At 36.9% G+C, this 128,016-nt stretch overlaps 7 protein-coding genes across 7 annotated transcripts; 3 read left to right on the top strand and 4 right to left on the bottom strand.

Moving 5' to 3' along the window:
* Window positions 1-5,682: 5,682 nt before the first annotated feature.
* Window positions 5,683-21,386, bottom strand: LOC126824492 (DNA damage-regulated autophagy modulator protein 2). Its single transcript, XM_050553725.2, has 7 exons — window positions 21,319-21,386; window positions 12,523-12,576; window positions 11,119-11,186; window positions 9,639-9,784; window positions 7,853-8,033; window positions 7,388-7,458; window positions 5,683-5,895 (listed from the first exon to the last, which is right to left on the bottom strand). Exons 1-7 carry the CDS (start codon window positions 21,342-21,344, stop codon window positions 5,683-5,685), a joined length of 759 nt encoding a protein of 252 aa, XP_050409682.2. The 5' UTR covers window positions 21,345-21,386.
* A 20,087-nt stretch (window positions 21,387-41,473) lies between these two features.
* On the bottom strand, window positions 41,474-61,216 carry LOC126824015 (glycogen [starch] synthase). The gene is made up of 14 exons (XM_050553110.2): window positions 61,040-61,216; window positions 57,735-57,916; window positions 56,583-56,774; window positions 55,764-55,949; window positions 53,220-53,364; window positions 51,170-51,287; window positions 50,134-50,254; window positions 49,401-49,567; window positions 48,509-48,587; window positions 47,807-47,920; window positions 47,144-47,270; window positions 45,330-45,487; window positions 44,470-44,571; window positions 41,474-43,488 (listed from the first exon to the last, which is right to left on the bottom strand). Exons 1-14 carry the CDS (start codon window positions 61,182-61,184, stop codon window positions 43,237-43,239), a joined length of 2,088 nt encoding a protein of 695 aa, XP_050409067.1. The 5' UTR covers window positions 61,185-61,216; the 3' UTR covers window positions 41,474-43,236.
* A 1,293-nt stretch (window positions 61,217-62,509) lies between these two features.
* Window positions 62,510-74,600, bottom strand: LOC126824057 (actin-like protein 6A). Its single transcript, XM_050553218.2, has 14 exons — window positions 74,492-74,600; window positions 73,865-73,941; window positions 72,957-73,125; window positions 71,996-72,096; window positions 70,967-71,064; window positions 70,031-70,125; window positions 68,394-68,500; window positions 68,123-68,209; window positions 67,554-67,615; window positions 67,043-67,157; window positions 66,517-66,597; window positions 65,232-65,327; window positions 64,328-64,414; window positions 62,510-63,680 (listed from the first exon to the last, which is right to left on the bottom strand). Exons 1-14 carry the CDS (start codon window positions 74,514-74,516, stop codon window positions 63,600-63,602), a joined length of 1,281 nt encoding a protein of 426 aa, XP_050409175.1. The 5' UTR covers window positions 74,517-74,600; the 3' UTR covers window positions 62,510-63,599.
* A 190-nt stretch (window positions 74,601-74,790) lies between these two features.
* Window positions 74,791-79,175, top strand: LOC126824103 (protein TSSC4). Its single transcript, XM_050553300.2, has 2 exons — window positions 74,791-74,845; window positions 76,495-79,175. Exon 2 carries the CDS (start codon window positions 76,550-76,552, stop codon window positions 77,315-77,317), a length of 768 nt encoding a protein of 255 aa, XP_050409257.1. The 5' UTR covers window positions 74,791-74,845; window positions 76,495-76,549; the 3' UTR covers window positions 77,318-79,175.
* Window positions 79,176-80,814: 1,639 nt separating this feature from the next.
* Window positions 80,815-83,246, top strand: LOC126824024 (sec1 family domain-containing protein 1). Its single transcript, XM_050553126.2, has one exon. The coding sequence runs from the start codon at window positions 80,849-80,851 to the stop codon at window positions 82,748-82,750; it is 1,902 nt and encodes a 633-aa protein (XP_050409083.1). The 5' UTR covers window positions 80,815-80,848; the 3' UTR covers window positions 82,751-83,246.
* Window positions 83,247-92,861: 9,615 nt separating this feature from the next.
* LOC126824085 (protein limb expression 1 homolog) lies at window positions 92,862-111,084 on the bottom strand. Its single transcript, XM_050553270.2, has 5 exons — window positions 110,946-111,084; window positions 109,868-110,273; window positions 103,626-103,789; window positions 94,149-94,289; window positions 92,862-93,650 (listed from the first exon to the last, which is right to left on the bottom strand). The coding sequence occupies exons 2-5, from the start codon at window positions 110,154-110,156 to the stop codon at window positions 93,237-93,239; spliced, it is 1,008 nt and encodes a 335-aa protein (XP_050409227.1). The 5' UTR covers window positions 110,157-110,273; window positions 110,946-111,084; the 3' UTR covers window positions 92,862-93,236.
* A 34-nt stretch (window positions 111,085-111,118) lies between these two features.
* LOC126824113 (low molecular weight phosphotyrosine protein phosphatase) lies at window positions 111,119-120,890 on the top strand. Its single transcript, XM_050553311.2, has 6 exons — window positions 111,119-111,173; window positions 113,043-113,116; window positions 114,758-114,874; window positions 115,479-115,540; window positions 117,014-117,113; window positions 117,894-120,890. Exons 1-6 carry the CDS (start codon window positions 111,128-111,130, stop codon window positions 117,972-117,974), a joined length of 480 nt encoding a protein of 159 aa, XP_050409268.1. The 5' UTR covers window positions 111,119-111,127; the 3' UTR covers window positions 117,975-120,890.
* Window positions 120,891-128,016: the final 7,126 nt, after the last annotated feature.

Here is a 128,016-nt window from a genome sequence, read left to right on the forward strand (position 1 = left end):
ACGCGAACGGTCCAAATTTAACGACCTGCTTGGTCCATTCTTCGCGTTTTCACAATGACGCTCGAAACTACGTATTATATCCGTAGAATACACAACTCGGTGAAGAGATATTAAAATGTTAATTGGGTCTTAAATATTGGATATTAGGATTCCACATTTTCACGGTAAGATAACAACATTGATATTGATTAACATGGACCAAAATTGAATTCTTATTTGTGTTTTAAATTTCCAATATTATGGATGATATTGAATAAGAGGTTTAACCCTTTAAAGTCTCCTGACTCAATACGATTGAAATGTTTTGAACGTTTTAATGTTCATCTTTATCAAATAACACCCATAATAGCCCCTGGACATTCTGTTGCAACTGTCTGTTCGTTTCGGATTTCTGGAGCTCTTGAATGACTTCCACTAGTTCTTCGTTCGCTTTGATGAGTTTCCTAGCCTCATTATTGAACGCCATTGACCATAGGCACTGACTGGCGTTGATTCGTTGTTGAATTTCGGTCGACATAAGCATTTTCCTAAGAATTTCCAGCCCCCCTCCTTCGACGATTTTTGTAACATTTTGGCCGACTGCTAATTTGTTCAAAACATCTGCAAGCTCAGCCGCTGTAAAGCCTTCTTTTATTCGATGGTACGTGTCTTTTTCAAGGGAACAATCCAACCACCGAATAATAACGGGGATCGCATTAAATTCATCATCAAGCAGCTGGTTGTCACGGGGGTCTGTTATAAAAGCCAAGGCTGTTAGAGCCAACACCTTAATCGACTCATCGGATGCACATTTAAATCTTATTAATAAGTGGACGAAGTCGAATTTCTGAAACTCGGGTTTATTCACTGGATGACGACTTATATTGGTTATTATTGAGAGAGTTGCCCTGATTATCAAGTGATGATAACCACTTCTCGCTGATGCGCCATTTGGATACAGCTCCAAGTTTTTATACAGTATCTCCAAGATATTATCCTTGGCTAAGTCACAAGCAAATTCGTCACTGGCGTCCGAATAATTCCAAGCTATATCAAGAACGAGTCGACTAGTCGCCCACAGCCATGGGTTCATCAACATGCTACAGTAAGACCCTGGGTGGTATCCGTCCTGCAGCAGACGTTCCAGCATGCTTACAGCACAGTCTGAAAAACAACATTCCGATAAAACATCGCCGATTTCGCTACGATAGCATCGTGTCTTTTCATCGTAATACATTTTCCACAACCGATTTAACTGATAATATCCCGAAACGGGGTCATTTTGACACTTTCTCAGATCGCCTATACAAATTCGCACCTCTTGTAAGAGTTGTCTGCAATCCGCGGACCTCTTAGGAAGCAACGGAAGAAACACATCTTTGTTAGTAGGGCTACTTTCAGTTTGTCCCATTTCGTCGACAGCCAAACCACGGTGATACGCCAGTAGAAATCGTTCACTTGATTTGATATTATGCACTGTCTATGTAGGTCTAGTTTGTCTGTTCCACATTCTCGTCTTATCGGTTCTGTTTTGCATGTCGTGTGGTTCTCCTGTGCTTACTATCCACTCTAAACGCAGACTTGAATGTTGTCTGAAAGTCTCCTCTTCTTAGTTCAACTAAAAGTGTGGAAGCCATCCACTGTAACCTGCAACGCGTACCACACAACAGAAACTCATATTAACTCCGCAATAAGAGGTATGTTGTTCGAGACTACATCTGCTCTTAAACCGAAACCAAAAGTAGACTCGACCCTGTTTTATATTTCCAAGAATTGTTTACCATGCTTGAATAAATATTTATTGTTCTTCGCGTTTCGAAGAAAGCACATAGGTCTATTAAAATGGGTCTGCCTGTCTGTCCGTCCGCCCGCCTGTCCATCGCACATTTTGGGAAACAATAACTCGCCTTCTAATTGAGCTAGAATGTTAAAACTTGGTGTGTTTATTTGGTGAATGCCTATATGGAGCTCAGAGATAAACATTTTATGCTTAGGGTAAGCCGGGGTAAGCAATTTGATTGGTTGATGCTATGGGACAAGGTACCTTTAGTTCTAATTAAGTGAGAGTGATGAAACTTGGTGTGTAATTCCATCACGTCAATACCTTGACTAAGTTCGATAATAAGCATTTTCGGCTCAGGGTAAGGAAATCCCTAAAGCGGTGGACACACTAGCCGAATGATTCGGCCGAATCGTTTGGCCGAATCAATCGGCGTCGAAATTCGCCTAGTGTGTCCACTGTCATTCGGCCGAATGATTTGCCCGTATCAAACAGGTTTGATATATTCGGCCGAATTATATTCGCCTGGTGTGTCCGCTTTGCCGAAGCATTCGGGCGAATGTAGAATTCATTAGCCAATCACCACTCATATAGAGAAGTCACGTGATAGTTTGAAGACATAGTGGCCGCCATGGTTAATCATGTGACGTGAAAGGTGATGCAATCGACTGGTGAATCGGGCGAAGCATTCGGCTAGTGTGTCCACCCATTCGGCCGAAAAAAATTCGGCGCCGATTGATTCGGCCGAATAATTCGACTAATGTGTCCACTGCTTAAGCAATTTGATTTTGATTGGTTGAGAATTTGGAGCTCCACAACTTTGATTCTAAATAGATGATAGTGGTGAAATTTCGTGTACAGTTTCTCAACTAATACCTTAACAAAGATCGGTGCTGAGCATTTTCTGCTTAGGCAAAGTAGCGACTTCAATCTGATTGATCGAAACTTTGGAACATAAAAGAGAGAGAAATGGGGTTTAACGTCCACTCGACACAAACTAGGTCATTTCGAGACTAACATATGGCTTAATTTTATTTCTATAATTCGCTTGCGAATAGGGGTCTTTAGCAGCGGGACCCTACTCCTTGTCACGTACAACCGGGGATTCGAAACCACGCCAATTGACTCAATGGCAGGCCGCATGTTGGAACAAAAACAGCCTCCTTCTAATTGAGGTAATATCTGAATATAGATTCATTTATTTACATTCAAGATTTTGAATCCCCACTCGACCGGACAGTTTTTCCGATTGCCAGGACCACGACGTATATCTACATAGGTCTACCCTTCATCTAATTTCTCTATCCAGCACCACTGACAACGAGCAATCCAGGCTGGAAAATCCCGAGAAAGCTTTCTCTGCCAACACTGGAATTGACTCCGTACCCCTATTTCTAGAACAAGCGCATACTCACTCTGCCAGTAACACTGTGGCCAGTACTAACGATATTTTGAAAATACAACAATAATTAACAGGCGATACATAGTTTTATTCAAAGCAATAGTTTTTCTGATCATAGCTTCGTTTGTAATATCTTTAATCTTGGGGTCTCGGACTGTGGATTCTTAATAATACCCAATTGCAAGACTCAACATGTATATTATAACTTAATCACAGATATTGTATCCGCTTGTAAAGATTTCTATAGCAATTTGTGTACTGCAACAAAAGCAGACGAATTTGTCAGCAGACGACAATAAGTGACCTAGTTACTCATCGAATCACCGACTTAGTGCGACGGTGATATTACCCCCCACGAAACTCTTGTTGCACTCAACTGGGCTAAATCTATTTATTAAGGCCAGCTCAATTTTTGTCAAGTGCGAGGTTGGTTTAAACAGTCTTTATTTCCAGAATATTATACAATATAAAAAACATAAAGAGAGAGAGAGAGAAATGGGGTTTAACATCCACTCGACACAAACTAGGTCATTTCGGGACTAACATGGTTTTATTTTATTTCAATTATTCGCTTGCGCGTAGGGTCTTTAGCAGTGGGAGGAAACTGGAGAAAACCCACGAGGTTGGACAGGCGACCCTACTCCTTGTCACGTACAACCGGGGATTCGAAACCACGCCAGTTGACTCAATGACAGACTTCATGATACAGCGCGCGCACGCTTACCATTCAGCCATCCAACCCCCCAAAAGCATAAAGAATAGGATACAAAACAAGCCAAGAAGGCTTATATTAATTTGTTTCTGGTTTGTGTGTATAATATATGTACAATTTCAAATAATATATGATTAGAATATTTTAGTTATGGCACAAATAAGTAGATAAGTAATTTTGAATAAATAAATAAAAAATTTAAAAAAAAACTACCGGTAGATGAAAAACAAATAAATAAACAAATAAATCCCTCGCCCCAAGGTTGTATTTTACGGAGTAAAACGTTGTGTATGTTTAATATATTTATAAACAGTTTTGGAAATATCGGTGTTGACGTTAGGAGATAGTTCGGCATTACCATAGAATAGGCAAGTAATATTTCTAAAATACATTGGTAGTAAATGAATGGTATTATTGCGCTGGGGTGTGTAGTTTGGACAGTAGAGTAAAAAGTATTCAGTGGTTTCAAGGTCGAAATCACAGTCACATCGAGGATCGTCATATATTTTCATAAGGAACTTGTGGTATCTTAAATCGTTTCCCCTTGTCAGTGATGCAGGACGGAGGGCCTGACAAGGACAGCTGTCTAGTCGTTCGGATGGGACGAAAATCCGAGGTCCCGTGTACATATTGGCGTGCACGTAAAAAATCCCCTGGCAGTTGGAATTCGATATAAGAGTAGGCCGTAGCGCCGCTGCCCGGGCAAAATGTCCCTCATAGCACACTGTATGGCGTATGCCCGTCTTCATTAGCCCAGTTTAGGAGCAGAACAGTAGGACGTTAAACCCCATTTCATTTCATTTCATTTCGTATCTTAAATCAGTTTTGTTATTACGCAGTTTACAATGGATAAATTGGAATTGTCGTTCACCAAAGAAAAACAGTTTAACTTTTGGAAATAAGGTTGGACACAGTTTAGTTTTATAATCAGAGACAGGGGAGGCCTTTTTTATTTCATTATCTAGACTATTCCACGTTTTTATTGTAGAAGGCGAGATTGTAGGTTAGGGTTAGGGTAAGCGTTGTAGGTTTGTATAGTGTCTTTATATAGGTTGGTGTTTAATGATGCTGGGCCTGATCATTGACGCAAAAGTTATTTTCGATAATCCGATATGGTGGAAATCCAAAATGGCGGCCTGTATTGCACCCATTTTGTTTGAACGCTATGTATATATCGCATACATGGCGTGTAATATGTCTTTTTAAGGTGTTCGATGCTGCATAGTATCAATATGCTTCAATTTCATAGAATTCACACAATAACTTCTATAATATATATTTAACTATAAAACAATACTGGTTACATTTCGTTTGACTGTAATACTTTGGTTAGACACAAAGTTGATTTTTTTTTAAAAAAAAAAAACATTTTCACTCTTAATATTTTTTTTTTTTTTTTGGAACATCCCATATACGACATTTTGAAACAATATATATAAAACCTCTTTTTATTGGCTTAGAAAAGATGCGCAAGAAAATCCTCATTCTGAAAAAGCAAAAAAGTGAATTTCGCAAAATATGCCAGATACGACCTTTTGACTCCCCACCGACGACATGTGATAATGGTATCCTGCTCAACGTCGTTGGTTTTCAAGGGTTTTCCAATTTATTAGCGCTAAAGGCCTCTACACACAGGCGAATTATTGAAATAAAATATCTTTCTCTCTCTCTCTCTCTCTCTCTCTCTCTCTCATTGATACAAATTCTGTTCACGAGTGACAAAAACAATCTGAACGCCTAAATGACAGACATCAAATTAAAGAAGTCTGATCAGTACAACGTGAATTTTATCATTAATATTTGGCGCACTCAGTAATTTTCTATTCCATTTATAGTCACTGGGGGTATCTCTTCCGTGGATTTACCCCCTAATTCAAAATTACTCCCAGATTCCAAGAAATTCAATTTCGCTTCTTGAAGTTCAAATTTGTGAAATTCTTTGGCAAATGTTAAGAAATATCCGGTTGCTATAAAGGCTACGACCCATTCCAATAAAGTTGACACCACATGCTCTGTGAAGCCCTGAAAATAAAAATTATAGATTGTGAAATAGTGAAATAATACTGTGCGGGGTCTGTATGTCCTCAAAGTTACAATTTCATATTTTTAAGTTCTATTTTTAAAATGTATTAAAATAAAGCCCTAAAATAGATTGTATCTATAATCAGTCCTACCTTGTTAAAGAATAATCCAATTAATCCTATAATTCACTATTGCCAGTTGAGAAATTGGCAAAAATATCATTTTCAACTTCAAATTCAAACGTTTGAAGATAGCTATTCCATGGCGGGGAATAGGAAAACAAGGGAGGTAATTGGGAGGTAATTGTGTTATTATTTCCGGTGTGAAGATTTTTTAAATGTGAGAAAGATAACCTATGAACGTATAATAGTGAGTTGACAACCTATTTAGCAAAAGACATAGAAATAATTATGTTTTGACTTTCTTAGAAAATATGAAATTGTAACTTTAAGGCGTTCGCCACATATAAATGGAACTTTCACACACAGGTACTTGAAGAGATTCAAATTTCTTACATTATCTTGTCTAGCATATTACAATATATACAAAGTATATCACGCGCCATATTGATTTGATTCGGTGACGACATTTCTTCCTCGATTATCTCACAATACTCACTACATGTAACACTCTTATTCCTTTTTATTGCAGACTAGACTTTATTTAATTCGTATACAACCCCCAGCGTCTGTGCACAATCTTGTTGTCGTCGCACTGCACCAACATGGAGCCATATTCGATTGTCGCCCCGTCACATTTGTTCATGCTAAAATGGAGCTCAATGCCGTTGCCTTGTCCCCCGTCTTCATGACGGATGTTTATCACCACAGCGTGTAAGAAAGGTTTATACCACTTGGCCGGACCCCCCCCCCCCCCACACACACACACACACACACACCCTCACATACACTAAACTTAGGCTGCCTGTCTACAGTTAGCTCCCTTTGAGAATAGGCACTATTAGTTGACCGACATTGTAAGACCTAAATCGACTATTTTAGTCGAAAACACTATGTATACTTCGAGAATTTGGAGCAGTATTCATTCCGAATCCATTCAATACATTGAAAAGGCATATTTGTTCTTTGTGTGTATGACAGATGTGAAACCGAGAACAGCATTACAAAATAGTATACTACTTTTTGGATATGGCGGCCATGTTGTGCAGAGATCTTTTCTCGAAGAATGAAGTAGATGAATCTCTGTGTGCCGAATGGGCTTCAGACTGTAAATCCGACACTGAGTAACTGGGAAATCGCTAAATCTATTTGTTAAAGCCAGCTCAATTTTCGTCAAGGTCGCTGAGATGTAAATAAGGGCAGGGCATGTGACTATTGACGAGATAGTAGGTTAGGGTTAGGGTAAGCATTAGGGCTAGGTCCAGGTGGTTGGAATTAGCGCTATATTTCGTGACCTTTGACCAAACTTAAAGTTGGCCTTATCAAATAGATCTAACCCTGAAAAAATAAAAAAAAACAATGATATTACTTACATTTGATCCGGGTCCCCAATGTTGATCATCCTTTGGTTTCTTACCACTGGCTATCGTAGCAAAAACTAAAACTAAATTGTTGTCAAAGAAAAACAATAATTCATAATGTTTGTCATTTTAAAACCGACTTTGTGAATTAGGGCGTGTATGGTTTCCGAATATCTGAATATGAAATCATTTATTCACATTTAAGATATCGCGTTCCCGTCATTGATAGTTTTTCCGTTTGGCAGGACCACAACTTATCTATCTACCCTTCATCGAAATCCAACGTCTGCACTGGACCTCGATATTTCGTGCCACACGGACGACAAGATCATTTTGTCTTGTCCGGCTCTCTGGGCAACACGAAAAACTTTCTCGGCCATCATCGGTATCCCCCGCCAACGTTATATCACTTTGTCACCGCGACTCTCGACAGTAGTTATGATAATTTGAAAATACAACAATAACAGGCAAGGATACAGACTATGATTCCAAGAGTATTTAATACGGTTAAAAACAACCGCAGTCTGGTATAATTGTGACTATGTCCTGGTAGTAGACTCGTTCTATAAGAAATAATTGTTTGCACCCACATGTACACACAGCCTACCATGAAGGCTAGAAACGCCCCGACTAAATGAACTGCAAGCACATTTGTTTCCTGAAACAGAAGAAAAACAAAACTTGAAAAAACAAAGCAAAAGAAGACTTGTTTTCTTCAAGACTTTCATTTTAAAATTATTATTTATTTTTTTAACATATTTTATTTTATTTCGGACTATCAAGATATTTACTCAACAGAATATTACCATATATACAGATATATTTAATGATGCTGACGTTTCTTCCTATAATAGTTCAAAAATAGATAAGGAAAATGAGTATATTAAAAAATTCCTTCAAATTATTTTATTTTGAGCGACTTTATCATTGTTTGAAGTTTTACAAGATGTGATATAGATTGTTTATTATCGTAACAACGGTACTTGTTATTCGAGACTTAACCCCAATTCGCCATTTTTAAATTAAATCATTTAATGCAGATCATGTTTTAATCCGTTTAAATCTGTGCCATCCAATAATCTAGAGAATTGAATATAGGCCGTGTCAGGTAGACTAAATAAGAAATAATAATTCATATAACGTTTATAACGTTTGAAGACACAATAAAGACCTGCAATAGGCAGAATTAGCTCTTATATAATTAAATTAAATTAAATCAATGAATGCAGACCATGTTTTAATCCGTTTAAATCTGTGCCATCCAATAATCTAGAGAGTTGATTATAGGCCGTGTCATGTGAATAAATGTCTAAATAATTATTTATATAAGGTTTGAAGCAACAATAAAGACCTGCAACATGCAGATTTGGCTCTGTTATTATGTATACACTCGTACAAACTACAAATATAACTGTATTTATTGTGTTTTAACGTTAAATTATTTGAAATTCTCATTCTATGACATGTATGTTCCTAAGGCGGTCAATTACACTGCCAATCAGTCAAGACTCACACATATGACTAAAACGAGAACCCAAGTTTGATCACTTGAATCAGTTACTCAGTATTTTATTACAATTCTCAATACCTGGCAGTTGATCAGAGGAGGTATCCAAGCAACCCTCCCTCAACTCAGTGTCCAAATGATGAAAAAAATTAAATTTTAGTGGATATCACAATATACCTCAGAATGCCTCGTGGTAAAAACAAAATGCCACATTTGTCTGGAGTTCCAAAACGTATTTCTTTTTTAAATTGCCATGTTTTTGGAACGAGGTATTTTGACCAGAACGAGGCTGTTCACAAGGTTGCATACATGATTTTTCAAAAGGGTTGGAGGTGGGGTTCAGCCAAACCAAAGTTTCGTCGAGCGTATCGAGGACAGCATAACATTATTTGGTGACACTTTCAAGCGATTATGCAGAGAGAAAAAACACAAGGCAAAGACAACTAGAAATGACATTCGTTGCAATTCCTTACCGCAGTTCAGAGTTTCTGAAAAGCACAAAATTCTGATTTTGATCGAGGGTGTCTGGTTCTCAAACTCAACCTGCGTATACGCTATTTATTATATGGGTGTGATGATGAATAATACACTATGGGATCAGTCAATGTAAACATTTTAGTTGTTAGCGAATTGCATTGATTGTTGATCGGGCGCTATCTGGTAAAGTTATTTAGGGTCATTATTCTGGCACAGCTACCGTATTTTTCGGGCAAAAATGATACTCACCCCTCCTCTTATGGGGAGAATGTGTATTACCTGAAAGTTTGCGACAAGGTAAATGCCTAGAGCAGCTGACCAACCAATAAATAAACCAACTTTATTCGTTATAAGTAAAGCATTCCTATTACTGTCGGTATAATATATAGATACTTGTCGATATCTAAGATGGACGACTTTAGCACCTGAAAAAAAAAACAATCTCTCGTCAAACAACACTTCAATCCTCCTCCAATGTCTATAATCTGGTAAACGATAGATTTAGTTTTATAGTCACGTACGTAAATCGATGTGTGATTTTGTCGGGACAGCGCCATTTCCATACCTTTCTCCTAATTCAAACAGTTATCTTTCACTCGCACATCTGTCCCATCCGAACAACTGGGCCGACTATAGGCGTATTTAGCGATGGAAAGAGTGGGTCTGGTGGGGCCCAGAGCTGAATTCTCTCCCTCAAATCAGTAATAAAATATGTTTGGGGTTTTTTCTGGCAAAATTAACCAAAATTTGTGGCACATACCATTCAATAATTCGAGCAAATGTTCGCGACCTTTTGGGAGCCTGTACGCCTACAGGACTCCGGTGCCAGTTGGGAAATTAATACAATGTAAAGCCCAATACCATTACAAAGCCCACTGCCTAAACTTGGGCATTTGTATATTCAATAGATTCGTCTGTACTAAAATGTATCACTTATATGCTTAGATAACAAATCTCATCTCTCAACCCTCCGTGTTTCGAGATAAGAGATGGTGCTATATTATAGTTCCACGTAGCAAAGCCCAACGCAAATCACATTGACAATATTTTTCATCAAAACAACGATTGATTATTGTTATTTATAATACTTCTGCCACATGCAACTACAGTTCAACATATAATCCTACCTGAATAGGGTATTAATCATCGTATTTAAAATCGAGGCGTTAAGCTGTTACAAGGAACACCATTTTTAAACGGGAGATGTATGGCGGTGTATGTCAGATAAAAGCAACGCTTCATTAATTTAAACGCGAATATTTGGAGTTAGGCGACAGTTGTGCCACTACATTGGCCTCTGTAAGTTTAATTATTCATAATAGTATAAACTTATCTTATTTTTAAGATGTACATGCGTTAATAACGAAATTGAGTTTGCCACTTGGAACTAAGGGCACCGAATCGTAGCTAAAAAGAAGCACATCAGTATAATATCTCAACGTTTTTAGCTACGTTCTCGTAGCCGCAGTCTTAGGCGCGATTTCCATAGCCTCCATCGCATCAAAATTTATTTTCAAAAGAATGAAATCTCACAGGTGTGGGAGCCACAGTTGCGTGCACGTAAAAGAATCCTTGGTAGGTGGAATTTGATGACGAGCAAATAGAGTCGCCGCTGTCTGAGCAAAATGTCACCCATCTCCGTCTTCATCAGTCTAGCTGGTGGTTATTGCTCCGTTAAGTCCCAAAATAATATTAACTGTCCTTCTAACTGGTCTATAGTAAATACTTACAAATTAACTGGTCTATAGTAAATACTTACAAATTAATGCATAAATACCCAGTAGAAAACCAAAAACACAACTTTCAGGCGGCCTCGTACCTGTATCACTGATATACAAAAATAACATACTTTACACGTATAATTACAAAACACCAAACAAACACAAATTTGGAGAATCGGACAGGACTAAATATAAAATCATAAAGCTATGGTGTCCAGTGATTATGGTGCTGCTCAGTACAAAACAAGAGGTCCGGGGTTCCATCCCAGTTTTGCAGTTGATGGTTCCTCGTGATTTGCCAGTCCGATCTTCCCACTGATTGTAAGTGGTACAGAGGACGGACTGCTTGACAAGGAAAAGCTGATAGCTGTTCGAAGGGTACGAGAAACAGGGGTCCACACGTGTACTTGGACGTAAAATAACTTTTTATAATTTTAATTCGGCGAAGGGTGGACAGACACCCCTTCGCCCGGGAGTAGGGGAGCCACGGTGACTCAGTGGATAAGAGGTTGGCTCGCTAACCTGCAAAAACCGTGTTCGATCCCGGTGTTGGTCAAGAAAGTTCATCGAAATTTTCCGTCTTGGTTCCTCCTTGTCAGTGAGGCAGGACCCAGGGCTTGGCAAGAAACAAAGTATAGTCGTCCCTTGTACACATTGGCGTGCACGTTAAAGATCCCTTGGCAAAGTTTCCATCAAAGTACACTGTATGGCGTATGTCAGTCTTCATTTCTCCAGTCGGAGCAGAACAGGAGTAGGACGTTAAACCCTATTTCATTTTATTTGTCCCGGAGTATTGCATGACGTATGTCCGTCTTCAATAGCTCGATTGGTACACAACAATAAGAAGTTAAACAACATTTCATGCCCTTACCAACCAACATCGTACAGGGTAAACATATCTCAGTTAATCACAACGTTAGAGCCTGTATATTTTACGATGATTTCTAGCAAGGGTGTTTTTACTGACAAACAAATTACTTAGACAAGTTAAAAAACACATTTATGATCTTCATTGGGAAGCTGTTAATAATGATAAAACAGTTATGTCTTCTACAATCAGATCTTATTTCGTTTCGTTTTTTTTTTATAGTTCGTTTTACTTGTCTTCACTACACTAAGATCTGGAAGAGTTGTTATAACAGGCGTTCTAGTTGATGTGAGGAATTAGTCAATGAAACGGTCTGTTACGACAAGGTAAACCCCTAGAAACGTCAGCTCTGATTGATTAATCAATGGCTTACGTCATAGGGTCAAAAGCCGGTCGTATGACCCCTGACTTGACCTTCCAGTACAACTGGTCACATCTTCATGTAGTGTAGGCCATCGAAAGTATAAAAAAACGAAACGAAATATATATCTGTATTTTAATCAGTTGTGTCTTCTATAGTTACATGACGCTGGAGATTTTCTTTTCTAAAAATAGACAAATTATGTTTCTTTACCTGATATATGGAAACCATGCGTTGACATGACCCAACAGAACCGCCATTGTATAACTGAAATAAAATAAAATGGGTCGCATTATTTACGTATAAGAAATTGCCGCTTTGGGCACGGGTCAGGGGAAACCCACGAGGTTAGGGTTGATATACTACCGCCACTAAGCATCTGGAACAAGTTTAAACCAGCGGCTGCCAGGCAGGATACGCCCACATTTTCGAGAGATGGATAGAAAACAAGCTAAAACGAAAGTGATTTTTCCTACAATCAAGGGCCATAATTCAGGAAATTACAATTCGATATGCGCAAATATCGAAAGGAACCAAGATCTTTGAGTTATAAACTTACATTTCAAGTTTTCAACAAAATCGGATAAAAATTGTGACCTCTATAGGGTCCGCAGCCTTGATATATCATATTTTTACGCAATTTGAGAACGAGGGGCGGCCATTTTGTCTGTCAGTTTTGGGCCGATTTTCACGAAATTTGAACTCAGTCGTCCTTAGGGTATAACGGTGATACAATAATACGTTTCTTTAAATCGGATAAAAATTATGACCTCTATAGGGTCGACAAGCTAAAAAAATTATGACCTCTATAGGGTCGACAAGCTAAAAACGCGATTTTTCGTACAATCAGGGGTCATAATTCAATAGTTACGGTCCGATATGCGCGAATATCGAAAGGAACCAAGATCTTTGGGTTATAAACTTACATTTCAAGTTTCAACAAAATCGGATAAAAATTGTAACCTCTGATATACCATATTTTTACGCTATTTGAGAACAAAGGGCGGCCATTTTATCTGTCAGTTTTTGGCCGATTTTCACGAAATTCGAACTCAGTCGTCCTTAGGGTGTAACGGTGATATAATAATATGATTTTTTAAATCGGATAATAATTATGACCTCTATAGGGTCCACAAGCTAAAAACGTGATTTTTCGTACAATCAGGGGTCATAATTCATATGCGCGAATATCGAAAGGAACCGAGATCTTTGGGTTATAAAATTACATTTCAAGTTTCAACAAAATCGGATAAAAATTGTGACCTCTATAGGGTCCACAACCTTGATATACCATATTTTTACGCTATTTGAGAACGAACGGCGGCCATTTTGTCTGTCAGTTTTGGGCCGATTTTCACGAAATTCGAACTCAGCCGTCCTTATGGTGTAACGGTGATATATTAACACGGTTTTTTAAATCGGATAAAAATTATGACCTCTATAATAATAATAATAATAATAATAATAAAAACTTTATTTAATGAGGCAACGTATTTAGTTTGCAAAAAGAAAAAACTAATCTTCCATAGGTCCCTCCTAAACTACAAAGACATATCGATGGCTTAGAGCACAACTGTACTATGTCCATTTTTGGTGAAAATAAGATTTTTAGATATTAAAAATCCTTATTCCAGGGCGCTTGTTGTGTAAAAAGATACAAGTCCCCTGACAATTTAAAGCTATCGAAAAGGCACAATAACCATAAGTGTTATGTACTACCCACATATTTCTTTAGAGCACACATAGTCCATGTCCGGACATAAGTCTTTTGTGCATTTATTCTGGCAAAAAAGTGCGGACATAAGTCATTTGTACATCAATTTGAACAAAAAAGTACAGACATAAGTCATTTGTTGTGCACTACCCACATATTTCTTTAGAACACACATAGTCCATGTCCGGACATAAGTCTTTCGTGCAATTATTCTGACAAAAAAGTACGGACATAAGTCATTGTGGATCACATTTATCCAAAAATCAGCTGTATGCTGTGCTTAAGTTGAAGTGCGTCTCTATCAGCCTATTTGAATTGATTCAAGCAATAATCTTTCCTGAAACCCATATACATCCACTGATAACTTACTTTTTTATAGCTTATTGAAATCTTAAAATACGTTTTTTTCTCAAACCTTAAAAATGGACATAGTACAGGTGTGTTCCAAGCCATCGATATATACATGTAATATCAGGATAAATTTAAAATCATTAGAAATGCAATAGCATTTTAAAGTGGGAAGTTTGATAAGTCACTCCCAAACTACAAAACATATACATTATACAAGTAGAATATAGGAAGAACACTATAATTACACACAAAATAAAATAGAATGCAGTTGCAAGTTAAAAATAATAAGTATGTCATCAGTTGAATATTATGGTTCCTTCAGTGTGCAAAATAAATGAGTTTTCAGTTTAATCTTAAAATTTTCAACATTTTTACACATCTTTATATCAAAAGGCAGATTGTTCCATAAAAGACATGCAGAATAATGAAAAGTACGTTTCATGGATTCCGTTTTGCATTTTTGAAGAAAAAGAGATTTACTGGTCTGTGAACGGAGCAAGATATCCGTTTTGGAAACAAGAGATTTTTCAATAAAATGGAAATTTAGATAAAGTGGAGTATTAAATGTAATAATTTTGAATGATAAGACAATTTTATTGTAAAGAATCCTCTGTGTAAGGGTAATCCAACCGAGTTTAGTAAATAAAGAGGTGGACGGAGTTTCAATCGGTGCATCAAGAATAGCTCTTGCTGCCCTCTTTTGTAATTTTAAAAGAATGTCTAATCTACTTTTGGTAGCATTTCCCCAAATAATAGAGCAATAATCAAATATTGGTAGTATGTAACTGTTATAAAACAGTAAATGATCTTTTATCTTATTTAGGAGAAATATTTTTGATGCAAGTTTTTTAGACGTATCTGCTATCTGTGCTTCCCAATTAAGGTCTTGGTCAATTTGAATTCCAAGTAATTTTGCGGTAGTAACCGTCTCAATTTTCTCACCATGGAGTGATAAAGTTAGGTTTTTCTGATTTCTTTTGTGTTTTGTTGAAATCAGCATTGATTTTGTTTTCGAAGGATTGATTACCATCCCATTGTTTTCACACCATTTAGCAACCAAATAGAGATCATTTTGGAGATTTTTGGCGATGGATAAAATATCTTTGTGTGAACAATGCAGGGTACTGTCATCAGCAAACAAATCTATCTGACTTGATTCAATATTGAGTGGGAGATCATTTATAAAAATTAGGAATAGGAGAGGACCCAGGATCGAACCTTGTGGAACCCCGCATTTGACTGTAGTAATTGAGGAGGTAATTGATCCTAAACATACTTTTTGCTTCCGTGAGTCAAGATATGATTCAATCAAAATTTGTGAATTATTATCAAATCGATAAAGATGTAGTTTTTCAATAATAAGCTTATGATCAATGAGATCAAATGCTTTGCTAAAATCAAGATACACTATACCACTCATCGCACCATTATCGATAGCATCAAGCCAATTATCTGTCATTCGGATCAGTGCAGTAGCACATGAATGATTTGATCTAAATCCAGATTGGTAAGCATAAAGAACATTGAAGGTTTCCAAATAAGTTTGAATTTGAGTGCTCAAGTGCCTTTCGAATATTTTTGAAATTGTGGGGAGAATTGAGATTGGCCTATAATTGTTCGGATCATCTTTAGCTCCCTTCTTATGTATAGGAATAATTTTAGCCAGTTTAAGGGCACTGGGGAACATGTTTTGAGAAATACAAAGATTAATGATATATGTCAAACTACTACAAATTGTATACGCAGACAATTTTAAAATTTTGGGTCCAATACCATCACACCCAATGGCTTTGTTACTATTTAAACTCAATAAATGTTTTAATACCTCTGTGGTAGTAATACAATTAATAGAAAAGTTGTTATTTGGGGGAATCTTATCATTTACGTAATCTGATATCTTTCGTTTGCACTCTTGAGAAAGTGGTGTATAGGGGGGCTTAATGTCATCAGTTAAATTAGTGAAGTAATCATTCATCACATTAGCAATAGCATTTAGATCATTAACTGTTGTTTTTCCATATTTAATACTATTGGGATAAGGGCAATTATTGGGTTTATTCTGTATGTCACGAAAATATCTCCATATGTTTTTAGATTGCTCTTCATTTTCGATAGAGTCCTTGATCAAGTTTTTTTTGGCTTTATTAATGAGATTTTTGGTTTTATTTCTCCATATTCTATAGTCGTCACACCTCTTGGAGGCTTTAAAGAAGTCCCTGAACTTTCGGGCTTTATTTATTTCCTCATTAAACCACTTCGGTTGATAGTATCTTTTTACTCTTTTTCGCTTTTGCGGAGCATGGCAGTCTAAAACACCTATAAAAAGGTCATACCAAGTATCAAGGGCAGAATTTGGGTCATCAATTGACTCGACTAGTTCAAATGGAATTTTAGCAAGATCATTAATAAAATTAGAATCATCAAAGTTTTTGTAATTTCTGTATAGAATTTCCAAGTGGTTGTGTTTTGTGATTTTTCTCTTGCAGTTTCCAATGATAAAAATAATCGGAAAATGGTCACTAATACCATATTGAGGAACTTTAATTTCAACAATATTATCCGGTGTGTTTGTATATAGATGGTCAATGACAGTAGAAGAATTTTTAAAACAGCGTGTAGGGGCAGTAATTAATTGATGTAATCCCTGCATATTGATTATGTTTTCCCATCGTTTTGGAACAGTAGTTGAATAATCTATATTAAAATCTCCTATTACATAAATAGATTGACCAGTATTTATGGAATTTAAACTAGTTTCAAAATCATCAAACCAACCTGTACACGAAGAAGGTGGTCTATATACAAGACATAATAAAAATGATTTTTCATATTCTGGATGGAGTTCAATCCAAATGGATTCGATATTTTGATGTTCATAATCAAGTTTTCTTGAATATTTTAGATCTGAATTTACATATAAGATAAGGCCTCCGCCACTTTTGCTCAGTCGATCTTTTCTGATCAGATCATAACCAAAGATATTAATAAATTTATCGTCAATTTCAGAATGTAAAAACGTTTCAGAAAAGCCCATGACATTAAAATTTTCATTATCTTGCAAAATTAAATCCCTTACTTCATCAATTTTACCGAAAAGTCTATTTATATTTAAATGACCTATTTTAAAACCTTTACGTTTGGTTGAAAATAAAGTGGAAACAGAGGGATAATTGATGGATTGTAATGAATCGAGGGTTACATCAGAGTCAATAAACTGACTGCTGAGGTCGCCTTTATGCATCGTTGGATCATTACTTTTATGATCTTCAAAAATCAGACTATTATTATCAGTACCAACAGGATTATCGAAGGAAGTTTCAGTATCATTAGTTGTGCTATTACTTGAAAGAGTTACATTAGTGAAACAGTGGAAGTTATCAATCAATGGTTCAATAGAATAATCAAAAATATTAGTGGTGTTGGTCATATATTGCATAAAATTATTATAATCAATTAAATCAGAATCATACGTAGATTTTCCGGCTTCAAAAACATTGCCTTTATCCTAGTACCTATCTGTACAATATTGCCTATGAAATGCTTTACAATAATTCGCTTTATGACCCTCAATATTACACCGGTAACATGTAACCTTGGTACCAATTTTACACGTGTCTTTTGTATGACCCGAAATACCACAGAAGAAACAGGGTTTAATGAAACTATTGTTAATGTCTAGTCTTTCCTTGATAATGTCTACATATTCTTCATAAATATGTAGTAGTGCAGATGTACCTCTGTCAGACAAGTGAATATTGTCTTTCCAAATATGTCTGTAGTCAGATTTTATTGAATCAAACACTCGAATTAGATTTACTGCCTTTTGAACACAAAACTCACGAAGGACATTGTTATAAAATTGAATGTTATGATCGATATTTTGTCCTGCCTGGTCATGTCTTGGTGTAGCCTCACAGATGAAAATATGTGCATTTGGCCTTTTCTTTCTAATAGTGTCCACTGTTCTTTTCAGGTCATATGTAATATCAGATAAGGACCGTAGCTCTGATACGTCATTCCCTCCAGCCTGAATGATAATTTTGTCATACATGCTGAGATCCATGCGCTGTAGATTTTTGACAATGTTGAAAATCTTGGCACCATTAATTGACAGCACTTTAACATTTGATTTTAGCCCATTTAATTTAACTCTTTGTAAAATGGAACTGCCGATAAGAAGAATGTTTTTCTGGGATTGGGTTTCATTTGACAATTTATCTCCAATTACAATCGGTGGTTCTTTGGGTTTACTGGTGTCAATGACCTTTAGTCCATCCTGTCTCTCTTCAGTTAAGGTTCTAGTTGTTAGTGGCGTATCTGTACTGGCACGTGTCTTTGATGTTGATGGGGTCGTGTGGGTGGTAGTTTCTGTTGTAACATTCTTATCATCGTGGGAATGGAGATTTATAATGGATACATTGTTGTCTGAAGTATTATCTCTTGTACTAATCGGTTTGTCGTCACTAGTATTTTGTTGTTGATTTACTGCTGGTGTCTCATTTGATATGATTTTGATAGTGTCTGTGTTGATTTCCTGACTGGTTAGCATTACCGGGTCTGTTTGAGTTGCACTACAAGACAAAAAACGCGTTTTTGCGTAAAACCAGGGGCCATAATTCATGAAGTTACAATCCGATATGCGCGAATATCGAAAGGAACCAAGATCTTTGTGTTATAAACTTACATATCAAGTTTCAACAAAATCGGATAAAAATTGTGACCTCTATAGGGTCCACAACCTTGATATACCATATTTTTACGCTATTTGAGAACGAACGGCGGCCATTTTGTTTGTCAGTTTTGGGCCGATTTTCACGAAATTCGATCTCAGCCGTCCTTAGGGTGTAACGGTGATATATTAACACGGTTTTTTAAATCGGATAAAAATTATAATCTCTATAGGGTCCACAAGCCAAAAAACGCGTTTTTGCGTACAATCAGGGGCCATAATTCATGAAGTTACGGTCCGATATGCGCGAATATCGAAGGAATCAAGATCTTTGTGTTATAAACTTACATTTCAAGTTTCAACAAAATCGGATAAAAATTGTGACCTCTATAGGGTCCACAACCTTGATATACCATATTTTTACGCTATTTGAGAACGAACGGCGGCCATTTTGTCTGTCAGTTTTGGGCCGATTTTCACGAAATTCCAACTCAACCGTCCTTATGGTGTAACGGTGATATATTAACACGGTTTTTTTAAATCGGATAAAAATTATAATAATACGGTTTTTTTAAATCGGATAAAAATTATGACCTCTATAGGGCCCACAAACCAAAAAACGCGTTTTTACGTACAATCAGGGGCCATAATTCAGGAAGTTACGGTCCGATATGCGCGAACCGAGATCTTTGGGTTATAAACTTACATTTCAAGTTTCAACAAAATCGGATAAAAATTATGACCTCTACAGTGTTCACAAGCCAAAAACGTGATTTTTCGTACAATCAGGGGCCATAATCCATGAAGTTACGGTGCGATAGATGCCAATATCGAAAGGAACCGAGATCTTAGGGTGATTAACCTATATTTGAAGTTTCATTGAAATCGGATAAAAATTGTGACCTGTGGACGGACGGACGGACAGGGGCGACGACAATATACGTCCACATGAAAATGTGGGCGTATAAAAACATCTTGGAATAAAGTTAACGTCATGTTTTAATACAAAAATTAAAGATTTAAGCTACGCTTTTAATAAGCGGCACTATGTTGTCTCGCAGAAGCTCCACAGGGGCGCACAGCAGGGGTTGAAACAACGACCGTAAGCTAGAGGTGACCGGTCAGCTATAAACCCATAGGCCATCCAAATCTCCCGAGAAAAGTGGGACCCCATTTTATATTAGTACGCAAGAATCGGTCAGGAGTTAATGAGTACCAGCGTGTCAGCTTGTTTATACAATTCAACGTATATAGGTGTGGAGCACTATACACAGGGCCCTTGAGAGGAAAACATTGTGCTGGGGCGAGACCTACCCCACCCCACCCCCTGCCTTCCTTTCCAACACAGTCATATATAGATGACTATAACAATACAACTTTTGTTCATACTTATTTAAGTTTCAAAGAAACAATAAAAAAAACTCACGCATAATTACCCATTTCAATTCATGGGCCCATAGACGCTTATGGACCCTAAATTATTAACATATAAAGACCAGAATCAACTCTCGATGCCATCTTATGTATTCGATTTTCACTGAATTTGCATCCGATCTGCTGTTCAAGCTCACTGATGATTAAACTCAAAAGTGGATAATCGAGACTGACTTTAGTAATGATGATCGAGGCTAGGCCTAAAATTCAATCGCTAAAATCTCGGTTCAGAGTGGAGCAATTTGACTGAAATTTTCAGCATATTCCCTTTACATTATTTAGTTTTTAACTATTACAGTGAGAACAGCCAGCTCTTTATCTAATCTTCCATAATGTCCCTTTAATAAAAACTACAGAATCCTAATCAAAACGGGGGAGTTGGGTGGCTGAATGGTTAGCACGTGCGCGCTGTGCCATAAAGTCTGTCATTGAGTCAACTGACGTGGTTTCGATTCTCCGGTTGTACGTGACAAGGAGTAGGGTCGCCTGTCCAACCTCGTGGGTTTTCTCCGGGTCCTCCGGTTTCCTCCCACTGCTAACGACCCCTACACGCAAACGAATTATGGAAATAATAAAATTGAACAATATGTTAGTCCCGAAATGACCTAGTTTGTGTCGAGTGGACGTTAAACTCTCTCTCTCTCTCTCTCTCTCTCTCTCTCTCTCTCTCCCCCTAATCAAAACGCCGTTACGAGTAAACAGTTATTATACTCCATAGAACCGAGACCTGAGTATTTCGAAGGTAAACGTCATTGAATAAATTTAACCTTGGTAAATTGTTATCTTTACTTATGTTACCAGTAATAACATTAAATACATAAAATATTTTAAAAATACTTACGATATAATACAAGTCAATGGAAACATGATAGTCAAGGCGATAACGATAAAATGACCTCGATATGTCACCATTTTGTATGATTTGGTGTTGTATTGGATTTAATACAAAGTTAACAAATAAATAATAAATGCAGAGATAAAAATACACGTTTGGTTTTAAATCACATTATTTGTTCACGACTGCTACTCTTCCTTTATGATTCCTTTCTTTCAAATACTCCTGGTCTATATTATTTGTGTCCAAAATCAGTATTTAAACACTACAATATGTATTTGGTTCGCGTGTCATAAACTTCTTCAGTACTGTTAAAATATAACCACACAGAGAATTATTCACAAAATGAAGGTGGGACATTTATCAAAAATAAAATGTCTATTGAACATATAGCAAGTCACGAGCTATGGCCTAATCAATAAATGAGTTACAGTGTAAGAGTGGGAAGGGGTGCGGGGAGCACAAGCCCCCCTAATCTGATGGGGGTTGTGTGGGTGTGTGTATGTGTGTGTGTGGATTTTTTTAAACGCGATATTGAACAAATGACTAACAGGTTTACGGCCACAAATTCAAGGTGAATGTGTTTCACCGTTCATTAAGGGCAAGAATTTTCAAAGGCCTATGACTCGTGAGACTGTGTTTTAAATGTGATGATAGTTCACATTGATATGTTTTATTGGATCTTCGCAATGGCAGTCAACAAAATCGCTCTATTTTAATTATTTCTGTTGGTTGTGTAATAGTTTTACAAAAAGACGTGCAGAAACTATTGAAAAGGGTTAGTCGAGGGTTCGTGCCCCCGCCCCTTTACCCACCCACCACACACACGTAAGAAAACCCCGGCGCCGCCAATGTCATATATAGTCTTTAATATTAACCCCGGGAGATAGCTATCACACTTAGCAACAATCAGTACCTTGGACGTATTAGCGTGATAAAACACAAAGATAACGACGAGTTATCAACCCTTTGTAAATTCCATTTCATGGCATGACGAATCATTAAACGTTAGAATATGTTGCAATGTGTGTTACATTAGATTATTTATTTTTATCAGTAAATAAACCTTTAGATAAACGTTTATATAAATACCGGTACTGACTTATCTCCCCTTACGAAAGCGGTCTAATAAAATTGGTAGGAAATCGAACAGAACATACTAGGTCATTTCGGGACTAACATAGCCTATGGTTCAATTATTTCAATAATTCGCTTGCGCTTCTGGGTCTTTGGCAGTGGGATTAAACCGGAGGACCGGGGCAAAACACACGAAGTTGGACAGGCGATCCCACTCCTTGTCACGTACAACCGGGGAATCGAAACCACGCCAGCTGACTCAATGACAGACCTTATGATACAGCACACACGTGCTAATTCGACCACCTACCCCCCCCCCTCCACCACCACCAGCCCCGCATGCATACGCCATTCTATGTGCTATGAGAGAACGTTATGTGTCGCGCCCGGGACAACTGTCGTCTCATCGCCAACTATCTTCCGCCATGTAGAGTGCTATGATAGACAAACAGCGGTGCCACGGTCTACTGTTATTTCGCATTCCAACTGTCAAGGAGTCTCTCAAGTGCGCGCCAACGTGTAGGCCTACACGGGACCACGTTTTATTGTCCCATCCAACCATTAGACACTGTTCATTGCTAGGCCCTCCGTCCTACACAAGGGACGCTTCTTTTTATTGTATTGTGTATATAATTCGTTATAATTTATGACCGGCTTATCAGAATTATACAGGAACAGGGTTTATCTGGTTCATTTTGAGACTAACATAAACATACGTTGTATTTTCTACGTTCACTTGTGCAATTGTTGGGAGTTTCTATCTATTCTTCATTAGATAATCCCACCTGACACAAATGGTGAATTTATAGTGTGTGATAAAGGGAAAGTAGAGATTACGTCATTGAAGAAATGATTCAATTGATAAAGGTGAAGGTCGAAATTCCAGGTGTCGCTTGCAGACGAGACGACATTGACAGGCTAAGCTAAGGAATCTGACGGGTCGATTTCTGTTAATTTAGACAATTTATACACAGAATTGACATAATAATTTATATTATGTTTGCCAGTAAAGCTGTTGTTGATCAAATAACGACAGATAAGCCACTGATGGCCTGGGACTAGGCCCCCGAAAACACCGGAAACGTTTACACACTGCACAACTTCGACGGTAGGCTAGTTGACGTCACGACTATACAGCTGTGACCACGACCGAGGTTACAATCGACTGTAAATTAATAAATATAGCATTTATATTCGCCGTGTAGTCCCTTATATTTCCAATTCCCGTCGTGACATTTCAATTTGCCGTGTGCCTTATAGTAAAATGACGTTAGGGTATTGTTCTTGTTTTCATTTTATGTAAATTTATTTGTAGGCCTAATGATCGCGTTGTCTTCATTTTAAATTTATGTAAAAAAAATGGAAGGCCCAATGTTCTTGTTTTCATTTTAGCCAAAGTATGGAAAACAAATTGAAGGCCCAATGTTATTGTTTTCATTTTAGCCGAAGTATGGAAAAAAGACTGGAGGCAATTAAAGAAAATATCCAGGCAGGAAAAGTCACAGGAAAAGTCAACGTTCGGTCTAGAAAAAAGAGACGATTGGCTTTAGCAGAGAGAAATTGTCCGTGTCAGAGTGAAAATACCAAGGCCAAGTCTGTATTGTCAGAGGCCCAAAGAGAAAATATCGGATGTTGTGATTCCGTAAATATGTCACTGAACAACGAACTAACAGGTTTTATAATAATAATACTGACAGCCAATTAGTATAGGCGTTTTCCCTTGCCATGTTCCCTGCCAACAACCGGTTTAGAGTTACAATTTCATATTTTTAAGTTAAGATGTATTAAAATAAAGCCCTAAAATATATGTTATCTATAAACAGTCCTACCTTGTTCAAGAATAATCCAATTAATCCTATAATTTACTATTGCCAGTTGAGAAATTGGCACAAATATCATTTTCAACTTCAATTTCAAACGTTTGAAGATAGCTATTCCATGGTGAGAAATAGGAAAACAAGAGGGGTAATTGTGTTATTATTTCCGGTGTGAAGATTTTTAAATGTGAGAAAGATAACCTATGATCGTATAATAGTGAGTTGACAACCTATTGAGCAAAAGACATAGAAATAATTATATTTTGACTTGCTTAGAAAATAAGAAATTGTAACTTTAAACGGGGGACCCATTGTCGTACTCACTGAGACAACATGGCATCCATTCTGCACACAGACATCCATCTACTTAATGCGTCGAAAACGGAGTTAATTGTGGACAGGCAGCCTAAGTTTAGTATGCGTGGCATCCTTTACATACTAGTGAAATACACAAACATAAATGGTTTGATAAACTTACGTCAACTTCCACTATAAAAGGGGAAGTGGTAACAGGTGTTCTAGGAATAGTTACCAATCAGCGTACAAATATAAAAACCATTTTCATTTAACTGGGGTCATTTACCGCATGCCTCTTTAATTGTATTGTTTTTCTTCTTGTGTTTATTTCAGATTGTTCCAGTCCTCCGCCCAATGTTAACTATAAGTTGTATTGTGGTCAGAAGGAAAGAAAAAACTCCATTGGAAATAAAATGCAAAATAACAGCTCCCCTACTTTTACAAGGGTAAATTAAACTTCTAGAAAATATATCTTTTTCAAACAGTGCAATATCGTATTATGTTATGTTGTTGTATTACCGGAGGCGCCCTATAGCGAATTGAATCAACCAAAATAATGCTCTTTTATGTGTATTAGTTTAATAAACCCGTTTGCGGGGACTACTCATTCCCAAAAAATCAATTTTTTCAATTTAAGTCTTTAAAATTTATTTCACCATCAGCCACACTCCATTCCACCAGATTCTTGCATAAAGTACCCAGTACTGTTTTCAAGTCATGAAATACCCCTATTTTAATTTAGGTCGTTTCAAATCTTGCACCATCACCACTTCCCCGCTGCACCCTCACCCCCACCCCCAAGAGAATCCTGCATGTGCTTCCATTTTGAAATTTGAAATCACGAAATTCGAAATACAGCTGATTTCGTTTTCACGCATTGTGCACGCAAAGGAGAATATTTAATTGCCTTTTTATTGGATATTTTGATTGATGACGTCAGCGTAGAATAAAAAGCCATCAATGATCAATTGCGTCAGGATTACAATCAGAGAGAGAGAGAGAGAGAGAGAGAGAGATGGGTTTAACTTCCGCTCGACACAAACTAGGACATTGATTGCAAATCATCTCTCTTATCTTTCAAAAAAATCTCACTGACCATTCTTTGATAATTTTGTTTTTTAAGCAAGAGGAAGAAGATATTGATCTAAGGGCAGATAACTATGTTAGATCTGTTTTACCTGATTCACGTTATTACATTCTCCCCCAGCACGCTCCACTTTATGTACTGGAAGATAAAACATCAGTAGTTGTACACAGAGATAAAACAAGGAAGAAATCGCGACGATCATATAATAATATAGACTGTTACGTCACACATCAAGACCGTAATGATTATTATGATAATACACAGATGTTACCTATAGGTGAGTAAAATAGACCCTTCTCTTCTACCTGTAAAATAGACCCTTCTTTTCTACCTGTTACCTTGTGGGTGAGTACAATAGACCCTTTTCGTCTACCTGTTACCTTGTAGGTGAGTAAAATAGACCCTTCTTTTCTACCTGTAAAATAGACCCTTCTTTTCTACCTGTTACCTTGTGGGTGAGTAAAATAGACCCTTTTCTTCTACCTGTTACCTTGTAGGTGAGTAAAATAGACCCTTTTCTTCTACCTGTTACCGTATAGATGAGTAAAAGAGGCCCCTCTATTCTATCTATAAAATAGACCCTTCTCTTCTACCTGTTACCTTGTGGGTGAGTAAAATAGGCCCTTCTCTTCTACCTCTTACCTTGTTGGTGAGTAAAATAGATCCTTCTCTTCTACCTGTTAGGCCTACCTTATACGTGAGTAAAATAGACCCTTCTCTTCTACCTGTAAATTAGACCCTTCTCTTCTACCTCTTACCTTGTAGGTGAGTAAAATAGACCCTTCTCTTCTACCCCTTACATATAGGTGAGTAAAATAGACCCTTCTCTTCTATCTGTTACCGTATAGATGAGTAAAAAGGGCCCCTCTATTCTATCTATAAAATAGACCCTTCTTTTCTACCTACCTATAGGTGAGTATAATAGACCGGTCTCTTCTACCTGTTACCGTATAGATGAGTAAAAAGGGCCCCTCTATTCTATCTATAAAATAGACCCTTCTTTTCTACCTACCTATAGGTGAGTATAATAGACCCTTCTTTTCTACCTACCTATAGGTGAGTATAATAGACCGGTCTCTTCTACCTGTTACCGTATAGATGAGTAAAAAGGGCCCCTCTATTCTATCTATAAAATAGACCCTTCTTTTCTACCTACCTATAGGTGAGTATAATAGACCCTTCTTTTCTACCTACCTATAGGTGAGTATAATAGACCGGTCTCTTCTACCTGTTACCGTATAGATGAGTAAAAAGGGCCCCTCTATTCTATCTATAAAATAGACCCTTCTTTTCTACCTGCCTATAGGTGAGTATAATAGACCCTTCTTTTCTACCTACCTATAGGTGAGTATAATAGACCGGTCTCTTTTGGCTCTCTTCGGGGCCGCGATGGATCAGTGAGTAAGACTAACAAGGCGTTCGTGTCTTCGATCAAATTGTTGACCGAGATCGTTCCTCGCGAGTACCTAGCGTTGTTTCAGCTTGTCAGTGATACAGTGCGAAGCGCTTGGCAAGGAACAGTGTCTAGTCGTTCTGATTGGAAGAAAACACTAGGTCGCGTGTACACGTTGGCTCACACGAAATGTCCCTTTACAGTTGCCCGGGAAAAGCGACTTAGGACCTGTTCTGTCGCCTGAATTTACGGTAGACCAAACCTTCTGTGGGTTCAATCTACAGTTAAAGTCCCATCGTGTGAATCTAGACCAGCTATTAGATATGTTTCTGTTACAGGTTGTAGATTAATAAAACCAGTGTTTAGACTGGTAGAGTTGGTAGCCAGGGCAATAACTGGTAGTCCTGATGGCTTATTACAAGTTCAACAAATATATTCTGTTCTTCAGTAAGTATACTTAAACTCCAATATTACACAATAATATATTCTGTTCTTCAGTAAGTATACTATAGACTTCAATATAATGCAAAATGAAATGAAATGGGATTTAACGTCCTACTGTTCTGCGGTGCGCGTTGGCTCGTTAACATCGGGATTTTCAGGCGTGGTTCCTCCTTTTCAGTGGTGTAGAATGGAGGGCTTGGCAAGAGACACCGTATAGTCGTTCGGATTGGGCGAAAAACCGAGGTCCTGTGTACACATTGGCGTGCACGTAAAAGAATCATTGACGGTTGGAATTCGTTATAAAAGTTGACCGTAGCGTCGCTTGTCGGGCAATATTTCTTTCATCACAGACTGCATGGCGTATGCCCGTCTTCATTAGCCCAGTCGGAGCAGAAAAGTAGGACGTTAAATCCCATTTCATGTCATTTATTATGATAACCGCGTTGCTCCACATTTTGTCTCCATTACAAGATGTGTTTATATATTTTCAGAAATCGTTATCCTTATTATCGTTACATGGATAAACCTGCTATAAATAGTTGGAGAGTAAGTCTTGTTTACTTATATAGATCACGTGAACAGGGGGTAGGGTGGGGCAACGTTCCTAAAACACTAGCAATCTCAATGATATCAACAGAACACAAATGGTATGGGAAACAATCATTGGTTTTGTTCGAGAGGAGAGAGAGAGGGCGGGGGGGGGGGGTATTTCAATAATTCGCTTGCGTGTAGAGGTCTTTAGCGCTAATAAATTGGACAGCCCTTGAAAAACGACGAGGTTGAGCAGGATACCCTATTCCTTATCACATAATTCGCATGTGTGGGTGTGTGTGGCGGGGGGGGGGGGCGTGGGGGTGGTAGCAGTGGAGGAAACCGAAGGACCCTGAAAGAACCCACGAGGTTGGACATGCGACCCCACCATTCTAAAACCATTCACCGCCCCAGCCCTTTTGTTCTAAAAGCACGAAGTGTATCGTTATCAATCTAAGTGGTATTAAAAACCCATCTGGCGTTCTTCTTCAGCTTGTCTGTGATATCACACTCGGTGGAACGAACGAACGAACGTTTTTCTTCAGAGAATACATATAACAGAATCGTCCGAATGGCAGCTATGTAGTGCTGTGAGGTGCGGCGTTCCCTTACTTTGTATGGAATGGGGGTGGGCGCCATCGGGGCGTTTTCGTTTTGTTACTTCGTTTGGAAGAGGGTGGGCGGACATAGCGGGGACAGCGTTTTCTGGCTTTGTTTACCGTGGGGAAACATATTTTTCTTACTTTGATTGTGGCGGTGGGGGTCCTTACTTTGTTTCTGGGGGACGGGGGCTGTTTCCTTGCTTTGTTTTGGAGGATGGGGCGTTTCCTTACCTTGTTTGGGAGGGGAAACAGTGGTTCCTTACTTCATTGTGAAACTAATGCGATATATAAATATATTGTTTTTATTTGATCCTGTACAGAGTTCTATCCGCCATGCTTTATATCAGAAGTGGTTCAAGAAAACACGGTTTATAAAAGAAACGATTAATACCCGTGGTTGCTATTGGAGAATTGTTGTTGATGTTAGTCCCACAAAATTAACATTATCAACATCACCAGGTATACACAATCTTATTCTTTAAAAACACAACACAATCTCTGGTTTATACAAATATAGCACGACGTTTCCACACGTATTCTCTTATCGTTTTCAAGTACAAAATGTGTGTTGTGTTTTCTAATGTGCTGAATTACTAAATGCCACTCAAGAATCATACTCTTATTCTTGTCTGCGATTATCACCCCGGTGGAAGCGGACTGTAAAATATATTTTACACATACTTTTGTATCGCAATATGTTGCTTCTGTCAAAGTTCTAAGTGACCCTCATTATGGTACAGAATTAACTAGTCAATAATTTAATTTCTCAGAAGACACATGAACATTGAGACCGAGAGAACTAGATATGATTCTCTGGGTGAATGCGGACAGTACTTGTTTTAACCGGGAGTCTCGCGAGAGGGTGAATGCGGACAGTACTTGTTTTAACCGGGAATCTAGCGAGAGGGTGAGGGCGAGTACTACTTGTTTTAGCCGGGAATCAAGCGAGAGAGTAAAGGCGAGGACTACATGTTTTAACCGGGTATCTGTCGCGATTTACTATTTGGCTTGGTATGTTGAAGCCTAGGGCCTCAGGATGTAGGGGGGGGGGGGGGGCTCCGGCCAGGGTGTATAATATTTTGGAGACTGTCATAAGCCTTTCGCTCAGGCACTGTAGTCTTAAACATACGTCACTACCCTCGGCTTTGCTCAATTGCGTTTAAAACGCACTTTCACCTTCCTCAAAATGTTAGTGTGGGGAGGGGGGATTAGGAGAGGCCTCATACGTGAAATACCCTAGGGCCTCTCTTTATATAAATCCAGTACCGGCGGGAGTAGTAGTCACGATATTGTTTGTATAGTTGGCGTGCACGTAAAAGATCCCTTGACAGTTGGAATTCGATTTAAGAGTAAGCCGTAGTGCCGCTGTCCGGGCAAAATTTCCCTCATAGCACACTGTATGGCTTATGCTAGTTTTCATTAGCCCAGTTCGGAGCAGAACAGTAGGACGTAAAATCCCATTTCATTTCATTTCATTGTTTGAATAGTTTTAGCACCTACGACAAGGACTGGGTCTGAAAACCACCAAAGATGCAGAGGGGATTTTGGATTCAAATGCATTCTTGTCCGAAGACTATGGTGATGAAAATATGACGACCATGGGTAACGATCTGAGTGCCGTATACAACAAAAATACATATAGAAATGAAATGAAATTGAGTTTAACGTCCTATTGTTCTGCTTCAATGTGTACACGAAACCTCAGTTTTTCGTCCCATCCGAACGACTAACACAAAAATACATATAGTCTGATTTCTATTTATAGTAACGTGTGATAATGCCTTTTTCTAATTAGAAATGTTTTCAGATTTAATAATTTTGTGTTTCTATGGAAACAAATTTTAAAAAAAGTGAAAGAAGATCCCCTATAATATGATTTCTATTTATAGTAACACGTGATGAAGTAACCTCCAAATTACAATCGACAAATGAGTATAGAAGACAAAGAGAAATAAATTCAACTGTTATTAAAATTAATGGAACATCAACAAAAACTTCTAAAGATGCTCAGCAGGTAATAGGATTGGGTTTTGTCAATTTGTCGGGGGTTTGGGTGGCCGAATGGTTAGTACGTGCGCGCTGTATCATAAGGTCTGGCTTTGAGTCAACTGGCGTGGTTTCGATTCCCTGGTTGTACATGACTAGGAGTAGGGTCGCCTGTCCAACCTCCCATTGCTACGTGCAGCGAATTATTGAAATAAAATGGAACCATATGTTAGTCCCGAAATGACCTAGTTTGTGTCGAGTGGACGTTTAACCCCATTTCTCTCTCTCTCTCTCCCTTCATCATGTTCCTGAAGCAACGACTGCGATCGAGAAAATGGACGGAGTTAAAACGAGATCAAACCTTCTATTGAAGACGCCCCTTCGTCAACATGCCGTTTATAGTCGATGATGTACCGGAACCCCAGTCCACCACCATAAAAAAAATGAGTTCGTGAAATTTGTACCCAGGGTCCGAGAAAAAGGTCCCTGACAATGGTTATTATTTAAAAAGGCGTCTAAATCTAGATTACGGAGATGTAATTTTCTAAGGTATGTCCCCCCCCCCCCTATTACACCAAATTTTAGCCCCAGGACAGCCCTATTGTAGCCGCCAACCCTGAACAGACAGACGACAGTCACAAATATTAGTATACCATAAAACGCAGCTTTTAATCACTCTAGCTACCACTGTCTGATTTTAGGTAAGCGCTAAATGATCAGGCCAACTCAATTTTTCGTCATAGGTCACGAGATGGAGATGTAAACAGGGCTAGCGCTAATCCCAGCTCTAACCCTCACCCTGAACCTAGCCCTAATGCTTACCCTAACCCTAAAATACAATCTCGCCAACAATCACGTGCCCTAACCTTATTTACATCTCAGCAACCTTGACAAAAATTGAGCTGCCCTTAACAAATAGATTTAGCCCTGATTTTATTAGAAGTTATTGAATGTTATTGTTTATAGGAAGTGGTAGATATAGCTACAGAATATGGTATACAGGTTCCTGATACACTTATATACCAGCCACGTGTTGATATGTGCACCTTAAAGATCCCCTCACCTGTACGTGATCCAGATCCTATACTAGCCACGTGTTCTACAGTAGATTGGTTAGTGACAGATTGGCTAGATATTAATACATTTTCACAGACCAGCTCAAATTCTCTTCAAGTCGTCCACGAAGGTAAAGACAATAGATTGTTTCAATGGCATTTAGTAATTGAACTGGAATAAACAGACCACGACCCTATGGAGAGAGAGAGAGAGAGAGAGAGAGAGAGAGAGAGAGAATGGGGTTTAACGTCCACTCGACACAAACTAGGTCATTTCGGGACTAACATATGGTTTAATTTTATTTCAATAATTCGCTTGCGCCTAGAGGTCTTTAGCAGTGGGAGGAAACAGGAGGACCTGGAGAAAACCCACAAGGCTGGACAGGCGACCCTACTCCTTGTCACGTACAACCGGGGATTCGAAACCACGCCAGTCGACTCAATGACAGACTTTATGATACAGCGCGCGCACGCTAACCATTCAGCCATCCAGTAATACAATTACTGGTTATTACTGAACAGCGTTTCGACTAGGCTTGATAACGTCGTTCAGTAATAAGCAGTAATTGTATTCCATAGAATTGTGATCTCTTTTAATGCCTGTAAATCTGGGACAGTTTTGATGTTGCCCGTGATCCGTTGGTCGAACAATCTGATTAAAATACAGAACTATATTTTGTTTCCTTTTTTTATACTTTCGATGGCCTCTACTACACGAAGATCTGACAGGTTGTAGTGAAAGGTCAGAGGTCATACGAGAGGTTTTTGACCCTATGACGCCAGACATTTGATTAACCAATCAGCGCTGATGTTTCTTGTGGGTTACCCACAGTTCCGTGCACCTTTCGCCAAAACTCGCTGTAACAAACCGTTTTATTGGCTAATCCCTCACATCCTCCAGAACGCGGGTTATATTACAAATCTTCCAGGTCCTGTGTAGTAAAGACAAGTAAAACGAAACGAAATATGATCTGTGTTTTAATAAGATTGTTGGCCGAATTGTTGATATATAACGCTTGCGGTGAATCCTTTGTTAAAAAGTTGCATCATAAGTTCTCACAAAGGCGCGTACCAAATCAGAAACTTGTTCGCCACTAAACAATTTGTTAATAAAGCCTTTTGTTTTTCAATAGCATGGAATTTGATATAATATAACAATTGGCTGGGGCCCCTGTGGATTGTGAAGTCTGAAGTTATAGTTTTCCTTAGCTTATGCCTAAATCATGCACTACATTTATATAACACGTACAGTGTGCGCAGAATTTTTAATTTTCGAGAATTAAATTAATAAAAAGTTCTTCAGAATTAATACTTCTACAGTTTGGTTATATTTTGTTGCAGAGACAAAATTTGAAGAGCGGACAGAATCTACAGCTTTACTCAGTCCATTGGTACAACAACAGCTAGAGGCCCCCACGGTATTTGATACACAAGATCAGGATTTACTGGAACTGTGGTCGTCGCCCGACTTTACTGCAGAATTAGTTATACCCGCTATGAACCAGTTCTCTCCCCTTACACCAATTACTAAAGACGAGACCAATTGTATGGACGATCCCATCTTTATTTCTAGTCAGTCGACATTTTAATAGCTTCATTAATTAGCCCAAGTCGAATGGTAATGTCGTACCAAGTAGAATTGTAATGGCGTATAAATTAACTCAAGTAGAACTGTAATGTCGTATTAATTAGCTCAAGTAGTATTGTAATGACGTGTTAATTAGCCTATGTCGGACTGTAATGTGTTAATTGGCTCATATCGAACTGTAATATCGTGTTAGTTAGGTCATGTTGAACTGTAATGTCGTTTCAAGAGCTCAAGTCGAATCGTAATGGCGTGTTAATTAGCTCAAGTCGAATTGTAATGGCGTGTTAATAAGCTCATACCGAACTGTAATGGCGTGTTAATTAGCTCATGTCGAACTGTAATGTATTAATTAGGTCAAGTAGAATTGTAATGGCGTATTAATTAGCTCAAGTCGAATTATAATGGCATATTCATAGACCCAATGGTAATGTCGAATTATAATTAAGAATGGCAAATGCAGTTTTGACTGACTGAAGTCGAATTTGTAATTGCCTTATTAATTAACTCTAGTCGAATTTGTAAAAGTAAAATGCAATTGCCTTGTTAATTAGCTCAAGTAGAATTGGTAATTACTTTGTAATTGCGAATTTGTAAATGAGAAATGTAATTGTATGATTAATCAGCTTATGTCGAATTTTTAATTGCTTTATTAATAATATGGCATATCATGTCAGTGAGCATTATAATGATTCTTACACTTTATTTCAACCCAGTTGATGTTTTAATTTATATCCACGATCGTTCACACTGAATTTTAAGGCCGATTTTAAAGTTCATCGATGATACGATAGATTTCTTTGTGGTTTTATTTAACATTTTATTAAAGTAAGTAGACGTTATCTCTTATGAAGAAGATTTAAACTCACAGGTCTCTATGGAAAAAATATTTAAAACAAAAAAAACAATGTATTTTATGTGAAGCAAAAATACAGAAAATATGTTTTTATTTCATCTGCTGGGTTCTTTGATTTTAATTGTGAATGCGAAAGAGCATAAAATATTATATTCTTTTTCTTTTTCAACAGAATGTGTTGTATTAAAAGTTTAAATATGTAAGGGCTAAATCTGCCTATGTTAGGTTTTTTATTTAGACATTAATTAGCATGACAAAACCATAATCATCTCTCTGGATAGACTATCGGATGCTCGCGATTTTCAATGGACTGAAATAAGACCGTCGTTTAATAATTTAATTTAAAAATGGATAATCGAGACTTTGTTTTAGTATCGTAACAACGGTGGCAATGCAATAGAGAATCCGCTATTCTACAAACAGCCATAACTTCGCTCAAAATAAAGTAATTTGACTGGAATTTTCAATATATTCATTTTTTATTATAGCGAGAACTGCCAGTTCTTCTTCCATATCCTACATAATGTATCTTTAAAGGATTATAGCGAGAACTGTCAGGTTATACATGTCTATCCAAAACCCACTATGGTTCATTGTTGCCTATTGTGGGTACAGAAAATGACAGATTGAATAAATTTGAACTGTTGAGAAGTTGTTATTTGTTATATACTGTCAGCACTAGCCACAGCAGTTAGTTATAGAAGCTCTCTAATTCAGACTGAGTATTGTCAGGCTCTGAAGCATTGTACGCACTACTTTTCTAGTCTATCCAAATTCAACCAGTAGCTTAATTGAAACGTCGCTCAGAGAGAGAGAGAGAGAGGAGGATAACGCCAACTCGACACAAACTAGGTCATTTCGGGACTGACGTATGGTTCAATTTTATTTCAATAATTCGCTTGCGCGTGGGGGTCTTTAACAGTCGGGGGGGGGGGGCAGAGAAAACCCACAAGGTTGGACAGGCAACCTACTCCATGTCACGTACAAGAAGAGAATCGAAACCACGCCACATGACTCAATGGCAGAGTGTGTTATGAGGGAAAGTTTGCTCGGACATCGGCACTACGGCCTACTCTTATTTCGAAAGCCAACCCTAAAGGGCTATTTAACGTACACGTCAATGGTTACACAGGGCCTCAGTTTTTCGTCCACTAGTCACTGTTGCTTGCCAGGTCACCCGTACTGCACTAATGACGAGGGGAAGCCACGCCTGAAAATCCCAAGGTACTTTCTCGATCAACACCCGGATAGCGAGCCAGTGCATTACTCACGGAGCCACCGCGCCTACCAAAATTACAAACGAAATGACCTATTGTTCTGCTCCGACTGGGCTAATTCATACCCCCCGCAGTGTTTCGTTTGATTAGAGCTAATCCTACTAAACACTGCTTTAATGAAAGCAAATTTCTGTTCCAAATTATGACTGGTCAATAGTGCGATTAACAACCAATAGCTAACTGCGTAACAATTTGAATACGCTTTAAACATAGCTCCACATTGGACCAAATATGTTTACATGACTCACGCTTTTATTATGCCCAATTAACCAGTGCATAGCAGAATATTGCAGAAAAACTAATTGCGTGACAAACGAGGCTATCAACATTGATACAATACTGTATAGAGACGAACAAGACTTTCACCGTTTTAATACCATAAATCACTGTTCAAAGTTTTAGGGAAAACCCCAGATTAAACGAAGGGCTGTCACGTTGCTGTTCTTGGGATAGATTTGATTGAACGGGAAGAATAGACACACTCTCTGAAAAGCTCAAGTATCAGAATCCAATCCGGCAATGGGCAGAGGTGATTTCTCGGGCCATTGCTTCAGGAATATGGGGCTAATTAGGACAGGCATACGCCATACAGTGTGCTATGAGGGAAATTTGGCCTGGACAGCGACGCTCCGGTCTGCTCTTATATCCAATTCCAACTGCAGAGGGATAGTTTACGTGCACGCCAATGTATATACGGGACCTCGGGTTTTCGTCCTATCAGAACGACTAGTCAACTGTTCTTGTCACGCCCTCCGACCTGAACCAGTGACAAGGGGGGAAACCACCCCGGATACAAACGACAAACAAAGATAGCTTATATATAGTTGATTTGTTGATACTAAGATAATATTTTATACATGTTCAATATGATACACACCGCAAGTTTTTAAAGCCAGTTACAAAAATAAACATACAATAACATATACAAACAAGATTATTCAACAGTTGGATTATAAGAATATGCTAAGCATATATCGATTAGTTAAGGATATAAGGATAACTAAAGGATTTTGTAAGGATACATGGATTAATTAATATAGAATAGCATATACAAACAGGATTATTCAATAGTGGATTATAAGGATTTGTTAAGCATGTATAGATTAGTAAGGGATTTTGTAAGGATACATGAATTAATACTAGTATGTACAAAAATGATTATTTAATTACTTTAAAGATTTGTTAAGCATATAAGGATTTTATAAGTAATATTATATGGATTAATTAATACTATGCCTTATCTATAAGTACGATATATTATCACCAAAATTAAACAAAAGAGTGGTGTCCGACTGAGTGAAATTGCTATCGGACAATTGCAGCAGGAACTGGACATGTCCGATTGATTTAGGTTTATTAAAAGGACATTAAATAATTCAAATAATTAAAGAGAACCGTGCATTCCTAATGACTTTTAAAATAACGAAATATAAAGTAATACGTGAATTAGTGTCGAGCAATGGGTGCGTTTTGTTGAATATCTCTCCTCCAGGGCAAAGGAATGATTTGGTACACAGCACAGTAAGTTTTCAAGGATATATGACTAGGTTATAACTTTGGTATATATGGATACAGTATATACGTTCTAATAATATTAACATTTTAACAACCAAAACTTAACAATTTCTTGAAACAATAGAAAGAGAAAAACAATTGGTGGTAGACAAAATTTACTTAGGTTTTTACCTTTATAGTTTATATTATATCTATGTCGTCCATCTTACTAGCTACCTACCCACTAAATGTATATATTGCCTTTATCCTGTTGATGTAATATTCTAGTCTGGGATATAACCCAGGTAGAAACAGACCATAACACAGTTGGGGAATATGGCTATTCTATCAATATGAACATGGCTACAGTAAGTAATATTCTATCAAAGTCTAATTGGGGAGGATGATTCTTTCCTTCCAATATAAACACATCTACAATAGCCACAATAAATAATATTCTAGCTAAGCCGTGACCTCCAGGCTAGCGAGCCAGCGTCTTACTAATTTAGCAACCGTGGCTCCCCAGACTTAAAGGAATCAAGGTAAGATTTGACTAAAGGAATCCGGACTAGGAACCCGGCCGGACTGGAGAATCCAGGAAAATATTCTGGGTCAATTCTGGGTCAACACTGGGATCCAACACTGGTCTTGGGTATTAATATTTTCTCTGAGTGAGGGTTTTATTAGCAAGATATTATTGATGATTTTTGACCATTTACCCATCTTGATCTTTGGTACTTATATATTTTGCAATTTTGAATATTATTCACCATATATGGATGTCCAATTAGGCATATTTCAGGTCGGACGTTTAGTAAATGGCGTAGGACATGTCCAGGAATATACGGGCGAAATATCAATTGTGCTTTGTATCAATATTCGCCCAGCCGTGCAGAAAAGTAGGTTGTTAAACCCCATTTCATTTCTGTATTAATATGCACTATGGGTGTTGCTTTCATTGAAGCCGTATCAACACACAAGTAAATCTGAGACTGGATTTGAATGTAGGAGGTCAAAATTGCACAACTTATAATACTTAACACTAACACCAATATTGTTATCACATATTTACCGGTATCATATTCAATTCATCGAAATTTAATAATCAAATAAGTAATTATATATGGAGATATATTATAAAATGTGTGAACAATCCACACAGTATTTATATATTGATCATATTTAACGGTATCATATTCAACTAAATTTAATAATGAAATAAGTAATTATATATAGAGATATATCATAAAGTGTTTGAACAAACCCTACTGGTTTTCAACTAAATTTAATAATGAAATAAGTAATTATACATATAGATATATTATTAAGTGTTTGAACAAACCCTACTGGTATTCAACTGATTTAATAATAAGTAATTATATGTATCCATATATTATAAAGTGTTTGACAAACCACACGGTACTAATATAATAATAAAAATGCACATTTATGATTGCGCTCACTCCATCCAGCTCACTCCAACCATACTGCATGCTCTACGCTAATCCTGATAATAATGTATATAAATAAATGGATAAATAAAGCTAATGTTTGTGAATTCTATATCTTAATTGGTAAGTTATTCCACAGACACTGACCACCTTGTCATGATAGGGTTTTAGTTTAGCATGCAGCACATCATTGTATATAAGAACTCTGAATAAATACTTTTTAAATCAAATACAGGCAATGTTTGTGAACTCTGTATCTCAATTTGTGAGTTATTCTACAGACAAGGTTTGCAGACACTGAAGGTCTTGTCACTGTAGGGTTTTAGCTTAGCTTGCAGCACAACCAATGAGGGTTTATTTTGTGAGTGAATTGAAAAATTTGGTTATACATTGATCATCATAAGGAAAATGGAAGAAACCAAATCTCCAACTCTTAAACTACATTATATGGACAATAACTACCAAATATACCATAGTGTATAAACTATGAAGTGGTCTGATCCCACAAGCCTGGAAATACAGCACCTGTCACAGACTTGTGCCACTGCCATGCTTTTTGTACAGCAATGAATTGTCATTTTTTGTGGTTTTATTTTTAAAATTATTACTACATGTCTGGTTGAAAATGTCAGGAATAACGATAATTTCCAGATCTACAAATCAACCATGTTCAACTATGGATATATTCATATCATTAGCATGTAGATAAAGGACAAGCTAGATAAATGGATAAATTACAAGAATCATTACAATTACGGTAATTACATGTGTCATGACGTGTCGTGACATTTACTTGTGTCGTGACATTTACATGTATTGTGACAACTATGTGTCATGACATTTACATGTATTGTAACATGTGTCATGATATCATGACAATTACATATATCATTACAATCACACACATCATGATAATTACATGTGTAATGACAATTAAATACTTCATTACAATTACACGAATCACTACAATCACATATAATCATTGAAATTACAATCACAACCCCCAAATCACACAATATAGAAAATTACTTATTCATCATTTTAGGTAAATAATACTATAGATGGCTGCTTTAACCAACATATTTCCAAATTTAACAATCCTTTAAAAAATCAACACTAACAATAATTAACAATACTGACCATGATTTACTTGTACTTAAATTAATTATAATAAATTATATATCAGAACCAGAAAGCCATGCTTAACCCGTCAAAATTTAAATAATCAATAATCAGTAATATTGTGATCCAAACAGTGTAATAATTAATGAGAGCCTTAAATTTTCACCTGAAACAGAGAGCTGTGGCATTTGTTCTTCGTGATTTCTCTTGTAAATTTGTATAAACTTTAACTGTAAATCCTCGAAGATCCTTCACACATATCAGAACCAGAAAGCCATGCTCAACCAGTCAAAATCAATAATTTTGTGATCCAAATGGTTTAATAATTAATGACAGCCTTAAATTTTCACCTCAAAAAGAGCTGTGACATTCGTTCTTCGTGATTCCTCTTGTAAATTTGTATGGTTTAAATTAGCAATTAATTTTAAAAATTGACTAACTTTAACTTTAACACTCTATTTATAGATAACAATTACTATGGATTATTCCACTGTGCACTAATGCCATTCAAAGAATTGAAACTTGAAGTAATTCCTTGTAGATCCTTCACACATAACAAAGCAAAGGGGTTACAAAAGTCTAGAGAAAATGAGAAGCTTTTTAGGAGGTAGATTTCCTTTGTATTTTCAAATATCAAGGAACTATTGTTCTATTTTTAGCTCTCTTACATTTTATTTGATTCAAGCACTAAAATTGACCTCACCATGCCTATATGTTTTCTTTCTTTTTTTTACAGTATTTTTTATTTTGATGCAATGGAAAAATAGTTTTAAGAAAGTAGCTGGAGTTATTTCAGAAGTATGTTTTCTTATAATATTGATCTCCAGATCTGTCGAGGTTGAACCACAATATTTTTTAATTTTTTTTTATAGAAGTAAGAGAAATAAGACAGGAAGCAGGGGCGGATCCATGAATTTTTGCAGGAGGGGGTTTGTCAGGTTCCTGTTGAGAGGAAATTTAACAGTTGACAATTGCCATATCACATATATCTATATCATTATTTCGTGCTTTAAATGTCCACCCCATCCCACGATCTGATGATAAAGGATAAAGCACACGACCATGACACTTTTCTCATAAAAAGTGTTGTTTTACAAAAATTTTTATGTAGCTGAGCTGGGGGGATAGACCCCGCAAAACACCTTCTGGATCCGCCCCTTGGTAGACAGATGTTAGTTTTAAGGTGGAAAGCTTCCATGTTGAAATATCAAAGAATAGTAGACAAGGAAGGTTGAAAGATCAGAGTCACTAGAATAACGGGCAACAAGGAATAGCTAAATTGTCTTTGATGACTTTTCTACAATATAAAATATTATAAAACATATTTCACATGCTATTACTATCTGGGGCCAACTTCCAAGAAATATTCTAAAGTTCTTTGTAGTGTTCAGTTCAGTAACACCCAATCTGATTAAAATACAGATCTATATTTCGTTTCGTTTTTTTATACTTTCGATGGCCTACACTACATGAAGATCTGACCAGTTGTACTGGAAGGTCGCGTCAGGGGTCGTAGGCGCAGCTTTGGACCCTATGACGTCAGACATTGATTAATCAATTAGCGTTGACGTTTCTAGTGGTTTACCCACATTTCCGTGCATCGCACGCCAAGAACTCGCCGTAACAGACCACTTCATTGGCTAATCCCTAACTTCAACCAGAACCCCGGTAACACCGAGATGAAGTGTGAAAATTGTTGCACAGAACTCCAAAAGAATATTGAACAAGACACAACTACAAAATTATGTTGTGTATTTTTCTATTTCAGGTTCAATCGCTAAATGCCATTTAAGGATATTATCGAATATGCTTGATGACGTTAGACGTAATAAATATATTTCTTTGAAGATGGCCCAGGACTTGAATTTACCTATGTATATACCCTAGAACAAGAAATTAATACCCCATCAATTGCTTAAAGATACATTATGTAAGATTATTTAGATAAAGAGCTGACAGTTCTTGTTATAACAGTTCAAAAATAGATAATGAAAAATGAATATATTGAAAATTTCAGTTGAATTACTTTACACTGAACGAAGTTATGAGTGTTTGAAGTTTTTAGTGTAGATTGTTTATTATGGGGGGGGGGGGGGGGTAGGTGGCCAAATGATTAGCACGTTCGCACTGTATCATAAGGCCTGTCATTGAGTCAACTGGCGTGGTTTCGAATCCCCGGTTGTATGTGACAAGGAGTAGGGTCGCCTGTCCAACCTCGTGGGTTTTCTCCGGGTCCTCCGGTTTCCTCCCGCTGCTAAAGACCCCTATGCGCAAGCGAATTATTGAAATAAAATTAAACCATTTGTTAGTCCCAAAATGACCTAGTTTGTGTCGAGTGACGAGTGGACGTTAAACCCCATTTCTCTCTCTCTCTTTCTTTTTATTATGGTAGCTATGGTATTTGATAATCAAGACTATCTGATTTTCGAGAGAGTTGAAGCGAAAAGAAAGACCTCCAATAGGCAGATTTAGCTCTTACATAATCATTAATATTGGTATATTGCTTGTTTTAAAGAATCTAGCACAATGTTTACCTTAAAGATACATTATGGGAGATTAGATAAAGAGCTGGTAGTTCTCACTATAATAGTTAAAAACTAGATAATGTAAATGGAATTTGCTGAAAATTTCAGTCAAATTGATCCATGCTGAACCAAGTATTGATTGAATTTTGGGCGTGGCCTCGATCATCATTACTAAAGTCGGTACGATAAAAAACATTGTCTCGATTATCCATTTTTTGATTTAATGTATGTTTAAGTAAAGATTGGAGATATTATACAATGTATTAATGTTATTACCATATTCTTCTTAACAACTACTGCATTGTAAGATTTACGTTAACCCTTTAAGCGCCATATCATTTTATCCGTGCATCTAGTAGTCAGAATGACTCAAAATACTTCTTCATACATGCATCTAGTAGCAAGATTAACTAAAAATACAATATCCATGCATCTAGTAGGAATAACTCAAAATACTTCATACATGCATTTAGTAGCCAGATTAACTCAAAATACTTTTCAAGCATCTAGAAGTAGGATTAACTTAAAATACTTTATCAAGCGTTTTGTAGCCAGATTAACTTAAAATACTTTATCAAGCATCTAGTAGTATGAATAACTCAAAATATTTTATCAAGCATCTAGTAGTAGGATTAACTCAAAATACTTTATCCATGCATATAGTAGGAATAACTCAAAATATTTTATCAAGCATCTAGTAGTAGGATTAACTCAAAATACTTTATTCATGCATATAGTAGGAATAACTCAAAATATTTTATCCAGCATCTAGTAGTAGGATTAACTCAAAATACTTTATTCATGCATATAGTAGGAATAACTCAAAATATTTTATCAAGCATCTAGTAGTAGGATTAACTCAAAATACTTTATCCATGCATATAGTAGGAATAACTCAAAATATTTTATCCAGCATATGAATAACTCAAAATACTTTATCCATGAACGTATTAGTAGGAAGCCCAGTATTAACTTAGGAAACAAATTCTAAGCATATTTATATATATTTCCATGGAAAGGTGATAATCTTATAAATCTTAAATTAAAAAAAAAGGCAACTAGATAAGATAATTCTAAGCATATTTCTATTTCCACAGAAATGTGATAAAGCTATAAGGCAATAAAAGACTTCTAGAAAATTGATGTTAATTAATGTTACTTTGAGCTTGAGCCCCTTAAATCTAATTTTTTTATAGCACTAATTCAAAAGATTTAATTTTACAATAACTGTTCCAAAGTTTCGTGAATGATTTGAGTTTTTTTTGTTTTTTTTTTATATATCTCTATTGGCACTTCGAGGGTTAAGTAAATTTTCCGGGTTTTATTTACTTATTTTCGTCCTCGTCGTAATACAGATGATGGTTATCAATATCTTCTTCATCTTCATTTTCTTGCTCGTCAGCTTCATCATCACCTTCATTATCTGATGGGAGAGGCGTCGACGACCGTGATACCGATGGTGACGGGGGAGCAGAAGGTGGTCTGGGATACAGGAATTTTTTACTGGAACCTGTGTCTTCGGCTACGCGATCTGGATGTGTCATTGTCACCGCCATCAGTCGAGCTTGACGATAAAACTATAAAATAAAAATAACAAATAAAAAAAACAAAAGCGTCTGCCCAAACTTGTGGGGTTTCATCGGGTCTTCCGGATTCCTCCCACAGGTAAAGACCAAGTATAAACAAAAGCATGTGAGCGATTTCTCGGGGTTTCATCAGGTCCTCAGATTCCTCCCATTGCTAAAGACCTCTTACGCACAAATGACAAGGAGTAGGGTCGCTAGTCCAACCTCGTGGGGTTTCATCATGTTGTCCGGGTTCCTCCCATTGCTAAAGATCCCTCACGCACAAATGAATTATTGAAATACCAGCGGTACGTGACATAGAGTGCGGTCGTCTGTCCAACCTTGTGGGGTTTCATCAGGTCCTGCGGATTCCTCCCACTGCTAAAGACCCCTCACGTGCAAACAAATTATTGAAATACCAGCGGTACGTGACAAGGAGTAGGGTCATCTGCCCAACCTTGAGAAGTTTCATCAGGTCCTTCGGATTCCTCCCACTGCTAAAGACCTAGAGATACACCCTGGGAGCCATGGTGGCTAAGTGGGTAAGACGTTGGCTCGCTAGTCTGGAGGTTGCGTGTTCGGTCCCTGCATTGGCCGAGAAAGTTCAACAGGATTTTCTGACCTGGTTTCCCCTTGTCAATGGTGCAGGACAAAGAGCCTGACATGGACAGTTGTCTAGTGGTTCGGATGGGATGGATAAGCAAGGTCCTGTGCATACATTGGCATGCACATAAAAGATCCCTCGGCAGCTGGATTTCGATGTAAGAGTAGACCATAATGCTACTGCCAGGACAAAATTTCCATCATAGCACACTGTATGGCGTATGCCCGTCTTCATTAGACCAGTCGGAGCTGAACAGAAGGATGTTAAACCCCATTTCATTTCAAATGATGAAACTTTGACCTAACCAGAGATTTGTCGCAATTAACTTCTTGTATTACTCTATCAAGTTTTGATCGAATTGAACAAACTGTTGTTTGAAAATGACTTACTGTAGCTAAGTTTTTCCAGTCTAAAAGTTCACTCAGTCTCTCTGTTCTGTTTCTCTGTATTATTCTTTGACGTCGAGATAAACATGAAAAATCAAACATGTACTGAAATAAAAACAGATAAAAATCAAACATGTACTGAAATAAAAATATATATTAAGATGCTTGTCTTATGCTTAAAACAAAACGTCAGATATTTTTTTTTTGGGGGGGGGGGGAGAGCAGGTGGGAAATGTGAACCAAGGGAAGGGGATGTTTCGGTGCACACCAACATGTATGCAAGACCTTGTTTTTTTCCAATTGAAATGACTGACAAATGGAAACCACTCTCGAAATTCTAGAGGACGTTTTTCGGCCATCCCTGCGATCAAATCTGAATCTAATAGTTAGTGAGCTAACGCCTTATTCATTGAGCCTCCATATTCTTCAACAAATGAATTATATAGTCCTGTAATCAATTTGATTAAACACAAATCCTATTTCGTTTCGTTTTTATAGTTCAAAATTTCATTTTACTTGTCTTTACTACACTAGGATCTGGAAGAGTTGTTATCATTGACGTGTTCTGAATGATGTGAGGAATTAGCCAATGAAACGGTCTGTTACGGCGAGCTTTAGGCGTGTTTTACACGAAACTGTGGGTAATCCACTAGTAACATCAATGCTGATTGGTTAATCAAATGTCTGATGTAATAGGGTAAAAAGCCGCTCGTATGACCTCTGACGCGACCTATCGCTACAACCGGTCAGATCTTCATGTAGTGTAGGCCATCGAAAGTATAAAAAACGAAACGAAATATAGATCTGTATTTTAATGCGATTGTCCTGAAATCAGTGTATCCCTGTTTAAACTAACTATTTACCTGTGCTAATTGATGAACTGATTCATCAGGTGATTTCTTTCTACGATCTATGATGTATATTCCATATGATTTAGGGTCTGCGATATGTTCTTGCATAAAACAACCAAAACCTGAGAGATTACTAGTAATACTTGGTATACCCATTACAGTACATTCAGCTAAAAACAAAATAAAAACACAATTATCTTCACCAGATCTGGAAAGTTTGATTAGAACGAAACTATAGTCACTGCTAGTATGGCATTTAGTAACTGAACATATGATATAAAACACAAATTTATATGGAAAACAATCACTGGGTTTATTTCACACTACGTTTCAACAAGTTCCTCTTGTCGTTCTCAAGTAAGTAATGACAGTATAATAGCAAGAAATCAAATTATATACAACAAGGTAACAAAAACAATAACTAATATGAAACCATCAAAGGGCTAATAAAAAGTACAATAATAACATTACAAAATAAACATCAAGGATATTGATTAAAAATTAATTAAAAATTACTATAGTGTGAAATAAACCCAGTGATTGTTTTCCATATAAATTTGTGTTTTATATTATTACATATGTTGTTTTTTTTTTAAATCCTATTATCTTGTCTTCCCAAATAGTTTAATTTTATTTTTTTCTTTAATGATTTTTTATCGATATTGTTTTATATTGTGTACTCATAATCATTTATTTTTTTTGTATAAGCACAGCAGAGCAGCTTTACAAGCTCGATTTTAGTGCTATACAAGTTCAATAAATTATATTATAAATTATCATAGTGCACCCTTTCACATCATGTTTTTAGGGACACATTACAATATAAGTATAAAAACAAAATTATGGACATGTTAAAAATTGTATATACTGAGTCAATTAAAAGCTTGTTGTGTTTTAAGTTGTTTTTTAAAAGAATATAGAGATGAACTACATCTTAAACTAAATGGTAAATTATTCCATAAAATAGGTGCTTGATAACTAAAAGAGCGCTGACCATAAGAGAGAGAGGGAGAGAGAGAGAGGGTTTAACATCCACTCGACACAAACTAGGTAATTCTGGGATTAACGTTCAATTTTATTTCAAAAATTCACTTGTGCATAGGGGTCTTTAGCAGTCGGAGGACCCAGAGAAAACCCATGACGGTTGAACTGGTGACCCTACTCCTTGTCACGTACAACCGGAGAATCGAAAACCACACCAGTTGACTCACTGACAAACTTTATGATACAGCTCGCATGTGCTAACCATTCAGCCATCCACCACCCCGGGGATATAAGAAAATACAACGCACTCACGCTAACCATCCGGACCCCCCCCCCCCCCACCATGATTGATAAAATAGCGTACTGGCCACTATGGTATCATCATAGATCAATCTACTATCGGCTAAATAAAAACAAGTTAATTATTACTTGTTCTACGATCAAATGAACAAATTGAATATTGATAGGCCAAAAGAACAAATTGAATTTCGATAGGGATTTTCCCCGAGCCCAAATGAACAGTTCGAATTTCGATAGGCATTTTCTCTAAGACCAAATGTACAATTTGAATTTCGATAAGGATTTTCCTTGGGCCCAAATGAAAAATTTGAATTTCAACAAAGATTTTTTTTGGATCAAATTAACAATTTGAATTTTGATAGGGAATTTCCATACTACCAAATGAACAATTTCAATACGCATTTCCTTATTTGAACTTTGACTCGACTATCAAAAAAAATTATGATACAAGAATCGTATTATGTAGAGAGTTCACATGAAAAGTTGATGGACAACAGATGTAGATTACCACAACATACACCCACATTGAAGATTATTTTTACCTGGTGTGTAACCCCAAGGTTCGTAATATGAGGGAAAAACACCTAAATGACAGCCTCGCACAAAATCTTCATACTCTAAACCAAATAAGGGATTGGTGGAATTCAGAAACTCGGGATGAAATATAACCTAAAATATTTACAATAGATAGTATTTAAATAAATGAAGAGAATAAATGAAATTAAATAGAATTTAAGGTCATACTGCAGCAACCAGGCTAACGTAGATTATATCAGTCGGTGAGTTAAATATTAACATCAACTTGCTTCAACTCGATCTGTTGGTGTGTTAAATAACTCAACTTACTTTAACTCTATCTGTTGCTGAGTTAATCAACTTACTTTGACTATATCTGTTAATGAGTTAAATAAAACAACTTACTTTAACTCTATCCGTTGTCGCATTAAATAAATCAACTTACTTTAACTCTATCGTTTGGTGAGTTAAATAATTTACATCAACTTACTTTAACTTTTGGGGAGTTAAATAATTTACTACAACTTACTTTAACTCTATCTTTTGGGGAGTTAAATAATTTACATCAATTTACATTAACACTATCTTTTGAAGAGTTAAAAAAAATCAATTTACTTTAACTTTTGGCGAGTTAAATGAATCAACTTACTTTAACTCTATCTTTTGGCGAGTTAATTGAATCAACTTACTTTAACTCTATCTGATGATGCGTTAAATAATTTACATCGTCGTAATGCGCCTAATACTTGATCTTTCCAATCTTCTGCTACATTATGGGTACAAATAGGTGGTAGACTAGCTCTCTGGAAATAAATAAGATAAAAACACATCAAAGTCATCAATCATAGGCATAGGAGGCTCCAGTCCACCCAGATTCGTTGAACAGTCCATTTCTAGGGCAATGTACTTGTATGTGCATTTTCAGGGACAAAATGTGGAGAATGTAGAATGAGATCAAATATCATAGAAATATAATTGTATAATTGTAAAATATAATCACTTGCAGATTACAATTTGTGGAAAACTCGTTTTAGTTAATGATTTGATTCATGCTGAAAATTTGGGTGGCAGAGAAAATTTTCAGGCAAATGGCCCCAGCCCCCACAATTAAGATTGGCCCCCTACACCTATGTATGCAAATTTGTAACTAAGATTAAGTTTGTATTACAAACTTTAGAGTTAATGAAATGAAATGAAATGTTGTTTTATGGCACGTCAGCTCCAACCGGGGTATATTGCGGCAAACATATTTAGAGTTAATATTTTGTAAATGATAGCGTGATTCAGGTGTTGATTTGAAGTCCAAAACTTTAGAGTTTACAAATATAAACGTGATTCGAGCAGTTTTAAAGTTCATGACATGAATAATAAATATCGAGATACACCCATACCTGTGCTGCGAATATACATCTTTTAAGTTTAACAATATCTTCTTGAGTTAATATTTCTTCCCCTACAGGTAATTTACCTCTAAATAAATAAATCAAATATATAATACATACAACACAATCATAACCCAGGAACATTGAGACAGAGAGAAATGGGGTTTAACGTCCACTCGACACAAACTAGGTCATTTCGGGACTATCATGGTTTAACTTTAATTCAATAATTCGCTTGCGCGTAGGGGTTTTAGCAGTGGGAGGAAACCGGAGGACCAGAAGAAAACCCACGAAGTTGGACAGAGACGACCCTACTCCTTGTCACATACAATCGGGGAATCGAAACCACGCCAGTTGACTCAATGACAGACCTTATGATACAGCACGCACATGCTAACCATTCGGCTATCCAACAACCCAGGAACATTGCTCAATATTTTTTTTAAAGATCACCGGAAAAGCTTCATAATTTTTTTTTAAATACTACAAGTAATTATGTCAACATATCCTTTCCATAAGTATAACACGAACTCCCATGTCAATATTACCTGCAACAGTGAAATTTCAACATTAGCGAATTCTGTCGTTCTCCGTGAGTAGTCGTAACTTTCTGTCAATAAACAATCCGTGATGTAATTTTAGTCCTTCTGCTCATAGAAATTTAGACTAAAATATGAGCAGAAAACTAAAATTACAGACGGACGAATGGACAGGGACCACGGCAAAGATACGTTCATATGAAAATGTGGGTGTATAAAAATAACAGTAGTGTTGTTTTAACGAGATATTAAACCCATTCTATTCCACTCCAATCCAATCGAATCATTGTGGATTGACAGATAATTCAAGCCCCCTTCCCCCGTGGAAAATCAAAGAGCTGAAGCAAACATAGTTGACTTACCGTAGACAGACTTCAAATATACGTTTTCCCATATGATTCTGTACACTAGCTACCGTATCTTTAAGTTGTTTAGCGATAGCCTGACCTCGTAAAGATTCCACGTTAAAATTATTTGTTCTTGTGGGGAAGATCAGAAATGCAATTATTGTCATATCACTACCCGCTGCCTGCAAATAATAAATTAAAATATAAAATAAACAGTTATAGAATTACACAATAGAATCTAATGAAATGAAACTGGGTTTAACGTCCTACTTTTCCGCTCCTATACTGGGCTAATGAAGGCGGGCATACGCCATACAGTGTGCTATGAGGGAAATCTTGCGAGGGAAGCGGCACAATAGAATCTAACCCTATAACACCTAGTACATGTGACTATTGACTGAAAATATTAGAGAGAGAGAAATGGGTGTAAACTAGGTCATACCGGGACTAACATATGGTTCAATTTTATTTCAATAATTCGCTTGCGCATAGAGGTCTTGAGCAGAGGGAGGAAACCACTGACCTCAATGACTGACCTTATGATACAACATGGCCACATGGATTAGTTGTTAATCTGACTGTTAACCAGTCATAAATTGTGACAGGAATCATCAGACAGTTTGGGTTAACCCTGCGAGGAGAATGGCCATCACTATACTCACTTAACCACGGCACATTACAAGATAAAGTGTTTGGTTCTGATAATCTTGATTTAAATAATGATTTAATCTAGTTCTGATAAACTTACCTTTAAATAATGATTTAATCTAGCTAAAGATTCTATAAACATGTCACAGCCTTTATTAGAAAACTCGTATCGACCCGCACTAAAAAAATATAACGTCTTATCCAGATCAAAATCATAATGTCTGAAAAAAAAAAAAAAAAAAAAATATTACAGAAAATAATTGAAGGTGTAGTAAAAAATTAAATATGTATCACGATCAGATTTACTCAAAAATAAAAGCCACTAATCATCTTTTGACGGATTCTATATCCCTTGCAATGACATGAAAATGAAATGAAATGGGGTTTAACGTCCTACTGTTCTGCTCCGACTGGGCTAATGAAAACGGGCATATGCCCTACAGTGTGATATGAATGAAATTTTGTCCGGACAGCGGCACTATGGCCTACTCTTATATCGAATTCCAACTGCCAAAAGGGATCTTTTACGTGCACGCCAATGTGTACACAGGATCTTGGTTTTTCATCTCATCCGAAGGACTAGACAGCTGTCCTCGTCAGGTCCTGCATCACTGACAGGAGGAAACCACGCCGGAAAATCCCGATGAACTTTTTCGGCCAACACAAAGACCGAACCCACGATCTCCAGGCTAGCAAGCCAGCGTCTTATTAACTTAACTTGTTATTAACTTGTTTACATAAAAAAAAATTCTGTTCCGTATTTACTAAGACATGATGATGAATTAAAAATATTTTTTAATATTTGGTCTGTTCCAATGCAATCTGATTAAAACACAGATCCTATTTCTTTCTGTTTTTTTATTGATCAAAATTTCATGAGGGATTAGCCAATGAAACAGTATGTTACGGCGAGTTCTTGGCATGCAATGCAGGAACTGTGGGTATCCCACTAGAAACGTCAACGCTGATTAGTTAATCAACTGTATGACGTCATAGGGTCAAAGGCTGCTCGTATGAACTCTTGACGCAACCTCCCGTTACAACCGGTCAGATCTTTATGTAGTGTAGGCCATTGAAAGTATAAAAAAACGAAACGGAATATAGATGTATATTGTAATCAGATTGATTCCACTTACCCATAAAAATGACCTCGAACAAAATCATTAATTTTTTCTTTAGCCAAGGCGTGTAAATTTTGGAATTCGTGAAGAGCACTGAACTTTATTACGTTCAATCCATTAGGGGTTATAACATCTGAAAGTAATGGATCAATTACAAACAAGCCAACAGTGAGGCTGATGTCCCCCGCCGAAATCCCAAAATAAATAGATGACATACATTAATTAATCGCACATTATTTTTTTTTCAAAAGTATCAAGCAATCAGACTATACACAATATTTATATCACTCTCTATCAGATAGAATCAAGATTATCTTGTCCCAAAGCATCGACCAATGAAATTTATCAACTCTGCTTAGCTTCAGCTCGAAATGTTAATCATTGAACGCATTCAAGACATTCACCTAATGAACATCTACATCAAGTCTAAACATTCTACCTCAATTAAAAGCAGAGTTGTTATGTTCCAAAGTCTTGACCAATCAAATTGCTTATCGCTCATTAGCCTAAGCAGAAAATTCTCACCATCGAAATTAGTTAAGGTAATGATATAATGAATCTATATTCGGAGTTCCATCGCTCTCACTTCATTATAACCAAAGTTATCGTGCCTCAAAGCATCAACCAATCAGATTGCTTATTTCTGCTTACCGTAATTAGAAGGAGAGTTATTGTGTTCCAAAGTCTCAACCAATCAAATTGCTTATCTCTACTTACCCTAAGCAGAAAATGCTCATCTTCGAACTCCACCAAGACATTGACCTAATAAACAACTACACCAAGTTTGAACATTCTAGCTCAATTAGAAAGAGAGTAATGGTGTCCCAAAAAGTGTGACGGACGGATAGACAGACAGACAAACCCATTTTAATAGTCCCCTGCTTTTTTCGAAAGGCGGGGGACAATAACCAAAATTACTCTATTTTGTTTTCTATTGTGCAGAAAATTCCACAAAACTGTAAAATTTTGCCAGGGCAGCGACAATATGGCCAACGCGAATTCCAACTTTCAAGGATTCTTTTATGTGCACACAAATTAAATGTGTAAACAGGACCTCAGTTTTTTGTCCCATAAGAATGACTAGAATATGTCCCTTGCCAGGTCCTCCATTCTACACGACTGACAAGCGGGAACCATGCTGGAAAATCAACTGAAACTTTCTTGACCATTTCACGTAGGGGTCTTTAGCAGTGCGAGGGAGAGAGAGAGAGAGAGAAATGGGGTTGAACGTCCACTCGACACAAACTAGGTCATTTCGGGACTAAAATATGGTTCAATTTTATTTCCATAATTCGCTTGCGCGTAGGGGTCTTTAGCAGTGGGAGGAAACCGGAGGACCCGGAGAAAACCCACGAGGTTGGACAGGCAACCCTACTCCTTGTCACGTACAACCGGGGATTCGAAACCACACCAGTTGACTCAATGACAGACTTAATGATACAGCGTGCACGTGCTAACCACTAAGCCATCCAACCCCCCAGCAGTGGTTGGAAACCGGAGGACAGGCGACCTCCACTTTTCACGACAACTGGGGAATCAAACCACACCAGTTGACCTAGTTTGTGTCATTAAACACCATGGCCCTTATTCACTAAAACTTAAACTAAGATACAATCGAAATTTTAAGAAATACTGCAATTCGATTGGCTGACCAGTAAAATCAATTTGCATATATCCAATTTGCATATTGGTCAGCCAATCGAATTGCAGTATTTCTTAAAATTCTGATTGTATCTTAGTTTAAGTTTTCGTGAATAAGGGCCCATCTCTCTCTCTCTCTCTCTCTCTCTCTCTCTCTCCCTCTCTCTCTCTCTCTCTTCAGATTTAGTGTTTAATAACCATGACTACATTCTACAAGTGTCATAGTTGTACAATTACATGTACACAGTGAACTTTGGATATTTGTCGATAATATGAAATAAAGATGGAAATTATGGGGAGCCATTTTCAGTTGAAAGGTGCACAATTAAAAACTATCCTCAAACCAGATTTAGGCCAATGTGTACACAGAACCAATATCTTACTCTCCGAGTCACGGCGGCTCGCTATCAGAAAGGAAGGATACCTGGTTTTCTTTTAAGTAGATGTTCTGCCTCGATACCAGTGATTTCAGATACAGTTGTAAAAACGTGAGCACAATGTACAGCTGCTCGTTCCAAACAATAACGATGATAAATCTGGCGATCTCCAGCTTCTTTATCTAAATTAAACTAAAAATAAAACAATCATTTATAAATATCCGTTGGTTAACATACAGCACAAGGTCATCTTGGTTTCCTCTTACAATTTTATAGCCACTAATCGTCATTTGAGGGATTCTAAAACCTGTTTCGAACTACAATTCTGACGGATTGTTAATCCCATGCAAACTATAATTTTGAGGGATTGTTAATCCTGTTCAAACTATAATTTTGAGGGATTGTTAATCCTGTCCAAACTATAATTTTGAGGGATTTTTAATCCCATGCAAACTACAAATTTGAGGGAAATTAAATCTTTAAAAGGAGAAAGAAAGAAATGAGGTTTAACGTCCACTTGACACAAACTAGGTCATTTCGGGACTAACATATGGTTTAATTTTATTTCAATAATTTGCTTGCGCGTAGGGGTCTTTAGCAGTGGGAGGAAACTGGAGGACCCGTAGAAAACCCACGAGGTTGGACAGGCGACCCTACTCCTTGTCACGTACAACCGGGGATTCTCTTTAAAAGGAATATCAGTCCAAAATGGCTCAATATTTACAAAGACCTCCTGAATTGAAACAATTCTAGACATTCAGCAACCTCTGTAGGCAATATTAAAGAAATCAAACCAGCCAGCAACCTCTATAGCAGATGGATAAAATCTATTGATGGGGCTATTTTCAATCTGATTGAATTGAACCCAGGAGATAATCTACCAATGATAGTTGTTTTTTTGTTTTCTTAAATGTTAAATAATTAAAGTAGCTAAGTCTCTAACTCAATATCATCCAAAGTCTTCACATTGAAAACTCTTAATTATTTGTCAATTTAAATCAACATTGGTGTTGTGATCTTACCGGTAAAAGATGGGCTTCTGATATCCAATACAGTGCACTCTGTCACATCCGACATCGTACGGGGTCATTACAATATGTCGGATTACGCATGTCGGGACTGACAGAACTGTGACAGGACTGAATTCCGCATCACTCGATTGCAATTCTGTCAATTTGGGACGTTCCGGACTGTGAATCGAGCATGGTCACACGGTTTGAAGACATTCGTAGGGTGACCAAACTTATAGGTTATTCAGGTTCAATCGGCATGCACAACAAATGTTTCCAACGGGTGCTAGGAATATTTTTACGACTGTGAATTTGGGGGAAAATTTGTGGATATTTTTGAGTATTTGTCACAACTGTCGTACAAGAGATTAAAATTATCAAAGTAATCAACAAAGACTCACGGTAGCGAGTTTTAATCTTTTGTGGCTTCACACCCATCCAGTTTTAATCTCACGGATAATTGATCGGTAAGTGTTTGCTTCACAACCACCGATTGAAGGCCGGATTATACGGTGTCGATTCAACGGAAATCGTATGACGGGACGGCTGATTGATGTCGTAATCCGGAACGTACAGAGGTCGAAAATGGTGTCGGATGTAACAGAGTGCTGGAGTGATCAGAGGTCGGATGTGACAGAGTGCACTGTATATCAAACATTTTACCATTGGTACACGAATTGTATACCATAATGCGTTTCAGCGCCATTTGTCACAAGGGACTCGAAGAACAAGGCTAGACATATTTCACAAGTCCAGCGTCGGATTAACCATGGTGGAGGCCCTGGGGCCTGGAACATGTGGGGGGGCCTGATCACCGCGAGCGCCGAAAATTTTCAGAAATTGGAGGCTGGAAACGTGATTTCCTGGCATTTCAGGCACTTGTGTGGAGCCATTTAGAAGTACCTCCCCCAGAAAAAAATAAAATTCTGCCACAAAATTAGCGCATTCTGGCGTTATTTCAGTGGACCAATCCATGCGAGTGCTATGAAATGATGGCATTTCTAGAGGAGGGGGCTGGACGCAACTGAGATTTTTGTTGGGGGCCCTCTAATGTGGGGGGCCCTGGGGCCTGTGCCCCATGGTCCCCCATGGTTCATCCGGCCCTGCACAAGTCATGTCAAACGGTGAAGCCATATTCTTATCTTGAGAGCATGCACAATAAATACTATTGATGTAGACTGGAATAACCAGACGCTAGAGATTTCCATCGAATTGAGACTTCTAGCATATTTTGCCGAACATAACTGATTTGAAATTAGAGTAAAAACAGAAACGATTGAATGTAAATCAGTTTATATACATTCATATTACCATTATTATATGCATTGCGACCCATTTGTGTCACTTTCTAGGTCCCAAATATTAGCGATTTAGCTCCTTTAAGTTGAGTATATTTTAGCGTGGACAAATCACGATTTGAATGAAATTCCAGCATGGGAATTTAACTTTTCTTATACTTATGTAAAACTTTCTGAACAACAGCAGTATCTAATAATAATATCAGTGGAGAGACCAGACAATTATTAATATTTAAAAATCCTTGCACACCAGCAGTTACTACTCTTTTAAATAATAACTTACCTTATCTAAATTATTGTAAAAATCTGTGTTGCCAGCACACAAGTAACGCCCTAATAGTGTAGCATGTGTTGTAAATAAAGTACTAATGTTGAGGTTTCGTGTTCGTGTAAAAATCAAGCCAGCTCCCGCCAACCATTCATGGAAATGTCCTATAACCAACGGATCACCGGGAGTGTTCTTGACAAACTGAAGAAAACAAATACATCATAAATTCATAGGTGTGGTGCACAGGGCAGAGAGATTTAAATATATTTATTTTCCAGAATACAGAAGAATTTGTTAACAAGAAATGAAATGGGGTTTAACTTCCTACTGTTCTGCTCCTATACTGGGCTAATGAAGATATAAGCCATACAGTGTGCTATGAAGGAAATTTTGTCCAGGCAGCGGCCTACTCTTATATCAAATTCCAACTGCCAAGGGATCTTTTACATGATTGCCAATGTATACACAGGGCCTTGGTTTTCCATCCCATTCGAAGAACTAGACAGTTGTCATTGTCAGACCCTCTGTCCTGCATCACTGGATAAAACAAAGAATACCTAGGTCTAACAGAGAAAACTAGGTCAAATTGGGACTAATATACGGTTCAATTTCATTTCAATAATTCACTTGCTCGTTGGGGCCTTTGCCAGTGGGAGGAAACAGGCTCAGGGGGAGGAAACAGGAGGACCCAGAGAAAACCCTACTCCTCGTCACTATCAAGCATGGGATCGAAACCACACTACTTCACTAAATGACAGATCTTATGATCTAAAGAACGAGTTAGACCACTAGACCACTTGACCATACGTTGCCAGAGAAATTGCTAATACTTACCAATCCCAAAAACCACGTAACTAAAGCGCCGAATATAACAGCATCATTAGATTCCGTATCGTGGAGAGGAATACCAATACTAGACGACTCCCATAATTCATGTTTAAACTCGTCTAATTTCCACGCTGCTGAACCGATATCAAATAATATTACTTTAGGATAACCATCAATCAACCATCTACCGAAATATACCTACAAATATATATCATTATCATGATTAAACAATTATATATACATCATTCACAAAATATATCATTATTATTAATGTATAGAGGATATTTGTCATTTTAGAGTGAATAACATATTTTATTTCATCTCTAAGCAAGAAAACTTATATTTTCACGAATGCATAGCATGAGTTAAAATATAAACGTTTTCTTGCTTAGAGATGAAATAAAACATGTTATTCACGACAAAACGACAAATGTTCTATTTATTTTATGATTTTACAATCACTTTAGGTAAAAACAACATGGACTACTTTGTCCGCTTCTAGCCAGTGGAATAACACTTTTATTTCACTGATAAAACGCGTATTCCACTACTGATCATAGAATAAAACAGTTTATGTAGGTAAATAGTAATGATATTACTTGTATTATTTGTACCAAAGGAACTATTAAATTTGGAGACGAGAAAATGTCAAAATAGTAATTTATATAATATTTGAAGCCAAATGAAAGACCTACAATAGGCAGATTTAGCTCTTACATAATACATCTTTAAGGACAGTTTAAAAGCCTATTCATCTATATATAGAATATTTTCTAGAAAATCAAGATTATTTCGTTTCGTTTTTATAGTTCAAAATTTCGTTTTACGTGTCTTTACTACACTAGGATCTGGAAGAGTTGTTATTATTGACGTGTTCTGGATAATGTGAGGGGTTAGCCAATGAAACGGTCTGTTACAGCGAGCTTTAGGTGTGTTTTGCACGGAATTGTGGGTAATGCACTAGTAACATCAATAATGATTGGTTTATTAAATGTCTGATGCAATAGGGTCAAGAGCCGCTTGTATGAGCTCTGACATGACCTATCGCTACAACCGGTCAGATCTCCATGTAGTGTAGACCATCGAAAGTATAAAAAAAACGAAACAAAATATAGATCTGTATTTTAATCAGATTGGAATATTATTTATAAAATCAACCTTTATTCCTGAATTCCTCATGCTCTGTATCGCATCTCGAATAACATAATTATGTGGCTCGAGAATTTCAACCTCCGTGCGGACACATGACTCATTATACGGACCAATCAAACAATACTGTTCACCAAGTTCTTCCGCTGTCGATGGGGCTTTAGACTTTATTACAGTGTAGATTCCTCCAACTAAAAATAGAACAAAAAAAGATTGGGTCTTAAAGATACATTATGGGAGATTAGATAAAAAGCTGGTAGTTCTCACTATAATAGTTAAAAACTAGATAATGTAATGGGAATAAGATGAAAATTGCCAGGCAATGAAACATACGCCCACAGCAATTAAATCGTCACCGTGGTCATTTGATGATTTACAAGGTTCTACAAACTGAAACAAGGGCATAAACTCTGGAAGCAATTTACAGGAATCATTGAAATTTGACAGGCTTTTTTGTTTTACTAATTAAATAATGCATATAAATTTCATGCAAATTGGACTTTTGTCATTCAAAGGTTCACAAGTTTCACAAAGTGAAACAAGGGCCATAATTCTACAAAAAATTAATGGAAATTATTGAAATTAAATAGGATTCTTCACCTCACTAATGTAAACAACATATATCAATTTTAAAAGAATCAGATGATAACTTTGGGCATTAGATTAGACGAACGGACAGACGGACGGACGTGGGCGACGACAATATGCATCCAGATTTCCATGTGGGTATATAAAAAGCTGAAAAAGAATCTTACTATATGCTGTAGGGTATGTATATTCCCCTTATTACAATAATATTTGCTATAACAAACAGATTATAGATAATGTTAAAAAAATAGACCTAATTATATCAGCTAGTAGTACAGTAACATGTATTATTATTAACATCTGTTAACCATGTAACAGTTATAACTTACACTGTCTGATACCTGACATCTCTGTCTGTCTGTCTGTCTGCAAGCATGGCATTGCATCATAGTTATTAATTCCATGAAAACGAGAGAGAGAGAGAGAGAGAAAGAGAGAGAGAGATGGGGTTTAACGTCCACTCGACACAAACTAGGTCATTTCTGGACTAACACATGGTTCAATTTTATTTCAATAATTCGCTTGCTCGTAGGCGTCTTTAGCAGTGGGAAGAAACCAGAGGACCCGGAGAAAACCCACGAGGATGGACAGGCAACCCTACTCCTTGTCACGTAAAAACAGGGAATCGAAACCACGCCAGTTGACTCAATGACAGACCTTATGATACAACACGCACGTGCTAGCCATTCTGGTAAACAGCGAGTTTAATGTACTATTTTGGGCCAAAATCAAAGTTACTACACATTTTATTAGCATTTGGTTGGTCATATGAAAAGCAGTTTCACCGATACGTAGGTGACATCACGGGCACACGTGAAACACGTCGGAGCTGCGTCGCAGATCTAGTTGCATATTTAGATTTAACCAAAGTTACATGTACAATACATTTTATTACCGCATGATTATGACAATAACCTTGTAAAGTAACCTGACTCGACACACAGGTCCTGTATCTCTCAATAGTTCAACACAAAGTTGATCTTTAAAAAAAAACCAAATAAACAAGCGGGGTTATCATTTACAATATCAATATAAGAAGGATTAGGGATACATGATGTAAGGATGATATAGCCTGATCTCTATACATGTTATAAGACATATCATGCATGTCATCAGAGTGTGATATCTCATATTGCCCAAGGTCCAAGGGGTGTTATTGTATATCACATTTCAAAGAGTCCAAAAAAAACCCCCAAAAAACGATTTTATTTAAACATACATTATATTATGCAAGAGCTAAATCTGTCTATTGCGGGTCTTTCTTTAGGCCTGAAATGTTATCTAATTTATTAATTAGACATTAATTAACCTATCTAGACCATAATCAACTCTAGATGGCATTGCTAGCCTGCGATCTTTAGTGGATTATTAGCTGATTTACTGCATAACTTTCCTTCACAATTTAACGATTAAATGGATAATCAAGACTATGCTGTTTATTGATCGAGGCTAGGTGAAAATTTTAATCGCTTAGTTCTCGGTTCATAGTGGATCAATTTCAATAAAATTTTCAGTAAATTGCCTTTATATTATCTAGTTTTTAACTATTATAGTGAGAACTGCCAACTCGTTATCAAATCTCCCATAATGTATCTTTAAAGAGGGATCTTTAATGATTTCCTTCAATACAACCACTATTAATGACAATTTGTAGCACTGACAATAAAGTTCCTCAGGATTTTCTGATGTTGTTTAACCCTGTCAGTGGTGCAGGGAGCAGGGCCTGGCAAGGAACAGAGACTAGTGGCTTGGATGGGGTAAAAAAACAGGTTCCGTGTACATGTTAGTAAAAGAAACCTGACAGTTGAAATTCAAAATAAGAGTAGGGATAGAGAGAGAGAGAGAGAGAGAGAGAGATGGGGTTGCGCGTAGGGGTCTTTAGCAGTGGGAGGAAACCGGAGGACCCGGAGAAAACCCACGAGGTTGGACAGGCGACCCTACTCCTTGTCACGTACAACCGGGGATTCGAAACCACGCAAGTTGACTCAATGACAGGCCTCGTGATACAGCGCGCACGTGCTAACCATTCGGCCATCCAAACCCCCCAAAATAAGAGTAGGCCTTCCAGTTGACCATAGATTGTAATGTCTTGGCAAGAGTTCGCTCATAGCACAGTACGCTGCAAGGTGTAGCCTATGCACATCTTCATTATATAATCGGGAGCTGCATTGGCTTAGTGATAATGGTGCTGGCTTGCTAACCTTGAGGTCCCTGGTTCGATTCCGGTGATAGCCTAAAAAGCTCCTCAGATTTTTCTGGCATGGTTACCCCGTCCCTTTAACTGAGTTCGATTCCGGTGTTAGCCTAAATAAAAAAGCTCCTCAAATTTTTCTGGCATGGTTTCCCCTTCTAAGCACGATGGGGGTTAAGAGAGTCTAGTCAAAAGGAAGTGACAAAATCTCCCACATCATATGACACTGCAGAAAAAAAACTAACAGGGTCTAATAATAAAAGGACCTGGTGAGGCTTGTGTCATCAAATCACCGCAAATCAATCATTCCATTTCTGGGTTACCAGTAGGCTATAACTAAACTCCAAATCTTTTAAAGTTAGTTGTAAGTGCACAGTACACATCTGCTCTGGCGAATGTGTGTCAGTCAGCTCACGTATTCACCCAATAGTAAAACTGCTTACCTAACTAATACTAATGTAACGTGGTTTAGATGCAATAAAATAAAAATAGACAGTTTGACATGTTCTTATTTCGTTAAGGGTTGGCTACCTACCTTTGTTTGCTACTTCCCATGCAATCTCAAACACCCATTTGTTCTGAGCTGCAGCTGATGCCCCACGGTCATAAATACAGTCATCCAAGTCTGGTGTAATGTTTTTAAAACTTCGAAAGAAACTATTTCTTCTTCTCATCGCCATTCTGTTAGCTGGTCGAGCCTCCTGACGAGGTCACCATGTGAAGGTCATTAGAAGGGGTTTTCCCGACCTTGACCTATCAATTATGGATTAAAATAGATTTTCTTTCTCTTGACAGTCGGCTTGAACGTTTATAACGAAGAACGTGTAATTTAAAAAATATTAATTCATATGGCTAGCTAATTCCAAGTTCATATAAAAAAGAAGACAGAAGTGGCAGGCTTAATCGCGAGAATCCACAATACGGGTTTCCCTAGAGCGGTTCACTGACCCAGTTAACCTTTTATTTAGAGTTGCCTCCCTTACACCATAAACATATTACAGCTCTGCTCTTCATGCCAAATGTACTATTAGCCAGCTATCGCATAAGCTAAAGGTTAATGGCCCCAGATACGATAACGTAATGGTTAACTCTCACTCATAGGAACTGTGGCTCTCTCAGTCAGAGAGAGAGAGAGAGAGAGAGAGAGAAATAGAACTTAACGTCCAATCGAAACAAACTAGGACATTTCGGGAGTAACACATGGTTCAATTTTATTTCAACACTTCGCTTGGACGTAGTGGTCTTTAGCAATGGGAGGAAATCGCAGGACCCAGAGAAAACCCACGAGGTTGAACATGCGACCCTTCTAGCCACGTACAACCGAGGAATCGAAACCACACCAGGTGACTCAATGACAGACCTTGTGATACAGCGTGCTCATGCTAACCATTCACAATATAACACTTTTTCCTTCTGCAAATTAACTCCTACATTTTTTTTTAAGGAAGTATATCTGGATAAAAATACTTCCTATTTAGTGTAAATGGGTACATAAAATAATACACAAAGGCATAAAATGAGTAAAAGACACGATTCTGCCCGGACCAGTTTACTTACCACATCCTATGTAAACAAGGCACATGCTATCAAATCCAATGTGATGTCACACGAAGAAGGCATATGAACTTAAGTCAGTCATCTTATAGAATTAGAAGAAGGCTTTTGCATTACCTCAATGAAACAGATCGCATCCAACTATTAGTGAGCCAATGTCATAGCCAGAGAGAGAGACAGATGGGGTTTAATGTCCACTCGACACAAACTAGATAATATGGGGACTAACACATGGTTCAATTATATTTCAATAATTCGCATGCGCGTATGGGTATTTAGCAGTGGGAGGAAACCGGAGGATCCACCCCCGAGGTTGGACAGGCAACCCTTTAACTTGTCACGTACAACCGGGGAATCGAAACCATGCCAGTTGACTCAATGACAGCACCCCCAATGTCATAGCCTACCCATAGAGTAACCCTATAATAAACAACAATATGATGTCTCTATTGTTTTTATTTACAAATGATAATATAAGAATGATAAAATAAATGTCAACACCATGTTATTTATAATACAATATATAGACATCATATGATCTTACATGATAATTATACTGATTCTACTTTCACTTTGTTTATCCATTTTTAGTAACAGTCAACAACATCTTTAAAGCAGCTAAACCCCAAACTCAATATTTGCTATAATATTCAAAATTAAAAACAATATTGGTCTATTTCAATCAATATTGATTTAATTTGTTATCTTGTGTGAATATGTGAGATCCTAATATCCTATATTTAGACAAATAACATTTTATCATCAGTACACAAGTCATGTATTCTATGGTTTCCGACGCCATTTTGTAATAAAGAAAGAAAAACATATCCTATAAGACAATGTTGAAGTTATTAGTAATGACTGATTCACAAACCATAAATTATGATAAAAAACCAAGCGGAGAATGGACTAAAGCAGACATAAATGATGGTCGTTCAATTTGGCATGATCATTGTAGTAATTGTTTTGTGGAAGTAATTAGTAATGACCGATTCACAAACCATAAAATATGATCAAAAAAAAGTGGAGAATGGACTAAGCAGACATAAACGACGGTTGTTCAATCTGGAGTGAAATCTCTATCTAACATCCATGCAATATTAAAATATATAACGACAAGAGGATCATTGTAGTAATTGTTTTGTTTATTTTAATAGGAGATGTCTTTTCAGTAAAAAAAAAAAATTGGTTGGACTGTAAAACCACATGAAGATATATAACATCTTCCTCATCAGTTATCTGTGTTCTCTTTTAAGCCCTGTTTAATGAGTAAATTTTAAATCTAAAATTCCACCATGAGCAGTGAAACAGCACTATTATATGCACAATGGTGACATAAGAAGCGCTGAAATGTTTTTCTTTTGATCTCGAAATATCAGCCATTTTACATCTCAATATGATCTTTAAGGGAGGATGTTAAATATTTATTTGTCTTTATGCACAAAAAATAATAATAGTCATAGTTTGATTTTTCTTCACCGAAGCACTCGTTACTTTTTCTGTTGATTGTCAAATGTCAAGATATTTTATTGGGTCAAAGTTCAAGGACATTTTCTCTCAACACAACTTTTTCCACCTTCATCATATTCTTGTTTAGAGATCCACATTTGTTGAAAGGCTCCCTAAAATACACAATTTATATTAATTTGATATAAAAATTATGTCAGTATTAACAGCATAGGACTGGGAGAGAGAGAAATGGGGTTTAACATCCACTTGACACAAGCTAGGTCATTTCAGGACTAACAATAGTTTTAATTTTATTTCAATAATGGGCTTACGCGTAAGGGTCTTTAGCAGTGGGAGGAAACTGGAGGACCCGGAGAAAACCCACGAGGTTGGACAGTTAACTCAATCACAGACCTTATGATACAACGTGCACGTACTAACAATTCGGCCATCCAGCCCCCATGGTTCCAAAGAAGATGTGCAAATGTACTGAGTACATTTTTCAGATTGTAATATAGGCCAAAGTGATAAACTTTGTTAACTTTTTTAAATAATAAAACAAAATGTATAATTATTGCAGTTTTTTTTATAAAGTAAGTTAGAGTACTCCTCTGGTCAGAGTGCCTGGGGCAATTGCCCCTATTATAATCCTGAATGTCACCAGTTATAAATTGTTTCAATGGCATTTAGTAATTGAACTGCTTGATAAAGACTAAAGAAGCCTAGCTGAAATGTCGCTCAGTAATAAGCAGTAATTGTATTCGATAGAATTGTGACCTGTATCACCAGTTATTGTACGAATATAAAGTAGAATATTTACCAATGAAGCTAGAATAGATCCACCAATCCACGAACTAAATCTCCTCTCGGCCGTACTTGTCGCTGCTATAATCTTTAATCTCATACTCTACAAAAACAAGGACCATAACTCTTGCAAGTAATTATCAGAAATTATTGAACTTTCATGCACATTAAAAACCATTTGATGTGCAAGTAGTAGCAGTTAGAGGTTTTTTCTGCTTCCAATGTCAGAAAACATCATTTAGAACAACACTGTTTGTGAATTTTGTCAAGTTGCAGAGATAGAAATATTTGCCTGTCAACTTGTTGCCAACCAGTGGTTTTTACATTTGACACGTATTAAGTAAAACTACCTGATGCTAGTGACAGGTGGACTAAATTTTACTTAATGTTCAGTAAATTGAGTTCAGACCTCATGTGTATGTAATTATTCCCTTCCAATATGGTTGTGTTGTAAGAAGGTGATCAATGCCAATTGCACTGAGATTTGTAACAGCTCAGTTACTGAAGCGACAAGTTTGTGAGACCCGAGTTGCTGTCACGAATTACTAGCACTAGCACCATGGTGTACAGAGCTCTTCCCATTACAATGTCGATTTGAGGATCTATTTTACAGTTTAAACTGTTATTGATATAGCCAGAGAGAGATGTAAAAATAATACCAGCAACATTTTCAAGTAGGTGGATTGATTTGAAACATTTTGTCTTCAATTTCATTTCAATAATTTGCTTGTGTGCAGTGGAAGTTAACCGGAGGACCTGGAGAAAACCATGAGGTTGGACAGGCGACCATACTCCTTCTAACCGACAAGCAGGGAATCGAAGCCACGCCACTTGACACAATGACAGACCTTGTGATTTCACATTCAGCCACCCCACCCCCTGCTAGACTGGTAATACAACTGTGTTAATGCTGTCCTTACCGGTGGGGTTTTAGAACTTAAATCTCTGTTTAATCTTTCTGTAAAACCACCGAGTAACGTATTACCACCAACTACTATAACACTACCATATAAACTCTGAAAATAATACAAAAACATTTTAATTGAACATAATATTATATTATTTTTTAAAAGATACATTATGGAAGATTAGATAAAGAGCTGGCAGTTCTCACTATAATAGTACAAAACTAGATGATGTAAAGGGAATATGCTGAAAATTTCAGTCAAATTGCTTCACTCCAAGCCCAGAAAACATTATTCTAAAATCTTTGTAGCCTCGATTGTCATTGTTAGCTCTGTCACAATAATTAACAAAGTCTCGATTTTCCATTTTTGGATTCAAATCCAATAAAAATCGGACATTTAAGATGGCTTCAAGAGTTGATTATGGTTTGGATAAGTTGATTTATGTCTAATTAATAATTTAGATAACATTTCAGGCCTAAAGAAAGAGAAAAAGAGAGAAATGGGGTTTAAAGTCCACTCAACACAAACTAGGTCATTTCGGGACTAAGATATGGTTTTAATTTCATTTCAATAATTTGCTTGCGCGTAGGGGTCTTTAGCAGTGGGAGGAATCTGGAAGACCCGGAGAAAACCCACGAGGTTGGACAGGCGACCCTACTCCTTGTCACGTACAACCGGGGATTTGAAACCACGCTCAATGACAGACCTTATGATACAGCGTGTGCGTGCTAACCATTTGGCCATCCAACTCCCACAGGCCTAAAGAAAGACTGCAATAGGCATATTTAGCTCTTGTATAATGTAATGTATGTTTAATTGAACAAAATATTATATCATTTTTCTCTAGAGATTAACACTCAATTTGATATATATATATATATATATATGTTCATTGCAGTTCATGTGTCTTGTCTGCAAAGAAATGAAATGAAATGTGGTTTAACGTCCTAATGTTCTACTCCTATACTGGGCTAATTAAGACGGGAATACGCCATATAGTGTACTATAAGGGAAATTTTGCCTAGACAGCAACGCTACAGCCTACTCTTATATTGAATTCCAACTGGCAAGGTATCATTAACATGCGCGCTAATGTGTACACGGGACCTTAGTTTTTCGTCCCATCTGAATGACTAGACAGCTGATAGGTCTTAGAAACAGTAATAAATATTCTAATGACCAACAAGCAAATAGATTAAAACAAAAACATAATTATATACATTGACCTCAGATGTATACGTAAGAAGTGGTGAGATGTTGATAAAAGCAACATTGTGTATAAAAGTTTCGTACTTACCGGTCTACAATCTATATCACACATTCCAACACTAGTAGTTACCACATGACCAGCTCCTAACATAGTATTACCAGGTATATCCTATAATATAGTATAATCACATTACCAGGTATAACCTATATAATCACATTACCTAACATAGTATTACCAGGTACAATTATCACATTAATTACTACTCAACACTAAGCAGGTATTTTCGGGACTAACACACACTCTAACCTGGGTATCATTTAACCATGTGTATTCATCCCTAATTTCATTCAATAAAATTCGTAAAAATCGTTTAAAACCACCCCAATTCATTCGATTTGCACTTGTGTCCAGATTACAGCCAACAGTTAATTTTCATAAAGAGCATCCAATTAACTACCCGTTTAATTTCTCAACCAATCAATACGATCATATATATTTGTACAAAGCATATCTTTGTAAATACTAAATAGATTTGAACCATATTCTGGTTGGCAACGGATTCAAAATCCCTGCTATGACGAGCCTCGACTTTTAACTTCTATATTTTACTTACTTTGATAATAGATGGATCAAATAAACCCTCACAAGCTTTAAATCTTTCTGAACCAAAATCCATATTATAGCCATTAGGGAATTCATAATGAAACAATGGCATGCTATCAACAGTTCTATAAATAGAAAAAAGAAATCAGGTTTAACATCCTACTTTTATGCACCAAAACGAGAGAGAGAGATGGGGTTTAACATCCACTTGACACTCATTTCGGGACTAACATATGGTCCAATTCTATTCCAATAATTTGCTTGCACGTAGTGGTCTTTAGCAGTGGGAGGAAGCTGGAGGACACAGAGAAAATGGCAACAGGCTTATTGTATTATAGCAAGTAGCAGAGATCTTTAATTCATCATATCTTTGTAAGTACAGAATGGAATTCAACCATTTTTGAACTGATATTCCTTTTGGAGATTCAACTTTCACAGTATTGTAAGATACAAGTGATTCCTATTTCTTAAAATAGCGCAGAATAACTTAATGCTACATACAATAATAGTGAATGACTTACTCTTGATCATATGGAGCATCCGAAACATTTAATACAGAGGCAGCAAAATCCTGTAAAACATCCTGAAACATAAAATATTTTACATTAATTTCTGTATATACTCAAACTGTTACCAGGAAAACATAATTAAAAAAAATAGATAATGTAAAGGAAATATACAGAAAATTTTCAGTCAAATTACTTCACTCTGAGTCTAGACATCAGTGATACAATTATAGTCTAGTCTCGATTGCCATTACTACCATTACAATAATAGACAAAGTCTCGGGTATCCATGTTTACAGTAACTACATCGACCACAAAACGTATTTCAATCTAGTTATATTGCAGCCATCTGATGGCATCGAGAGTTCATTATGGTCTGGAAAAGTTAATTAATGTCTAATTAATAATTTAGATAAGATTTAAGGCCTAATGAAAGACCTGCAATAGACAGATTTAGCTCTTTCATAATGCATGTTTAATCTATGTATCTTTTTAAAAAAAAAGTATATGTGATGTTTTTTTTTGAATTGGTCAGATTTTTACTTCATTTATTGTAATAAAGGACAACCCCAGTGTAGACCAACCTTAACCATATAGTTATGGAATGATTTCGTCACTTCACAAATATCCTTTTTCTTCCATTTTGGTGGTTCATTTTCTTTTACTTCTTCCTGGAAAAATTAACAACAAAATCAATAAATTACAGAAATACACCAGACTAGGTCATTTCGGGACTAACATTGACTTAATGATAGATCTTATGAGACTTTTAAATTCCCGTTATTTTCCAGGACTAATGGGTAATAAAGCATCATATTGATATTGTTGATTTATAAATAAAAGAACATAACTTACTTTACTTTGTATAAGATAAGGGGGGATAACTTCTACATTTAATTCTTCCATCATTTTTCTACATTCTACCGTAACAAAGTCACCAGCTAAAGGTGATTTAACTATACCTGAAACAATAGAAAACAATCTTTATCATAAACAAGGTATGTTGATCAATGGAGTATAGAGTAGAAGGTAAAATACACGAGTTTAACATCTACCTGCAAAAAGGGGACTTATGGGGCATAATCGATTGAACATTCTGGAATTGAATTCTCTAAATCCCCTTAAAAGTGACAATCGAGTGAAAATGGGGATTTTGGGCTAGAACGCATGCGTCGACTGAATAAGTAAATATCTCAACCAACCAAGCCAGTTGAAACATATTCGTTGTGTTTAATTATGTCACGATTCTACTTACACCACCTCTACTGTCTGGACTGACAGAATTGTGACGGGACTGAATTCCATGTCACTCGATTGCAATTCTGTCAACTCGGAACATTCCAGACTGACAAGCGACAGACATACATGTACACCATACATTGTGCTGTGCTATGAAGAAAATTATGCCTTAACAGCGCACTACCGAGAGAGAGTTTATCTCCACTGAACACAAACTAGGTCATTTTGGGACCAACATATGGTTCAAGTTTTTATAAATTTTTATGTCAATAATTCGCTTGTGCGTAAGGGTTTTTAGCAGTGGGAGGAAACCAGAGGCCCAGAGAAAACCCACAAGGTCGGAGGCTACTCTACTACTTGTTATGTACAACCGGGGAATCAAAACCATGCCAGTTGACTCAATGACGGACCTTATGATACAGCGTGCATTAGGGCTGGTGAAAAATATCGATATGGCCTATAATCGTCGGCCACTACGGAAAAATATCGATATTGATATTCAGTTCTTGATATCGATACTCGTATAAAAAATAAAGGAGCTTCAATAAAATGAAATTAACAGAATGTTTTGTGTCAAATAATCGCCGTCATATCATTCAAAACACACTAAAACTAAAATCACACACACTTTACGAAGGTACAACCACCGCGCCGGTAATTTTGGGGGTCATTTACAACAATGACAATGAATAATTAATTAATTGTTCAGGGGAAATAACTCAATTTTAATAGAAATTAATTTATTGTTATAAGCGGCCGAGGAAAATTGTTAACAGCAATTGATGGTGAGCGCGAAGCTGCGATTACTATTTTGTTCATAATACTATAAGATAAGCTGTCAAGGAAACAAACATTAAGAAAACGTAGTTTGAGGATCATAGTTTCTTTTTTTATTTGATCAATAACACATTTAAATGCATTATTAGCATACAAACAGTTATTTCAAATTTTCCGGTATCGATATTGCCGAGATGGTTGCCGATATTGATATTCAAAATAGGTATCGATTGCAAGCCCTAGTGTGCATGCACTAACCATTCAGCCATCCAACCTCCAGTTTCTTTTACATGCACGCTGTCTACACAGCACCTAACTTTTTTGTACCATTCGAATGACTAGACACCGTCCTTGCCAGATCCCCCGTCTTGCACCATTGATTTGGGTTTAGTACAGACCCTCCGTCTTGCACCGTGGGTTCAGTACAAAGTAACTACACTCAGTGCCAAACAGGATATTTTCCTAGACGTACTTACCATGCTGTAAAACATATCCATCATACACCGGAACAGCAGACGTATGAGTGGCGCCACTGTCTAATATCAAAGCTGTTGATCTACCATTTGCAAATCTAGAAATTACAGTCACAGAAACTATACTATAGGAAAGAGAGAGAAACCGGAGGTCCCGGAGAAAACCCACGAGGTTGGACAGGCAACCCTACTCCTTGTCATGTACAACCTGGCAATTCCGCCACCCAACCCCCCTCTATTGGAAAGAGAGAGAAATAAGAATTATAATGACTTTAGCCATGTGAGGAAACTGCATGACTGGTAGACAGCCCTGGAGATTTGGCAGAAGACACTACTTGTAACTTCAGTCTGCTTCTCACTAGCAGGATACCCGTTCGATGCCCAAATTTGCTCTTGGCCGAATTCGCCAGGGGCCCAAATTCACACCATAACTACGAAACCGTTAGTGGTAGTCCATCGCCAGTCCAAGCTACCCCGATACACCAAATTTCAGCCTCGGAACAGCCCTAGTGTAGTTGCCACAACAGACACACAAACGACTGTCATAAATATTAGTGTAGATAGGCGCACACTTAGAGAGAGAAATGAGGTTTAATGTCCTACTGTTCTGCTCTGAACTGGGCAAATGAAGACGGGCATACGCCATACAGTGTGCTATCAGTGAAATTTTGCCCGGACAGTGGACCTACGGCCTACTCTTATATTGACTTCCAACTGCCAAGGGATCTTTTACGTGCATGCCAATGTTTACATGGGACCCCAGTTTTTCATGCCATCCGAACGACTAGGCAGCTGTCCTTGTCACCGACAAGGGAGAACCACGACGGAAAATCTGGATAAACTTTCTGGGCCAATGCAGGGATCGAACACCCGACCTTCAGACTAGCGAGCCAGCTGATAAATTGGATAACAAAAACTTTATCAATATAAAAAGGATACGCTGATAATACTGGACTTTTACTCAAGAAGAAAGCAGGTACATTATATTTCTCAAACATAATTTCTGTCATTTTTTCTCTTTTTTCTCTCGTATTCCACTAAAAAAACATAAAAAAACAGCATCATCATTTACCATGTTCAATCATTAGCCTTGTTCAAAATATCAGTTTTAAATCAGGGTTTTCAGTTCAAATTTTGAGTCGGTCGTAATTATTTTTTCAAATTCCGATTAGCGAGATGTTTTCTTTCCAAAGGATGAAAATTTTAGCATTATCCCAATTCTCAACTACATTGTACATGTCAAACAGGCGTTATATGGGAGATTAGATAAAGAGCTGACAATCTGTTATAATAGTTAAAAAATCGATAATGAAAAGAGAATATGATGAAAATTTCAGTCGAATTATTTCACTCGTAGACGAGAAATCCTCATTGTTACCGTTATTACGATAATAAACAAAGTCTTGACTATCCAGTTTTATGATTAATCTCAGATCGGATTCAAATCTGTTGACAATTGATTATGGTCTTGTCATGTTAATGAATGTCTAATTAATAATTTGTATAACATTTAAGGCCTAAAGAAAGATCTGCAATAGGCAGATTTAGCTCTTGCATAATGTATGGTTAAGCTTTTATTGTTTGAAATTCTACTTTCATGACCAAGTCTTGACATATATTGTAAGGCACCTAACCCGTCAAAGACTTTGTCAGACAAATTATAAATGAAATGAATTGAAATGGGGTTTAACGTCCTACTGTTCTGCTCCTAAACTGGGCTAATGAAGACGGGCATACGCCACAGCCTACTCTTATATCGAATTTCAACTGCCAAGGGATCTTTTACGTGCACGCCAATGTTTACACAGGACCTCGGTTTTTCCCATCCGAACGACTAGACAGCTGTACTTGTCATAGTGTAATATTTTTCACCTGACAATGTCTGTGACAGGTGTTTTATAACCAGGTGTGTTAAAGACCAGTAAATCTGAGTAATGTTGAAACAAGATAGAAAAGAAAGAGACTTACGGCTGGTTCTGACATCATGACAGGATGATGGTCGGCATCTGATTTTATATGTCTTTCATACGTGTAGTCCATAACTTTCTCAAACACATCCCAATTATCAACTGTAAAAAATAAATATAGAGAGAAAAATGAGGTTTAACGTACACTCGACATAAATAAGGTTATTTTGGGACTAACACATGGTTCAATTTCATTTCAATAATTCGCTTGCACATGGGGGTCTTTAGAAGTGGGATGAAACCCTATAACAAATATATCCCTATATTAACAACTGTACAAAACAAATACATGTATGAACATACAACACAGGCTTGTCCCCCACCCCCACCCCAGTCTCTTTACATGTGAACATACCACTCAGGCTTATTGCTACCCCATTCTCCCCATCTCTTTAAGTGTGAACATACGACTCAGACTTGTTGCCCCCTCCCTTACATATGAAGATATGACCCAGGCTTTATGTATGAACATACATGTAAGACCCAGGCTTGTCACGCTCCCTATTTATGTATGAACATAAGACCCTGACCTCTTGCCCCTCTCCCAATAAACTTCCAACTCGTGGCCTAATGAACAATCACAAGTATAAGCCATGTTTTATTATTACAGAAATGAAATGGGGTTTAACATCCCACTATTCTGCTCCAAACTGGGCTAATGAAGACAGGTATACGCCATACAGTATGCTATGAGGAAAATTTTGCCCGGACAGCAAGGGATCTTTTACGTGCACGCCAATGTGTTCACGGAACCTCGGTTTTTTGTACCATCCGACTGTACTTGTCAGACCCTCTTTCCTGCATCACTGACAAGGGCGAACCATGCTGGAAAATCTGGATGGACTTTCTCAGCCAATGCAGGGATCGAACACCCGACCTCCAGCGTCTTACCCACATAGCCACCATGACCCCCGTTATTATTACACTTAGAACATCAGATAAATCAGAGCATTATTACTCACCCATTCCATCTTTAAGGAAACTGACCATATCCATCTTTTTACGGGGAACCTTTATATGAACTGTATCCATGAAATATTTTCTATCGGGCTGTTTAGGTACGTCTAATGTATCCGTTTCCATGGCAGTCTCCAGATCATCAACTATACCAACATGAGTTGGCATTTCAGTCTAAACAGAGAAAACATATTAACCATGTGATTCTGTGTCAGTTATTAAATCTAAAGTGAAAACTTGGTTATTTAGTCACTGCCATTAACAATCCAAAGTGAGAACGTTTAACGTCCACTGGACACAAACTAGGTCATTTCAGGACTAACACATGGTGCAAACTTATTTCAATAATTTGCTTGCCGGCGGGGTCGTTAACAGTGGCAGGAAACTGGAGGACCCAGAGAAAACCCACAAGGTTAGACAGGGGAATCGAAACCACACCAGTTGACTCAATGACAGACATTGTGATACAACGTGCAAGCACTAACCCATTCGGCCCCCCCCCCACCACATACTATACAAATATCATTGATATTATTATTATTATGCTGCCTACCGGTATCGTAATGAATGGAATAAAGTTTAACAAGTTTAACATCTTATCAAAACAATACTTTGGTCCTGTACAGTTAATTGTATTAAAGGGGCATTATGGGAGATTTGATAAAGAGCTGTCTGTTCTCATTATAATTTAAAAACTAGATAATGTAAAGGAAAGGGAATATGCTGAAAGTATTAGCATTTGATACAGCGTGCACATGCTAACCATTCAGCCATCCAACCCCCGTCACCATTAGCCCAGTCGGTGCACAACAGTAAGACATTAACCACACCATTTCATTAAAGGTTTCCAGAAGACGTACACATGGTGTACCATATTATCTTACAGAAGTACTCAAGTTGGTCTGGAACATACCTTTGGTGTATCTTCTCCTGCAAATCCAGCCCTAAAGGAATAGGATCCGATATCAAACACAATTGCACCAACCTCATCTGAAAAATAGAAAAATAGTTAACATTTTAACCATTTGCAATAAGATCGACTTTTTAATAAATAGTGTGTGTGTGTTGGTGTCGAGCAATGTTCACCACTAATTTCTAATTTTAAGCGGTAAACCTAACTGGTGCACACAAAATCGATGAAGACATCATGGATAGACTATGGTGTAATGTTACCGGTACTCAACTAATAACTATTTCGTGCTGATCGGCATTCCCAGGCAGTGACGACAGTCTTTGGGGATGCTCAATTGTCATGTCAGTTGTGACATTGGCAGTATCAACGGTTTTCCCGTCAGAAGTCTGACTAAGATGACCTTAATGTAACTTCAATGCAACATTAACATCATAATTAATACATTTAAATTAATATAATCATCAAATATTTGCATTTTCATTATTAATAATTTTCACAAGGAAAGGGAGACAATTCACGTGGTAAACAAACTCGACTTTCTTATCAATTTTTTTGATAAAAACGTTTACTAGAACTAAGATATGTGCATAGAAATTGGATAATATGGTAGGATGGAACCGAACTCACCTCCCCCGTACACACCGCCACTCATTTTGTAACTAAAAATGCACTTTTTACAAGAAAACTGAAGCTTTGTTAAAATTCGCCGGGAACAAAGAACAACTTCCGTTTCTTTTATTTTACGGGTGTCGTAAATATGTTTACATATGAACCCTTTTTACTTGATATTTTTTACAATTATGACGTGATTTTTAATGAATTCAGTTTTATTTCAATAATCAAACGAAAGAAATGATACACAATCGTCTCTAATATTATTTTATTATTATTATCTTAGGTTTACGACAATATTCCAAACAAGGGACATAACTCTGGAAAAAAGAAGAAAAATGGCCCCTGAAAATAATTCCCAAATCAAAGGTTTTAGAAATTGATAATTTATACGTAGAGACCCACCGATTTCTGCTAAATTTGAATTCATAAACTCGCAAGCCATTTTTGGGGGCATATTGCAGTCTTTTTTCATAAATAAAATGAACGCTTGAACTTGAGAAATGATTGACTTTACAAATTTCCATCTCCCAATCCCAAACTATAGTATTATTATGATAAATGATATGATATCATTATGATGGGCCAATTAACCAAACCCTGTCATTGTAACCTTTGTTTCGAAAAATTTCCTGTCCTTTGATTGATATATCATGATCCACATATAATTCAAACATATTATTTAATGTCTGTTAATTCTGTGCTCGCTGTATCATAGGGTCTGCCATTGAGTCAACTGGCATGGTTTCGATTCCTCGGTTGTATGTCACTATGTGACAAGGAGTAGGGTCACCTGTCCAACCTCATTGGTTTTCTCTGGGCACTCTGGTTTCCTTCCACTGCTAAAGACCCCTACGTGCAAGCGAATCATTGAAATAAAATTGAACCATATGTTAGTCCAGAAATGACGTAGGTTGTGTCGAGTGGACGTTAAACCCCTGTTTCTCTCAGTGATCCCTCCGTTATTTCCGACCAAATGATGACCACTTTGGCAAATGTTTTGGCTGTTATATTATGACCGTTTGAGCAAAGTGAATTTTTACAAACATCAATTTCTTTGTGACGAAATAAAATTAACATATTGTTATCATATCATCAATATCATGACCTGTGAGTTTATTTTATGACAGGGAGCCATGGTGGCTCAGTGGGTGAGACATTGGCTCACTAACAGGAAGGTACCATGTTCAATCACTGTGTTGGTAGAGAAAGTTCATCATTACTTTCTGGGGTGGTTTCCCTAGTCAGAGGTCCGGGCAAAGGACAAAACAAAATTCGTTCAAATGATAGAGAAACCGAGGTCCTGTGTACACATTGGTCTGCAAGTAAAAGAACCTTTGGCAGTTTGAATTTGATATAAAAACAGACTGTAGCGCCGCTGTCCAGGGAAAATTTCCCTCATAGAAAACTGCATTGCGGCTGATCGAGCGTCATCACTAGCCCAGTCAGGGCAGAACAGTAGGACGTTAAACCCATTTCATATTTTACAATGGTCATAAACATGTTACAGGCTATGCTACTTGTTAGTCTTCAGATTCCTGTTGTGTTGACAGAGATCCTTAAATCTATTTGTGTCATTATATGCACGAAAAAAACTTCTTGTAGTGGTCATTGAAAGATCTGTATGTCATCTTTTATAGGCCAACATGTATATATTGTTAATGACATAAGGGGTATTGAAAAATCTTCAAATCTATCAGCTTATAGGTATTAATTATGTCGGACCCGTGTATACATTGGCGTGCACTAATGATCCCTTGGCAGTTGGAATTCGATATAAGAGTAGGCCATAGTGCCGCTGCTCGGGCAAAATTTCATTCATAGCACACTGAATGGCGTATGCCTGTCTTCATTAGCCCAGTCGGAGCAGAACAGTGGGACGTTAAACCCCATTTCATTTCAATTCATTTCATTAATTATGATGTATCCTAAATCCAAAAATGCTGATGAGGTTTCAGTTAATTTGTAAATATAAATTGATATTTCTTTAAATTATCATAATTTTTGTATTATTTTAGAATACATAATCGTGTAATAACAGTACCGGAGTACCAGTATAAATACGTAAGAAAAATGTCGAAAACAGACGCTGTTCCAGTATTTGAGTTAGGGTCAGCAGGAACAGATTTCAAATCTAAAAGTAAGGATATATTTGGTGTTCTTCAGACCTTAGAAGATAAACATTCAGCAGTCGAATCGGCTCGCAGAAAATCGGGATCAGAAAAAGATGAAGAAACGTTTTGGAAAAATGACCCCATTGTTGAACCCGATGTGGTCAGTAAAGATACAGCATCTCATGAACACACTAACAAATTAAAGGGAAGTTACTCTAATAGGTCTTCGGATAAGGGAGATGCGAGTAATTTCAGAAAACCGTACTTTAGACCTCCGTCTAATAGGCGGTTTAACAAACAGATAATCCCAGACCATAAAATACATCCAGAGAAGTACACATGCTATAGTCTCGGAGATGTTTCTTCTTCAGATATGTCAAATACTTCAAATAGTCGAGCAGCTTTCGATTTTCTCGAAGAGCGACGTAAATTTCGCGAGCAACAGGAAAGAGGTTCGGACGAAGAAGAAGCCAAAGTTGATGTCAGCGACACAGCATGCTCCAGGGGGGTCTTCACTTTTAAGAAAAGGAACAAGACTGACGAGCAATCAGAGAAAAAAGGTGATAAATCAAAGGATAAAACTGTTGTTAGTTTAGCCGAGGAAGAACCAGAGGATGATGAGGAGAAACAAAACGAAAAAACAGAGGAGATAGCATGTTTTAAACCACGTAAATCTAAACAAAGAAATATCCGAGTTCGTGAAGATGCTGAGGATGAAGACGAATAAATGTATATAAAGAATTGTTTAATTAATTTGTTTATTATGAAAAATGGGTGGTGCACGACTTAAAATTTACTACACGATTTGACATTAAATAGATACAAATCGATGTTTTAGATACAACAAATTGATGTGTTATATACATCTTTGTGGATACCTTCTTAGCAACATGTGGTAGACATGCAGCTCATTACATTTATATTTGAAGTACATTTATTGTAAGCATTTGTTTGTTGGAATGGAACTACAACTATTAACCCTTTCGCTACTGGTCACTAGCTTACTGACCCTATTTCTACTATAGCTATTTTAATAAAATGGTAACGGGTAACCTAGAAGTTTTGTGATGACTCATTGATCAGGCCCTATGTAATGCCAATGAAAGTTAGCTTTAGGTCATTGCGGTCTATTGTTTATTGTGCTCGTTGTTATTCTAGGCCTAATTTGGGACCCGGTGTAGCGGAGACATCTCACAGACAATTTATGATGTGTGTTTTAATCTGGTGACTAGGCCCTACGTAATAAAAGGTTAAATGGACTATGATTTAATATTTTACTTTTGTTAATAATCCTACATTATTTTATATAGCAGTAGTCATTGCTAGACATTAATCTAAAACAAGTAGTGATAGGTGTGGTGCACAAGGTCGGGTATGCATACTCTTCATGGAATGTTGCTGAACTTAAAGAGTTCACAAGACCGTTACATGCATCATTTTTATATGCCCACATTGAAATGAAGTCGTATGTTGTCGTGGCCCTGTCCGTCTGTCTGTCCGGCGTCCACAATTCCTTGTGGATGCTCTAGAGGCTACAGTTAATACCCGATTGACTTTAAATTTATACACAGTGATTTTTAACTATTTCCGATAATTATTGCCAGAGTTATGTCCCTTGATCACTTTGAAAGATCTTGTGAGCCCTCTGAAGACTAAAGTTAATATAAATTGCTTAAGGTCATGAGACGAACAATTGAAACAAATTCTAATGTTTTCTGATCATTACTTAATGGGTTATTACTCGTAATCAGATTTTCATATGTTGTAAATGTTCTCATGACTGAAAAAAGAAAAAATATGCGACAACCCTTGTTGACTGCCTGGACGACTTAACTGCTGCGGCTGTTTTTCGTTGCCTGGCAACCTATATGTTTATAACAGTATTTGTTGTGGTTTTGTTTTTTATGTGTCAAATTAGCCCTACAGTAAATCTTTCTTGTGTGTTATGATTACTGGTAGACATGACAACAGCAAGGGTATTTTAATGAGAGAGTTGTATAATGTACATGTATATTTATAGGCTGTGTGTATCTCATAGCAATCTCCATGCATCTCCTAGTTAAGAGCTTTGCACCAATCTGATTAAAATCAATTTTGATTGGCTAAGCACTAAAATCAATCTAATATTATCCAATCAAATTACTAAAATCTAGATTTTATCTTAGTTAAAATTTCGTGAAACAGGGCCCAGATCTTTATTTCCTCCGGTTTCCTCCCGCTAATCAAACCCCTACATGTACGTGCAGGCACATTATTGAAATAAAATTGCACCATATAGTGGTCCCGAAATGACCTACTTTGTGTAAAGATGGCGTTAAACCACATTTCTGGCTCTCTCTCTGTTAAAAAGAAGAGAGGCGAGAAGGTCTGATTCAATGAGACTAGCCCTGCACATATCATTATTCTTTTGATGTCACTATTATGTTAACTGTGTTATATGTTTTGGTGCATCTAAGCAACTCTGTTGGTTTTTTATTCATAAGATGTACTTTCAAGCTTTATACATTATTGCTTGTTTTTTTGTTATTTTTAATGAAATATTACTAAAATTACTGTATGACCGTAATAAAAATGGTAAAAATCTTTTCAAATAATTTATATATTAAAAAAAGTATTTCCTAACTTGACCCTCATATTTGGTGGCATCTACAAAGTTTGGGCAATGGGTTCTTTAATGTGCACATCAATATGAATAGGCCTACAGTGGGCCTCAGATTTCCATTCCATCCCAACAACTAGGTACACTTCCCTTGACATCTCTGACAATTGAGAAAATAAAATGAAATGAAATGTTTTTTAACATCCTACTATTCTGCTCCGACTGGGTTAATGAAGACAGGCATATGCCATACAATGTGTTATGAGGGAAAGTTTGCCCGAACAGCGGCACTACGGCCTGCTATTATATCAAATTCGAACTGTTAAGGGTTATTTTACGTGCACGCCAATCCTGATGAACTTTCTCGACCAATGTAGGGATTGAACAGGGGACCTCCAGGTTAGCGAGCCAACATCTTAACCACTGAGCCACTGTGGCTCTGAGAAAATGAAATGAAGTGAAATAAAATACTACTGTTCTGCATCAACAGAGACAAGGGAAACAAGCGTACACCACGCAGTGTCCCATAGGTGTAATTTTGCGCAGACTGCATCTTATTTCGATATCAAAGTGTTTTAACACACTACCAAATTAATAAACACGACCTCCCTCGAATGACTAGACTGGAAAAACAAAGCTCGGGCAACTGATTGTTGAGTCGGGTTCAAACCCCCCCAAGCCACCATGACTCGACCCGACTTGTAAAAATCTGTGTAGGCCTATTCCATTTTAAAAGTTCACAAGATTATAACTTTGTAATGCACAACTTATACGTATACACAGGCCTATCTGCAGTGCAATATTTGTAGCAGTGATAATTGAGCAAGACTGAAGTCATCAGTAGTGGAACCATTTCTAACAGAGGCCTAGGCTTACTCACTAAATTATATAAGACAAAAAGAATTGCTCTACATGGAAAAACTTAAAGTAACTAAGTCTCTAACTCAATATCATTCAAAGTCTTCGACATTGAAAACACGAATTAATTGTCAATTTAAATCAACATTGATGTTGTGATCTTTCCGGGAAAAGATGGGATTCTGATATTTAATATTTAAGACAAAATAATCATTTTACCATTGCTACACGAATCGTGTACCATGCATATGTGTTTCAGCGCAATTTGTAACAATAATTAGGGACTCGAAGAACAAATCTAGACATATTCCACTAGTCATATCAAATGGTGACCTCATATTCTTATCTGGAGAGCATGCACAATAAATAGGCCTACTATCGGTGTAGACTGGAATAACCAGACACTAGAGATTGCCATTCTATTGAAACTTCTGGCGTATTTCGCCGAAGATAACTGATTTGAAATTAGAGTAAAAATGCAATCTGACCCATTGGTGTCAATTTCTAGGTCCCAAATATTAGCAATTTAGCTTCTTTAATATTAGGCCTATGTGGGTTAGGCCTAATTTATATTAGGTGGCAAAAAGTTAACCATATTGAATGAAGCGACCATTTTGATCAAGCATTTCCATTGAGGTGAGAAAGTTAATTGTGTGGGGTCTTTTTGTTTGTTTTTTTTTAAAATAATAGAATGTTTGTAAAAAGTTTTAAACCTAGTTAAAATGGAGTTACCTCCCTTCACCCGAAAGTTTAATACCGGAAGTGCCACGTTTAGGTGTCTCTACTTGTCATTTCGTCAAAATGGCAGCCACTTTGAGAGAAAAACAAGCTGCGGCCTTAAGACGAATGTTAAACTTTAATGCCCCCATAACCAAGGCTTCATCTAACGAACCACAATGGAAAATACTAGTCTACGATCGTTTCGGCCAGGATATCATATCTCCATTATTGTCTGTAAAGGAACTGCGGGACTTGGGAGTCACTCTTCATCTAAATTTGCATTCAGATCGAGACACTATTCCAGATGTCCCTGTCATTTATTTTGTTATGCCAACCGATGATAATGTCCAGAGAATTTGTCGTGATTTTGAGAACCAGTTATATGAAAGTTACTATTTAAATTTCATCTCGGCAATTTCTAGACAGAAGTTAGAAGACATTGCTAGTGCTTCCATTCAGTACAGTTGCGTTGCGCAAGTCTCGAAAATTTATGATCAGTATTTGAACTTTATTTCGCTAGAAGACGATTTATTCACTTTGAGACATCAAGATCGTGATGCTATATCCTACTACGCATTAAATCGTGGAGATGTCAAAGACACGGAAATGGAAGCCATTATGGATACGATCGTCGACAGTTTGTTTTCAGTTTTTGTGACGCTTGGTGTAGTTCCTATCATCAGATCTGCTAGGGGTAATGCTGCAGAAATGGTTGCAGAGAAACTGGACAAAAAGTTGCGTGAAAACGTTCGCGACGCCAGAAATAGTTTATTCACATCTGACAGTGCTCCCGGGCAGTTCAGTTTTCAAAGACCTCTTTTAGTTTTATTGGATAGAAATCTTGACCTTGCTACAATGTTACATCATACCTGGACTTATCAAGCCCTCGCTCATGACGTCCTTGACCTCAAATTAAATAGGGTTGAAATCGAAGAATCAACCAATGTACAGTCCCCAGCAGGCAGCCCTAGACCAATGAAAAAGAAGAAATCATATGATTTAAACACCAATGATAGATTTTGGCACATCCAGAAAGGAAGTCCATTTCCCACCGTTGCCGAAGCTGTACAGGAGGAACTTGATGCATACAGAACCCAAGAAGATAAAGTCAAAAGTTTAAAAGCTGCCATGGGTATCGAGGGAGAAGACGATTCGGCCATTAGCATGTTATCAGACAACACGGCAAAGTTAACGTCTGCTGTCAACTCTCTACCTGAACTGCTGGAGAAAAAACGATTGATTGACATGCATACAAATATTGCAACAGCTCTTCTAGAACAAGTGAAAACAAGAAAACTGGACATTTATTTTGAATGTGAAGAGAAATTAATGAGCAAATCAGTACAAGATAAGTCACTGATGGAGTTGATCGCAGACCCTGAAGCTGGAACACCTAATGATAAAGTTCGTTTATTTGCAATTGCTTTGATTTGTGGTCCCCATATGTCTGAAGCCGAGATCGACCAGTATTGCGTTGCTTTAACGGAAGCTGGGTGTGACATCAGTCCCGTTCAATATGTTCGTCGATGGAAGGCTTACGCTAAAATGACCGCTGCTCCTAGTCAATACGGTGGAGGTGGTATCAGTTCGACGGGGATGTTCGCAAATCTGGTTTCAAAAGGTTCACAATTTGTCATGGAAGGCGTAAAAAATCTAGTTGTAAAGAGACATAATTTACCAGCGACGCGGATAGTCGACGCTTTAATGGAACTAAAGTCGTACCAGGATGTAGAGGACTATCGTTATTTCGATCCAAAACTTCTTCGTGCGGACAGCTCATCGGTGCCGAGAAACAAGTCTCCGTTTCAAGAAGCTTTCGTGTTCGTTGTCGGTGGTGGAAACTATATAGAATACCAGAATTTAGTTGACTATGCTAGAAGTAAATCAGTGACCTCCCCTAAAAAGATTTGGTACGGTTGTAGTGATTTGGTTAATGCTTCGTTGTTTTTGAAACAGTTAGGACATCTAGGAAAGGAGATATGATGTAACAAAAGACATGGAATTACGCTACAACTATCATTATTTAATTGTGCTGTTTTAGAAGCAGGCCTGGAAATAACGGTTTTAGATGTACATGTACATGTATCTGTCAAAATGTCCGGCACCAATGAAATAGTACCTGACATTTCCAACTTAGTGCTGGATATGTATTAATAATATCAATAAAAAAAGACAAGTCCGGGCCAGACAAAATGACAGGCACCAGAGGTTTTGTGCCTGACAAAGCCTTAATCTGTGCCTGACATTGTCTATGACAGGTGCCTTATTTCCAGACTTGTTTAGAAGGAGTTTCTGTATATAATGTTATGTTTCAAACTATTAGTGGCAAATTACTCAAATTCGTTGAGAATCATCAAAAAATATTGGGTTCCTACTAGTGTTGGCACGATATATATGTATCATTGAATCGATGTATTATGATTCACCTTCCCACGATTCACGTATTGAGACGCTAAATCAATGTATCATGATTCTTTTTTTTTTAGTGGCAAATTACTCAAATTCGTTGAGAATCATCAAAAAATATTGGGTTCCTACTAGTGTTGGCACGATATATATGTATCATTGAATCGATGTATTATGATTCACCTTCCCACGATTCACGTATTGAGACGCTAAATCAATGTATCATGATTCTTTTTTTTTTATCTTTTTTTTTGTCGTTTCAATAAGTAAGGCTGACCTTAAAAATATCTTTGTTTCACCAAACCCGACCCACAATCGAGGAGAAGGGTCGGTAGGTCGGGGTTTTTTTTCAGATTTTTTTTTAAGAGCTAATTTGACAGCTTGATAATTTTCCGGGTGCAAACATTCGTCTTCTTTTATTGTCAAACAAATCAATGACATTGGGATTTTTCGTGATGCACGACTCGCACACGAATTGCCAGAAACTGACGTTTGAAACTCCCTCAACACGTTTTTTAACGATCGTGTGGGTTGTGCCTTCATTTTTCTCGAAAACAGATATTCAATATCCGTTTTCGAGAAAAATAGAGGCAGAATCATTTCGTGGGAATGGACGTGCTTTCGTCTACAACCATTTTGTTGAGAAGCAACACCTATGATGCTTTCGTCTTGATCAACCAGTTTCAATAATGAATCAAACCATAGCCATAGTAAAGGGAAATAACTCTCGTGATATATTTCAGGTTGACACACAAAATAAAATAAAAAGATCGCGGAAAAGTGCAATAAAATAATTTAAGTCGGGGGTGGTTTTAGTTAGTCGGTCGCGTTAGGCGAAACAAAGATATTTTTAAAGTCAGCCTAACTTGTCACTCTTGATTATACACGTCGCACATTATCCACAAACACTCTTAAATTGTCTTGGTCCTTATTTTGATCCACATCAATATTGTGATATAAAACAATTTTATTTCTTCAACCTCTGCAGGACTAAAAATATTAATTATTCATTTATCCCATTGTTTTCTTGGTAAATAGGCCTATTGACCTGGTTATGAATTGTGATACGAATCGAATCATAGCACCTAAATCGCAATAAGTATCGTATCGTGCCTGCAGTGGTAATACCCAGTACTAGTTCCTACTGTCATGTAGTTTAAAATGGTCTGTCTAGATTAGATAGTGAGTGTTGGGTTTACAATACTTTCTCTCTAGAGGGGTTTGATGGCTGAATGGTTAGCATGTGCATGCTATATCGTAAGGCCTGTCATTGAGTCAACTGGCGTGGTTTCGAATCCCCGGTTGTACGTGACAAGGAGTAGGGTCGTCTGTCCAACCTCGTGGGTTTTCTCTGGGTCCTCCGGTTTCCCCCCCACTGCTAAAGATCCCTACGCGCAAGCGAATTATTGAAATAAAATTAAACCATATGTTAGTCCCGAAATGACCTAGATTGTTTCGAGTGAATGTTAAACCCCATTTCTCTCTCTCTCTCTTTACTTTCTCTAACGGTGTTGAGTAATTAATGGTTTGAAACTAAACGTTACAGGAACTCCCACTAAAACAGCACAGCTATATAATACCCGAGTTGTAGACATACCTTTTAATTTATTACACTTGAACTTGGACATTAATAAGGGCTACATATATTGTAAATGGAGAGTACTAAGCTAATAATAAATTATAAATTCATCCATCATTTATTTGTATCATAGGCTAATAAATCATAATAGTTTAAGCTATCGATTGTCATTTCTGAGAATTTAAATCCCTTGCAATTGGCCCAATCTGATTAAAACACAGATCCTATTTCGTTTCGTTTTTATAGTTCAAAATATCGTTTTACTTGTCTTTACTACACTAGGATCTGGAAGAGTTGTTATCGTTGATGTATTCTGGATGGTGTCAGGAATTAGCCAATGGAACGGTCTGTTACGGCGAGCTTTAGGCATGTTTTGCACGGAACTGTGGGTAATCCACTAGTAACATCAATGCTGATTGGTTAATCTAATGTCTTGACGTCATAGGGTCAAAAGCCGTTCATATGACCTCTGACACGACCTATCGCTACAACCGGTCAGATCTTCATGTAGTGTTGCCCATCGAAAGTATAAAAAAAAACGAAACGAAATATAGATCTGTATTTTAATCAGATTACAATTAGCCTAAACCAGTGGACACACTAGTCGAATGATTTCGCTGAATCAACCGCCGTCGAAATTCGCCCAATGTGTCCACTGTCATTCATACCTGTATAGTATACAATGTACATGTAAATCGTAATAAAATTCAAAATATAATTTAATGTCACAATCATCACGTTTATTTCATGTATTGTTATATGTCCACATCTTATTATATGGACGTGTATTGTTGTTATCACTTTTTTCGGTCAGTTCGTAATTTCTTGTGAACACTCTTCAGTTCAGAGAGTTCTTGTGTACATTAATATCCCATCACAAACCAAAGTTAAATTAAGTATTCTGTTATTAAAAGACACAGGACTGTCTAACCTTATGGGTATCCTTCGTTCGATCCCTGCGTTGGCGAGAAAGTTCATCAGGATTTTCCAGCGTGGTTGCTCCTTGTCAGTGTTGCAGGACTGAGGGTCTATAAATGGGGCAGTGTATACATGTAGTTGTTTGGATAGGACAAAAAAAAACAAGGTCCCATGCACAAATTGGCATGCACGTAAAAGATCCCTTGGCAGTTGGAATTTGATTTAAGAGTAGGCTGTAGCACCGCTGACCGGGCAAAATTTCCCTCATAGCACACTGTAAGGCGTATGCCCGTTTTCATATCCCAGTCAGAGCAGAACAGCAGGCCATTAAACCCCATTTCATTTTAATTTCACTTGTCGCACCTCAAAAGACATATACTGCACCCAACATTAACTTTTGGAAATAGGAATTTGGTCCTAAAATGACCCTATTAGTGGTGAGCGAAAGTTACTAATGTATCTCACTCCCCCTCTCTCTCTCTTTGGGTGAGCATGGTCGTAGCTATCTTAATATTAGATAATGAATAAAGGACTTCTCTTTTGAAAGATTATGAGTACATGTATGGCGATGTAAAATAATAAATTGTAATGTTATAACCTCTACATGTATCTCGTTGTTGATAATAAAACATAAAATATACCCACTGTTGTTATTTTATTACTGCCTACAAAATAAGCACAGATAAACGTATGATATAACTTTTAATTATGGAATACAATCACTACAGTGTGCTGTGAGGGAAATTTTGCTCGGGCAGCGGCACTATAGCCTACTCTTATATCAAATTCCAACTGCCAAGGGATCTTTTACGGCCATGCCAGTGTATACATGGGACCCCAGTTTTTCGTCTCATCCAAATGACTAGACAGCTGTCTTTGTCAAGCCCTCCCTCCTGCATCACTGACAAGGGGAAACCACATCGGAAAATCCCGATGAACTTCCTTGGCCAATGCAGGGATCGAAAACTCCAACCTCCAGGCTAGCGAGCCAGCGTCTTACCCATTTAGCCACTGTGGCTCCCCCTTTTTGTAAGTTGACCACAGGAGAAACTGGATGGAATAATAGCCGTTTCTTGTAAGATGACCACAGGGGATGACTGGTTGGAATAAATTCAAGAAATTAAGACCTTTATAAGCAGAAGATAATTTATTAGATAATGCCACACAATGATATTATGCTATAACATGCAGGACAATATAATATATACATATATATAATATACACAGATATAGTTCACTCCTTAACAACAAAACTAGGACAAGAAACAAAATCCTTTAAAGCCCAGAAGTTTTAACTTGGATTCTCTAATCTTTACCAACCAAATAATACCATCCTACAATCAAGTACAATAGGACCCTGGAACTGAGCATGTTGTCATAACAATCATGTATATTCAACAATCTGTTGGTACAGTAGAGCCCTGATATAAGCAACGCGGCGGATGAAATTGCTTATATCCGATTTTACTTACATGTATATATATATATATATATATATATATGAAAGTAAAGTCTAAATTACTTATTTTATGGGTTTTCTTGGTAAATATAGTGAAACTTATACATGTATAGTATGGAAGATTGAAAAGGCTACATAAAACTTTAAAGCTATGTAATTCTGTGTAATGTCACGTCGCCTATCTAATGCAATACATTCAATGTATAATGTACATACATATGCCACTGAAATTTCTTTTCATATTTGATGGATGAATGGATGCCATGAAATATTTTGGCCTAAAACCCCACAAAACCTTAATGTGGCCCTGGGAACAAAAGGAGTAGGGCTTACTGTTCTAAGGTTAAATTCCTTAAAATTTTAATTTAATATCATTTTAATTGACTGACAGTTTCATTCTCCTGCTGACCAATTTTAATGCCAGTCAGTATAGCTGGGATACTACTTCGCCTGTATATTCCGGACATGTCCTTCACGATTTGACAAATGTCCGACCAGGAATATGCCCAATCAGACATCAAGATATGGTGAATAGTATTCAAAATTCTAAAATATATTGACTGTACTGAATAAAGATTGACAAATATAACTTAAACAAGAAACCGAGTAAGATAAACAAATTTTACAATCAACACAAAAACATGTACTAAAATATTAACAGAACACAATTTTTACGGGATATCAATCGCTGGTTTATTCTACAAGCACAGGAATTCTACAAGTATCGTTATCGCTGGTGGTAGTGACAAGGAGTAGGGTCGCCTGTCCAATCTCGTGAGTTTTTTTTCGGGTCCTCGACCATGTCCAGTGGACATTAAACTCTCTCTCTCCCATTGATACCTGTTGTAACCTGGTACTTTCAGAATAAAACAGGTGATTGATATCCCATAAAAACTTTGTTCTGTTATGCTAGGTTCACACTATCATGATCCGTGCTACGGTTGAAATTGTGGTTTTAATCGTAGAGTAATCGTTGTGATCATATCATACATGTATATTGAAGTCAGTCGTGGCAAACATGTTGACCGTATCCTAACGTATCTTCAAGTACAAGATCGTGGACTCAATAGGGACAATCCTATCGTTACACATCACACGACAGTGCGAACCTAGCTTTAATGTATTTCTCAATGCTAAACACCACTTAAAGAACATGTACTAAGACATATACACTGTAACCCAGTTATTATTTAATCTTGTGTATCTAGCACTAATTTAAACAAAGATCTGATATTAAACGAATGTGAAAGAAATTAGTGCTACATACACCACTTAAAGAACATGTACTAAGATATATATGTTGTGAGAAGTAAAAAGATAAATATAGAGAGATCCGAGTGATATTGTTTTTGTAAAGAGAATTATGTCTGTGTAATAAACAATCTTATTTACATATAAAACATACAGATATATTACTAGGGGCCTTTTACAAGAAAACTTAAAAAATCAGATATAGTACTAGGGGGCTTATACAGATGCATTATTTAAGAGCTAAATTTGATGCCTATTGCAGATCCTTAATTCATGTGACTTAAAATGTTATATCAGTTATTAATTAGACATTTATTCACATGACCAGCCCATAATCAACTCTCTAGATCATCAGATGACCATGACATTGAATGGATTAGAACATCCACACCATTTAATAATTCAACATCGAAATGTATAATCAAGACTTTGTTTATTATCATAGCAATTGTACTTGACAATCAAGACTATCTTGTCAAAACTTCAAACACTCATAACTTTGCCCAGAATAAAGTAACTTAACTGAAATTTTCAATATATTAATTTTTAATTATCTTTTTTTTAATTTTTATAGCCAGAATGGCCAGATCTTTATCTAAATCTTACATAATAAATCTTTAAACTAACATATTTTTAGACTGCAGGCTAAATTTTATACCAGTAACAAGATTTTAACATTCAGCCAATGGAAAGGCCAAAATTGTCGACACATGATTTTTAATTGTGGTCTGAATCCGTCGGCTTAAACAACGATAAGAGTTATGCCCCTTTATTTTTGGTAAAAATGTCCAACAAGAACAATTTTGAAATCCCAACACTGGGCCAAATCCTTAAAATATTTTAGTTTGAATATTTCCGTGAATAAGGTCCCTGATAGTTAACTCAGTATAATACACTGTAATAATATAAATATACAGATATAGTTCTAACCAAATAACCACCGATATAGAACGTGCAGTCATTAGAATGTGACTGACAGTAATGTACATGCAATAGACCTAATTATTCTCTAACAAATAATGAAATATAAACACAATTCTAACATACGCACAAACCCATACTTGTACTCCTCTATACAACAAATCATACTTGTACTCCCCTAGACATAAAAGTCATACTTGTACTCCTCTATACAACAAATCATACTCGTACTCCTTTAGACATAAAAGTCATACTTGTACTCCTCTATACAACAAATCATACTCGTACTCCTTTAGACATAAAATCATACTTGTACTTCTCTATACAACAAATCATACTTGTACTCCTCTAGACATAAAATCATACTTGTACTCCTCTATACAACAAATCATACTTGTACTCCCCATGACATAAAATCATACTCGTACTCCTCTATACAACAAATCATACTTGTACTCCTCTATACAAAACATCATACTTGTACTCCCCGAGACATAAAATCATACTTGTACTCCTCTAGACATAAAATCATACTTGTACTCCTCTATAAAAAAAATCATGCACCAATTAATATAACTAAACATGTGTTCCGTTTCATTTGTTAACCATGCTTTAATCTAAAAACAAACACATGAGGGTTGAGTGGTCTAGCACATGCTTTAGATCATAAGGTCTGTTGTTGAGTCAACTGGCATGTTTTTGATCCTAATCTTGTATGTGACAAGGAGTAGGGTTGCCTGCCCAACCTCATGGGTTTTTTCCGGGTCATCTGGTTTACTCCCACTGCTTAAGACCCCTACATGCAAGCAAATTATTGAAATAAAATTTACCATGTGTTAGCCCCAAAATGACCTAGTTTGTGTCGACTGGAAGTTTAACCCCATTTATCTCTCTTTCAAAATGTTTCAAATCAACCCCCTACTTTAAAATGTTGCTGGTTTTATTTTTACATACATGTATGTTTTTTTATCTTGATACATGTGGACGATAAAATTACTAATTTGGACATAAAAATCCCACGATGCTGAAATCATGGCCTGTCAGTGAGACCTTACAAATACGACCTACATGGAGGCGAGGAGGGCAGTTTCAGAGATGGAAATATGGGAGTTGGGTGGGAGGTGCTTCCTTCAACAGATACCATAGTGAAGTATCAAACTATAACAACTATTCGGCAAGAATTACAAATCCATTAAAATGATATTTACTAAATAATTACTAATAATAATATTTCAACATGCTGACATTATATAATATAAATAAAATAGATGTATTGACAACAATACACATTATATAGACCTATAGACCATGTCTGATTTAAAGTTGATTTTTAATACATGTATCTACAACAACTCATCTCGACTATTACATACATTATAAATAATATAGATGATTTGATAATTACACACATTGTAGGACGTAAGGCATTAGAACGTACAGACCATGCCGGATTTAAAGACGAGAAGCTCTGTAACTACCTTTCAGGTGTTTTAATATACCTGTCAACAACTCATCATCTCAGCTATTTACATATAATTCAATTAACATGCAGGTAATTATTTAAAGCTATTGATCCCAATTTTCAAAAAATATCTAATTTTTATCAAGGTATTGTCTAGGCTAAAATATACTCTAATTGTTTATTCAACAATATCCCACAGACGACAATCAGATTAAAATACAGATCTATATTTCTTTCGTTTTTTTTATTCTTTCGTTGACCTATACTACATGAAGATCTGACTGGTTGTAATTAGTGGAAGGTCGCGTCAGGGATCATACGAATGGCTTTTGACCCTATGATGTCAGACATTTGATTAATCAATCAGCGTTGATGTTTCTAGTGGGTTACCCACAGTTCATAGCACCTCACGCTAAAAAATCGCTGTAACAGACCGTTTCATTGACTAAAACCCTCACACCATCCAGAGATCGCGGGTTATATACCAACTCTTCCAGATCCTAGTGTAGTAAAGACAAGTAAAATGAAATTTTGAACTATAAAAAACGGAACAAAATAGGATCTGTGTATTAATCAGATTGCAAAGAATGCTGAATAGTGACAAATTTTCAATTGATCATATCTTTTTATATACTGAACAGATCGAACCATTTTGGAAACATATTCCTGTTAGAGATCAAATCTTTACAATATATTACTTTGAAAAGGATTCAGAATCCCTCAAACGACAATTAGTAGCTTTAACATACAAATGATAAATTGAATGTACATGTAATTGAGAAATCAAAGTTTAAAACTGTATAATGGAAGACTATATTAGAATAAAGCACATGATGATGTTAATTGCATCGTTAATGAATAAATATTCTCGTAATATTAAAAGAAAAAAAAAATATCAAGGAAACTGTTCTGACATTCTGACATCCATTTAAAAATACAAAGGGGTGTAGAAAATATCTCTATTTTATTTACATCCCTTTCCAACAACGTAAGTGTTTTTTTGTTTTAAATCTCAATCATGCAAAATGCTTCAGAGCACCTCTATACAGAACAGACAACGAAAGGTCACTTTAATTCCAATAGTACATGTATTTGCTAGATAACCTTGAGAGAACCCCTCAAAGAAACGTTGCTTTAAAGGCTCAATACCACTCTTGTTTTAACTGAATAATATGTCCCAATCTTTATTCTGGTCAACAAATTGTACTATTTTACAATATTCCAATTAATTGATGATACAAATTTCATCTTAACACACCTAATTTAAAAAATTGGAAAATTCAACTAAATGATTTGAAAAGACTGACGTAAAGCTTTTCAAATGTGACTTGGATTTAAAAATATTTTTGAACCCTCTGGACAAGTAACATAGGATTTAATGGATAATCTACACAACAGGTAGGACACTAACACATCTAGTACTTAGAATAAGACTATTTTTTTTTTATTTCTGGAGCTATCAAGCCAGCAAGAGTGTTATTGTCCCTTTAATTAAAACAGTAATTGTGTTCTATATTATGTTTTTGTGTTTATTACATGTCAATTGCTAAATGCCGCTCAAAGACGATATTCTAGAACGTTAATCAGCAAACAATTAAACTTTTAATTATATCTTAGTACATGTACAATCACATAATCGTTAATTTTAGTGTGTAAAACAAGTTAGACCTTAACATAAATATTCATTAATTTAAAATCCTAGCACACACAAGCAATTTGCAAGCACACACATCATTCGCACACCAACAGATATCGACTAATTTGTGCACACACGTTGTCTTCGATAGCATCTTTTGTTGCCTCCCAATTGCTTCTTTAATATGAAAGAAATTGTCTGTGTGTCCTGGGCTTATGGTTGTCAGTCCATCAAATATCATTGCTGACAAAAATCAGCTGGTCTAACCAATCCTGCTGATTAGCTGGGCCTAGTGTCAGATTACCGATTCGCAAATCATCAAATTTAATAAATCTTGTTAGATCACAACAGGCAAAAAATACGACACCAAACACAAGGAGGAGGATGTTCGAATTATCGTGATATCCTAGTCCTGGATCGGAACTCTTATCCCAAAGCACACATCGTAAAAAATCTTTTTAACAGAGAATATAGTTTGAATCATCGTAATTAACGGTTTCTACGTCTCGCAGTTTATATACAATAATATCATATTAACACTATAGCTAGGATGAAAATCATTAAGAAAATTTTTTTTTTCCCATCAAATTAGCCATTTGGCAATATTTTTTATTAAAATTAGTTTATATTCAACAAATTGCCTGGCAACTTCTTGAACTCCCTCAGAATAATAGTAAATATAATTGGGCTATAATTTGTCTTCTTTAATATTTTTCTATTTGTCTCCGATTTAGAAGTTATTAAAGCTCACACCAGTTACAAAACATTTACATTTACACTGAACATTCTGTTGGTACAATTTGACTCATGCTAAATTTTCCGTTGGTACAATTTGACTCATGCCAAACTTTCCGTTGGTACAATTTGACTCAAACTCAGCACTAATATGTCTCTTTTCTCTTTATAAACACGTAACTCACGACCAGACATTCTAGCCGTTTCTAGTTCCTGTTCCGCGATCTGTAATTCCCGACTAATTATGTGCGGATGTTCTTGTTCACGAGCTATCCAATCCAGCGCCATCTGTGATCGCATATCGTCGTCTAAAGCTCTGTGAGAATAATGTGCTAATACTTCTTGTCGCGAACAGTTCCGTTCTCTCATCGCTTTTAAACTTCCATTCCAGTGCAGCAGTTGAAATACTGTCATTAATTCTTGAAATTCTAGCATTGTTCTACCCTTGTTGGCTTCTAACATGAATTTAAACGCTCCGATTCCTGTGCTAGGATTATCATGGTCTTCTAAACCACCCTGTAATATAAATCATATTTTATTCAAATAGTCATATAAGTTGAATTATTGGGGGATGCGAGAGACAGATAAGTCATACATGTTGGATTCTGGGGGGGTGGGTGGAGAGAGAGGTCATACTCATACATGCTGGATTCTGGGGGTGGGGGGAGGGGAAGAAAGAGGGGTCATACACGTTGAGAGAGAGAGAGAGAGAGAGAGAGAGAGAGAGAGAGAGAAATGGGGTTTAACCTCCACTCAACACAAACCAGGTCATTTCGGGATGGTTCAATTTTATTTCAATAATTCGCTTGCGCGTAGGGGTCTTCAGCAGTGAGACTACATGAAGGAGAGGGGTGTCAACTCATCTCACAAAATGACAGGGGCTAGGAGAGGGGGGTCAACTCATTTCACAAAGTGACAGGGCTAAGAGAGGGGGCTCAAGTTAACTCACAATATGACAGGAGAGGAGATACGCGACATATTTTGACTGCAACAAATGAGTGAATCACTACTTACATTAAATGACCCCTGTGCATCTCCAATAGCCTTTTCCACAAATTCATCTGTTATTTTTCTAGACGGATGCTCATTAAATACAGAATTCATCAGAGCTATTTTAGCAGCACTTCTTCTTGCTTCGGCTTTTGTATTACAATTCTGAAATAGACAAGTACAATTATATGTAATATATGACACTGATTCTTTTTTCAATCTTTTTCAAATCATAATTACAAGATCTTTGGGAGATAGACCTATATTTTATGTTACGTCAAAATCAAATAGAAATTGTGACCTGTAGAGTGTCCAAAAGCAAAAAGTGGACAGACGGACGGACAGGTGCGACGACAATATACATCCTGGGTTTTCCCTGGGTCCTCTGGTTTCCTAATGCTGCTACGCGCAAGCTAATTAATGAAATAAAATTGAACCATATGTTAGTCCCGAAATGACCTGGTTTGTGTCAAGTGGAGGTTAAACCCCCATCTCCCTCCCTCTCTCTCTCTCGTTTATTTCAGACTTATATTTTCTAAAATATTTAAACTTGCATCACAATTTCATTTTATTTTGACCTAAATCAACAAGTCTTTTATTTGATGTACAGAGATATCCATCTTGTAAAATAAATCAAACATATTTAAACCAAATCGATTTTGTCATTTTCCACCCAAAATCAAAGAGGTTTATGTCTAGAACTTTTATTTGTTCACCATGTCAAAATTCTAAAAAGCTCTTTCATTTAGAAGTTTTTTAACAGTTCAGTTTATTACAATTCATATTTTTACACGCATTCAATATTTTTTGATCAATATTTTCTACTCTTCCTCAGTTTGAAAAGCAAAGATGGAGAGAGTTTAAAGATGCAACAATTTGTATCTCTGTAAATTTGGGCTTCCGCCAATAGAAGAATTTGTTTAGATTCAGTTCAGTTGTTGATAGTAAAGGTCATAAAAATATGCTTTATTTTCGATTATTAATTAAATATCCTGTGACAAACGAAAATTAAAGGAGAGAAATTGAAATGGGCTCTATTGGGTCCTCCCATCCAGATTTGTTTTCCAGAGTATATCCCAGAAATCATTCAAGCTATCTTTATCACAGAGGGTCTGACAAGGACAGCTGTCTAGTCATTCGGATGCGATGAAAAACCAAGGTTCCGTGTACACATTTGCATGCAGATAACAGATCCCTTGGAAGTTGGAATTCGATATAAAGGTAGGCAGTAGGTGCCGCTCTCCAGGCAAAATTTCCCTCACAACACACTGTATGACGTATGTCTGTCTTCATTAACCCAGTCGTATCAGAACAGTAGGACGTTAAACCCCATTTCATTTCATTTATCACAAACAAAAACCTATTATAGCAGTTATGCATTTTGCTAACACAAATTTAGAATTAAAAGGCACAAATTTTGTTGGCATGGAAACTACTCAAAAATTAGATTTTGGCATACAAAGGCAGGGTTTATTTGAGTTGACATATCTACATGTATTTTTTGTTAAGGAATGTATTCTTTGATAAAAAAATGTAAATTCAGTTAATTTAATACATGGACATTCATTAAAATCAATAACATAAACCATGCCAATCAGTTTGGAACCAAACCAAAAACACGTACCCTAATCTGATTTTATAAAACACAGTTCCTATATCGTTTCATTTTTTATACTCGAGTTCAATATTTCACTTTACTTGTCTTCACTACCCTACACTAATATCTGAAGAGAGAGAGAGTTGAACGTCCACTCGACACAAACTAGGTCATTTTGGGACTAACATGGTTCAATTTTATTTTAATTATTTGCTTGCGCGTAGGGTCTTTAGCAGTGAGAGGAAACCACAGGACCCGGAGAAAACCCACAAGGTTGGACAGACGACCCTACTCCTTGTCACGTACAACCGGTGAATCGACACCACGCCATTTGATTCAATGACAGACCTTATGATACAGCGCGCACACGCTAACCATTTGGCCGTTCAACCCCCCCCCCCCCCCAAGGATCTGAGTTAATAACCTATGTTTAATGTGAGGGATTAGTCAATCCAATGGTCTGTTGAATGGAGTTTTTGTTGTCTTTATATAAAACAAATACTTTGCTGTGTATTTGTAAAGTGTTTAATATTGGGTCAATAAATCTATGTTAACTACATGTATGTAATAATATAGTTTATGTATTTGAGAAAGGTGTTCAATACAGTGCTAGTAAGACCAGCTGATCTGAATGGTGGACTGATCTTTTACTATAAGAAGTTTGAAGACTTAAGGAGAGAGAGAGAGAGAGAGAGAGAGAGAGAGAGATGGGGGTTGAACCTCCACTTGACACAAACTAGGTCATTTTGGGACTAACATACAGTTCAATTTTATTTTAATAATTCGCTTGCACGTAGGGGTCTTTAGCAGTGGGAGGAAACAGGAGGACCCAGAGAAAACCCAGGAGGTTGGACGACTAAAGACACAGATTTGACCATACTTTTAAAATGTTCTGAAATGAAATGGGGATCTGACATCTTACTTTCTGTTCCATCCGGGCTGATAGAGTTTGGCATACCGGGAATCCATCCCGCACCACTGACAAGGGGAAATAACACCTGAAAATTCTTTCTTGGCCAAAGGGAGCCACAGTGGGACACTGGCTCGCTAACCTGGAGCTTCCATGTTCGATCCCTGCTTTGGCTGAGAGAGTTCATTGGGATTTTGTCAGTGGTGTAGTACGGAGGGAGGGCCTAGCATAGGACAATGTATAGTCATTCGAGCAGGACGGAAAAACGAGGTCTGGTGTACAGATTGGCGTGAACGTAAAAGAACCCTTGATAGTTGGAATTCGAAATAAGAGTAGGCCATAGTCAGTGCAAAATTTTCCCCAGAGCAGAACAGTAGGACGTTAAACCCCATTTCATTTTCTTGACCAACTATACCAGGATCGAATTTGAACCTTTAGATTAGTATAGTGAGCCAGCTCTTCAGTCACTGAACCACTGTGACTTCAAATAAGGCTGTCAATGTAAGTGGACTGTAAAACCAAGGTGGTCTTCAGTGAGACATTACTGTACATCTAAATTGTATTTATTCATAGAAAATAAATAACTAAGTAGAGGACATACTAATACATCTATTCTACTAATCTTCAAATATATATCAACAAATACAGAAAATCTTTTTATTAAAATCAACCATGTGGAAACCAAGATATCTTATTATTTCACCTTTTTACTTGTACAGAATCAATGAAGCATGAAATATAACTCATTGAAAACTATGTCAATTTATCTGTTTAGTCCCTGAGAATATTTTTCACTTTCTCTTGTTCATTGATTTTTATGAGAGATAATAATTGATAATGGCCCTGACTTGAACATCCTTAAACCATTAATGAATGATTTATGATCTATTTATTAAAAAGCTTTTATAGTTTTAAAGTTTTATGCAGGATGTAAAATATTATCATCAATCTGTAAATCTTTTAAGGAATAGCATTAGAAATTTCGAGACCTTTGCATCTTCATTTAAAAAATAATTTTCAATTTGCTGTGATTTGACAAAACAGTTTTATGTCTGTCGTTTTAAATTTGATTGGAGACTAGATTGTGAGTTACTGGCATTTTAAATATCTGGGGGTTGGGTGACCGAATGGTTTAACGCGTTTTCTTTTTGAGAAATGGGGTTTAACATCCACTTGACACAAACTAGGTCATGTCAGGACTAACATATGGTTTAATTTTATTTCAATAATTCGCTTGCGCGTAGGGGTCTTCAGTAATAGTGTGAGGAAGCCCAGGGAAAACCCACGAGGTTGGACAGGTGGCCCGTCTTCTTGTCACGGGACTAACATGGTTCAATTTTATTTCAATAATTCGCTTGCACGTTGGGGTCTTTAGCAGTGGGAGGAAACCAGGGCAGAGGACCCGGAGAAAAATCCACGATGTTGGACAGGCTAACAATTCGCCCACTACCCCCACCCCTGTCACAGACAATGTCAGACACAAATTCAACCTTTGTCAGGAATAATCTCTCTGGTACCTGTCATTGAAGAAACTTACACGTTTATTCAATGTCTTTCGTGAGAAACAGGAATATGTTTACATTATGTTGCTTCCCAACCAGTCAAACAAGCTCGAGAAAAAGAATGCGCTTCATATTAAAGAATTTTACTACATGTATTTTCGGTTATATTTGTTGACTTGGAGAAAAAATAAACAAATTATTCCAGCCATAAAATACATGTCTTAAATCAAAAATTTAAAAGTTTTCAAAAACATTTATCAAATAAAAAATAGGTTTTTAGATTTTTGATTCTAAAATCATAAATCGAAAAAAACTATTTTCATGTTTGAAGTTGACCATTGTTTGGTTAAATTTGTCACCATTGGTTATCATTGCATGTAACAACAGAGCTTAACACTCTGAACATAACATTAGGGTTAGGGTTATATATATTTATACTGCACATTTCTTAACTCATAAATTGAGAAAAAAACAACCTTTTTTTTGTTGCAAGTTGACCATTATTTGTCTAAATTTGTGACCAAGAGCTGGTATGAAGATATTTAACACAACATGAGTTATTCCACATATTTAACGTGTAAACAATCTACCTTGTGATGTGAAGCCATCAACAATTTCAACGTGCCATCAACTTGTACGAGGAGAAATGTGATGTTAATATGACGATATTGTTTCTTCACAAAGCAATTACATTGTGAACCCCGATCTACATATTTGTATTTTTAAAGAGAGACAGAGAAATTAGGTTGAACGTCCACTCGACACAAACTAGGTCATTTCGGGACTAGCATATGGTTCAATTTTATTTTAATAATTCGCTTGCACGTAGGGGTCTTCAGCAGTGGGAGGAAACTAGAGAACCGGGAGAAAACCCACAAGGTTGGATAGGCGACCCTACTCCTTGTCATGTACATGTATAACCGGCGTATCGAAACTATGCCAGTTGACTCAATGACAGTGCACACACACTAACTATTCGACCATCCAACCCCACCAAATCCTGATGAACACTTTCTCGCCCAACACAGGGATCAAACATGGTACTACCAGGTCATCGCGCTAACATCCTACTCAACGAGCCACCGTGGCTCCAAGACATAAACAGAATGGGGTCTAATATCAACAATCTACCAAAAACTAAATCAGATTTGTTTCCATGGCAACTAAAAAATCTCTAATCAGCTTGACATGTCTACAAAATTATGACAATTAAAAAAACATAATCAATGTTTTCATAAATTCCATCCCTATATGTATGGGTTTTTTTCAATCAATGGCTTGTGGGGGCAATGATGATGATGATGATGATGATGATGATAGTTCAAGCTAATACTATAGACAGCTGTGAGAGAAAGGGTGTGATATTATTTCTAGTTAACAATTAGTCTGTTAAAACACGAAAAGGGTAAAAGGGTATTATCACGTTACTACTAATACCATAGTTAAATATAACCTGACACAACGCCTCACACACACTAAACTAACTCACACAACAATTCCAATACCATTTCTTTGTTTTAGGAAAACAAGAATTTGTTCTACATATTTTTCCTATCCAAAAAATGTATTACTGAACTTTGTCTCTGTTAAGCTCAATTTGACCATTTGACTTCTGATTTGGACATCTCCATATTTTTCCTGTCGAAATTTATTTTTAAAAACATTTGGCCCAGAGCTCACAAAGCATTCTCAAACTCAAGTTAAGAATTTACTCAACTTTCAATCACTGTTTATGAGAAATATCTCTGATCCAGAAACATAAAACTTTGCACATAGTTTCTTATTGATGTATTTGATATATTAAAACAACAAAAGTTTTATAAAGGGCTATATTTTAGTTGAAATAAGGCCAACAATTTTGAGTAAATTCTTAAGTCTGAGAATGCTTTGTGAACTTGGGGCCTAATCATTTTACTATTTGAGTTCTTGAAAGTAGTGCTGAGACTAATATTCTAACATTACAATTCAAATAGTTTTAAAAGTGGGTATTCCAAAAGGTATTTTAGTTTTTGTTTTTTGCTATCACTTAAAAATAATAGAATCTGATCTTTTTTGTCACTTACATCAATGGCTATGGTTATTTAAATTTTAGAATTACATGTACCAAGAAGCTAATAGTAAGTGCAAGGGCAACTGCATCACACACAAACAATTACACAAGACAAACCTACGGACAGGACACAATATACCACAAACACCTCAAATAACAAACGCACATACCAGATCAAATGAATGGGTTTGCTATGAGGGAAATTTTGCCAGGGCAGCAGCATTACGGCCTACTCTTATATCGAATTCCAACTGTCAAGGGATCTTTATACAGTACATGCACGCCAATGTGTACACAGGGCCTCGGTTTTTCGTCCCATCTGAACGACTAGACAGCTGTTCTTGTCAGGCCCTCTTTCCTGCATCACTGACAAGCGGGAACCACGCCGGAAAATCTGGATGAACTTTCTCGGCCAATGCAGGGATCAAACACCCGACCTCCAGGCTAGCGAGCCAGCGTCTTACCCACCTAGTCACCGTGATCCCCCATTCAAAATGAAAAATAAACTAAAAATATATATATGTAGATATTTTTTTGCGTTACAAAGCCATGCTGACAACCCTGTCACCACTTCATTTGTTACGAAGTTTTTATGTCAAATAGAATTGTCATTAGGCCTATTATATTTTGTATCCATAACCAATTATCTAAAATTTATCACATGCAACAGGTAACACCAAATATTTTTATACGCTTCAATTAACATTCTTTATATCTGGCACGTTTTCTATTCAATAAAATAAATAAGGGTGTTGGCGAAGAAATAAAGCTATTAATTTTGTGTAACTAATTGGAAAACAACGCCCAAATGATAACAAGTCATAGTTTTGGGCTCTAATACTGGGTGAACTAAATTATAAAATATTAGTCTTGATAAATTGATAACAGTATACGAGTGAGAGAAAGGGGTTTAACATCCACTTGACACAATATAGGTCATTTTGGGACTAACATGCCAATGTTGTTTCAATATTTGCTTTGTTTACATGTATCCACTAATATTAATGGGGCATTAAGGGAGATTAGATAGAGCTGACAGTTCTCACTATAAGGCTGACCTTAAAAATATCTTTGTTTCGCCTAACGCGACCGACTAACTAAAACCACCCCCGACTTAAATTATTTTATTGCACTTTTCCGCGATCTTTTTATTTTATTTTGTGTGTCAACCTGAAATATATCACGAGAGTTATTTCCCTTTACTATGGCTATGGTTTGATTCATTATTGAAACTGGTTGATCAAGACGAAAGCGTCATAGGTGTCGCTTCTCAACAAAATGGTTGCAGACGAAAGCACGTCCATTCCCACGAAATGATTCTGCCTCTATGTCTGTGGGGCGTCGTTTTAAACATGACGATGATATTTTCAATATCCGTTTTCGAGAAAAATAAAGGCACAACCCGCACGATCGTTAAAAACGTGTTGAGGGAGTTTCAAACGTGAGTTTGTCGCAATTTGTGTGCGAGTCGTGCATCAAGAAAAATCCTGATGTCATTGATTTGTTTGCCAATAAAAGAAGACGAATGTTTGCACCCGGAAAATTATCAAGCTGTCAAATTAGCTCTTAAAAAAAAAATCTGAAAAAAAACCCGACCTACCGACCCTTCTCCTCGATTGTGGGTCGGGTTTGGTGAAACAAAGATATTTTTAAGGTCAGCCTAATAGTTAAAAAAATAGATAACGTAAAGAGAATATGATGAAAATTTCTGTCAAATTGCCGCACTCTGAACCGAGATATCAGCGATTCAATTTTAGGCCTAGTCTCAATCATCATTACTAAAGTCGGTATGATAAAAAACATAGTCTGGATTATCATCCATCATAAAATGTATTCAAATCCAGTAAATAAATTACTGGCTAGCGATGGCATCGAGAGTTGATTAAGGTCTGGATAATTTATAATTAATGTCTAATTAATAATTTAGATAACATTTCAGGCCTAAATAAAGACCTACAATAGGCATATTTAGCTTTTGCATAATGTATGTTTAACAATTATTGACTTAAATATTTTTTTCTGAAAATACATGTGACTCAATCAAATTCTAAATTTCACTTAGGTTCAAACTAAAACCATTTCTTATACTCAACAGCAGTAGATTCTCAACCAGTGTGATCTTCTTAAGTGTGCCGCGAAATTTTGAACGGCACACTAAGAAAATGTGAAAAACCATGTGATCCCAATTGAGTATTCACGGGTGTCTACTGGTAACTTCATAGCTGTGTTTTTCGTTAATCAGTTTAAGTGATTCTATGTCTACGGTTGTATGCCGTCTTAAGATGCCATGTTTTTATTTTGCAAAATTCAAATATTTTTCATATATTATTTAAAATGGTGTGCCACTATTTTTTCATGTGTTCCAAGGTGTGCCGTTGGCAGAAAAAGGTTGAGAACCACTGTTCTACAGAACCTATATTAATAGAGAAATCAACTATGACATAAGAGTTATTTATAGCCACATATGAATGATGTTAATATGTCAATCATCTGTCAATCATAGTGAAACATGTTTATATCATACTAGATGTAATAGATATAATGTTTACCTACAGGCTATACAACATTAATCTATATTTATATGACATTCATTACATGTATTTTGACTTGAGCACACAAATTAAAAACCAACAGCAGTCATGTACATAACTTGTATAATCACTAGAGGAAAACATGCATTAAATATTTATCTCATACTCAAATCTGTCTATAAAAATTGACATAAAAATTACGATGTGTGGTGTATCAACAATGATTTATTTCCATATAAAAAAAATAAAATTAGAATACATGTACGACAGAGAAGACATACATGATGTTTAGTAGCTGAGTCACAAACTAGCTTCTCATATTAAACAAAATCTATCATGCATTACGATTGTGCAAATTGCAAGCCCTAAAATAAATGATTTCAGTTTGTACCTGACACCACTATAAACTGAGGGGTTGGATGGCCGAATGGTTAGCACGTGCGCGCTGTATCATAAGGTCTGTCATTGTGTCAACTGGCGTTGTTTCCATTCCCCAACTGAACGTGACAAGGAATAGGGTCGCCTGTCCAATCTCGTTGGTTTTCTCTGGGTCCTACGGTTTCCTCGCACTGCTAAAGACCCCTACGTGCAAGCGAATTATTGAAATAAAATTGAACCATATGTTAGTCCCAAAATGACCTAGTTTGTGTTGAGTGGACGTTAAACCCCATTTCTCTCTCTCTCACCACTATAAACTTTTACTTGACAAAAATAACCCAGGTCACATGTATGGACGTGATATAATTCAGGTCACATGTAAGAATGTGATTGTGATATAACCAAGGTCACATATATGGACGTAAAATAACCCAGGTCACATGTGTGGACGTGAAATAACCCATGTCACATGTAGAGACGTAAAAAAAAAAATGAGATAACATGTAAATATAAATAAAATATAACAAATTTACCTGAAAACTTCCAAAACAGCTTCCACCAGGTAATGTGACAAAACACACATATGGTGGACTATTTGATGGTAGAGATTCATACGCCACTAATGCACCATTCTTTAAATCAGCACCTCGTTCCAATTTCATCTGCCAAAATTCTTGTAAAGCTTCCACAACATTTACTAGAATAAAAAACAAAATAAATATTATAAAATTAACATTTTTGGGTATTCCTAGTATATATTGTACATTGTACCAATCTGATTAAAACAAAGATCCTAATTCGTTTCGTTTTTATACTTCAAAATTTCTTTTACTTGTCTTTACTACATTAGAGAGAGAGAGAGAAATGAGGTTTAACGTCCACTCGACACAAACTAGGTCATTTCGGGACTAACATATGGTTTAATTTTATTTCAATAATTCGCTTGGGCATAGGGGTCTTTAGCAGTGGGAGGAAACCGGAGGACCCGGAGAAAACCCACGAGGTTGGACAGGCGACCCTACTCCTTGTCACGTACAACCGGGGATTCGAAACCACGCCAGTCGACTCAATGACAGACTTTATGATACAGTGCGCGCACGCTAACCATTCAGCCATCCACCCCCCCTTTACTACATGTACATTAGGATCTGGAAGAGTTGTTATACATTTGTATAACACACGTTCTAGATGATGTGAGAGATTAGCCAATGGAACGGTCTGCTATGACAAGTTTTTGGCATGAGGAGCACGGAACTGTTGGCAACCCACTAGAGACGTCAAGCTGATTGGATAATCAAATGTCTGACATCATAGGTTCAAAAGTCACTTGTATGATCCCTGACGCGACCTTCCACTACAATCAGTCAGATCTTCATGTAGTCAAGGCCATCGAAAGTATAAAAAACAAAATGAAATATAGATCTGTATTTTAATCAGTTTGGGTATACATGTATCTACAAGCCTGGAAATGAAGCACCTGCCACGGACATTGTCAAGTACAAATTCTCGCTTTGTCAGACCATGTCTGAGACAGGTTTCTTATTTCCAGGCTTACATTTTTAAATAGAGAATTCCATTTACACCTACATGTACGTACCTGAATTATATTTTATTTTAAATGGGTGACTAAAATCAATCAAAATATCTCTTCTATGTTTTAATTTCATTTTCTCCATTTCCACTATAAATTCTTCAAATTATAAATTCTTGTAAATTGGAATTAAGAACACGTCACAAGACACAAAATCCTTTCACCCTATCATTTGCACGATAAATATCTAATATCTTTCAACTTTAAACTCTCTGTATATAACTACTCTTAGACTTATGAACACATATCAATACACATAAAAATCCTGTCATTAGATCATTTGACAACTGACTATTTGTGTTTTTACATCAATTCCAGATAATTTGGCAACTATGAATCAAATGCAACTTTCACTGACTGACCAGAAGAATACAACTTTTGAATGATGACAATATTATTTTTATAGGTTTTATTGACTACATGTAATCATTTAATTAATAAAATAAGAGAATACTAATTAATGGTTAATTAAATTAGTGTGTTGATTCCATTACGACTTTGTTATAATCAGTATAATTGGGGGGATTCCCCTGACCACTGTTCAATATTAATCAGCAATCAATTAATTTATACATTGTACACATGTATAGTTTGTTATAATCAGTATTGGGGGATTCCCCTGACCACTGTTCAGACTATTACTGTTATGGCACGTTATGTATATCAATTAATCTTAATAAGAAATTAATTAGTAATGAAACTGTACCTGAGTGATACAAGCTAATTAATTTAGGACAGTCCAACAAGATTTAATTAACTATTCAAAAATACATGTACAATATTTAATTAACTTGTTATAACCTAAATTATTTAGGACAGTCCTAAAATATTTAATGAACTATTCAAAAATAATCATTTAGGACCTTTACTTGTACACACTTTAAATTAACTTGTTCAAATCGAGATTACAATGTATCTATCACAGTCCTACAATATTTATTTATTTTAAAATAATCATTTAGGAAAATCCTACAATATTTAACTACATGTATTTAAACATAAATCATTTATTTAGGAAAGTCCTACAGTAAATAAACATTGTACATGTAACTTTTTAGCACTATGTATCTAAAAATAAATTATCTGACAGTCCATGCCGTCACCATTTGACATAACTTGTGGAATACATGTATGTCTAGCCTCGTTCTTCGAGTTCCATGTTACAAATGACGCTGAAACGCATTATGGTACACGATTCGTGTACCAATGGTAAAATGTATATTTTGTCTTAAATATTGGATATCAGAAGCTTATCTTTTCCTGGTAAGATCACAACATCAATGTTGATTTAAATTGACCAATAATTCGTGTTTTCAATGTCGAAGATTTTGGATGATATTGAGATAAAAATAAATTATTGAGATCAGTGCTACAATATTCAACAAATAAGTATATCAAAATAAATTATTTATGACCATCCCATAATATTTACATTTTTGTTTATATTGTTGAATTATCAATAGGGTTAATTATATTTATCGCCCAATAATACATTCTACAGTAGATATCGCTTGTGTTATAAATTTCATAATCTACTGCGATATCTCCTTTCTCATTAAAAAGGAACTATTTTTATTTGCTTGAAAACGTTGAGAGAACCCTCAACGAAACGTCGCTTTAAATAAAATAGTAATTGTGTTCCATATTATGTTTTTTGTATTATTTTTATTTAATTGACTTTCATGGAAACACTGGGTCAATATAAAGGATTTTGCAATGGTTGAATTGCTGTCCAAAAAATGACATATCACTATGCCGTAATATAATCAGGTTCAGTATTAAAAGTGAAATCTATAGCAAAGAATTCTATTTATTTATTTGTGCAGAGCCTCGTTTTTTTTTGTTACTTTATCAACTTGTGTTCATATTTTTTGATATCAAAAAGACTTGTAGGAGATTCACTATATACATATTCAGTTAACATACATGTACATGTATGATTGAACTCTATTATAACTATTTCTCAAATTAAAAGTGAAATAATATTATTTTGAATATACACTGTACCGGTAATCTTGTTTTATCACAGTGAACCTCCATTTTTAATTTGAGTACAATATGAATGTAATATAACGCTTTTCACAAATTTTTACAGATTATACATTTGTATGTTCATAAATATTGATACATGTACATGTAATAATTAAATAATTGATGTCAAAGTAATTAATTATACTCTTTAAGATATTTAAAAAATTCCATTAGACAGCAGTAAAAAAACCAGAGTTTACATGTAGGTAGAAATGAGTACTTGCTTTAATTATCTTCATAACGTTTCAAGGGAGAGAGAGAGAAATGGGGTTTAACATCCACTCAACACAGACTAGGTCATTTTGGGCCTAACATATGGTTTAATTTTTTTTCAATAATTCGCTTGCACGTAGGGGCATTTAGCAGTGGGAGGAAACCGGAGTACCCACAGAAACCCACGAGGTTGGCAGGCCACCCTACTCCTTGTCACGTACAACTGGGGGTTCGAAACCACGCCAGCTGACTCAATGACATCCAACTCCCCTTTTTTCAAGGGAGTTTGTCCATTGCCCCACTCGTTTCCAATTATACATTATGTTGTGTTATAGAGTAATAATATCCCATTTTAATAATCTGTTATTTCATGGCTTGCTGGTTATCGTTGATTAAATTGTTAATTAAATTGATACCAAAGCTAATTTAATTAATCCACAATACACAACGTTATAATGTTAACGTGTCACGGCAGTTTATAAAAATAGGTTATGTTATGAATATTGATTTTATTTCTTTACAATGTTTATTTTTAGTGTTCTATAGGAATCAACACCATTACATCTTTAGAGAGAGAGAGAGAGAGATGGGATTTAACGTCCACTCGACACAAACCAGGTCATTTCAGGACCAACATATGGTTTAATTTTATTGCAATAATTTGCTTGTGCATATTTGTCTTTAGCAGTGGGAGGAAACTGGAGGACCTGGAGAAAACTCACGAGGTTGGACAAGCGACCCTACTCCTTGTCACGTACAACCGTGGAATCGAAACCACATCAGTTGACTCAATCACAGATCTTAGGATATACGTGGACACACTAACCATCCCCCCTCCCCCACTTTATTGACCAACATTGACTCAATGACAGACCTTAGGATACAACGTGAACGTGGACACACTAACCATCCCCCCCCCCCACATACTTTATCGACCAACCTTGGGAATACAACTGTGAATCGAATCTGGTCAGTGGACCAGCCCCACATACTTCACAGAATCACTGTGGCTCTCGTCTAGATTTGATAAGTTTACAAACAAGTCCATCCAAAGATTTTATCAAACACTTTTAGATGGCACTAACTCATTCATATTATCTGCAGAGTATGCCGAATTGAACCATTTTTGGTCTGATATTTCTTTCTGAGATTCAATTTTCCCAATATTGCAGTATTCTAGGGATTTTCAAAATTCGTCAAATGATAATTAGCTAGAGAGAGAGAGAAATGGGGTTTAACGTCCACTAAACACAAATTAGGTCATTTCGGGACTAACAAATGGTTCAATTTTATTTCAATAAGGGGTCTTTAGCAGTGGGAGTTACAGTAAACCGGAAGACCCAGAGAAAACCCAAGAGGTTGGACAGGCGACCCTACTCCATGACAATAAGAAAATTTAATAATATCTCTATTGAATTGAAACTATTTACTTTTTATTTACCCCTGGGCTATTCAACCAATGTCTTCATAACATAATTAAACTAAATTAAATAAAAGAGAGTTGAGTCATACAGTCATCACAGAGTTGACTGACTCACTGATTAAGTCAAAATCAATAGCTCATCAGTTTAAGTATCAAAAAAAAAACCCAAAAAAACCCTGCCTAGATTGGTGCAGTGACTAAAAAATGTGGGGAAATAGCTTTTAATTCGGGTGTAATTCTGCTTATTATCATTACCATTATGACTTCTTTGTGTTAAAAATAGAAGTATCAATTTGATTAAATCTGGTAAGATGGTAAGTTTAACAATGGTCTAAGTCACAACACAATTAAAATTAAAATTAGTTAGCAGTCCACAAAGTTTATTTACATGTACTCTACAGAAATGTACATGTACATGTAATCACATGGGATGGAGTTTGACCCCTATACATCCAAAAAATCCACTTATAATTCATTTCACCTGCAAAAGATTTTCCTCCTGAAAAACTGATCTAAGTGAGTAAGCCGCTGACTTGCTAGTCTGGAGGTCTCAGGTTTAATCCTGGTGTTGGCAGAGAAAGGTCATCAGGATTTTCCTGTGTTTTTTACCCTTGTCAGTGGCGCAGGACAGAGGGCCTGACAAGGACAGCTGTCTAGTCATTCGGATGGATGAAAAACTGAGGTCCAGTGTACACATTGGCATGCACGTAAAAGATCCCTTGACAGTTGAAATTAGATATAAGAATAAGCTGTAGTGCTGCTGTCCGTGCACAATTTCCCTCATAGCTTACTGTATGGCTTATGTCCAGTCCAGATGGAGCAGGACAGTTGAACGTTAAACCCCATTCCGTTTCATTAGCCATGGGGTCCAGGGTTCGACCCAGCTGTTGGCTGATTAAGATCTCTGGGATATTCATGCATGGTTTGTCAGTGGTGAAGGACTAAGTGCCTGGCAAGGAATAATGTCTAGTTATTCAAATTGGTGTGCACAATTTCCCTCACACATGTAGCCCAATAGAAGCAGAACAGTAAGACATCAATCACCATTTCATTAAAAATGAAACGAAATGAAATGGGGTTTAACGTCCTACTGTTCTGCTCTAACTGGGCTAATGAAGATGGGTATACATCATACAGTGCACTATGAGGGAAATTTTGCCCAGTCAGCAGCACTATGGCCTACTCTTATATCAAATTCCAATTGCCAAGGGATCTTTTATGTGCATGCCAATGTATACACGGGTCCTCTTGTTTTGCGTCCCATCCGAACGACTAGACAGCTGTCCTTGTCAGGCCCTCCATCCTGCACCACTAACAAGGGGGAAACCACACCGGAGAATATCGATGAGCTTTCTCGGCCAATGCAGGGATCAAACATGCGATCTCCAGGCTAGCGAGCCAGCGTCTTACCCACTCAGCCACCGTGGCTCCCACCATTTCAATCAATTTCATTGCCTAATAAAGACTTTGAGCTGTTGGTGCAAAAAATGCCATGCTAAAGCCCATTTCTAACTCACCTCGACCATAGCCGTGCGTGTGTTTAGCAAAACTGTTGACAACTGCATCCACAGCTTCCTTTAAAACTGTTTTAGCTCGAGCATCAATTGGTGGAAGAGGTTTCTCTTGACCTGGCATGTATCCCATACCCATTGAAGTCATGGGAATCATACCACCGCTTCCAGGTAAAGGTGGTGGGGGTCCGTGAGGTTTTCCTGGGATAGGTGGTGGCGGACCATGAGGGTTGCGTCGAGGGGGTAGAGGATTCCTCCCAACTCTTGGTGCTGGTACTGGCCTTCCCGACGCCATTGTTCTACGTTGAAATAAATCCTGTTACAAATACATGTAAGTGTTCTTCTGTTATAATCCTTGATTAGTTTCGTCAACTGATGAACTCATCGGGCTGACTCACTGACAAAATGACAGCTAAAATAAAACATGATTAATAAATCAATTTATGAATAATAATATCAATATTTAGGCCTGTAGAGAATTTACACACAGACCTACTTTATGACTGGACTCTCCCAGAACTTTATTCAGATAATAAAACAACAAACATCACATATTTTTTTCATATTTCATGCACAACAATTTATTCAATTGTTTTTGATTTATGAGCAAGTCAAGACAGGGACTTACATGTTCTGCATTCAATGCCTTTAGTTTATCACAGTGTAGGCTTAATCCCATAATCCTCTTATAAGTAGGTTAATCCTCGGATAAGGAACAGTTGTAAAATTAGCCACACAACAAAGTCAACATAGCTTTATTCTCCACAGGGGTAAGGATATGGCTAAATTTATAGGCTAAGAAGACAAAATCTATTTACAACCTGTCGACTGAGCCTCTGCTGAGGAATGGGATATTCAGAATTCCTTAATAAATGCCAGTCTGAATGCACATGGGTTAGACATCTGAGATTAATTTCACAGTCGCTGCTCGTACAGGCAAACTGCACTAATAGCATGTTAGAGGGGGTGTTATAAAGAAGTCGATATTTATCTCCTCGGTCGGTGCATCGAATTTCACATTCACGACTCCCTTTCTCTCTTACTTATGATATCCATGAAAACGTCGACCAAAATGCTAACTTACGTAGGTCCACGAAATGCAGGTGTAATCCTTGTTGAGTAGCAGTCACTTATAACTGTCTAAAATATACCGTTATCTGAGAAAATAACACAAAAGATAAACGGCATTGACAGATTCCATTTCACTGATGAAGTCACAGTCACCATTTCCGCTTGATAACACACCGGTGCATTGTGGGAAATAAAATGGCAGCCCCCAGTAGCAAAAAATCGGTTCTTTTCGTTTGTTTAGGTTTGTCTGCATTGTAAAGAAATGATTTTTAAAAATTGGAGGACTGTTGAATGACACTGTTGTTGTCTTCGTAGTGCAAGCAGGGTTTTGTAGAAATGACAGTTTAAAAAAAAAAAAAACCCACCAAATTACAGCCACTGTCTGTGTCTGACTTCACAATAAACAAAGCTGCTCGATTATCCAGACATACATGTACATCACTGAACGGGGGTGGGGGAGGTATGAAATTAAGTGGCCTACTCGATGCAGCTACCAATGCAAGGGTTCATTTTAGGTGCATGCCAACTCTTGTATGTGGGACCTTGGTTTTTTGTCCCATCCGAATGACTAGTCACTTCTTTGCCAGACCACCCATCCTCGCCAAAAAAGGTCCATGCTAAAAAAAGTTACAAGAAACTCTTGGTCAACACCACGATGTCTTGGTCAATGCACCACCGGCTTACTCACTGATTCACCATAGCTCTCAGGTGGTTTTGAAGAAAACTAAAGTAGGCCTACATGTATAAAATACCGTTGGAGCCGACCAGGCTCATATATATGTAAACGGGAGCTCAGGTTCGATTGCGGAATGGTTGAGGAAGTTATGGCAATGACAGTATCTACTTCAAAGGGGCATTATGGGACATTAGATAAAGAGCTGGCAGTTCTCACTATAATAGTTAAAAACCAGATAATGTACATGTAAAGGAAATTTTAAGTCAAATTGATCCACTCTAAACCCAATCTGATTAAAATACAGATCTATATTTCGTTTCGTTTTTTTATGCTTTCGATGGCCTATACTACATGAAGATCTGACAAGTTATAGCGATAGGTCACGTCAGGGGTCAAAAGACCAACTTATGACCGTATGACGTCAGACATTTGATTAACCAATCAGCATTGATGCTACTAGTGAATTACCCACAGTTCCGTAAAAACACGCCTAAAGCTTGCCGTAACAGACCGTTTCATTGGCCTATCCCTGACACCATTCAGAACACGTGTTAAATAACAACTCTTCCAGATCCAAGTGTAGTAAAGACAAGTAAAACGAAATTTTGAACTATAAAAATGAAACGAAATAGGATCTGTGTTTTAATCAGATTGCACTAAACCCAGATATTAGCTTTTGAATTTTAGGCCTAAATTTGTCGATATGATAAAAAAACATATTCTCGATTATCCATTTTTGGATTAAATCATCTATGAGCGTTGAGCACCAAATCAAATTCAAATCCAGTAAATATCGCAAGCTAGCGATGACATCAAGAGTTGATTATGGCCCGGATAAGTTAATGTCTAATTAATAATTTAGATACATGTAGCATTTCAGGTCTAAAGAAAGATCTGCAATACGCAGGTTTAGCTCTTGTATAATGTACATTGCTATGTTTAACAGGAGCAGGTCTTTTCATCTCAAAACCATTTCACCCCAGACTGTTTCATCCCAAATTTACGTGGGTCATTTCATCTCACTAATATGGGGTTGTTTCATCCCATATATTGAAAAAAGAGTACAATATGAATTCTTGATATTTGATTATCTAGAAATAACAGCGAGAGAGAGAAATGGGGTTTAACGTTCACATGACACAAACTAGGTCATTTCAAGACTAACAAATGGTTCAATTTTATTTTAATAATTCACTTGCGCGTAGGGGTCTTTTGCAGTGGGAGGAAACCGGAGGACCCATAGAAAACCCACGCGGTTGGACAGGCAACCCTACTCCTTGTCACGTATATCCGGAGAATCGAAACCCCACCAGTTGACTCAATGACAGACCGTATGATACAGCGCGCACATGCTAACCATTTGGCCATCCAACTCCCGCTAGAAATAACAATTACAGCACACACTGCTAATTTTTTTTTTTGATGTATTTTCAGGCAATATTTGCCGTTCAACAATGGCAGAAGCAATATTTTTGAATCTCTTGGAAGAAAAGGGTTTAAAGGATCAGGTTAGCTTTTAATTTGGTGTGTTAATAAGCAACAGCTTTTGGGATTTGAAGTTTAAGCTTAGCCTCAATCATCATTACTAAAGTCGCTACGATAAAAACATAGTCTTGATTATCCATTTTGACGTTAAATCATCCTTCACAAAATGTATTCAAATCCAGTAAATATCGCAGTCTAGTGATGGTATCGAGAATTGATTATGCTCTGGATAACCTAATTAATGTCTAATTAATTATTTAGAAAACATTTCAGCCCTAAAGTAAGCCCTGCAATAGGCAGATTTAGCTCTTGCATAATGTATGTTTAAACCTGTTAAATGAAAGCAGAGTATATACATGTACTTCTCAAAATTCTCGAAATATACTTAAGTAGTGTTTTTGACTAAAACCGTCGATTTAGGACATAAAGTGTCGATGAGTTAGCTTAGTGCAGTGGTTCTCAACCTTTTTTTTGCCAACGGCACACCTTGGAACACATGAGAAAATAGCGGCACACCTGGCTAAATATATGTGAAAAATATTTGAATTTTGCAAAATAAAAACATGTCAAGTCATAGAGGGCATACAGTCAGAGACACAGACTAGTCATAGACACATTGAATGACTCGAACTAAATAAAGAAAAACACGGCTATGAGCTTACTTTATTGCAGTTTTTCGAATTTCATCAGTCAAATAGCTAGCTTCTTTAGTGAGAAATTTTCTTGGTGTGCCGTTCAAAATTTCGCGGCACACTTTTAGGAAGATTTAGTGGCACACCTGTCTGCCGCGGCACACTGGTTGAGAAACACTGGCTTAGTGTCTGTTCTCAAGCTGAGCTTATTGTAAACAGACAGCGTAAGTTTAGTATGCATTTAGCTAAGGGGACGTATAATGACCAGGCCTAGATATGAGGCACCTGTCAAATTTATCACCCAAATGTATATATACAAGCCTGGACATAAGGCATGTGTCACAAACTTTGTTTTCCGGCGTGTTTCCCCCTTGTCAGTGATGCAGGACGGAGGGCCTAACAAGAACAGCTGTCTAGTCATTCGGATGAAACGGAAACCGAGGTCCCGTGTATACATTGGCGGACACGTAAAAAAATCCCTTGACAGTTGGAATTTGATATATGAGTAGGCTGTAGTGCAGCTGTCTGAACAAAATTTCCCTCATATCACATGGTATGGCATAAACATACTTATGGAAAACAGCTACTGATTTATTTAGGCGACGTTTCGAAGAGTATTCTCTCAACGTTTTCAAGCTAATATTATTGTCATCAGTATGGAGATGTGGCAGTATCTTCTATCAATCATTAGATTGAAAACGTTGAGAGAATACTCTTCCATAATAAGTTTGTTTATAGTTTATTTATCTGCCCAGTTACTAAATGCCACTTAAAGAATATGGTATGGCATATGCCCGTCGTCATTAGCTCATTTCAGAGCAGAAAGCAGTAGGACGTTAAACCCAATTTCATTTCATTTCATTTCACAGACTTTGTCCGGCACAAATTATGGCACAAAATTGAGAATGTATGAATTTATTTCCTTATGGGCTTTGACGCGAGGTAGAAAAATGATGAGCATTTTCCTTATGTTTTTGTTTTCCACAAAATCCTGTGTCATTGATTATATAAAATAGCCTATTATATTTTTAGTGGAATGTTGATAGTGCTGCTATAGAAACGTATAATATTGGTAAGGGTCCAGATAAGAGAGCTGTAAAAATACTAGCTAAACATGGAATAAAAGGATATACACATAAAGCTAGACAGGTAGGAATATACAGTCTAGTCGTTCGGATGGAACAAAAAACTGAGGCATGCACGTAAAAGATCCCTTAACAGTTGGAATTCGATATAAGAGTAGGCCGTAGTGCCGCTGTCCGGGCAAAATTTCCCCCATAGGACACTGTATTGTATGGCATATACCCGTCTTCATTAGCCCAGTTCGGAACAGAACAGTAGGAAGTTGACCCCCTTTCATTTCATTTCATTTTATTTTATTTCCTAACTGGTAATTAAACTTTCAGAGCCACAGTGGCTTACTGAAGAAGACGTTAGCTCGCTAACCTGGTGGTACAGTGTTTGATACCTGAGTTTACCAAGAAAGTTCATCAGGATTTTCTGGCATTGTTTCCCCTTGTCAATAATGGTGCAGGATGGAGGGCCTCGCAAGGGATATGCATAGTGGCCCTGTGTACAAAATGACGTGCACGTAAAAGAACCCTTGAGAGTTGGAATTCAATATTAGGTCGTAGTGCCGCAAAGGGTATGGTTTATACTTGTCTTCATTACTCCAGTTGGCTCAGAACAGTAGGACGTTAAACCCCATTTCATTTCATTTTCCATCCAGACCATTTGTATTTCTACATTTCAGATAAGAAGTGACGATTTTACGAAGTTTGATACCATATTTGGTATGGATGATGAGAATATGGAGTAAGTCAGGTTTTAATTACAATCACCATAAATATACCTGTAATATTTGAAATATCTTACAAGATGGGAGTTGTGGTTCAATTCCGATAATTTCCGAGAAAGTATGCGTCTTTCATTAAGTGCGGGGGGGGGGGCCTCCGTCCTGTACCACTGACAAGGGGAAACCACGTCGGAAAATCCCGATGAACTTTCTCGATCAATGCAGGGATCGAACACGTGACCTCCAGGCTAATGAGTCAGCGTCTTACCCACCTAGCCTCCGTGGCTCCTTTTAGACTAGGAACAAGATTCCCTATTATTATTACATATATTTTATATTTTATCATTGCTTGATAAAGACTAGGGAGGCCTAAGCAGTAATAAGCAGTAATTGTATTCCATGGGGGGTTGGATGGCCGAATGGTTAGCACGTGCGCGCTGTACCATAAAGCCTGTCATTGAGTCAACTGGCGTGGTTTCGAATCCCCGGTTGTACATGACAAGGAGTAGGGTCGTCTGTCCAACCTCGTGGGTTTTCTCCGGGTCCTCCGGTTTCCTCCCACTGCTAAAGACCCCTACGCGCAAGCAAATTATTGAAATAAAATTAAACCATATGTTAGTCCCAAAATGACATAGTTTGTGTCAAGTGGATGTTAAACCCCATTTCTCTCTGTCTCTCTCTTTCATTATGTGCGACACATATTTGTCTTCTTTCATTGTTTTTATTTCAAAATGAACCTGGCATAAAGTTAAAATTGTCAGATGCCTGTGACATTATGTCAGATATATCTAAAATTATTTTCAGACCCCAACAACGACTTGATTCTCTTCACAGTGAAAACAAATTCCAGTCATTGTTGTTTGTAGTTTAGAGGAGAGCCGAAAAAAGCTCCACTTAATGAACAAATTGAAAAAATCACTCCCCTAAAAAAGCTCTCCCCGTTTCGATAAGAAGAATGATTTAGAAATTAAGGAGAGTGATCTAATAATAAACCCCCCTTGACAATGGCTGAAATTCTTTAAAGATACATTATTCAAGAGCATAATTCTGCCTATTGCATGTCTTTCTTTTGGCCTTAAATGTTATCTAAATTATTATATAGACATTTATTAACTTGTCAAGACAATAATCAACTCTAGATGCCATCAGATGCTCATGATTTTCAACAGATTTAAAGAAAATCGACGGTTAATGATTTAATTAAAAATTGGATAATCGAAACTTTGTTTACTATCCTAACAACGTCCCTAACGTCGCTCAGAATGAAGTAATTTGACTGAAATTTTCGAGATATTCCATTTTCATTTTCTAGTTTTTAAAGGACAATGTTTGTTTCAGCCATTGATACATATGGGATAGAACTGGTTAAACACATACCAAATATAATTTTAACTCAGAAACCAACATTGTCCTTTAACTATTATAGCGAGAACTGTCAGTTCTTGATCTAAATATTGCATCGTTAATATTTTCTTTTCCATTTATTTCTGTAGAGATTTAGAAGCAGCAAAACCTAGAAATTCTACAGCAAAACTTGAAATGTTGGGAAAATTTGATCCAGAGGAAGAAGACATTATTGTAGATCCTTATTGGGTAAGTTTCCGCACCAAAAGAAATTCTCATAAAGTTGTCAATATATCTTCATTGAAGTTTGCACATACATCAGTCTTTTATAGCATTTCTGTCTTAAGCTAATAAGAAAATTCTCGGATTTATTAATCTTCGTGATGCTGTGGAAATAAATTCGGAATTCTTGTTTTATATTTTTGTAACTCAAATATACCCAGGATCTCCATTTTTACTCTGGACCCTGAATCTGTTTTGAGACACTAGGACTAGGTCCATATTCTGTTTTGAGACTCGAAGGCTAGACCCAGATTCTCTTTTGAGACTCAAAGGCTAGTCCCAGATTCTCTTTCGAGACTCAAAGGCTAGGCCCAGATTCTTTTTTTTTTTTTAGACGAGGGCTAGGCCCAGATTCTCTTTTGACACTCTAGGGCTAGTCCCAGATTCTCTGTTGAAAATAGGGCTAGATTCTTTTATTGAGACTAGGGCTAGGTCTAGATTCTCTTTTGAGACTCTAGGGCTAGGCCCAGATTCCCTTTTGAGACTGTAGATCAGGGATGGGATTTAGCCTGTATATTTCGAATTTGTCCGATGTTATTTTCAAAACGCCCAAAATTGTCCGCCAGGGAATATGCCCAATCGGACATCAAGACATGGTGAATAATGTTCAAAATTCCCTTTTGAGTCTATAGGTAGACTCTGTATGTTTTTTTGTGTCTCAGTTAAGGCTTGTAACCAGTATATAAATTATTAACTTCAATTAAATAATGTCAAACATAATTTTCTTTCTCTGTCTCTGTTTTGTAGAGCGACAATATTCAAGGGTTTGAGACGGTATTTGAACAGTGTAGCCGAGCCTGTAGTAAATTTCTAGAAGCAAATACTTGATCAGAAGGAAAAAATGGTGGATGAATTTTACAATGAAAAAAAAAACTGTGTGATAAATAATGTAAAACAAAAAAATAGGACTAGGTTTATCTTGAAATGAAATGAAATGGGGTTTAACTGTCCTACTTTTCTACACTGACTGGGGTAGGGGGGGTGGATGGCCGAATGGTCACGAGTTGTTTCTGCAGGACTAAGAAGGAAATTGTACCATGCTGTTCAGATGAGAGGGAATACCAATATCCACTGACATGTGTGTTAAGAATTATCTAGTCAAACTGGTCGTCCTTTGCATTACGGGGAGTGGATGGCCGATTGGTAAGCATGTGCGCGCTATATCAGAAGACCTGTCATTGAGTCAACTGGCATGGTTTCGAATCCCCGGTTATATGTGACAAGGAGTAGGGTCGCCTGTCCATCCTCGTGGGTTTTCTCCGGGTCCTCCGGTTTCCTCCCACTGCTAAAGACCCCTATGCGCAAGCAAATTATTGAAATAAAATTAAACCATATCTTAGTCCCGAAATGAACTAGTTTGTGTCAAGTGGACGTTAAACCCCATTTCTCTCTCTCTCTCTCTCTCTCTGCACTGACTGGGCTATTGAAGATGGGCATGTGCAATGGTGTGTGCTTATGGGAAAATTTTGTTCAGATAGAAGCGTATATCTGCCTACTCTTAAATGAAAATTCCATCTGTCAGACCAAGCAATGCACAGGTGGACTTGGGAATTTTGAAAAATAGCTTTGGAGGGGTTGGGTGGTCTAGTAGTTTAACACGTGCGTGGTTTCGTTTCCCTGGTTGTATGTGACAAGGAGTAGAGTCACCTGTCCAACCTAGTGGATTTTCTCCGGTTTCCTCGCTCTGCTAAAGACCGCTATGTACAAGCGAATTATTGAAATAAGATGGAACCATTTGTCAGTCCCGAAATGAGCTAGTTTGTGTCGAATTGATGTTAAACCCCATTTCTCTCTCTCATTTAAAAAAAATATCAAGGTAGTCAAACCGCTTTCAAATTGTTATCAGACATTCGTGATATTTTAGGTTCTCGGTAATTATACTCTTCAAAAAAAGTAGAGGATATTCAGAAACAATACAAAACTGCGGAAATGCACTGCTATTTTTATTAGAGGTAACCAGTGTATGTTAATAACACGTCAATTGCCTACGCATGAAAATGAACAGTTCATATGGGCGGCTTATCTGACGGCCCCATTTCACTCACAAAGAGATACACTGTCAAAAGTGAAAATGGACGTTTTTGATTTTTGTCTTAATAATGAGTAATTATTGCTTCACCAATACTCAGACATTCAGCAATTTGTTATGGCATGCTCCTAATCAACCGTCCAATCACAATTTGGCCAATGTGACCCACTCCTCTTGCAGTGCCACGGCCATATCTTGAAGTGTTGTCGGTTGACGTCGACGTCGACGATCACGTCTCCTGATCAAATTAAACGTAAGACACTAAAGCAAAGATACGCTAAACAGTAAATCTTATGCAAGAACCGATAGGAAAGCAAACATGGATAGGATAAACCAGCAAGCGGCAGTTTTTATCAACCCTTCCTTTAAGTGTCAAATTTGACAATGTACCCCTCCCACATGTATGGCGCTATTGCGTGCCGCACATGCAGCTCAGTGGTTCTGTTGGGGCGATAAGGTCTTCGTCTGTGAACATACTCCCAAAGCATGTCAAGTGTCCATGACTATTTATCATATCACAACCTGCATAGATATTTGCATTTCAATATCCTCTACTTTTTTTGAAGAGTATATAAAGATTTAAATCACTGAAATATTAGAAATAAAGCTATGAGCCAAGAAATGGCATGGATTTAATATTGAAGTCAAGGGGGAGTAACTTTTCAGAAAGTGAAATTGTGTTTATCTCCCCTGCAACAATAACACTAACTGAGTTACCCTGTCATGTGTGGTGGACGAGTATTGATATAGTGGGAGCCATAGTGGTTCAGTGAGCAAGATGTTAGCTCGATCCTAGTGTTGGCCAAGATGGTTCATCTGGATTTACCGCCGTAGTTCCCCCTCGTCAGCGGTGCAGTCGATCAGATGGGTTAGAAAACCCAGAGTAGGTTGTAGCTCAGGGCAAATGTGTCCTCATTACACACTGTATGGTGTATGCTCGCCTTCATTAGCCCAATCAGAGCTGAAAAGTAGGACATTAAACCCCATTTTATTTCTTTTATATATATATATATGTAGATATAATAAAGATCGTACTATTTCCGGTATACATGATGTAGTTGTATCTGATATCAATGTTTAGGGCAAGGTATAAGTACCAATGATTAGAGATCAAAGTGGTACTCTTTATCTCTTTGGGGTGGGGGGGGGGCGTAGCAAGGCTGCAAGGCTGTAATTGTCAATGCCTGGTGGTCGTGATATGACTGTGTTCACTGCCAATGATTTGGGCTAATTATTTGTACTGTTCTGACTTCCACATCCACAGCCAGTGTTTAGGGATCTTCCACATCCACTGTAGCTACCATATCCCTTTAGTATATGTTTAATAGTGTTATTTTGTAAAATGTATAAGGGTAGAGTTTGATGTCTACTTTCGGTTTCACTGGTTTTCGGAAAATCTTACTGGCGGTCTTAATCCGAGCCTCGGTTTGAGAGTTCGCGGTAAAAATATAATGATGGCGTGTTGTCATTTCCAAGTGTGGACGGTTTATTCGGTATTTGTTTGAGGATGTGACCCCAAACAACTTGAAAACCAGTGAATTCCGTGAATTTGTTAATGTGCGGTTAGATGCGGATATCTAAACCCATTCAGTAAACTGTTTTTCTAATACATATATGATTTAGTATGTACATCGGTTGACTGTTGTGAATTTCACTGTGTTTCAAATATGGGATTGAGTTCAGCGGTTATTATTTTAATAAACTTTGAACTTTTACTTTGTTTTGAGTTTAAATACACTGTGCAGTGGGCACATGAAGTTTTCAAGTTGTAAGCGGACCTACATTAAGACTGGTGTGTTTTACCATTCAACAGTTGGTGTGTTTTGATATGACGTAATTCATGTTTTGGTGCTTTATTATTTTGTTGACATTAAGGCCTACTTGTGAACTTAGTATGGATCTCGACATTGACAAGTTCCCGAATGTCTCTAGGAGGAATGAACTTTATAGGGAACGAGATATATATCTCACACAAGTCCGAAAGCTCAAAGAAGAGATTCGGTATCTTATAACTACTAAGGACTCATTTTGTAATATTGAGTATAGGATCTCAAAACACGAAAGTGCGTGGAAGAATTTTGTTCGATGTCACGAGAATATTTATAAAGATTTGGTGGACACGGAAGATGAAGACGCATCTCGTCAATTATACGAGAGTGAATTGTTACAGAAAACACAATTTGACAAATTGACAATTTCGTGGCAAAACGATAAAATGAAGAAAAAGTCTGATGAGAATTCATTATTCGGTAGTGTTGATAGTCACAATTCAAGCTCAGTTCGTTTGAAGAAGAAAGAACAGTTAGCCTTGGCTAAGCTTAAGGTAACACAGTTACAGAAAAAACATGAATTAGAACAGAAAATGTCAGAATTAAAGCACCAATCAGAGTTAATGGAAGCAAAAATGGAGGAAGAACAGGCAGAAGTTAGCCTCAAAGTTTACACGGATGAAGAATCTGATGAAGAAAAAAGAAAAGATGTGTCTACTGTTCCTTATGTTAATGACTTTGATAATTTTGAATCTCCCTTAAAAATGAACTTGCAAACTAGTATTGCTAATGCTAATTCTGCCATGTATGCTAATAATGTATATGTCCCACCCCCTCCTGTTGAACAATTTAATCCTGTTAGTGTTGTCTCATCGAGTTTGTCAGCCTCTATATCAGATAGTTTACCTATAACTGTCTCCAGTAATTTACCTGTGTTTATGTCAAGTAGTGCCTATTGTAGCTCTAATAATTTACCTTTGTTTACATCTGTTAATATTCCTTCATCTATGCATGATAGGCCTTATACTGTTTACTCTATGCCATATGATAGATTTAATCATTGTTTACCTGTTCATACAGCAGAAAGTACTGGTGTAAACACTGCTACTTATTTTAATCCACATGTGAATAATGTTGTTCGACCTTATTTCACTGTACCACCGCCTGTTAGTAATATTTCATCAGGGCATTTTCAATCTGCTGTGTCAAATAATATGTCTGTAAATCATATTGATAATAATCATAATAATAATCCGTTTGTATTTTCTCAACGAAATCCTATCACAATGCATGAACATATTAACCCTTTACCTAACTTACCAAATACAGGTACAGGTTTATTAAATTATAGTTTAAGTTCTGATTTGATTCAATTTGATGATGATAATAATGTAAACGTTGATAATGTAAATGTAAATCAACAAGTTAAGCAGTCCCCAAACGGTTATGTAAATTCTTCACATAACAGTGACATGATGACAAAATTGTGTGAAGCTATGTTAACACCAAAGTTGGAATATCTACACTTTGATGGGAATCCGCTGAAATACGCATCATTCATTCATAATTTCGAAACATGTTTAGAAAGCCAAAACTCAGACAGTTCTAGGAGACTGCAGTTATTGATACAACATTGTACTTTTAAGGCACGCGACGCGATAGAAAGTTGCGTAAATTTACCACCCGAGGAGGGGTATGTCACAGCTAGAAAAACATTACTAGAAAATTTCGGTCGATCACACATTGTAGCAGACGCTCATTTGAAAAAACTTGAGAATTTATCCCCAATTAAAGTCGCAGACAGTGCGTCGTTGTTGGAGTTCGGACGTAATTTGGAAGACACGTACAGAGTATTATCGGGAATGGGACCAGAATATGTGACAGATTTAAACCATATTAATACAATCAGATCATTAAATAAAAAGTTGCCTTTACATATGAAAGCCAAATGGGTAGAAGTAGCGGGTAAAATCTTGGATAATGGTTCTCGCCCAAAATTTAATGATTTTATGCAATTTATAAAGAACCGTGCGAAGTTAGTTAACAACGAATACGGAGAAGATTTACTTTCTAATAATCACAGTCATTATAATGATAAACTTAAAGATAATAATAATAGTAAGCAACGAAAATTTTATAGTAGGCCTGTAACTACACTTGTAACGGAGGAAAGGAAGCCTTTGTTTAAACCAAAGGACACTGTTAGTAAGCAGGGTGCTACTAATGTGAAATGTTTACATTGTTCTATGTCACATAATATCTGGAATTGTGAAAAGTTTCTCAATATGTCTAATCAAGATCGTGTTAAATTTGTCTTTGAGAACAGACTTTGTATCAGCTGTTTACGAACTGGTCATGTTGCTAAAGTTTGTGATAAAACATTTGTTTGTCAAATTAAAGGCTGTATGAGGAACCATAATACACTATTACACGGTGCCGATTTTTCTGCCTTTAGGAAGGACATTACAACCGAAAACACTAACCTAAAGGAAGTTGCAAGTAATAGATCGGTTACAGCCGCTACTGGGGCTGGCGTCCCTCGCATTTCTTTAGGTGTTATACCCGTAAGACTAAAAATAGGTCAAGGAAAATCCTTTACGACTTACCTCGTACAGGATACTGCCAGTGAATTAAGTTTATGTGCTGAAAACAACGTGGAGATCCACGAGAATGATGATACCCAAAAACTTACCTTGACTGGTGTGACCGGTTCAACGGAAATTACCAGCCGAAATGTTGATATTGTTGTTTCATCGTTAGACGGAACTGTGTCGTATAAACTAGAAAATGTTAAAACTGTTAAAAACTTACCTATTACTAAAAATTGTATCCCGATGACGGATGATATCAAGAGTTATCCCCATTTAGATGATATTTCGTTGGGACACGTCGATATTCCTGAAGTAAGTTTATTAGTTGGATTAAAGGAGAATCCCAGTTTGTTTATCCCCCTTGAATCTCGCTCTTCAGGAAATGAACATGATCCGATTGCCGTTCGGTATAATTTGGGATGGATGATTCTTGGACCTTTAAATGACTCGAAAAGTTGTGATGATTTTACAGTAAACTATTTAAAAGTCGAACCGGTAACAGATTCGGATGAACTTTTAAAACATCAACTTGATCGTTTGTGGACCACAGATTTTGCTGATCTTGAAGTTGATAATAAAGTAGGAATGTCGGTTAGTGATAAGCGAGCTCTGGAAATTATAGAAAACAGTTTAACTAAAGTTGATAACCACTACCAAGTAGCCCTTCCGTGGAAAAGCGTGACTCCCTATCTTCCAAATAACAGGACCGTGGCTGAAAACAGACTAAACGGGTTAAGGAGGCGATTTCTACGAAACCCAACGTTATTTGATCGGTATAAGGATACCATTCAAGGTTACATCGACAGTGGTCATGCTGAATTAGTGCCAGCAGAGGATGTGAACACGACATCGCCAGTTTGGTATTTACCGACTCACCCGGTAACACACCCTTTAAAACCTGATAAGGTCAGGGTTGTGTTTGATTGTGCTAGTATATTTCGCAATACATCTTTAAATGATCAATTGCTTCAAGGACCGGATTTAGCGAATCAGTTAACTGGTGTTCTCTTACGATTTCGGCAGGATAAGATTGGTATTGTTTCGGACATCGAGGCCATGTTTCACCAAGTCCGTGTGGACCCGAAGGACTGTGATGCTTTACGATTTTTGTGGTTTAAAGACAGTGATTTGTCTAGTTCTGTTGAAGAATATAGGATGATTAAACATATTTTTGGTGCAACATCTTCTCCCTGTATAGCGAACTTTTGTCTGAAAATGTGTGCCAAAACTCATGAAAGTGAATTTAATCCGGAAACAATCTCGACTGTTCTAAATAACATGTACGTGGATGACTTAATGAAATCGGTAGACACTATAGCAAATGCAACCAAGCTGTATCACGAAGTGACCGAACTTTTGTCTTTAGGTGGATTCCACATAACTAAATGGTGTAGCAATGATAGACAGTTCTTAGCCACCATTCCGGAAGCGGAGAGAGCAAAATCCGTTGTTAACCTTGACATTGAAAAGTTGCCAACCCAAAGTACTTTAGGTATCAAGTGGAATACCGAATCGGATTGTTTTGTTTGGGAAAATGCTGATAAACTTTCTAATAGCGCATTAAACAAGCCTATGACTCGTAGGGGTATTCTTTCGGTTGCATATTCACTGTTTGACCCCCTCGGATTTGTTGCGCCCTTTCTTATGAAAGCCAAACTATTGCTGCAAATGTTAAGCAGGAAACAATTAGGATGGGATGATTCAATTCCAGACATTGATAAAAATCAGTGGATTAGATGGTTAAATGATTTGAATCGTTTATCGGAGATTAAAGTTCCTCGGTGTTATAAATTACAAGACTCAAGTGATATTGTAGATATTCAGTTACATGTTTTTTCGGATGCCTCGAGAGTAGGGTATTCGTCAGTAGCCTATTTACGATGTGTAGATAGAGATATGAACATCCATTGTGCTTTTGTAATGGGCAAGGCTCGGTTAGCTCCATTGAAGGAGATATCAATTCCTCGGTTGGAATTATCGGCTGCTGTTGTGTCCGTGAAATTGTGTCACTTGATAAAGAGTGAAATTGACTTTGAAATTAACAAAGTTGTGTATTGGACTGACTCAATGTCGGTTCTTAAGTGTATTAACAATAAAACTAAACGTTTTCACACTTTTGAATCAAACCGGTTAACCGTTATTCATTTAGGTTCAAACCCCTCTCAATTTAGGTACATTGACAGGAACATTAACCCCGCTGACGACGGGTCTAAAGGGTTAAAGATGAAATCGTTTATTCAAAACGATAGGTGGTTAACGGGACCTGACTTTTTGTATCGTGATGAGTTGTTTTGGCCGGATAAAGTGAACATTCCTGAAATGATGGATACTGATCCAGAAATACGTAAAGAAGCTCAAGTGTATGCTACGGTTAATGTCCCGGACAGAACTTTGTTTGATAAACTGTTTGAATATTTTTCATCTTGGTGGAAATTAAAAAGAGCTGTTGCTTATCTGATACGTCTAAAGACTATTTTAAGAGACAAAGTGTCGGAACGATTAAACGGGAGTAAACCAAGACAGTTATTAAAATATTTGTCTGTACAAGAAATAAGTTATGCCGAATCGCAAATAATTAAATTTGTCCAGAAAGGAGATTTTCCAAAGACGTATAAAGCTTTAAGTTTAGAATCTGAGTCTAATGAATCGTCATTAAAGGAAGTTGGATCTTCGTTGGTTAAATTGAATCCTCAACTGGAAAATGAACTGTTATGCGTTGGAGGTCGATTGGAGAATGCTTCAATTGATGGATTGGCGAAACATCCAGTAATTTTGCCATACAAACACTCGGTTACGGACTTAATAATTAGAGAGTGTCATGTTAGTGTCGGTCATATGGGACAAGAAACGGTTCTTGCCACTTTAAGACAGAAGTTTTGGATAATAAAAGGCCGATCAGCGGTAAGACGGATACTTTCAAAATGTGTAACCTGTCAGAGGAGATCTAAGCCAACCGAAACTCAGTTTATGGGCAATTTACCGAAACAAAGACTTGTTGCTGATAAACCACCGTTTTCGTGCGTTGGAATTGATTATTTCGGACCTTTGTTAGTGAAACAGGGACGAAGTGTTGTGAAAAGGTACGGCTGCCTTTTTACTTGTATGACTTCAAGGTCTGTGCATATAGAAATTGCACATTCACTAAACACGGATTCTATGATAAATGCCTTACGGAGATTTGTTAGTGTTCGTGGTCAACCAGAGGAGATATGGAGCGATAATGGTTCGAATTTCACAAGCGCGGATAAGGAACTTAAAGAGGCACTTAAGGATTTTAATCAGTCTAAACTCTCTAGATTTTGTGTTCAGCGGAATATAACTTGGAATTTTAATCCACCTGCGGCCAGCCACATGGGTGGTGTGTGGGAGCGAATGATTCGTTCAGTACGCCAAATATTAAAATCTGTATTAAAGGAACAGTTAGTTTCGGATGAAGTTTTATTAACTGTTGTAGCTGAAGTGGTGTTTATCTTGAATAGTAGGCCGTTAACGAGAAACAGTGATAGTGTTTTAGACGACGGGCCTTTAACACCAAATCATTTGTTGCATCTTAGATGTAGTAATAGTTTACCCCCTGGTATATTCGAAAAGAAGGACTTATATTTAAAACGTAAATGGAAACAGGCTCAATATTTGAGTGATGTTTTTTGGCGCCGATGGGTAAAGGAATATTTGCCTACATTATTGGAACGATCTAAGTGGAATCACGCCAAACGTAACATTTGCATTGGGGATCTAGTGCTTTTAGCGGATGATAATTACCCACGCGGTCAGTGGCCCTTGGCTCGAATTGTGGAAGTATTTGTGTCTAAGGATGGGTTTGTGCGCACCGTTAAGCTTAAAACAAAAGCAACCGTTGCGACTTGTGCAAAGCATCACAAGGATGCTAATATTAAAGATGGTTATGTGGTTCTTACTCGACCAATTCATAAAGTATGTTTACTTGAATTGGACGAACCTGTTATCTTAGATAATTAGTTATTGATGTACATGTATGTTAAAGTAACTGTTTGGAAATCTGTAATTTGTATTTATTATTGAGTTAGCCATAAGAATTAAAATGGTAGCTAATTGGTTTTTTTTTGTACATAAAAATGTTTACTGTCATTTTTATGTAGGGGCTGGTGTAGCTACCATATCCCTTTAGTATATGTTTAATAGTGTTATTTTGTAAAATGTATAAGGGTAGAGTTTGATGTCTACTTTCGGTTTCACTGGTTTTCGGAAAATCTTACTGGCGGTCTTAATCCGAGCCTCGGTTTGAGAGTTCGCGGTAAAAATATAATGATGGCGTGTTGTCATTTCCAAGTGTGGACGGTTTATTCGGTATTTGTTTGAGGATGTGACCCCAAACAACTTGAAAACCAGTGAATTCCGTGAATTTGTTAATGTGCGGTTAGATGCGGATATCTAAACCCATTCAGTAAACTGTTTTTCTAATACATATATGATTTAGTATGTACATCGGTTGACTGTTGTGA

Source organism: Patella vulgata, chromosome 6, assembly GCF_932274485.2.
Source record: "Patella vulgata chromosome 6, xgPatVulg1.2, whole genome shotgun sequence".
In the NCBI taxonomy this organism is placed as follows: domain Eukaryota; kingdom Metazoa; phylum Mollusca; class Gastropoda; family Patellidae; genus Patella; species Patella vulgata.

Bases quoted from the DNA above. Each gene is read 5' to 3' on its own strand.
- LOC126824492 (XM_050553725.2), bottom strand. From the start codon at position 21,344: ATGTTTCCATTGACTTGTATTATATC. The intron at 12,577-21,318 runs GTAAGTATTTTT...ATTTTATTTCAG, and splicing joins CCATTGACTTGTATTATATC to TTATACAATGGCGGTTCTGT. The intron at 9,785-11,118 runs GTAAGTATTTAC...TTTTTTTTTCAG, and splicing joins GGGTATTTATGCATTAATTT to GTGCTAAAGTCGTCCATCTT.
- LOC126824015 (XM_050553110.2), bottom strand. From the start codon at position 61,184: ATGGCGATGAGAAGAAGAAATAGTTTCTTTCGAAGTTTTAAAAACATT. The intron at 56,775-57,734 runs GTTGATTTTATA...ATATATTTGTAG, and splicing joins TGAGGAATTCAGGAATAAAG to GTATATTTCGGTAGATGGTT. The intron at 47,271-47,806 runs GTAAGTTGATTC...TAAATATTTTAG, and splicing joins CATCATCAGATAGAGTTAAA to GTTATATTTCATCCCGAGTT.
- LOC126824057 (XM_050553218.2), bottom strand. From the start codon at position 74,516: ATGAGTGGCGGTGTGTACGGGGGAG. The intron at 67,158-67,553 runs GTAAGTCATTCA...TTCTATTTATAG, and splicing joins GATGCTCCATATGATCAAGA to AACTGTTGATAGCATGCCAT. The intron at 64,415-65,231 runs GTAAGGACAGCA...TTGTTTTTGTAG, and splicing joins TAAGTTCTAAAACCCCACCG to AGTATGAGATTAAAGATTAT.
- LOC126824103 (XM_050553300.2), top strand. From the start codon at position 76,550: ATGTCGAAAACAGACGCTGTTCCAGTATTTGAGTTAGGGTCAGCAGGA.
- LOC126824024 (XM_050553126.2), top strand. From the start codon at position 80,849: ATGGCAGCCACTTTGAGAGAAAAACAAGCTGCGGCCTTAAGACGAATG.
- LOC126824085 (XM_050553270.2), bottom strand. From the start codon at position 110,156: ATGGCGTCGGGAAGGCCAGTACCAGCACCAAGAGTTGGGAGGAATCCT. The intron at 103,790-109,867 runs GTGAGTTAGAAA...TTTTTATTCTAG, and splicing joins CACGCACGGCTATGGTCGAG to TAAATGTTGTGGAAGCTTTA. The intron at 93,651-94,148 runs GTAAGTAGTGAT...TTTATATTACAG, and splicing joins ATGCACAGGGGTCATTTAAT to GGTGGTTTAGAAGACCATGA.
- LOC126824113 (XM_050553311.2), top strand. From the start codon at position 111,128: ATGGCAGCCCCCAGTAGCAAAAAATCGGTTCTTTTCGTTTGTTTAG. The intron at 113,117-114,757 runs GTTAGCTTTTAA...TTATATTTTTAG, and splicing joins AAAAGGGTTTAAAGGATCAG to TGGAATGTTGATAGTGCTGC. The intron at 115,541-117,013 runs GTAAGTCAGGTT...TTATTTCTGTAG, and splicing joins ATGGATGATGAGAATATGGA to AGATTTAGAAGCAGCAAAAC.